This window comes from Phasianus colchicus, chromosome 4 (assembly GCF_987193195.1).
Source record: "Phasianus colchicus chromosome 4, bPhaCol1.hap1.1, whole genome shotgun sequence".
NCBI classification, from domain to species: Eukaryota; Metazoa; Chordata; class Aves; order Galliformes; family Phasianidae; genus Phasianus; species Phasianus colchicus.
The window spans coordinates 48461867-48586434 of record NC_143439.1 but is presented as its reverse complement, the minus strand read 5'-3'; the positions used below and the strand labels follow the sequence as shown (position 1 = coordinate 48586434).

At 36.1% G+C, this 124568-nt stretch overlaps 1 protein-coding gene across 1 annotated transcript; it reads right to left on the bottom strand.

Annotated features, from left to right (window-relative positions):
* Positions 1–29264: 29264 nt before the first annotated feature.
* GABRA2 (gamma-aminobutyric acid type A receptor subunit alpha2) lies at positions 29265–81294 on the bottom strand. Its single transcript, XM_090139483.1, has 10 exons — positions 81251–81294; positions 80680–80768; positions 78068–78183; positions 55508–55575; positions 48411–48631; positions 45387–45469; positions 42314–42457; positions 41362–41514; positions 33508–33710; positions 29265–29855 (listed from the first exon to the last, which is right to left on the bottom strand). The coding sequence occupies exons 2-10, from the start codon at positions 80748–80750 to the stop codon at positions 29547–29549; spliced, it is 1368 nt and encodes a 455-aa protein (XP_089995609.1). The 5' UTR covers positions 80751–80768; positions 81251–81294; the 3' UTR covers positions 29265–29546.
* Positions 81295–124568: the final 43274 nt, after the last annotated feature.

Here is a 124568-nt window from a genome sequence, read left to right as displayed (position 1 = left end):
TCTCACTTCTCATAGCTAAATACCATTTTAATTAAGATTTCATCTTCGATACATTGATTTAACTGCTCACTCACTTATGTTATTCATTAAAATGATTACTAACAGTATGACTTTAGCAGCATTTAAAAATTCAATGGGAGAAATAATCTCAAGTAGAGTACCATGAATGTGGGGAAAAAAAATGAGGAAAAAACGGGAGAGCAGGAGGGTTGGAAGGTATAGAACTACATCCTTTACAATTAGCATTTGTTTCCCTTCTCCTTTTATGCCACCATGAAGTGAAACATGTTGAAGTGTGGGCAGATACAGAGTAGCAAGGCTGAAGTGTTCAGGTGCAGAGAGATCTCTTCAAATTGCACAAATTTCCTTGGCCTTCCTAGTACATTTCAAGAGACCTTGAAGCATTTCAATGAGAGTCAGAAAACAGAAGGTAAATACTTCCTTGCCCCATTCTCTTTCTCAGGTTATAAATCAACACTCTTCCTCTTCTGCTGTTTGAAAGTACAAAATTTTTTTCTCAGCCTCCCCCCCCCACCTTTCAGGAAATATCACAGAAAATGAAGGCCACAGCCACTGCATTTCTCAGGACCATGGATTTCCCATCTTTCAAGACAGTGGGCTTTGCTATTGAATATGGTGACCAACAGGAAGAGGGCTGCATAGCTGTGACTGTGTGAGACAGAGAGGCCTTAGAGCATATGAGATATTTGCAGCATCTTTAGGGGGCAGCTAAAAGAATGTGAATTGCAGGAGTGCTGGAACCTCCTCTGTTCTGATGCTAATGGGTCTTCAGCCTGGGGGACAGGATTAGCATTACTCTAAAATAAAAACATTCAAAATTGTTGTTTGATCCTCAGCAGCCACAAATTATCTCAGAAGACTTTCTTCTGTAACACCATTGTGTTTGCCAATGTAGCCAAAGCCATATTTCATGATTAGAGGACAAGACCCCTGGCATGAATCATGGCAAATCAGCCTGCTAATGTAGGTGCTCCCATATTTTCAAATCATATAGCAAAGAGCACTTTTCTTTTTGTCGTTTCCCTTTTTCTCCAGGCAGGATGGAAATTCTGTGAGAATGATAAGAACAAGAGTTTTTTTTCATGGCTTACAGGATGCTCTCAGGAGGCTAACATTTGATTATCTGTCTGGTTTTATTTTGTTAAAGGCTAACAGGGCAGCTGTCCTATCTGACTACTGTGAGCACTTGCTGTTCCAGCCAGATCAGGAGGACAAAGACATGTGAAAATGAAAAATAATGGGGCAGGCAAAAGACTGTGGTCTGCACTTTTCCCAGTTTCAGAAGGATCTGGTTGATACTTGGTTCAGCCTCTGCTGAAAGTTAAAAGTGGCTTTTCAGTATACTCTATCCTGACTAATTCACCTTAGAGTCTAAGAAGTTTTTTTAATCAGCAAAGCATAAGACATAAAAAGGTGAATCCTATTCATAAGTCTGGTCTGTCACATAATTGAAAAACTCTCTCCAGAATGCCTATTTAAAATCTCAGTGACAGAACTCCATAGCAAATCTAAATGAAGGATAATATAATTGCTGTCCAGAACATTAGCTCTCTTTCTCTGCAGTATATTATGTCATTTGCTGAACTTCTTCTATAATTGTTATTAATTGAACTCTGGACCTTTCAATTGTAACAAAAGCCCAAGGTATTTAGGAGACTGCATTCTGGTATTAGATTGCATTTCCCTGCACACTGCTGAGGGCATACATTCTTTGAGGGTGCACTAATTTTTCCTTTTTTCTCTTGCATCTCCGTTTTTCTTCTTAGGGTTCTTTTTCCATCTTCCCATTGTGAGTTATAGTAAGAAACATCAAAAAATGTTCAATTCCCATTTTGAATCCATCACAATGATAAGTATCTCCCACATTTTCCAGGATAATAAGGAGAGCTCTGTCTGAACTTTAAATTATTTTGTTATTGAGTGTTCACTACGTTGCCAAACAGAAATGTTCTACAATGTAGCTTGCTGTAAACTTAACTGTCAGATAAATAGATTTATTTTCTGTGGTGGGAATAGGTCAAAATACATGATGTAAAACTAGTTGTGATTCCAAGCTTAATTACTGAAACCAAAAGAGTAAAAATAACCTTCCTAAGTAGTGTGTCATGGCAACTCATCACAAGATTGTGTAGTGATAATACTATTAATTACCAGTAACAATTTGCTGATGGTATCAAACAAGTCAGCATTAAGCAGTGTTGAGTCAAAATAACACTCAAAGAGTAAAGAATATGGCAACATATATATTCCCCTGTATCAAATTTGCCTGTGTTTTAGGAGATATATTTCATGGTATCTTTTCAAAACCACTTAATCACATAATCAATATAAAAGTGCTTTGATTTTATCTCTTAACATGTCCAAAGAGTATTTTTCTCTTTCAAAGGATACTGGAGGGGTAGAACTAGACTACCCTTAATTTCAGGATTTTTGTTCCTCTTGGTTGTAAGTCATCCTTTACACTAACTTACATATTCCAGTATCTGAATGAGATGAAAATTCATCTTTTTAGCATGACAAAAAGATACTGCTATGCCAAGAAGTTCTAATGAATGACGTAGAAATCAACTATTTTAAAATGTGAAATAATTATCTTACAGTTTATCATGTGCTCTCAGGAATGTCATTATCAGCTGTGATTATCAATACCAGTTCATTCTTTTGATTGGAGAGTGAGGGAACAGATGTTTCAGTTTGTATCATTGATGACTCTATTATTCTTGAGTAGGATCTTTCCCCAGGGTAATTCAACCATTCTCCTGAAATGATTCCACTGATAAGACTAGTGATATTCACATTATATTGTGCTTCAGCTGGTACTCTTGATGTTATAGTCTTTGATTTCCCTGATAGCAGTTAAGAGCATTGCATGTTTTGAGAAGGTTCACCTCTGTTACCAAACTGTATTAGCCATGTAAAAGAGTTTTGTTATTTAGTATGAAAAAGTATAAGTTCAACTTAATCTGATTTCATAAAATAAAATACAATTTAAAATCAATTTTCTAATTAATTTTGTTTCATTTATTTGCTTTAAAATATTTCCTCTAAACTGCTAATCCTTTTTCACCACTAAGTACTCATTAGCTCCTGGCAAAATATCATCCACCCAGAGGCTAGCCCTTTTCCTTAGGAAGTGTTGCAAATACCACAATCTGTTATTAGCTGCAGATCACAGGTCTGCAGCAATAGCTGTTGAGTAAAAGCTGGCATTCATGCAAAATTTGACAACGTATGCCATAGCCAAGGAATATCCATCATACACTCTATACAGCTCTTTATCACAATCCTCACTTCCCTCTAGATCAATACTAGGACTCAGATGTCCACTTACAAGTAGTATGACACTCCTCCTGGGTAACACTATTTCTTCTGAGAAAGTTTCTTTTAAGAGGGCTATGTCCCACTTCCATTTTTCAAACTTGTCTTTCTCTCCACATAATTTCTTCAAATTACCTACCACATTATCAGTGGTTTTGTAAAAATTTTTCAGTACTCCAGTTAACTGAAAACATATGCCTTGAGCATAAAATCCTTCTGGAAAGACAGAAGACAGAAAGATAAAAAGACAGTCGCTCTTCAGTTTTATCATAGAATGGTTTGGGTTGGATGGGACCTTAAAGTCCTCCTCATTCCAGTCCCCTGCCACGGACAGGGCTGCCACCCACCAGACCAGGCTGCCCAGTGCTCCATCCAATCTGACCTTGAAAGCCTCCGGGATAGGAAATCCACAGCATCTCTGGGCAGCCTGTGCCACTGACTCACCCCCCTTGTCTTTCTGCAGAGCCTTCTGTCCATCATGAACACTGCTTGTCTTTCTAATTCTACAGATTTGTTACTATAAAATATTACCATCTTCTGATAAAATCCCACATTCAGGTTTTGACATTTACAATTCTGGGTTGTCAACTGGACCTGAAGTCCATTTACAGTCTCTTGTTGAGTTGAGGCAAGAATGAGGGACTTCACTTCTAGCTAGTCTCAGACTTTGCTGTAGCTTAGCAGACTGTGTCCATAGCAGAATTAAATCTGCCCCTTGAAAAAAATGTATCACAATTGAAAAGCACACTTTCATGCTATCTCATCTGTGATTCACTGACACATAATGCCCAGCTATTCCTATTCCCTGCATAAGCCCCAGATAAGGTGAGTCAGAGCTGTACAAATACCAGGGACTGGAGGAACATACTGAAATTGCAAAATACTCTTGAATAGCAGTGGTGTAGTCCCCTGCCAAATAGATATCACAGAATATTTTTCTCCTGGTGACTAAACAGTAAAAACTGTCTTTAAAAAGTAAAGCCACTTGCCTTCTTGAGTTAATGGAGATTCTCACTTGCAGCAAGTATTCCTGCTGGAACCTTATGTGAACGTCCTAGCCAGAAGCACATATTTCTTGTTCAAGCTCAGAGTAAGCTGCTTTTTTCACAGGCACAGCATCTATAATGATTTGTGACAAACGGGTGACCCTACACACTCCTTCTGTCAAGGACAGATGACTTCATTAATCCTATTCAAGTTTCTGATGATTGATAACGTGTTGAAAATAAATCTATAGACTAAATTGCAGCAAAGAGTTTTTTGATAGCATAAAATGGTGGGACATCTTACTAGATGAACCTGGCGTAATCTTACATAATGTATGTAGCTGGGATTGCATTTTTTTTTTTTCTTATTTAGAGGCATTTCAAGACAGCAGGATATGATTTTGTTCTGCAAGCACACTCCTTGAAATACTGTCAAATTTTCTCAGGAGTAATTTAAGTAAAAATTCTCACTGTGCTGAAATAGTGGGTTTTCTTTTTTTTGTTTCATCTATCCATAGGAAAAGAAAAAAAAGACTTTAAAAAGTCATCTCTGTATTTTGCTTTTCTTGTCTTAAAGACACAACATAATCTCGTTAATATCAGGATCTACAAGTAGAAAGATGCTGACAGTAAGGAAAAATATGTCAGTAGCAAAGAGTTAAGATAAAACTAAAGTGATTTGTTGGCTTAAATTATTTAAGCTACAATATTTTATTAGCACATATACTTCAGGAGTATCGCACTGTGGTGCTTCTGTCCTCTCAACTGTAAGTATGGCAGGATGACTCTATTGCTTTAATAACTCTGGGATGAACAGGTCAGAAAGGGTGAAGAAACTCTTATGCCATTGAGAACCACTCCTATATTTTAAGTTTCAGTGGTCACTTTTATTAGTAATTTTCTTATCATGGTACGGGAAAAGTCAGGTTGCCAATCTTCCTGATATTTTATGAAGACTAACCAGTTGATGTAGTTACTTCTTTATTTACCTTTAGCAGAGGTTTTAAGGAAGGAAAAGACAAGAAGTAATTAGTTTGCTGCTGTAGACACAGTTTCAACATTTTAGGTTCTGGTTTGGACATACAAATCACAGTAGCACCTCACATGAAAACCTTCTGGATTTAATTCTCCTATATATGTGCGAAATAGATATAATACATATTATCCTACTGCACAATGTCTTCCTATCTGTGGGATGTAAGAGTGAAAGCCTAGCTTGTTCCTTTGGCCTAGAAATTTATGCTCTCTCTGAATCTGAACAATACATGAACTTGGACTATCAGTTTTCATACTGAAGAACTGACATTTCACAACAGCAGGAATTAATTCTTGCTCTTACTCTGGTGAAAACTAAATAGGTGATTGTTCTTAGAAATCGTGGTGTAATATAAGTATATCAAGATCTCTGACTTTCAATTCTGCATTGGCCCACTGAACATAATAGGGTCTTTATCTTCGTATTGCTCTACCACCCAGGATACAAGAATCAAATCTGTTGTAATAATGTTAGTCTTTCTTAGGGAAACAAAAGGTAAGATAATATTTCAGCTGAAATAGCTGGAGAAAGGAGACAAACTTTCACATACACAAGGTCTTTACCAAACCTGAAGAAAAAAAAAAAAAAAAAAAAAAAGTTGAAAGTTTCCAAGCAAAATAGAGGTTAGATACAGTTACTTTCAGTATAACATAGTTTTATCTGTCAAACAAAAAAGTTGAAAGCAAAAAGCACTTAGCACCTTCTAAGTGAGGTATAAACTCTAGAGGTATATTCTGCTGAGTCTTCAGGCACTATTTTTCAAACAGATGTCATAAATTTTAGTGCCTCCTTATGTTTTTAAGTTCTTCAGTAAATTTTCCTCAACTTGCAAAAATTACTCAAATATTCTTTTCATAAATCAGTTGGAACTTCTTTTCTCTGAAGAACTCCCACTAATTCAGCCACTAGGGTTTGATTCCCTGATCTCCTTCCTACCTGCAACAAAACTTACTTCTGCCCAGAACTTTTGCTAGTAGTTAGAATGTTTTATTTTCTAGTCCTGCCCTTTGTCATAAGAAAGTAAGTCCACTGTTTTCAATAAAGGATTCCAAATCATATTTGGAATATGTAATCGTTAAAATATTGGGTCTTTAATGGGAAAAGTCTTGCTAGAAGGCATTTTAGGCTGCCTGCTAAAGGTGATATCATTATTTGTGGGAAGCTAAATGGATTTTAAACACAGCTGTTATGTTTGCAAGAAGAATTAATTCAGGCTGGTAATAACAATGAGTTGGAATCAGTGATTTACGAATTGCATCCCAGTGCTATCTACCAACAAATTTTACATATTCATTGCATTCATACAGAATTATTTCAGTGTTATTCTTACACAGTTTTCAATAATACATGATGTTCACCAACTATTTGAGTTCAGTTCCACAAATCTTCTCCTAGTTCCTGTTGCCAAAACACTGCATCAAGTTATATACATATATTAGGGTGGTAACCAAAACTAACGTGCTATAAGCTTTCAAAAATAGCTACTGAAGTTTTTGCAACTTATATGCCTCATACTTAAAGGAATTTTGATTATAGTGATATTGCCATAACTAATATATACTATTTTCAATTAGTCACCAGAGCATATCTATATAGAAATAGATGTATCTGTGGAGCATACTTCCTGTGGAGTGAACTCTTTAATAAGTCTTGAATAAGGCTGTATGGCTGTATGTTTGCCTAGGCTGTGCTTTGTCAGGAATTAATACTTCCAAGGCTCTTGAAAAAAAAAAATACAGCATATATCAGAATTTCAATAGCACATGCCTTTGAAGTATCAGTGTAAAATGACATCAGAAACCTCAGGGCTTAACTCATAGCCAGTTACTGGTTACTAAAGAAACAAAATCTCGAGACTAAGATAGTACTGCGCCAAAGGATAACAAAGACAACAAAATGTTTAATACAGGGTATAGCAATTGGGCAGAACAAAATGATGGGAGGATCAGCACAATAGAAAGGTGCTATAAGGTAAGGGAATAAGATTGTTTACCTGTATCAGAAGATTCCAAGTTCGCAGAGAAAAACTCCCTGGGGAGGGATCTTCAGAAAGGGATCCTTGTCTAGCAGCAGTCAGCCCTTAAATGGGATCTCAGAGAAGTGGAGCCAGGCTCCACCCCTTCAAGTCAACAGGTGAATTGCCTTTACCTGTGCTTCCAGGTCTGATCCGGTCCTCTCCCAAGTGATCAATCAGTCTCTCAGGCTGTGACTCAACAGTTCCCATACACATGAAAAACATGGCATATATACTAAAACCCACTGGTAATACTGAATTTGTAAACCACTGCAAAAAGAATCACACAAGCTCACTAACAAACATATAAAAATAATCGCAAGCAAAATTAGAAATGAAGAGAAAGGAATCCTACTTTAAAACACAAGCCTTCACAGTACCAGCTGAATGCAGTCACTCAGCAGTGGTCCTTGAATTTCCCAAATTAGGAGTTATGTTGCACATGCCTAAGTTAATGGTGCCCTCAGTTCATCCATACAGACACCATTTGACCCCCTGTTCATCTCTGAACTGTCTGCATACTCTCATTGCTGCAGTTGACGATGGTCACATAGTCCCATCCCAATACAGACTTGCTGGAAGTTTTGTTTGCATAAGCCTTGTCCAGACACAGTTCATCTCCTGATGATCCCAAAGAGCACTTGTGTAGGTACAACTTCCCCTTGCACAGAAAGCCCTATTTCCACTCAGCCAAAGAAGCCTTCTGTCCAACATTATATAGTTTCTGAGACCTAAGTGAGAAAATCAGAGAGACAGTTCCTTTATCTCTGATGTTTTTTCACTAGTAAAGGCAATCTGGGGAAAACAAATGTTTATAAAATAGTGGTAAATACTTACGAGATGAACTTCTGGAATCCTTGATAAAAATCACAGCCCATCACATGAAATTAGTGAAGAATATTTCTTGCTATGCCACAGCACATTTTCACATATCCTGAAATCTTTCAGCCCCATAAATACATAAATCCCCAAAGGTCCTTTCTAGGCAATCAATGTCTTTTTACCTCCCTGACATGTCTGATTCTTTCAGTTCACATAATTTCTTAAATAATCTCTCATCCTAACATAATTCAATAATTTCTGAGCAGAATATCTTCAGGAAATTTCCCTCTAAGGGAGTAACACAGTAGCTTGTGATTAAATATAACAAATTATCAATGTGTTTCCTTGTTCCTTTTCCTATTATGAATTGCCTAAGTAAAATTATTTTATTTTTTGTCCTTTATCTACATTGTAGGCATTCTTTCCCATTCAAAATAACTGTTAGTCATAAAGCATAAAAGAGCTATAATAGCTGAATTTAAGTGGTGTCCTAAAATCCCTTAGGGGCCATCCAGTATTCAGCAGATTAAAGTAGCAGTTCTTCAAGACTGAAATGACATCTAAGTGTGGAAACATTTTAGGGGAAACAAACAAACAAAAAAACAAAAAACAAACAAAAAAAACTGTTGGATACGATAGTAGACAAACAAGCAATTAAAAGACAGTTCTTGCAGAGCCCAGTAGCTATCCAGGTATTAATATATGTCTCACATAATTTTTCATACACTCTGAATGGAAGTACTTGGGATAAGAGAAGGCTGTGTGTGTTCCCTCATCATTTACACAACAGAGAGTTGAACATGGCTATTGCATAATCATCTCTCCACTGTACCTGTTGCTATGTAGGAGATGTGCTACTGGAAAACAAACAAATCCCACTTAGAATTCACTGCAAATTCACAATATAGCTTTAAATATAGCATCCTGAAGACACCATGGTACCTGGATATCATGTAGCATCTCTAACATCTTGATGTACCTGTGTTTGTTACAGGAACCAGAATTATAAATTCTAGAGAAGAAAACGACAGGAACATTTCACTCCTTCTAGACAAGCAAAAGAAAAGTACAGTTGGGTGTCCTATGCATGCAAAGTGAGGGAGTAGAATTTTTTGTGAAGTAACTTAAAGGAGAAGCAAAATATAACTATTTTTCACGTAACTCAGCCTAACTCAACTGGGAATGGAAAAGCTGAAGGAAAGGAAACTGTAAAAGCCCAAGCTGCATTTTATCAAAAACTACAATGTGATCTGCTTTAAGAGAATTCTCTGGAGATTGGTCCAAAGCATTCAAGTGCAAGAATTAATATACTCTCACCCTTTCAGAAACAATTTGAGGCACCAGGCAAGCTGAAGGAGATAAAAAATACCTTAAGTAAACTTAAGTTAAATATCCCTTGTCAGAATATTGTGTTTTATGAGCCAAGAAGCTCCTTTAGGGCTGTTTAATACTTGTTACAATTGCTAATTGTCTCCACATTATTCCAACACCATCCCAGTTATTCATAAATGGGAAAAATAAAAATAAAAAGAAACCAAGCTGGTTTGCCAAAATACATCAAGTAAAATGATTTTTAAGATCTGATATACGGTAGAGGGAATTTTATTCTCAAAGGCACTTCAGGGACACCTAGTATCTTGCTACCAGAACAAATGTTCTCAATTAGTTTTATTTTAAAGAACTAGCATGGGACTTCCTGGGAATTAGTATTGGCTTGAATCATTTCTAGGCACAGTTTTTCATTCTGGGCAAACTCTGTGTCTATAGAAAAACATCTAATGATCTGAATCCTCTAGTTGCCTAAGTGTATGTTCTTTTTTCCATCTTGATAGGTTACCCCATGCTCTCCAGGATCCTCACTTCCCTCCTTCTGCAGAAGGATGGAACACATTAATGTGCAGCCCATCTTGCATGGCCTGATCTCGGTTTGCTCATTTATATGGGTGAAGAAGAAAGAGGATACAGCAAACAGCTTGACTACTCACAGACTCTAAGGAAAGGAGAAAAAAATGTTACCCATTTGCTTGGGACTACTTCACCCATATTCTCCCTTTTTTTGGCTTACATGGCTGTTGGTAGCTGCCTGCCAGTTCCATCAGGCACCATGCAGAAGTGGTGGCAGTCACTCCCTGTCCTGGGTGCCATACAGGAACTGGGTATCACCCTGCTTTGTGCACCTGTCTGCAGCTCTAGCTCTGTGTCATACCCACCCCACTGCAGGTCAACAGGCAGAATTTCTCAGGTGACTCGAGAAAGGCTTTCCATGCACTAAAATCCCTTACATCCTCGTATTTTCAAAGTAACTACAAAGGATGTTATGCAGCTGAGCTTTGTCTGATATTGACTTTTTTGCCATGCATGCAGAAATTTCTGAAAATAAAACTATTTCTTTGTTAGAATTCTGTGCCTGAGAAGAGGTGCATAGCATTTGATTTCCCCTGGGTTTTAGGAGAAACAGGGATCTCAAAAATGGCCTTGCAAGCTCCTGCCCTTTTAGAAAAGGAAATGTGATGTTAAGTACTAACGCTAAGGAAAAAAATTCCTATCACAACAGCTAATAAAGAATTCACCAGAATGCAACATGTTGGGAAAACAACCAAAATCCAAACTAAAATGAATCCCCAAACAAAAACAACAACAAAAAAAAGCAAATTAATTTTGGAAAAGCTGGAAGCTGGGATTGGAAAAGATTGGAAAAGATCTGGAAAAGACTGATGATAAGGAAGAATTTTTTTCACAAATCTAAGGGAAAATATCATAAGGATGAAATATGTTAAGAATAGAAAAAATATCCCTCATGCAAAGGGAATTTAAGCAAACCAATTTTGGAGAAAGCTATTCCCCTTCAATTGCTCTGGAAGTTTTCTTTGAGAAAGTCTAAGTTCAATATTACTCTTTTTTCTTCTGACCTTCTGCTGTGAGGAGAGGAGAGGAGAGGAGAGGAGAGGAGAGGAGAGGAGAGGAGAGGAGAGGAGAGGAGAGGAGAGGAGAGGAGAGGAGAGGAGAGGAGAGGAGAGGAGGAAATAGAAATACTTTTTTTCTTTTGATAGAACCCTCCTTGCCTTCTACATATATTACAAAGAGCTGAAACACAATAACAACTGCCTTTATCCTGCACAAGTCACCTTGAGAGGTGCAGTCTAACCCTGAATTTATTTATGGTGACTATCAAATATAACTATGAAAGGGAGATATAGTACTGAAGAATGAATATGAAATACATTTTACTTGAAGCAGTACAATATTACATAACCTCCCCTTTGTTATATAGTCTCTTAATAACCTGAAAGAACACTCTGTGCAGAGGAAGGTTCACTAGAAGTTGAGTGAAATGTGAGCTCCCTGTTAAGTACAATGTTCCATTCAGTCCAGCCCCTTCCTCTGAAACATCTATGTCATGGCTTCCAAATTAAAGACACATCTGAGTACTAATCTTTTTTGGAAGAAAAATATGTAGGAGAAGAAAGAATATTTCACAAAATCAGAAATTTTTGTATTATTATGTGAATTAAAAAATAAAAATTAGAAAAGAGTATTTCTCTTTTCTCACCTGTATTGCCTGTATTGCTAGGAAATTTGCCAGAGAAAGACTTGGCTGAGGTGTGGTTTAAGAGGTTAATCATTCTTATCAGCTGCCTCTATCCCAGTTGTCACTGTTCTCCCATCTCTAACAAAGCACCTTGTGAGCATCACAAGATATACGCTGCCATAAGAGAAGGTAAGGAAAGGTAGAAGCTCCACCTGAAACACAATCTGATCCTTTCCTCCATGGCATCTTAAGGTCTAGGCCATGCACTTCTAGATAGCAGGAAGAGCAGATCTGTTCAGGGTATTACCTAGGCCCAGCCTCCAGCTGTCCCTTTACTGAAAGTAAGCACCATTACTCTCCTGGGGGAGAGAAGGAATCAAAGATCCAAATACTCAGAGATTTTAACAGGACGCAAGTCCATCACAGCAGTTAGCAAGACAGTTTTCCAAACACTCAGATACTATTTTAAATTATTCAAAAATGATGTAGATACTGACATCCATATTCTACTGCACTGTGAGATGTCTATGAGACACTCCCTAATTATCAAACTAATGACAATTGCCTAGAATGTGTCTACGATTCAGAATGAGGGAAATATACCATGAAATGAAAAAACAATTTTCATTCCACATTAAATTTACTGAATCTCAGGAGCCTGCTAAATACTTTTATGCTTTAGAGAGTTTTATACAATTGCATGTGCAGGGAGGATGCAAAAGTTACAGTCTCTTATTTTTGTAAATACCAGTGACTATTACTTTTGAAATAATCCTTAAAGCATCAGTGATCTCTGTTACAGCAGACTTTTCTCACTTGCTTATGTTATAGATGCATCCCACAAATGACAAACATTACTTTCATGCTTACAGATCAGATGTGATTTGTGCAAAGCCCATTTTTAACCCTAATTTTGCGATGTACTGAAATAGTCATATTTCTGGATTAGGAAGTAAATATCAGTTATTCTTTTTACTGACTTGTGAAAACCACTGTATCAATATATCACATTGTGTCACCTAGTTAGATTTTGTGAAGTGCAAAAGAACATTAAAGACTTAGTTATTTGAAGATACATCAGTCTGGGAGGTAGGATGAGAAATAAGATGTTCTAAAAATTTTAGTTTAAAATCCATTCCAAATAAATATCCAAATAACATATTGCATTTCTAAGCAATTTGTAACTTGCTGTGAAAGTAGTGTGAGTCATATTCTGAAGTATTCTTCTTGGATAATCCTCCCTCTCAGTTTATTTTCCTATAGAAGTAATTATTTTCTTAGCTTCTTTGCATGTTTTTCCTTTTCTTTAATTCCCTACAGCACTGTACAGTACAACAAATGTGAATTTCATAGTTTTACTGTTTCACCTTTTTTTTTTTCTTTGAAGGCACTTAACTGAAATACCAAATGGGATTTGACATTATTTTATACCTTCAGTACTACATTTTATTTTAAAAGCTTTCATGTAAAATTACTAAATATGAACAATAATGGTTCCTGAAGACTAGATAAAGCTATCAGGTTCCACTGTTAGCATTGTTCCTTGATTAGGTAGATAGAACACAAATCTTGGTAAAATTCCTATGAAAAAAAATTACTGTCTTTCCTGCAACAAGACTGCACTATGGACCACTGCAGAGGGAGGAGAGTGGCTCCAAACTCGCTGCACATCATCTGCACAGTGAAGTGATTCTTAATGTTTTGATGGAACCACTTGTCTTCCACTTCTGATCCGTTGCCTCTTTTTCCTGTCCATGGATACCACTGCAAAGAGTCTGGCTCTATCCTCTTTGCACCTTCTCTTGAAGTATTTTTACACAGTGATGAGATTCCTCTGAGCTTCCTCTTCTCCAGGATGAGCAGGTGCAGCTCTCAGTCTCTCCTCACAGGAGAGATGCTCAAGTCACTTCTTGTCCATCTTTGGGTCCCTTTTTAGTTGCTCAACACTGATAAAAATTAATTCTGATGCAGGAGGCTTATGAATATTCTGAACAGCAGTGTTCATTGTTATATTGCAACACATACCATAGGATGTGAAAAAAAAATTATTGTTACTGGAAAGTGTAATTGAATGCAAGGTAATAATATGCAATTTGTACTCGAGCAGGTGTAAGGGATTCAAGTATAATTACTACCATGAGAATTCAAATGCCAACATCCATAAAAAATAAATGTCAGAAACAATTCTCATTTGTGGAAAGGGAACAGATTTACATGTCTTCCAAAAATAAATAAATAAATAAATCCAGTTAATAAAAACAGGTGGAAACTCTGAACAACAGAAAGATCAGGGTATGCAGTAGGAGTAAGGTGAAATCAATAGTTTTGAAACTTTCTGTCACAATCTAAACACACTGCTGAAATTAACAAAATATTACAGCTTATTTTCATTAGACTATGATTTTTTTCCCTAGCAATGATGATTACCATCTCATCAATACTTTAATAATTAAAATAACACTGATATGTACATTATACTCACTGGACTTGAAGGTTGACATGTTATCATTGGTATAACTTTGCAATGAAGCAACCATTTTTCAGGCATAAATACTTAGGCCTTAGCAACCACTGTAATGTGTGAGCAGTGAGAAAGGGAATCATTTCAAGTAGACATTTATGACATTGTGAAGAGCTCACAATAAATGGAAATAATTTGATCTGATCATTAATGCTCTGCAACACAAAAAATAATTTACAAACATTCATTGTGCACTTGGAGAACAAATAACGATCACGAATTCGGAGAACGAGATCATGACATGAAGTCAGCTGTAAGACTGTAACATAAAAGATCTATTCCAAGATACAAGTGGAGTAAGAGACCTAGCCACATAATGAGAAAGAAACTGCTGACAACCTGAAACATATCATGAAAAGCTTCCTCACATGCTGACTTTTCTGCGTTGAACAAAAGAATACCACCACAAAAACACAGTGGAGATGCAGTTTTAGTCAGTGTCCCACTGTGGGAAACGGTCCTTACTAGAGTGTTTGTATTGTTGGTAAGATCTACTGCTTTTGTAGTAACTTTTAAATAAGTTCTTCTTTTACCTTACAATCTGCACTTTTTAGTTGTTTGATTCATTATATTGTTGCAAGGCATAATTTCTTTTTTTTTTCTTCTTCTTTCATAGTTTCCTCTTTTCCATCTCCTAAGCACCATAGAGAGTGAAAAGTATGAATTTATAGCCTAGCAGAGGAAACAAAACTCTTCCTTACCCAAATTACTTAAATTATCCTAATTGGAGCACCAATTAAATGATTAACTGATTAGTCCACAGCACACTAAAATGATACTTCTCAGAAGTGATCCATTGAGTTAGACTGTCTGCAGATACAATGGCTGCTGTCATTTTCAAGATGTACTTACAGCTCAGAGACTATTATCTTTGGAACTATTAGAAATTCCAACTATTGTTTCAAGGAAAATTTGAACATCAGCACATTAGGTAAGAAAAAATGGGAAAGGCAGTGGGTCACCTACTGTGTTGACTGGCGTGTGAATGTAAGACATCCAGCTAATATTTCCTAAATTCCTTTAATGAAGGAGAAATTTTCTACAGAATTACTAAAAAAATCCTAGCAACCCCAATGATATTGTTCTGCTGCATGCCCCTAATGCTGGAAAAGTTGCAGTCCTTGATGCAGCTCTTGAATGAGTAACGTCCCACCCACATTGTCCCAGGCGCTGGGCAAATCTGGGAGAGAGAATTTCCTCATCTCTGGATGGTAGTATGCTCTCTATGGTAATAGCAGACTCTGCTTTTCTGGCTACCTACTGACCCAGACTCTGGAAGCGTACTGGTGAATACAAAGAAGCTGCTGACAGACAGAAGAGATGCCTCCTCTGAAAACCATTATATGAGTTTAAAATACTTGTCAAAAGGCTGAACTCAGACAAAAGAATACGTTGGTAATATGGTGGGGGTCAACTGCTGAAGATAAAGGGAATTTCACAACATACAGGAATCAAGCAAGGATTTGATTCAAGAATTTCAACTGCAATTGAGCAAGGAAAGCTGGAAGATATGGGTACTAAACCCTTACCTCAACTTTGGTTGCTCATTTCCCTTGCTTCATTTTGGCCAACGCTTGCCCTATTGCAGCTCAACTGGCCAAATCAAGGAGCTAATCCAGACTAAATAAACATATAAATAAATAAAATTGGCATTTATTTTCACAGATTGATTTTAGGCCAGATCAGTTCCCCACTCATCACCAGACTGTCACCAGGCATTATAATGCATAGCTTATAGGTGAGGTGAAGCAAATGCAAAGTTTCAGCTATTCTCTTGGTCTGGTATCATCCTGTACATAACATGAAAGCACATCCTGAGAGGGATGCACGTCAGCCTAGATCTGTAATTGTACTAATGTTTTAACATTATAATATATTATATATATATATATAAAATATGTAACACTATAACATTATAATATTATAATTAACCATATTAATATGTAATATGTATGTAATATTATATCAAACCAGATTAGGAAACTTCCTTACTGATATAACTGTTTGGTTCAATCGGCATTAGTTGTTCTACTCTCGGTTTTTGTAAATGTGAACCAAGCAACAGGTTTAGACATTCACAAATTATAATACAAATATACTTTCCATTAAGCCACGTCTTTGGCCTGTTGCTTATGCAGAATATTTCTCTAATAATGCATGGTGCATTAAAATCAAGTATAATTTTTTGGGTACACCAGGTTTTTTGTTGTTGCAGCTCATTTTGCCATGATATTATACTCATGACTTGCATAAAAGTGTAAACTTGAGTAACAAAATATAAGCTGTATCATATTTATAAAATATGAAAATTGCTTCTGATAAAACACACGTGGATCAGTACTGAATTACAGAGTGGTAAAGTATATTAAATTCTTGGTTTTGTGCCAATTGACATTATATAAATTTGTTTTCAGTGGGATGTGTGATCTGAAAACAGGCACTAACCAAAGGGATGTGGAAAGGCTTGTAATTTGATGAGGTTTAGCAAAACGGAAAGGTGCATGTTAGCTCAAGCTGTGCTGAATCCTTTCCCTTCATTCACACTCAGCACTCCCCTCATGTCAGGCTCCTCATGTCCTAAAGAAGAAAGTAAATCACTCTCTGGACTGTAACAATCTATGTTTATTCCTATACACAAATGTATTTCCTCTGACGTGTACAACAATTTTATTCAGTGCTTTAGAATTCAAAGATGGGAATATATGCATTTGTATATAGTCAATACACTTTCCTACTTTTAACTGTGTGGTGCTTTTCTTTTTTTAAATTTAGTTTCAATTTGGTTTGTTCATTTGTTTTGTTTATTTTAATCAGTGCTATTTTTAGCTTACCATTTATATGTGACAATATATAAATATCTTTATTCACTTATTTATTATGATAAAATTCCCAACAAGAAAATCCTGGTTGTTTCAGATTGGCTAGGTCACTTGGAGGGTGACAGAAAGCAAGATGAGTCATATGCTGCCTCAGGTTTAATTGTAAGGCTCGATATATCTTTGGGAACATAGTAAATTAAGCTCTTAGTGTGGCTTTTAAGCCTTCTGCAACAGATTTATATTCAAGTCAATCTACTTCCTGAGTTATCACTGTGACTTCCAGCTTATTCACTCTTTCATTATATAATTTCTGTTTGTAGTGGGATCTGAAGGAAACCTGCTTGCAATTCCTACAGATTTTGAAAGTGAAGAAGGGAAGAACACATAAATTTGCAGCCATGTGTTATGGGAAATGCCATTGTTGGTCTCAATATTCACCCCAGCAAACAGCCTTCAGTGGAAATGCATGATCTGAGAGGCTGAAGTTATTTCGTCTGGCCATGACAAAAGATCCACGGAGCTGGAAATCACTCATCTCATGGACTTGTACTGCTCAGATTTAACACAGAATTTAGAGTTGGCAAATTCCAAGACAGAAAGCTGGGAAAGTTAAAAATGCACTCAGAAGAGGAAATAGGATTGAACCTAGAGCTTGTTTAATTTTGTGCCATAAGAGACAAAGTGATTTACTTGGCTCTTTCAAAAGATAATTAGGGCTTACAAATTCAGCTTTCTTTCCAGCATTATCTTTGACAGCTGTTGCAAAGGCTGCAGGTGAACAGAACTTCTGGAATTGACCCGTTTTAACTCTCCTTCTCCGTACAGGGACAGCCAGCACAGGCTGCTCACAGTCATGTCCAATCAAGTTTCCATTGTTTCTGAGGAGATATTCATAACCTCTCAGGGCAACATGTGCCAGTCGGTGCTTAGTCACTCATACAATAAAAGAGCGATTTTCTATGTATAAGCAGAATATTCTGTATTTCAGTTTCTTCCATTAGCCCTTTCATTGAATATCACTGAGAACGATCTGGCTTGATCTACTTTACTTCCTCTTATCAAATGCCTATCGACCCTGATAAGGTGCCCCCTGCGCCTTTTCCATGCTTATCTGTTCTAGTTCTACTGACCTCTCAGATTTCAGAATTCCTAGATCTCCAACACATCGAGATTCCCCTTAAACGGCAACACAGCCCTCAGGTGTATTAGCCACTCCCTCTGGTTCTGTATTGCCTAATAATTAATTGAGGGCACACTCTATCCCTTCAAACAAGTCGTTTTTCAAGATTGTATGTAGTATTGGCCCCAGTATCAACCCCTAGTGATTTGCCTCCAACTGGACATAGAGCTACTGATCACAGCTCTCTGAGCCCAGCAGTTCAGTCAGCCTTCAATCCACCTGGCCCGTAATTCATTAGTTTGTCTATTATGATGCTTTGGGAGACAGTGTCAAAAGCCTTAATGAAGCCAAAATAAACAAGTCCAGCAGTACATCTTCCCTCTCTGGCCAATCCATCACCTCTTTGAGGAAGTTCTCATAAAGGTATTATAGAAACCTCCTGCATTGCTTTGTTTTTTTGTCACTGTTTTGTTTTAAGGTGTCTCTTGATGAGAATTGTGAAATATGCTCACCTTTGGTAAATGGCAGCATGACCAGATGTGTCTGGTCTTTGGTATTCCTAGTACCACCTGGCCACTGGCTCATTGCTAAGCACTTGTTTTAGTGTATTAATTCTGTCAGAACTTGTTTTTAAAAAACAGAAACATTGACTGCTGTGTACAGCTGACAATCAGTTAAAGCAGTTGAACTCTAACTGTAATGCAGTATGAAGCATGGTTTTACTTTAAACTCTTGTTTAAAATCACTGTCATTACTGCAAGCGATAGACTGGTGTGAGGTGGCTGTAATTGAAAGGAAGAGGACAAAGGGATCTTGAAGGATAGTGTGTTTCATTAAAAACATTGAACAGCAGCATGCAAGGACAAACTGAGGGGAATTTTCATTGCCAGTTCTGTCCTGAAATATTAACAATGAATATTGGAGAGCAGTACTTAAACAAGTTGTTAAGCACAAACCAGTTATCTTCAAACTCAGCCATATATTTTCATTTGCCACAGTGGTACTACCTTAAAAAAAAAAAAAAAAAAAAAAGAAAAAAAAATTATGCCAGTCACTGGAAAGTAGAAAAGACATCAAATTCTTTCCTCTTAGTAATTTATACAGTCTCAAAAGATCTGCAAGGAAATTTAAAGCAGAGTTGCTTTCAGTACTTAAAATGCTATGGATATTCATCTGTCACTTTCATTATTACTCCTATCCACTACAAATAAAAAGGACAACTCTTCAAAATATTTTAAACACTAAATCTAGTTAAACACTTCTCCCACATGATTTGCAAAGTCTGCAAACCTTAGTCAGCCCCTTGTTTACTTTTTATATGTACATAAGCCACACTGTTTAAAAAATCCTTACTCATCAGAATCTGATTTTTGGTATAAAAATTTTCTGAAAAAAATTAATAACCTGTGTAATAGAAAGCTTTCTACATGGCTATTTATCCCTCAGCATTTAATAAGAACATTAAAATACTCTTTTACTTCTATAAAATGTTCAGGGAATAAAAAATTCTAACTAAAGAAAAACACTTTCCAGTGGAACAACAGCTATTTTTGGCAGCTGCTAATAAGAAAGTATTACAAGTATATTTTGCCCTCCAAGCATATTTTGTCTGCATACATTTTTGCAACCACAAAGAAGAAAATGTACGAATAGACAAGCAGAACCAAACATATCTTCACCAATAACTTCATCCTTATTTTTATCTCGGCATTAGGATGTTGCCTTGCTTTATGTTATGGTATTGTCTCTGCAGGGGAAGAAATGAAGAGGAAGTCAAATTCATCCTGTGGCTCCAGGAGGTGTTATCTGTAATGTCCTAATAAATCAGTAAATCTCTTAAGAAAATGCCATGAATAGGTACATAAGAAATGCACTAGTCATTCAACTGAGATTGGTCCCTGTCTGTGCAGACACAAAGGGCTTTACAGATCTATGAAAAATCATGGAGCACTGCAGAAATGGCAGAGATACCCATCTACCAGTGTGTTTTACCAGCCTTTTTTTGGCTTCATCCTATATTGTGAATCTTCCTAGGCTCAGCAAAACTCTCAGTATGACTCCAGTTTTGGCGCAGTGGAAGAAATCCAGCCTAAGAAGTGATCAAGTATGAGCCTCACACATTGCCCTGTGTATTGCTTACAGACATTTCCTTGAAATTTTTTTTTTTTTTTTGCAGTGTTGTGCAAGGACTGAAACCCACTGAGAGCATAAAGGCAACTCTCAGGAAGTTTGGGAAACCAGGTTATCCAGACACCAGTACACATGGATGGAAGGAAGCAAGGAATAACAAACTCAGTTTATCAGCAAAATTGAATAAGTATAAGAATATAGTAAACTAATATAGAGTTTAGGAGTGAAAACATACTAGAGTCACTAGCTGACCCAGCAGAGAAATGTCTGCCCTACCACAAGCATTTGGTGATTTTTTTGGCCATGACCAATGATTGAGTGCTACTCTACTTGGAGAAGTAACCCCCTGTGAATGGCTGTTTTGTGGCTGAGAAATGATGGAGAATTACATATTCTCTTTCCACAATCTTGTACTTATACTTCAGTCTCTAAAAACAGGTTCTTTGCAACCTATGCGAAGTGCACTACCAAACCAACCAACATGTCGAAACTCCAGAAACAAACAAACAAAACCACTTTTGAGCAATCCCAAAGCAACCTAGCAGAGAGCTAGTCCATTAACAAAAGGGCAATGCCCTCACTCAGCATGCACATATCAACAGATGGAGCATACATCCCAGCGCAAAATACAGTTAAAGACATGCTGCAAATAATATTCTAATCTGAAAGACCAGTTACTTTCACCAACATTTGCTTATTCTTCACATTTTGTTTCTCCTTTCAAATCTAGCAGACTGAGAAGACAGAAGTAGACTATATTCTCTGACAGACACCTACAATTGCATGTGTTTCTTGGTGACTTTCCTACTCACCTGCTACCATGTAGTGGTATGTTTTCATCTTCCATGGGCTGTATTAGGAACTCAGCTCTCCATAGTCAAGTACCTACATGCATTTGAAATTAAAAAAATAATTATAACCTTTACCTCATGAATGGAAGTCAGCAAATAAAAGGGAGATTTTTCCTCACCTGATATAATGCGTATTTCTTAGCACCTTAGTACATGAGAAGTGACCGTCATAAAGCAAGTGCAGAATCACCTAGTGTGACTATCCAGGAATATGTGGTAGGAAGTCTCTTCCACTCAATCACTTTGATTGACCAGCCATCAGACACACACAGAGGTATTCTACTAAGTCACAATGCAATGTAATGGTTATAGGTTTGGACTATATACATATGGACACTTGTCTCAGAAGTCCAAAGTGATAGAGTGACTGGTAACTCATACAAATTGCAACCTGGGAAATTCTAATAAAAATAAAAAGAATAAATGTGGTTGTTTTTTTTTTTTTGTTTTGTTTTATTTTTATTTATATATATATATGAAGGTGGTAACAGAGGAGCATAGACGTTGTGGGTTCTCCATCCTTGGAGATGTTGTGGGATCTCCATCCTTGGAGATACTCAACACATGAATGAATGAAGTCTCATAAAACTTGATACAGAGCAGCTGCATTTCCAGCAGGAAATTTTACAGGATAACCTGGAGAGATTCTTTCCAGTATAAAGTACTAAAACTATTTTATTTATGTATTTTCACTGTAGATTGCTCACACACTGATCTGGCATTCCCAGGTATTCCATAACTCCAGCCCTGATACAAGAGAGCCCCCCAGCCCCGCTTATCAGCCAAGTCACTTCCCTGAAGACCATTTATGCACCTATCATCTGATACTGCAGCTGTTCAGGAAAAGTATTCAGGCTATCCTGAAATACTTACCCATTCTAATGAAAGGCTTGAAATGCAGAAGATTTAAAAACACAGCAGAACACCCTGCTGTACTCAAGGCTGTTCCAGAAGATCTTACAATATGCAACCGGGTAACTGCATGGAGCACATATTTATTGTATTTCTTAATTTTCTCTCTATATACTATTTATATTAATGAACATACACATATAGTCTATATTGAGCTATGTGTATACTGCTTTTTAAAAAAGAATAAAAAGGAAGGTATAGATTTTGAGTGAAACATATCTGGCAATCTCACATTAGAGCAGAGCAACAGGCTACTAGTAGTCTGTTGTAGCTGACAAACTGAGCTGTTTCCAGGTAAGCTTGGTTACCCCCTATCTAGTCCCATTGATGAACTAAGTTCTGTGTAAGGAGGTTTCTTATATTCCTCATCAGCTGGTATTCAGTGTGTACCCTATAGCATTAGGTTTTATAACATTTTGAAATCATGAAACATTGTTACGTGTAATGTGAATACATGAGGACATTCTCATTTTATAAACAGAAAAGCCTGTTAAATGCTAATGAAGCCAAGGAGCATTTTATTTCCAAACTACTGTTTTCTTCCCCTGGGAAATTTTATCTGTAATAAAAAAGCACCTTTGCGGAGGCTGTAATGGGTTGTTTAAAAACAAACAAAACAAGCAAACAAGAAAACCCCACACAAATCCTGAGAGAAAAGCCATGAGAAGATTTAAATGTTTGTGCCATCAAGGCATTAAAAACAAAAATACAAAGTGTGCTATATTTAAATTAACTTTAATAAGAAGTACAAAAAGATAATGTTAAGCAATATTTTGCATGTGATTAATAAATATTCTTCAATAGCAAGCAAAGTGACACATTCAAACATAAATCCAGTTATTTCTTTTACACTTTAGAAAAGTAACAAGTTTTTCCAGTTAAAACAAGGTCACAAATTACAGAATATTATCATCCTCTTTAATTATTTGTAACTATGAAACCTACTAAATAAGTGAACTTTCACCCAGAAGTTTTTATATGACATTGATGTTCAAGGTTAAGAATACTTACATTTATCATGCAGTTTCTTATTGTGTATATTTGGTGTTTAGTTTTCTTTAGAATTATTGGTTCCATTCTTCCTTTTTCCGTATTTCTTGTTAATACACTGGAAACATGTATTTTCATACTCCCATACATTTTCACATCTAAGTGACACACTAAAATAAATTTGTTATTCAATATATAAACGTTTTCTGACCGCAGTCCAGCTGAGAAACTGTTAACGTCTGAATCAGACTCCACAATATTTTTATTATTTTTCTTTAATCAAGATTTATTCTAATCACTTTCATCAAAATTAAAGTGCCTTTAAAGTTTTCCTAATAAAGTGACTATGCTGGAAGGTAGAGGGTGAAGGAATGCTTATGAACTCATTTTTTAACAGTTTATAGATACGGTGAATATTGTATGTGTGTATTCTAATAGATGTACAGTACTACATTGCATTCCATGCTAATGCTAAGCTATATTAGCCTATAAACTGATAAAACTGATAAATTCAGCAAAAATGAATATCTATCAAAGAATATCAAAAGCAGTTGATCAAAGCTCTCTCTTGTTCCATACTCTCCATCCCCAACAGCATAGATAGATGGATGAAATACTGGAAAAGAAATACACTTAAACTTGTTGAATTTTACCTCTTTGCGCATCAGATGAATGAAAGTACTCAGTGCAATCATTAAACATCTTGAATGCATAAACACGTGCTCCAGGCAACTTGATCAAGTGCAGAATTCTTATATAAGGATTTTAAATTTGAAAACAGAATATAACTTTTAAATCATACAACAATATAAATATATTCATATATATTTATGTAGACACCAACACTAGAGGAAGAGTGTACATAATCTCGCATGTTTTAAAACATCCTCCAAATTCATTTTTGAGAGTGTTAGCACCCACTCCTAACTCACAGCACTTTCAAAATACTACTCTTAAAAGGCATTAAAACGTGCCACGGTTAAAACTGACATCAATTCTCATATTTTAGTACGGCTGGTTCCTCTTTAAAATTTTTCTTGGGTTAAAGAACTCTCTACCCAAAGAAGGGCCCAAGTGTACTCCAAGGCATATTGCCCTTTTGGAAAAACAATTTAGTGACTGCAGTGATATAAATGAATATGCTTAGGATCCTAATCAGTTCCCTTTAAATTCAGCCCAAGTTTTGCCCTGATTTCATCCAAACAGATCAAGCCCTCAAAGCTTAGACTCCCCCAGTAAGAACTGATTACGTCTTACCGAGTACAAGAATTCACCTAGAGAAATCTAAATCTAGAAGAAGGAAAATTAAATGAAGTAGAGGAAATCAACCTTTTCTGTACTTAACATATGCCATTCACTGAAACAAACTTTTGAGACTTTAACTTGAATTTAACTACTGAAGTTCTAAAGTGAAGACGACATGGATTTTCAGAAGGCCGGAACTAATATTAGAATTTATAATAGCAGAATTAAAAGTTCTGGTTGGTAGAGAGTTTGGTTACCTACCAGAAATGGAGTAAGGAAGGATCCCCAGGACTAGAAAAAAAATATAACAGAAAGAAACATTAAAGAGATGCTTATGGTTATACTGCAAATTGACAGCATTCTCGCTAAAGATATATTGTCATTTTAAAGGGGTGGTAGGAAACCCAAAAATCTACTTTCTAAAAAACCACTCACTTTATTGGAGGCCGTAGTGTGACATGCCTTTTTTTTTTCTTCTTCTTATTTTAATGTTTCAAGGTAAATTTTACCACATTTGGAGATTCTATTTAGATTTGTTCAGACAATTGCATTTTTATCATACTCTGCTTTTGTTTTGTTTTGATTTTTGTTTTAATGAAGCCATGTAACTTTTGTGGTTCATTTTTTGAATGTTATCTTACTCTGTTTCAGAACTGTATTACCTATTTACTTTGGCATTCTGTATTTGCACGTAATGAGCTGACCTCTTCATGTCCATACTGAAGTTCTCTTTCATTCAAATCTACTAGGAATGGACAGAAGTATAAACTTTATTCGTTTTATAAAAAGCCAAAACAAGAACTTGTGCCCTACTGACTTTTCAGAATAGGAATGAGAAGTATGGAAAATAAATAGTGGATATCTGTGCATAAGTGAGAGTCACACCGCTTAAGCAAATAAAGCTGGTATTAACAAATTTCTACTTTACTCCAGCTTCTTTTCTCCTTCTGCCTTAGTTCTCAGAAACTGCAGGGAACACACAAGAGTTTACATGTTTTTTTAAGTAGCCAATAGAAGCCTCTCCATTTCAAAGGCACAAATCATTTCCCTCAAATTCAGCAGAATTATACACAAAGTATTTCAATTTTATACTCTAAAAGTTACTTTCCCTCAACTCACATATAGCAATGAAAGCTGAGAACTGAACCTGAATAAAAATATACATTACCTACTTCAATTATTTCTTCATCAATCGTCTTACAACCCACAGACACAGTAATACTGCCATTTTCTTCTCTTTACCCCTTTCCTCCTCAATATATCCATACCTTCCTCCAGCTGCTGCTGGTTGCTTTCACATAAATAAAAGTCAGCCCACTTTAAAGTCTCACCACCCCAAGTTATTTATAACCACAGGGAAGAGAAGGTGATTTGGTAAAGTTCCTGTCTGGTGACTATTGAAGCTCTTTTGTTCTCTCTCACATGACTATAAAGGCAGACCAGATCCTTAATGTAGTATAATATTCAGTGGTATGAGTAGTCTCCCAGGCTAAAGGTCCTATCTCACAGTACCTACTATAACTTTTTTTTTTTTTTTTTTTTAAGATGTTCAGTAATGCAGCAGTTATGAGTTGATTTGCCCAGATATAGAAAGTAAAGTTAATTTCATTGGCTACAACATGATCAAAAGTTCTGGAAGCTCCTGTTTTAAAAGCAATCTGTTAGGAAGCCTCCAGCAGACAACCCTGGCTGCTAAACCCCGCTGATCTCTATATTCTTCATGCTGATATATAAATTAATGTTAAATTACTGACTGCATGCATCCAGAATTACATGTTCCAGTACTACACTGGAAACTTATTCTATTAACCTTGTTCAGATTTAATATAATTCCAATCCATGTTTACTGCAATATTATATCATTGCATTTATCTATTTGTTTCTTAAGTTACATACAAAAAATGATACAACACCCTGATCCAAGAATAACAGGAAAAATAAATTAAGCTAGCATGTCAATCAGAATTTCACAGGTAGATTCCATGTGCAAGTCTTGGGTAGTGGTGAACTGCATTTATTCACTCATGTCCTCTAAGTATTTAATATCAGCAAGTCTTACTTGAAATAAAAGAAGATTTCATGTGCTTGGCACATGTATTTCTGAAACAAGTTTTAAACTCACATACACAGAAGTTATACCATTAAATGGAAAGCAGGCCTATTTCCACTGTTCCCTGCACGATGCCTGCGTTCACTTATCCGGCTGTTAGTTCTACAAGATTCCAATTTGTGTGTAATCAATTTACTTATTTTCAGTATTTCAGTAGTGAAATAAGAAAGCAGACTCTTCTCCCACATGACATTGCTTGAATGCAAACCAACCGAACTAAATATAAAAGTGAACCTTTTATGCAGTACACACACTCAAAAATCATGCTGAAGCCCACAGGAACTGCGTGTGGCTATTTAACATGGTTAAAAGAGTGAATTTATATAGTCAGCCTATTTTTCTACGCTAGTGTGTGATAAAAGTATTTTCAGCATATGATAAATGCATCTTCTTTTACTTGATTGTCTCTAGATATAAGATGAAGAGAAAACGGTCAGTGAATGAAAAAACAATTGCACCCAACAGAAGCAGGAACAGCAGAGCTGGCTAGTATGAGACAGCACCAGGCTTCTTGTGCAAACTGAAGAAATGCTTTTTGCATGCAGCTGAAAATTACACAGATGTTATCTACCAGAAAAAAAGGACTTGTACGGCTAAAAGCATTTGAGGATATCTGTTCCAATATAAGAATGCAAAATCCTTCCAAAATCCTTCCTTATTAGGTAATCCAACATGTGTCTGAGTACAGGCATGTTTGCAGTGGGGAGAGTTCTGACTACATGGGATTATCCATAGAGAAATGTACATTGTTTGAACACTGTGAAGAGTTTGGAGTACCTGGGATGTGGCCAAGGGTGAAACACAAACTTCTTCTCAAAGCCCAGTCAGTGAGGTTCAGAGAGTCCCTACATCTTGCTGGCATGAACTGAAGGTAAGAACTCTCGCTAGGTCACAAAAAGAAGACCACAGCTGCAGAAAACATAATCAAGCTACTCAAGTCCAAGAGCAGTTAAGCATGGGCCTCCTTTAAACTATACAGTCAGAGCCCTTTGCCAAAAACAGAGTTAAAAGTGAAGGGGATTTTCTACAGTTCTAATATTTACAATTATTTGTACATATATACATATTTATATATTTATTTGTATCTGGACAATGTGACAGTAAAGGGATAATTAATAATTACAAATAAAACATTTTTAAAATGTATAACTATACCATGAAAGAAACCTCTTTTATTGCTTGCCTTCCAGCCTTATGCTCATAATCACACTATTGCACACATCTCCATATTACATGGAAGATCTACATTTATATATAAATATATATGAAAATATGGATATTTTTATTTTAATTTTATGAGTAAAGTGCTTTTCTTTTTTTTTTTTTTTTTTTTTTTAACTACTCTTGATGAGAAAGGCTTAATCTGAAAGCTTAACCAGAGGGACTTAAAGGGATACACACCTTGTCCATACTTCTCCCTTTATTTTGCTGACTTCTTTATTTTGCTGATGTTAACTCTGTCTTACCTATTCATTCTCTTCATAAAATGCATTTGTGACCTTGGCATCTATACAGTCACACAAAGTACAAAACAGAATCACATTAAAAGCAAAGAAAATACAAGAAAATAAAACAACAAATAAAAGCATTGTTTCTTGTTGTTGTTTTTAGCACATTTCCATGACTTAAGATACTCTTTTATTTGATTTTAGAAATATTTTTACAACTTTATTAAACTCTGAACATACCTATTTTATGCACTATACTCAAGTACTGTACAAAACTGCAATAAATGACACTATACGACTACATATGTCTACTAGAAGACATCATCATAAAGGTGTATCTTTTTCTAACGGTCAACTAATAACTGCTAATGTATGTGTGAATCAAAATATTTTTGATTGGCTACGTATACTAAATTCTAAATGGAGTACACAATTACTACTTACATCATGATTTACCAGGCATTTAGGGGCATAAAGAATCTTTGCAAAGGCTCAGATGAAAAACAATTTACTGATCAGTATTAAATGTTCATATAAAATTGCAAATGGCAGATCCAATTCTGTTATATTCATATATATGAAATACAGTTGATACCTACTGATGATGCATGACCTTTTATTAGAAAAATAACATTCAAATCTTAGCAAAACCATTTCTAGTATACAAAGTTGTTGTAAATTTATGTCAGCGAAATGTAAATTTGCAATTTACAAAAGCAGCAGTAAATTTTATTCATATGGACAATTTCCTGAACTTAAATCATGAGTTCTTGTTACTGTGAAAACATTGCTTCCTGGGAAAAATGCAGGCAAATCCTTTAACGGCAGATTTTATAACAACACTGAACAAGGAAAAGAATGTATTATGTTACTGATATACTTAACCTTGAAAAATTTCGGAGTGCTTTTATGAACCTGACAATAATCTGATTAAGAATAAAATCAAGAAGCAGAAAAATCAAGAAACAAAAATCCAACTTTGTTGAGCCAGACAACCTGGTTTAGCAACATCAAATTAAGAAAACAGTGAAGAGTGAAAGTTGATTAATATTAGAAATCTGATCAACACTTTTCTCTGAAATTAACTGTAGTAGTTTATTAACAACTTCAAACAGGACAGAAGTAAGAAACCTGTGGCTTTTGCAATATAGTAGCCTTTACTACCTCCTCAGCCTAACTAGTATCCAGAATTATTGTGAACAGAACTGTACGACCTCCGTACTCTTATGTACATGGGTACTGCTACTGTATGAAACAATTACACTCTTAAAAAAATCATTTTTAAATGACAATTCCTTTCATTAAAGTAGAATTAGTTACTTTATAGAAAAATATTTTAACTTTAAATTAAAAAAATACTGTTCCTAAATAATTATGTAGGATCATCTTTATTTCTTTGTACGGAGAGAATATAATTCTGTATATTTGAATCCTAGTTTAACAGAGCTCCCCTGGGTATAACTTTTAAAGAGTTGGCTGTGTTTGCCATGGGTGCTATCTGTTTACAAACCCATGAATTAACACTGTGTCCCTCCTTTGGAGATACACAGATAAGACATCTATATACACTCTGTACATAATGGTTCACATATTAGCAGTTATTAGTCGTACTGTACATAGCAGACAACCTATCTGATTAGAATGATGTTTTAAGTCCTTAGTGCAATTCAGGTCTTAGGTTGATGGTGCAAAGCCAAGTAGGACAGGCTCCCTGTTTAAATATGTAGCCCAATACACTAAATTGAAAGTACCAAATAAGACTGGAAACACTATTCTAGACATTCTGTCAATTTTACTAACACTGTTGAATGTCTTCTTTGCTTCCTGTGGCTTCGCTTCCGGTTTTGCCTTGTTGGGTTCTGCAGTTGTAGCACTCTTGGAGATGGTTGGTAGAACTGAGTCCTTGGTAATATTTGGAGCGTAGTTGGCAACAGCCACTGCATAGGCATTGTTTTTCTTAATGACAGATGCTTTTTCTTTTTTCTATTAGAGACAGCATGAAGTTAAATAGTTAATGTGTATTTGCCATATCAGACAACATAATAAAAATTGCAAATGCAAAACAAACAATAAGTACATTAAAATAAGTGTCAGGAATAACAGCGGTAAATTCAAATTTAAAGAAAAACACATCCTACCCAAAAAGAAGGTATAATATATCACCCCCCAAAATTTCAGTAACAGCCTACATTTTTAAGTTATTATGTATTGTTCTTCATGCATTCAAAATACAGAGAAACCATCAGTAAATTAAACTTCACATCTACTACTATCATCTGGGAAGCAAAAAATTAGTATATCCTAATTTTAGGAGAACCACACAAGTAAGAGTACTCTTTGTCAAAAGAATTGCTTTTCCTTTAGTAGGATTAGGGATTGGGATCGGACAAAATTATTTAATCAATCAGAACAGTCTGCTTTAACATTTTTTTTTCTGTGACATTAAAGTGATAAACTATAAATTTTGACACAAATTTAGGAATATTACCAGTTAATTTTATTCAGCAAGTAAGAAGTTCTGTTTAAAATTTCTTCATGTTGTCACATCTACGTTTTACTACCAATACCAGAAAATTAAGGCATGTCTGTGCTTCCCTTCACTCTTCATAGTGAAGAAGTGCTCAAAATTTTGTAGAAGAGCTCTTTAAATTAAAAGTTAATGTTTATGTAACATTAGAGATAAATTTCAGAATTCCGAAAAACTTTCAATCTTCTAGATAAATTAGATGTTATTATTAGTTTTTATGTGTAGGTATATTCAGCTGTTTTTCTGACCCTTATTGACAAGGAAAATTAACATACATAATATCTTCCTCTAATATTCTTCTCTTTTTCAAATCAACTGGATTAAATAATAATAAAGTTGTCGACTAATATAATCTGGACTAAATTTTCTGAATGTCTGGAAAAAGAGTTTTATCTGAGGAGTCATTAAGTAAATTAGACAGTTCCCAATATATATAAAAAAAACAAAAAAAAAAACAAAAAAAAAAAACATGTATTAGATAATTAAATGTGGATTATTGACTCCAGACAAAATTAGCTATACTTAGTGCAGGTATGGGCTAAATCTTAAATTTGTTTTCAACAGGAGTTTCACTCACTAGTAAAGATTTTTCAGTTTTAATGTGATATAAAGTCACAGTTCAAAGACAAAAATAATCACATAGATACCTCTTAAATATAACATGAAAGAGTTTAACTGTCTCCCAAGAAAGTACTTTTATGGTTTAATGATTCTGAGTTTCAACTTTATGTTCTTGATATAGTATAAATACCTCCTTTTATTTTTGCAGATATACTTTGTTGATAACAGTAATAATAAAATGCTCTATCAAGTCAACTTCTTTGTGAAGCATAACAATAAAGTATGCATCTCAAAATCAGCTAGAGTCTCTGAACTGGTTTACACTGTTGAAGGTTAAAAGATCTGCAGCACATTTCAGCATAGCAGAGATACAGGAGCATAAGACTACTTTTTCAACAGTGAGTATGCAAAGCAGGTTGGCACACAAAGCATATCTTATTCCTTCTACGCATAGGTGGGCTAGCCATACTTTGATTTTGTGCATGCACCTTCAAAGCCAATTCTTGAAAGTTGTTCCAAGGTATAGAAGGAAAAATTGAGGCTTAAGTTTTCACAAAAAACAGACAAAAAAAAACAAAAACAAAAACAAAAAACAACCCAGAACAGCTATAATTTATCTTGTAGCTCAAATGTAGTTTGAGACCCCTGGCTTGCACATCCAGGTATAAAACTTTTCACTGGCTTGTCCAAACACTTTCTCTTACTACATAAAATAGGAATAGACTATTTCTTAATCATAAAATGTTGCTTCCTAGGAGTTCTTCTGGACTTTAATATACTACTAAAGCTCAATATTGCTAAAACTTGCATGTCCAGAAAATGTTGAACACGAATACCTCTAAAAGCAGAGATAACAGTCACAATTAATAGAGATCACAATAACACTCTTGCATTTTCTGTGGAATAAAATTATACTCCCATAACTTATTTCCTGAAAAAATATGGAATACAAAATAAATAGGTTGCTCTGAAAGTAATGTTCATATTTATTTCTATGGAAACTACAAAGAGCGATAGTACTGTTTGATAGAGCAAGTTCTCAGCTACAAAACACTGTTTTTCAACACAGTAACCACCATTACCTATGCATTTTGAGCTGCAATAAACAAAAACTTTTGTGCTGCACTCATAAAAATCTGGACCAGTGGAGATGACTCACTGTTGCTGTTGTCACTGCTGAAATGCACCACCCGCCACCTCACTGAGCTCACATTCTGTTTGATCTCCATAAACATTTAGCAAGTGTCCATGAATGTCAGTGGGTGCCATTTTTCCCCATATGGAGGAATTCAGTGACATACCTTTGCTTCATGCACACTTCCATGTCAGACACCATTTTGTCAGGCTGCCCCTCTGCTGCCATTTTCACATGGCAAGAAAATTTAACAGAATATTGATGGGAAGGTTGAACTTCTACTGCCATTCTGTCAACATGGTCCCTTGATGTCATGGTCCAAAATAATAAAATAGGAGGCACTACTTTCAGAGCAAGCCTTGTATGTTGAATTTAGATTCTTAGCAGTCAGTGCTTGGTACAGTGCAGGGAAGTTTGTCTCAAAGTGAAAACAACTGAACAAGCTTTAGCCCGGACGCTTCATAACACCATCAGATTTTACAAAATATCTATAAAATTAAATAAACATAAGCAAGGAATATAGAGTTCATAGGTTTTGTTTTGTTTTGTTTTTCTTTTTTTAGGATTTCCTTTACTGGGGTTTAAAGCGTGCATTTAAGATGTGCCCTGAAAGAAATTTGCAGACAACCCAGACAAGGGCCAGTCACTTAATGAAATTCATTCTATATTTTTATTGTGTACAGCTAGGTGGTTAGGACCTTGTGACACAGTGTGGTCACAAGCTACAGGATAATAATCCTGTCACCTCACCAGGCTTTCTTGTTAACTGCTGTGAACATCCTCCACTGTCCTCAGAAACGTTATTGAAAGGTTACTGTCACAAGAATAAGCTATGATAAGCTGATAATGGGGAAGAAAATAATACATTAAACACTGCTAAAAATTGAAGTAGCCTCATTTTGAGAAATAAAAATTCTTATATAGCTTTTCATCACTCTCAAATAATATGGATTAAAGAAATGGCCACTTGATAACTATGACATGAAAATGATGCAGATATATACAAGAGTGTGTATATATTGCATATATTCAGGAAGCCCACATAAAGCTTTTTTTGTGTCAGTGACACTACTCACCTCACACACAACAATTAATAATTGATCTGATTGTACAGAAGGGCTGGATATTTTTGGCTACTAACTTCTCAGAATTTATATATGATTTATGTTTCAAAGTGATTCAAAGTTAAAGATGCTAGTTAAGCTCTAATATGACGAAGAAAATTACTTCTAGAAGTTCTAAATAGTATTCTCAGTCCAACTTTATTCATCCTTTATTTTCCCTCACCAATCAGTGTCCTTTCTTATGATTTAAAGATCATGTGTTTTCCAGCAATAGTCAACTTAAAAAAAAAAGTATTATAGTTGTTTACTACTCTTGATTGGAAATAGGGCTATTTCCTTTGGACTTACCTTATCATTCACTACACTTTTTCCATCCCAGGCCCATCCTCGTTTTGTGAAATAATTTACAGTTGCAAATTCAATTAATGCAGAGAATACAAATGCATAACAAACAGCGATAAACCAATCCATGGCTGTTGCATATGCTACTTTGGGGAGTGAATTTCGAGCACTGATGCTCAGTGTTGTCATTGTCAACACAGTAGTAACTCCTGTAAGGGGATAAAAAAACAATTTTACTTGGATTTTGAATGTTAAAATACAAAACAAAAAACAAAGTGGAAATTTGCTTATCTAAGGTGGTGTCGTATTTAAGGCTGAGTCTGGAATTCTTCTGAAGAATTTAAATCCAAGATCATTATTTAAAAGTCAGTTTTAAAAAATATTTTAAAATTTTGTTTACAGATCTCTTTATTTACAGATACTCTTTTACACCCTTTTTTTCTTAGGTATTTTAATAAGAAAAGTTTTATACAGCTGCCTACCAAACACCTGTTTTTACTGCCGTGGCTACGAGTCTGGCATCCATCTTTCCAACAGTATCATACAATCTGACACTTTTTTTAGTATAGATAATTAAATATATATATATGTTTTCAATTAGCTTTCTTACCAGTCAACGAATGACACAGTTGAAGACCTGAACATGTTAACTTTTCATTCAGATTTTCAGAACAAGATTTTTTTTTCCTAGAAAACAGCATATTGATTTTAACAGGCCAGATTATAACAACTGTATATGATATGCGAGAAAATAAGACTTGATCTACGAGTACTGTTCTTCACAATGACAGTTGTTAAAAACACTTTACAATGCTTAATGAAAACCCAGTAGGAAGCCAGAAATTCTACCAAAAAAAAAAAAAAAAAATCAGAAAAAGGATACTTCAGAAGGAAAGATTAGACCATTATTCTGAATATTTTACCAAGAAGAAACTCACAGACCGAAATGACATCTCCATTCCTTAAAGCAAATCAGTTCTTACACCCAAGGCTGAATCACTTAAACTAAACTACTCCCTTTGTGGCACACCATTACATATGTTTCCAGAAGAAAAAGCAATACGAAGTGAAATACTTAGCATAGATCAACAAACCTGCACTCCACTGACAGGCTAAGTGAAATTAGTAACAGCTTCAACAAATGCAAACTCATAAAATTGTTGTCACAGGAATCCCTAGAGAAAAGTCACACTCCCTGAAAGTCAGATCCTCTGCTGTTAGCAATCTTTCACCTAGGTTCTGCAGCATCAACCTAGATCAGACTTCTGCTAGAAGAGAAACATTTTTAACCTCCATGGAAAAAGGAAGAGAAGCAGCAGCTACACCTACTCAGACCTTTTCAGGCTTTGCAATTTCTATCTCTTCTGTAAACAATTTTCACCTCTGTGGTTGTTACAGAGGATGGCAGAGCAAAGCCAACTGGACTCGTCTTGTGCTGCTCTCCCATGAACTGCGGGAGAACCCATGACCCATTCCAGAGGTCATGATTCCGAAAGGAAGACAAGGCACAGAAACATCTGCTGATTCACTCAGCATCCACAAATCTAAGCAGACATAATTCACTAATTGCTATTTTTTGGCCTCCACATATTAAAGAAGGGGATTTAATCTGGAGTCAGTTGTGGTGTGATCTAAAGCCTGTACAGTGACAAGGAAGCACATTTTGTTGTATGGAAATGGGTAGACAATGTATTTTGTGAATAATTTTTTCTCCTTTGACACACAACATATGGCTTAATTATTTTCTGCACCTCAGGGAAAATGCAGTCTATCTTACACTCAAAATTATCACATGCAAATTTTAACACAGGTCTCGAGCTAGAGAAAAATAATTTTAATTACACAGAAGTATCAGTGAAGTGATTGTTTCTCAGAGATACAGTGACCTTATCCATATGCAAATATATGCAGTTGATAAGGTAGTGTCCTGTTTAAGACCTACATTTTAGAATAAACTAAGCTTCTTGAAGATCCATTGTCTTCTTCGGAAATCTTATTTAAGATTAACTGTTGACCTTTTCTAGTCTCAATTAAAACAACATGAATTTACATCTTGCATCTTGCTACCAGTTGACAATTTCTCTGCAAAGTTCAACAAGCCATGCAAGTTTGTGACTCAAATGCTAATCACACAGTATATTGTCAGACAGTCGCCAGTGTATTTTAATTTATTCCTTCATTCTATAAATTCAAGCTATCACATTCATTTAACCTGAATTGAGTGGGGAGAAAAAAAATGGAAACTTTATGGAAACTTTAGTCTGTGATACTCTGATCACAGAATCACAGAATTGTAGGGGTTGGAAGGGACCTCCAGAGATCATCGAGTCCAACCCCCCTGCCAAAGCAGGATCCCTACACCAGGTCGCACAAGTAGGCATCCAGGCGGGTCTTGAATACCTCCAGAGAAGGAGATTCCACAACCTCCCTGGGCAGCCTGTTCCAGTGCTCCGTCACCCTCACCGTAAAGAAGTTCTTGCGCACATTGGTGCGGAACTTCCTATGCTCCAGTTTTCGGCCGTTTCCCCTTGTCCTGTCTCCACATACCGCTGAAAACAGTCTGGCCTCGCCACTCTGCCCCCACACCTTAGATATTTATAGACCTGGATTAGGTTCCCTCTCAGTCTTCTCTTCTCAAGGCTAAACAGACCCAGTTCACTCAGCCTTTCCTCATAGGAGAGATGCTCCAGGCCCTTCACCGTCTTTGTGGCCCTCCGCTGGACTCTTTCCAAGAGATCCCTGTCTTTTTTGTACTGGGGAGCCCAGAACTGGACACAGTACTCCAGATGAAGCCTTACCAGGGCAGAGTACAGGGGGAGGATTACCTCCCTCTACCTGCTGGCCACGCTCTTTTTAATGCACCCCAGAATGCCGCTGGCCCTCTTGGCCACAAGGGCACACTGCTGGCTCATGGCCAAACCTGTCGTCCCTTATAAGATGCAACAAATACTCATCGGTTTGTTTTTAAAAAAGGTCAAGAAATAAATCCTTTAATAGATCATTTTGATAACATTTCCCTTCTCTTAAGAAGATTCTGTACTTGATGGTAAATATACCTTCATATTACTATAATTCTTCTCAACAGTATATGCCTATGAATGCTAAAAATCTTTTAGCACTTCAGATTTATCCTTTCAAGCTGAGAATGGAGTTGATTGCCTAGGATTTATGGTGGAGCTTTTGAAACTGCATCTGCTCACTGAATACAAGATATACATCTACAGGACTGTAAAACTGAACATCTTTCACTGACATTAAATTTGCATCTGTGAAAAATATTGGCTTTGACACATTCTGGATGCCAGAATGCATGGATATTGTTCAAGACCTGTTTAAAAGTAGGCAGCTTCCTTTCAGCAAACAATATCTGTTGCTAAACAGTACAGGTAACAGCCAGACAATGACTGAAGAAGGAAACACAAAATACCTGAGAACAAACAGTGAAATTGAAGGACCTGGCACATACATATTGAAGTTAAATTCAGTGATGACGACTAGGCTCATGCTGATGTATGTTTGCAAATTCAGCCTATTCCTTAACAGGGACAAGTTCTTTCAGATCCTAATTCTACTTCTTGTGTAACAAATTCATTTTCTAATTTGAACAGACTTAGTTGTCTAAATGACATCCTATATGTATTATGTTGGAATGTAAACATCTCCTTCTAAAATGAATCCAACAAGCCACAAAAAGGACATTCTGTAACAAAATAAGTATCTCAGCTTTTCAAATAACCTGCACAAAATCCTTAAATTGTGTTTCAGATCTTAGAATATGCTACTCTTTTCACAACTTTATCTATTATCACAACACTTGGCAAAGTTGTACACAACATATCACGAAAAAAATTGATTTTTTTTTAAAGGTTAATTAGATCACTTAACCTGGTAAAGAATACTGAATAGGTTAATAAATACAGAAGAAAGTAATGTCTGATCTCTTTTATGAAAACACCTATTACTAATAAATTTTCTACTTCAGTTTAAAAGGTTGGAGCACTGAACAAATGCAGATAAGTTCCGGAAATAGTGTGATATTAGAGTAATGGTGTATGTCATTTGACTATACACCATACTGTTTATGCGCATATACATTACGTGAGAATACAATACAAAACAACCAACAACCTACAAGCTAATTCCTAAAGTTGAATGGCAAGTGCAATCTACTCCAGCTCCCACACAAGTCTCATATGATTATGCTTCATTGACACACAAATTACAGTCTAGGGACAGCACTGAGCTGGGAAGGCATTAGTTTATTGGCAGCCAGCTCTGTCTGTAACCAAGCACTACTGTTTATCATCTGTGCTTGCCCACTGAATATCACTTGAGTGTTATGTCTATGTTAACAGAACTCCCCTATTAAGAAGCTATAGAGTGAAAGTTCTGAATGGAAGGTTATCTCTAAGGGCATAGAAGATAAACTGTGGCCTCTGAAAGAAATAAAGACAGATGAGATTTCTTTTTTAACAAAACAGGACAAAGATACACGTATATACAGAATTGTTCAAAAGGCAGGGTCTATCTCATTCAATTCTCTTGAGAAAATAACCACAAAAATCTGAACTTGTCTAAGGATCCTATTTCTGTATTTGCAGAATTAAAAAGCCTGTCTTATTTAAGGTCTAAATAGCTTTTTGTTTCAAAATGTATATTAATATAGATTCAGAAAAGTTAAACCAAGAACAAACAAAGCACAGGGAAAGGGACATATCATAAGAATAAAATGAGAATAGAGTTCTGAGTTTAAAATTCTGTATATTGGAAACATACTAACAAAATAACACAACTGTTATTTCAGTTCTTGCCTTGCTCGCTTTGGGGATCACAGAATACATATCTTACTACATCTATCCTAATATCCTCATTCCTACCTTGAAGGAGTTAAAACACTAACTGTAGTACTAAGAAAGATGATTTCTGATTTATCTGTGGCTTGCCTTGAATCTTGCTATTCAAATACACGTGATGTATTTAAATGTTATGACCCATTAAAAATGAGGCGAAAATTCAATAACCGGCACAAGATTAGCTTTGCTAATGTTGTTGACGCTAAATGCAGAACAATAAAAACATTACTAAATGAAACAGATCATAATCTTGCACTAAATGAAAACATTATAAAACAGGCTTATTCCCTTTCATTGGAAACACAAATACTTTTCAAATTTGTCTGGTACAGAAAACAGATTCAATACTTATTTACTTAACAGTGATAAAATTTTCTTCTTCCAGTAATTTAAAACAAAGTTGAAACAATAGAGCATTAAGCCACAGTTCTTTTTGGATAGTTAAGTCAACAATATTAAATAGATGCCATAAAGAAAAGGGATTAAGGAGCTCAACTATAAAAGAATACTCATTATATCAAGTCCATAATGTTAAACCACAGCTTGAAAGTACATCACAAGAGAAAAGAGAAAGAATAGTATCTTCTCTCAAACATAAAATACCAAATGATATGTGGTGCTTTGAATAACTAGAGGTTATGTTTCTGTGAAAGAACAGTACTCAAATACTTAATCCTTCCCAGGACTTGGTAACTCTTAAGAAGACACTTGAAAAAAATCTCATCCATTCTTATAAATGCTTTATCAAAACTAATGCTTTCTTAATCATATTTTAATTATCTTCATAGTTACTATACAATCCAAAGGTGAATATCTTGCAAGGAACCACTTCATATAAAAATATAAATATGATCAGTACAAATGTACAGTAAGCTCTCTTGCAAGTGTTTACACTTTATGTTGGAAGCACCTGATTTTACTATCTTAGCAGGATTTCTGTATCACTGGGTAGTGTCTACCTGAAAGCAACACGCAAACAAACAACACCCTGAATGAATCTGTGCAGCTCTCTCAGGATTAATTCAATGAACCAGGAAGCTTTAAGAAGCAATAGAGGAACTTTGTTATACAAGTGTGGATAACTTCACATTTTTGTAACATATTTAGGCAGGAGACAAGAGGGTAATAGAAATCCCAGTGACAACTGCTGCCAGTAGGTATGGAGAAAGACTGGGAGATTCGCCATTCGCCTGGGGCTATGTGATTAGAGCAACCATTGGCAGCTTATGCTGACAATCTCATTTAAAATATTTAAAAAAAAAAAAATCAGAAAATAGCTCCTGCGGCAACATCCTGTGCAGAAGGCTAAGCGTGTGGTACGACTGCTGCTCCACCAGGCAGAGGCCAGAATTATCAGATGCTCAGTGCAAGTGTTCAGGGTTCAAGGTGTCCATCCAGGCATGTCTGGAGGGGATGAGGGCATAACTGGTGCTTAGGTGTATGCATGTTTGACAGAAATAAAATACTAGAATAGAAATTGTTATCCACTCCCTACACCCACTGTGCTTAGTCAATATATTTTGGATTTTATGTCTCCAGGTGGCATGGTTCTGCTCTTGTGGACACTCCACTCAGTTTCTTCATGACATCCTGAAGAAATGCAGTCACACTGATCACACAGTCAAAATGATCAGTCACACTGTTTATTAGTACATATTGTTCATTAACCAGAATACACTTAAGTCTCATCCAATTAAAGCTGCAGGCTGTTATGCAGATGTTATTTCTTTCCCCAAAATACAAATTAAAAAATAAAGAACATGAAAGATATATGCAGGAAGGGAAGTAACACTGCAGGAAAATTATCCTAGGAACTTGTTTGCTGGCAATACTATAACACTACGTTTTAGGGAAAGGAGATGGAAGTTGTTTATAGACAAACCAGCTACAGTGTCCTAAAGGTATAGAAAGTGGTACAGAAAAGGACAAGAATGGAGGTATAGTATTTGACACTGGACTTGCAAGGCTGGCAAGGAAGGTGTAGGAAAAAAATCATTAAAAATGTATTTTGATAAACAGAAATGTACAAATTGACGGAAGAATTTGAAGAAAAAAAAATTGTAACTGTCTGTTAAATGACTAGGAAAACATGGTAGAACTCTAGTGCCTCTAAACTGCCGACCCATTTCATCTGATTTCAATAAGGCTCATATTCAAACCTGCAATTTTCATGATATGTTGTGGCATTTCCTCTACCAGGAGAGACTGTGAGTGCTTCATTGTGCATGACTTAATATTTGAGTTTGGCATATTTTTTTGAGACTGTGTGGTGTTTACTAATGACTAACCATAAGATTTTATACAGCATGTTTGATAGCTGATTCCAAATAGGCATTATTTTTGTTGCACTTCTATATTATTCTTTAAAATCAAACAGATTAGAAGAATCCTGAGTTATATGTATTTAAAAAGACATTTGTTGCTTTGATTTACTCAAGAAGAGAACAAAATCTTAATTTAAGATAAACGCTATCATACTTCACTACTAACGCTGTTCACTATCCTAAAGTACATTTCAGTTTGAATAACTGAGAAAGATTTGCTAGGCCCCCAGAAAAAGATTTCTTTTAAAGAACTGCAGTTTGCAAGTTTTAACACATTCAAATAATTCAGGTTCTTAATTTGCTTAATTTACAAGCGTATTTAGAAATGTACATATCTACTGTGTGTCAAAATGATTGAGTAATATCAATGAAAGAAGAACATTTCAGAAAACAATGTAAATTTAATTTTAAATGGGAATTTTACAATTATCTTCTATTTAGTGGAAAATGTTTTCACAGAAAAGAGGCAAGAATATAGGAACAGTTCTCACTTGTGCTGATTTCTGAAAGTTTTAGTATTCCCTGGGGTTCTGTAAGATGCTGCTGAAAGTTATTTCAACTAAAAATAATGCCAAATTCTATAAAGTAAATTAAACAAAAAAAGGGCTTTACCAAACACACTTCAAAAAACTCTTCCTAACAGTTTCAACTATTGCAAATAACATGCCACTCAATGTACTCACCAAAAACTGTCCTAGCTGGTACAGATTCTCTGTTCAGCCAGAACGAGACTTGAGAGAGAATGACAGTCATGATACATGGGAGGTACGTCTGAATGACAAAATAACCAATTTTTCTCTTCAAGTGAAAATGAGCCGTCATTACTGTATATTCACCTAATGTGCCACAAAAAAAAAATATATATATATATCTTCAGAAAGTCAAATTCTATAGTAAAAGAAAGTTTGGTACATTTATGTGAACCAAATGTACTGCAATTAAATTGAACAAAATGTACTATGTAGTAGGAGGCATCCTACAGTAAACAAAAAAAATTTAAATTTGGGTAAAATTACATCTTATTCCTACTAAGATCCGTGAAAGATCAGTATTCAGAAACTTGCATGAACCGTTCTATATCTTGACAAGAATTTCGGTGCTGCAGGCTTCTTAATATAAGCAACCCTCTGCATTCACACAAAGCACCCTAAGGACTCTGTCTACAGTCATAGAATCACAGCACTCCATCACAGCCTGACATATGTAGGATCATAGTTTACAGCCAAGTAGAATAATCCAATTATTATTAAATATTATATTATTAAATATATATCTTATTAAATATTATTATAAATGTTTTTAATAAAAATATACTGACAGGTAAAAAGGTTGAAAACAGCGTACTTTACCATTTAGTAGACAAAAAGTGTCATTTACCATATGAAAGTAAACAACCATCCAAGCCTTGGATTACAATTGTTAGTATTCAAGACTGAGCATAAAAAAAATGTCAGCGGGTAGAAATTCACTTCTACTCTTATTTGCTACTTCTTGACTTGGAAGAACTGGTTGCTATGAGTTATATGTAACATAAACTATGGCTAATAACTTTTTATAGTAGCTTATCACTACTATAAGCCTATGCTCATTATAACAAACGGAATGCTTTTTCTTAAAACATTTTTTTTTACAAACCTGTACTTGATTTAACTGTCTCTTTTCCAATTGTTTGGCCCAAAAGATCATACTGATTCAATCTTGAACCATCTGGTGCCACCTGTACAGAATCTGAAGCGTTGTAAGTCCAAATATATGTCACTTCTGATGTTGTATATGCATCTGTGGAAATAAGATATGATATTTTATCAGTAATTTTAACCAAATAAGTTACATCCAAACTCATCTAATTAGAAGAGCTACTTAATTACCTTTCAAAAGGAAACCTCAGAAAACTAAAATGATTAGCAAAACCATTCGTATATTTTAAATAACTTTACTGTAAGGTAAATGCTTATGGCTGCATGGAATCAGGGCATGCATTTGTTTTTATTAATCACAATTTATTGGTATAAATTGCAAACAATTCTTCCATACTGTTAAAAGAATTTGTCACAGATCCACTATGTATGAATCCTAAAACTCACAAAAAGTCAGATGAAAAGAACAGTGATTTGTAACATTTAGGGTACACAAAATTTTTTAAAATTCATTTCTATATTGTTCTCACCTTTTATTTCCCTACTTTCCCTTTGGTAGTGTATCACAAACGTTTTGTTATTCATACCTGAGTATGGGGAAAGAGGTTCTGTAACAATGCTCTTAAAATACTTGCAGAAGCTCAGTGCCTTAGCCTCTTAAATCTCAGTCCTAAATATTAGATCTATCTTTGGGGCATACTGACATCAAGCAATCTGCTTTCTCATTGCTTTCATCTGAAAACATACATTTATCCTAGTCAGTCAAAATAAACTAAAAAGGAAGCAAATCAACACTGTATTTTAGATAGCATTAATGTCTCTCCAATGAGTAAAAAAGAAAAAAAATGAATATATCCCACAAGTTTTTCCAATCTAATACCCACATAAACAAATGGAGTATGAAAGGAAAAGGGTAAAACACTAATGGAAGAAATTATGTGCTCACTGTGATTGACTGAGACAAGTACATTTGAAGTCTTATCCATATCTGCAGTGAAGTGAAAATAAAAAAAAAAAGCAACATTTTTGCTGGACTGTAAACATTTTCACTTGAGAAATCTCTGCAGGCCTTGAAAGATGCTTATTCATTCAACTTGCCATAAACTGTAGGACTAACATAGCAGGCAGGCAGCATGCAGAGATGTTTAACATTTCCCTTCAAACTACCCATATTCCCACAAGAAGCCCTCTGCTTTAATGCAGATCAGTAACCTCGCCAATTTCTGATTTGCCTCTACACTCTCCACTGTTGGTTAGACTTTTTGATAAAGATGAAGAATGGCAATTTATTAAGCTACAGCTTCTTCAGTACATACAGCTTGGCTTTTCTCTTGAGCACAACAAAGAAACTGAGACAATCTTGCAGGCTGATGATCCTCTTAGCAATGTAAGATTAGCAGCATATATGAGAAGATATGACAAACATATACCATTGGCAGACTTGCTTCAGCTAAACCAAATCCTCGGGATTTTGGCTTATATTCACCACTATTTATCATTTAAATTCAGTCCCAGAATGAAAGATGAAAAATGAAAGCACAGAAATGAGTTCTAGTTAAAGAAATGAGTGGGAAGCCTTTCAAAATGAACAGAAATAAGCCTTCAGTGTGTGCCAACTGGCTGGAGCACAGGTGACTACAAGGAGAAAAGACAGACAGCTTTCCTAAAATCACTTTTCTCACAGTTACAGTTTTAATTCTGCTTTTTACTGGAAATGCAGAAACCACAGGAAGAGAACAAAGAACAAATTAGTAGTGAAAACAAATAGAAAAGAAAAACAGACAGCAAATCCAACTCTTCACAAATGGAAAAACAAACAGCAAATCTCACACAAAGTCCAATATACCTACTCAGAAGGGTTTTCATTTTAGCAATGCAGATCAAGTCATACTATGAAGTAACTGCATAGCCTGAGTATCAGTTTCATTATTATAGGTATTTTTGTTTTATATCAATTTTTTTGAGGCTGCATTGAGTCTTTTCTTACTGTATCTTACTGTGCACATGTATATAAATATTATTCATCAGCTTTTGCCAACATTTCTAGTGTTATTTAGTTAAGTTGTATTATGTACTATAAATGTAATAAAATATTTAGTGGAAAAAAGGCTCCATGGCAAAACTATTATTAACCATCTTTTATCTCAACAGTTAAGGGCTCCCTTTAGCATTATCAGAAACATAGACTTGATTAAGTTTGCTCTTCTTTTTCCCCACCAAACTCCAGGGAAATGGTACACACCAGTGTCATGGAAAGAATGTGCACAGTGCTCTGACAGCATTCATCTTGTGAACATCTTCTTAGCAGTGGCCTATCACCTGTTTAGCAACCTGTGGTGGCTACAGTAAAAATTAAAAGAGCCAGAATTTATTGGTATTATATAGTCTCCTTGAAAAAGGATGCCATTTCCTGGGCCTAAAACAAAATATAGACTGCAGAAAAAATAATAATAATTGCAATGAAAAAAAAACACAGGAAATATAACACAATCCTAATTCACAAAGAAGAAGGACTGCTATACAGGTGAATGAATTTATACTGCTGTTAAAATAACAATATTGAGATCAAAGTCCACCTATCTAACTAGACAGTATGATAATGAATGATTATTTTTCCTTTTTTATCACAAGAAGCCATATGTTTTTGCCTTAATTAAAGAATGAAAAAGAAAACATGATTAAAAATAAAGAGGAAGAAAAGGTTTCAATAAATGAAAACATTCTTTAAAGTCTTTACTTGCTCTTCATTAATACAATTCTACACAGTCCACGGGCATCCAGGTTTGTATTCATCAGTATGGTTAGGAATAAAAGCAGATCAGTGCAGTGCTGAATTAGGTGCACAGTATTTACTGTTAAATTGTGTCAAGAAAGCTTTAAAATACACAATAAAAGATACAATACAATAGATAAAATCAATTGCAATCTGCCAAGTTACAATTTTTTTTAAAAAAAAAAGCACAACCTTGTGTTTTAAACCTCCCTCATAACAACTTTTTTGAAATAAAAGGAAGGTTGAGCAATGTTAGGCTTTCACTAACCAAAGACCATAGTTCTGGTTATACACTTACAGCTGCCAAATTTCAGTGGGCATGAATGAGCATCCATAGGGAAATCTTCCAAGTGCATTGGACATTCGGCTTGGACTGTAAGCCTAAAAGGCAAAAGGACCACTATGCATTTAAGTCAGTTAACAGAACAAGAAAATCAATTCCACAAAAATGAACAGTTCATATGTATTTAGGAGATGAAACTGAAATGTTATATTAAACTAATTAAAATTTAGATCAACTCTTGCTTCCTCCCTTTTATGTGTTCCTTTGGAAAGCACTGACATACTACATCAAAAAATTAAAACAGCCAACCTCAAAACTATGAGGACTGGCCATTTAAATGAAAATATAAATTACGTAACTGTAGGTTTTTAAGAACTGTCATTTTCTTCTTATAATATTCTGAGGTACATATGTGATTATATGGCTCTGAAAATCTCATTACAAAAGCACATAAAATGCAGTTGACTGAGCAAAAGACTGCATTCCATGTTTTTTTATTCTTTTTAAGAGTCTGAATGTGAAATTGTAAGGGAATAAAGTGTATTGTCTTAAAACTGCTGCTATTCATCCTCTGTTACTTGTAATTAGCATTTGTGTTTGTTTATAGGCATGACAATATGTTAACAATGCTCATCTGGTGTTAAAAGATGTAACCTTTGCTCATCTGGTGAAAAATTCCCAGTAATATTGCAGTATTAAATATGTGGATTAATACAGTTAAACATAATTTCAAACAGTTTGAACAAGTTTTGACATTTTTATTTCCCACTATTTTTAACTCAGTGAATTAATTAATTAAAGCTCTGCTTCTCCTTCCTATCTTGTAGGTTCCCTTTGGGTTGAAATTTTTCCTGCGCTTTATGTTGCTCTTCATCCATCCTTGAATATCAACTACATTTTCCTGCACTCCCAGTGGTTCACCGTCATTGTATTCCCAATCAGATTTTCCAGTTTTTCATCCCAAAATATTCTATTTCCTCATTCCCCAGGAAAAAGCTTCTGAAGTCAGGAGGAAGAGACAGAAGAGAGTCAGCAAAAGGCACAGGAGAGTGCTTCATGAGTTCATTACTTTAAATCACACTGTCATTTTAAGCAGACACAAATGAAAATGGCTGCTTAAAATCTCTGCAACAGAAGGAGCTTACACATGTAACTCACTATCTCAGAAGAAACATAATTAGAAATCATGAACTTAAAACAAATAGAAAATGTTCAGTGATTCTATTTGGCTTGATCTACTTTCTTGTTATTAAAGAGAAGAACGGTTTCAAACACTGTTGTTTATTTTTATAGAATGTAGAATAGAGTATATTCTGAAGGAAGAGAATTTGAGATCAATTGTATAAATGGAGGTCTCACTTTATTTCCTGCACACTTTTCTGAATATCATATGATATGATTAGCAGCCTACCCTTCAACATTCAATACAACAAGGGCTTGTTGGTTATGCCGATACATACATGCCATTTATAACACAAATTATTTTTCTGACCATATTTAATGTATTTTACCAGCCAAGTGCTACTCATTTTCAGAAGCAAAAATGAAAAAATAAAATCCTGTCATTAGATATATTAAAAAAAATAGTTAAAGCATAAGATACATTTTCTGCATAGTTCTTGTTAGGAAGAATTTAAGGACATTCTGCTGAGTGATGTGAATTTGTCTCTTTTTTTTTTTTTTTAATGTCACTTTAGGAAGCGACTGGAAATCCTCAGATTTTTCCCACAGGAATTTGGTAGAGCTCATCCATGAAGATAATGAGGCCAATAATTCAGTCAGAATACCTCTGCACCAATGTACAAGCACAGGAAATAAGCAGAAAGAATTGGAAACCATGGAGCAGTTAGAAAACTATGACCTAACTGATACCATAGAAACCTGGCAGGAAAAAATTGCACAACTGGAATGCTATAATTATGGGCTTTAATTATGAGTTTTAAAATACACTAAAAGATACAATAGAATAGATAAAATCAGTTGCAATGTGTCAAGTTACAATTTAAAAAAATTTAAAAAAATGGGCTGCAATATTTCAGAAGACCTAGGCAGGGCAGCTGGGGTTGAGGAATTGTTTTCTGTGTTAAGGAATGGATAGATTCCAAGGATATGTCTCTGAGAAAGAGCCATGACTAGGTTGAGAGCTTGTGGGTTAAAATTCAGGACAAGACCAATTAAGGATGTCTGGTGGTCAGGATCTACTAAAGACTGCCTGGACTGTTTAGCCTGTTTTACAAAGCCTTCTTGCTTCAGCTTGACCTCATTGTGGTCTTCCAGTACCTGAAGAGGGTTTATTAGAAGGAAGAGTATCAACTTTTTCCGTGGTCTGACAGTGATAGGACAAGGAAGAACTTTACAAGAACAAGAGGGAGCTTTAAACTAAAAGTGGGGAGATTTAGGATGCAGGCTAGGAAGAAATTCTTTACTCGGAGTGTGATGAGGCACCTGAACAGGCTGCTCAGAGAGGTAAATGTCCCCTCCCGGAAAGTTTTCAAGGCCAGGTTGGATGGAGGTCTGGGGCAGCTTGATCTAGTGTTTGGTAACCCAGTCCATGGCAGGAGGGCTGGAACAAGGTGACCTTTGAGGTTCATTCCAATCTAAGACATTCTGTGATTCTATGATTAATTTTCTTGTTACCAGCGATCTCAGAAATAAACCTGCCTAATGATTCAAGTGGTCTATTGTTGTGTGCTGCGACAGACAGAAGTTATATGCAAGTTCAATTTTTCTGAGACAGAGTGTAAACTCTTGAGTATCTTTAGTAGTTCTAGAACAATTCCCATCTATAGGCTTTAAAGCATTTTATGCAGACTGTATCTTTTAATATGTTACATGTTCATGAGAACTGAGGAACACATAGAAAAACTGATCTATTTGAATAGATTTGCAACAGAATCAGAAAAGAAGTTTTCTTGGTGTTTTTTTCTGCTGGGTTCTGTTGAAAAAAATAAGAGTCTTCCTGGAACCTTACATAATTGATAACTGGAAAAATTGTGTCAAGAATTAGCATGAGCAGAGAAAAAAAATAAAAATACATACCTCATGGTGTACAAAAGAGTTCCATCATCTTGGATTCGTAGAAGCTTGTTAGGCATTGTCATGTTATGAGCAACTGACTTCTTCCCATTGTGAAAAAATGTATCTGGAGTCCAGATTTTGCTGGCCATTAAATTGTTCAATCGAAGGATATTCATTGGGCCTTTAAACTTTAACCGCTCATCCTTCCATCTCTGACGGAAGAAGACATCTATTGTGTATTCCTATATGGAATAAAGATATGCTTTTTTTTTTTACTATGAAAAAATAATTACATTTGAGGAACAAGTCAGAGAAACACTGGTTGTAAAATTCCTTTGGCAAAATTTTGTTAGGGCAGAATAACTATCACACAAAATTGTATGCCTGTATTAAACTTTTTCAGTACTTAGATTTCTGTACTTGAAACGTATAGCACACAGGACAAAGGTAATTTCAATTAAGTTAATTTAAAATAAGAAATAAAAAATAGGAGGATATGATGTTCATGCAGAAGATGCACCTACAGGAGGTGATTGAGCATTTTAAGAGCATGGAAAATATCTAAAACTGAAAGGAAGAAAAACAAGGTTATTAATATATGGCACAATATATGCTGGAAGATTGATATAAAGAAGAATGTTCCAAAAAGAGAAGCAAGGTCTGTAAGTGTATACATTTTATTAGCAAAAGTACACAGATAAGGAGCAAATTAATTACAGGTGCCCTACACTCTGTCTGCTGAACTGTAGTGCCTTATCTTGAGAAGGAAGGAAAAAAGGATGCAAGCAAAACAGACTGATGACCTGGATCAAATGATTTCACTTAGATATTCCATTTGCTGTTTTTTCTTGCTCTTCCAAACAAAAAAAAGAAAAACAAAAGACACCACACTGATGATAAAGGTTCACAAACTTTAAATCGGAACTGTAAGTTGCTTTATTTGTTTGTTAATATCAGCACAGCATATAAATTGGAATTCATAGATCATAAGTTTTGTTGAAATTAAACTGTATTTTGAGTTCTGGCAAATGTCACTTTGGAAAAATTTCAGTTTTATTGAACAAGTGCAAAATGGACACGTTTTCAAAACATGATTATATTCTAACAGCCTGTATCGCTGCAATGAGTCACAAGTTCTGATAAATTTCCATCAATATCAAATATTCAGGTTACTTCAATGCAGAAATGTTTAAGGAACTTATCAAATTCATACCACCTTTTTCTGTCTCCCTTGTGTGCTGATTAACAAAGCTTAAATTTTTTCTAAATCAATCATATTGTTTTGCAAACAAGTGCTAAGCAGAGAGCAAGAAGCAAAACCTTTCCTCGTCTTCTTTTCCTCTGTGAGTCCAGGAACTACAAGGACCTTTTCCAAGACAGAGACAGAAGCTAAGAAAAGCATGTGAAATAAAGGAAAGAAAATTCAGCTATCTGAAAGATCATAGCAAGGGAAGGAGAGAAAGTAGTTGTAGTTAAAAACTGTATTAGGCTCATGGAAAGATCCTTTTTAGAATTATATAATAGGATGCTTATGAAGTCACCTGACAAAACTCACAAACAATTTATATCTGTATCAAGAGGCCTTACATTACTGTAATACAATTTTGCATTTTTCTAATTCAAATTATTGTTACTCAGATATTAAACAAATCTAACACTACAATACACCAAAAATTAATTTATTTGGATTAACATAAATGGCAGTTGTTATCTACATATGTGTAAACAGCCACTACTTCGTGACAAATAATTTCCCTACTTCTCCACTGTATATACCACATTTAATTGTCCTGTACTATTTGCTAATTTGTTGTTTTATTTGCTAACTATCCTGTGACCTAAAATTCCATTTACAGATTCCAAGTAATCTAAAAGTTTAGTTATATATCAAGGAAAGTTACTAATCATCTGAAATCTTGGAGGATAGGGAGCAGCAGAAACTGTTTACTTGAAGCAACAGGCAGAATACATGGAATCTGGCTAGAAATATCAGTTAATTCAAGTAAAAAAAAAAAAATTGCCCTAAAATCTTCCTTATCATATCTGTCTGAGAGGCTTTACCAATAAATCATTGCTATGCATGAGAAGATTGATGTTGGAGGTATACAGCAGAGGAAAGAAGAGCCTGAGGGAGCAAAGCTTTGAAATTCCACTAAAATTCAAGAGAATTGAGTGATAAGTCCTACAAGATCCTTTGAAAAATAGCCCCTGCACATAAATGTTTAGAATATAAATCTTAAATTTTTATAATGTCCCCAATAAAGAATTTCAAAGGTTACACTTATTCACTGTCTTCCATCATATATAAAAAGAATTACTCAAGATATAAAAGAGAAAAAAGCAGAGATGAAATGCCACTAAATCAAAACAGCAACATTTCAAGAAAGCACATCTGATGTATAGCCACAGCTTAGAAAGCAGAACAAACAGGAGAAAACATGTTCTTGGGCCCAATTGGAAGGTCCAATTATAAATCCTAACTCATCTACAGGTAATTCTGTTCTCTCTACTTAGAATTTTCCTTCTTATCCATGCTGGAAAACATTATTTGACAGAACACATGCTGTTCCGAGAAGATGAAAAAGAGTTATCCAGTGTTTGCTGGAAATCATCACAAACATCTCCTTCCATTCATCACAACAGCAATAAAATCTCATTTTTCTTTCTATAGATCTCAATGCATTTTGTAAATAAAGTTGCAAACAGGAAGAGAAATCAAGGCAATGAAATGAAATTAACTTGTCCCTCTCCGTTTACCTATGATTACAAAACCCATACATTTTGCATCGCGGTGCTATATTGACTGATCCCTATTCTGTTCTACTTGCACTCATGAATACCCCTATGATGATTACCATACAAAAAAGAAAAAAGAAAAAAAAGAAAGAAACAACAAAACATTTGGAATATTTTGAGTCAATATAAATATCAACATTTACCAAAAGATACATACTTAAAGGTTTTGTAACCCTTTCCTGTTCTAGCTATGCATCTCTTTGTGGTAAATGCTGTGTTATGCAGCATTTGAAGCTGCATGCTTTTTTGGTAGTTTTTTTCTTTTTAGCCCATAACAGCCCTGCTAAAAACATAAGTGATGTCCTAACTGACACTGCATTTCAAAGATACTATATTCATTTTTAAATATATAAATAATGTCTGCCAGATATATACAACCTTTAATGCTATAAATAAAAAGTGTCATATTTCTAGGGAATTGTAGCATGGTCTTCCTCAATGTGAAGAACTCATTTCATGCCTTTTATTTCTGCTCCTTCTGCCAACTTCAGTCATTTTTGAGTAAGCATTTAAACAAAGTATTAAAAATTCTGTAAAAAAAATACTTTTAATCAGTTTAAATCATAACATTGAGGGAAGATAATGTCTTCCTATTCAAATCCATTTATGAAAATGTGCTTCTCCGAATGGCTTGCTCTCAGTTTCCACAGACCTGATACAGAACAAACTCTGAGTACAAAATAAGCACTGTGGAGGGATAAGAGATCAATGGGAAAGATACAAATTGAGATAACTTAAAATCTGCAACTTATTCACAGTACTGAAAATACAAAGATTTCATATTACTCTATTTTTGTTGTTCAAACATGGAGAAAAGGCAACCCTGAAACACAATGGATGCCTGGTGCCAGGGGCAGGAGTTACACTAGGAACTAATATCACTGGTTGGACACAGTCCCAGAGAAATAGATCTCCAATACTGGTCTACTTGACAGAATACTGCACAAGAAAACAGTCTTTTGCAACAGAAAAAGGATAGAAATTATGCAAGCCATAATGTGAGGTATCCTCCTCAAAATTACCCATGGCTTTAACTTGCAAAAGGCCACAGTTTTAGTCTATAATAAAAAGGAATAGAGCAATCCATTTACTGACTAATTAAAAGACAACTTAGAGGCTCTTAATAGCATAAAAAAACCAAAGGTATTTCCTGTTCTGGCTTTTCGTTTAATCTTTTTTTTCCCTCTGATACTGAACTAAAATAATACCTACAGTAAAAATGATTTCTGTATTTTTTTTTAACCTTTGGAAAAATATTTCACTTAGAAACAGCTAAAGCTTCAAGTTCTATAGAGAAAAAAGATCTGAAAAACAAAACAGAATAAGGAAATGTAAAAAGCAAAAATGTGGTCTGGGGCTCAACCACTTCTCTGAAGTACTGTCCTCAATAGCAGTGAGATGCTATAACAAATCTGGTCATTTCTGGCTTTGATCTTCAGCCTTCATTAAAATTTATGTGCTGACTATAATTGGAAAGCAGAAAACATTCATTGAAAGTTTAATTGCAAGCTGATAACACCACATTGTGTACTGAATAGAACCATCTCTTTGAGTGAAGTGAAAACTGAACAAAAATTCTAAACTGAAAAACTAAATGTCTATCAGCAGGACATTTAGGAAAAAAAATATTGTGTAGAAATACATTTAATGATCCTTGTGGGTCCCTTCCAACTTAGAATATTCTATGAAAATTGGAAAAATACAGACGTAACCGCAATAAACAACGCTTTCCTAATACAACAAAAAGCTGAGGTTAAAAATTGAAATGTAGTACTGTAAGAAAGCCTGGTATTTTTAATACTCAGACAAAATTGACTTAGGTCCTGTCATCTACTAACTGTATACCATATGGAAGTAGGAAAGACAGTTCCCAGTGACAATTAGAAAGGCTGCCATGAGACAGTACTTTACAAAAGCTTACACAGTGTTCTGCAGATCTCATGTAAAGGCTCTCAGTGGCTGTATGCTGTCTTACAGCAAGTATGGTTTGAGGAGCAAAAATATTTTTCATTTATTATTTATATTTAGTTCTCTCTAAGAGATCAGCACTTGTATAGCTATACTGGAAATTTTAGAAGCTAAAATTTGAGGCGAGTCTGCAAGGAAAGTAATTCTAAGAAAAAGCTGTAGAAGTAATATGATTGCAGTGCTAAAATCATAACTATAAAGCTATGCTAATCTACCAGATTGGATCTAAAATTATTTACTAATTTGGGGGAAAAAAACAGAAACTATTAGTTTTAATTGGTTAAATTAAATCATTAACATTTTGTCATCCTGAAAACCATATTCCAACCAAAATCATCCTTCAGTTCAGAATTTTCAAAAAAGAAAGATTTTAATTTAATTGCAGATGTTTTAATTAGCCACTTCAATCATGGTTTAACCTTATAACCCTTCTTAGAAAATTCAGAGAAGCTTCGTTTTTTATATGTTAATTTTTTTTGTTTGTATTTTTAAATAACACAACTTTTCTTCTCTCAGGCTAATGTCAAAGTAAATTTGTATCACTGATCTGGTTGGAAGCCTGTAAGACATAGCATCATAATACTGAAATATTTCAGAGAAATAATAGCTCAAAAAGACAGAACAGTGAAAATTAAACTTGCTTAATTATGCTTAATTTCTTTGCCTTCCTAAATTCCCTTTAGTCCTCAAAATGAAGTTGAAAATTCCTGATGTATATTGACATTTTCTTCAACATTACACACTATAATTAATATAGATAGCATTTTTCTAATATAGTTAGTATGGGTACGACCATATTTTAGTTGTAGCAGCTCACTTGAAGTACAGTTTGCAAAAGAGTCCTGGCCAAGACTCAACATACTTGGTAGCTGAGTAGCTTGGGGAGAACAGAATGTAGCATTTTTTTTTTTTCCCTTTAGACAATATGTTAATCCATGATGAGGATCTTTTTCCTTTTTTTTTTAAACCTCTAAACGCATTTGCAGAATAATCTCAGCTTCAGATTTTACCTCCTAAATTTATCAACCACAACATCAGCGAGTCTAAAAACAGAGGTCAGATTTGTCTAGATTTAACTACTTTATGAACTAAAAAAATACAGATAATTTGAATGAAATCCTACTTATTCTTCCATTGAACAATTTAGGAGGAACCCTTAAAAATTAAAATAGCATTCACAACATTTACAGAAAAAAATATCTAGAAACGTTCTCTATAGTAGTTATCATTATCAATTCAGTAAAGCAATATCTAAATGAAAGAGCAATCGTTATGCCAACATTACCTTCACATCTGACAGACTATGTAATAGTTTGGAAGTTATTTCAAAACTTGACTGCCCATACATTTCAAAATGGTTTAATAATTATCTACTTAACAAGTTAAACTAACCCTGAAGATTTTAGTAGTAGATATTAAACTGCTCTTACTTACCTAACCATAAGAAAGGCAAGAGCAGATAAGTGAACTTTCTGATTATACTGTCTCTCCCTTCTTTTCTATGAGAAGTGTTATAGCCATGAAAACCTTCCTCACTAGTGCAACACATTTCCTCTAATCTATGTATAATTTGCAGTGAGTTACAACAGACCCCTTGCCTCAGAACCTTTTCTCTATTGCTGTTTTCATGAGGAAATTTTGATCCAGTAAAATATTTTGACAGTTTATTCCTTTATAATGTCATAAACTTCATTTTGGCCCTGCTGACACTAGTAGACCTAAGTTACTATGAAAAGCCTAATTACTCAACAGAAATACACACTTGGTTTGAGGCTCTTGAGAATGCCAGGCCAGATAAACTTGCTTTCTTGAAACATCTTCTCATGTATTGTAATTACAAAAATTTCTGCTTAAATTCTGGATTCAAAAGGTGAAACACTGATAACTAAATTTATATGAATTTCACTGTTTGATTTTTTTTTTCTTATTGCTAGGTTACTAAATTGCAGTAATGTTGCAGATCAGATCTGTAAAACTGAAGTTGTGCCAACTTTCAGGCTATATTTTGAGAAAACTTATTACAGACTAACTTCAGTCAGATCATGCAGTAAGTGTGCAGTTTAGTTTCATCCAAGAGGGATTTATTTCAACTGCATCAAGATTGTTCCAGAACATGAACTAAAGTACAGCCAGCTGGAACATTCATTGATCCAAAACTAAATAGTTAATAACAGTGCATCATATAAGGTCTATAAACCAAGTTTCAACTTTGGAACTTCTGGAATCTGGCACTTCCAGGCTTCAGAAAAATTATTCCCAATTTGCTCACAATTAGTGAAAGTCAAATATAAGTTTGAAAGCAATTTTATATTATATTTACTTTTACCACGGACACAAAAGATTCAGAAACTCACCATGTCTGTGTCTGAAACAGGTCCAAAACTGGTGACATATATGTTGGTGAAGACTTCAGTAATACTATCTGATATAAAAAGAAAAAACAATTCAATCGCTTTTAATCTACAGTAATTCAAACTCTCTGTACAAAGTTTTCAGACATTTTGAGAAAGTTTCCGTCCTTATTTTCTTCTTTTAGACAGTATCTTGTGGCAAACACTGGGGGTCTCTACCCCATGAAATTATACTGCAGTTACAGAGAGGTTATCAGAAAAGAGTTTGTCCACCTGAGCAGTAAATTTCAATTAAATTACTATATAACTATCAGAAACCACACACACATCTCCCATTTTTCTAACAGCAAAAGTAACTACACTGTCTTGAACTTAACAAGGTAGTACAGTTCTAAACACAAAACGCCTTTGTTGCAGAGGTATTATCTCTCGTTGCATATCATTCATATTAAAGTCTTTCTGATTCAGTTGTTTTCTTCATCCCAAACCATCTTTTCAAAGCCAAAGTGTAAAACTCAGCAGTGTCCTACATTTTAATTGGGTACATGTTTAACTGATATGTTTTAACATAATAATTATTTCCCTTGATACATTATGCTCCTGAGACATTGTTATGATGCTCTAAATACTATAAATAAATAAATAAAAAGTGCTTCCCAATCATTGGAGCCAGACAGCCATGAAATCAGAATATTAAATATTGTACTGCAGGGAAAAAATAATTGCTGAGCTTTCTGTCTTCAGTTTTCAATTAGACTCAAAACTGAATGGTATTCACTAAGAGGAACAGCACACACTTGCAGGAAATTTCTCACAGCCATTGCCAGCTACTGTTTGTATTCAAGAAGGTCAATACAAGCAATTCTCTGCCTTAAAGCCAGTTTACTAGTTGGATAAGGAATATTTGAATTCATCTGCACTTTGACTCAAATGAGAATTTCCCATTCCTAAAAACAATGTAGCTGCCTGCTATCTGGGTGCTCTTGCTATAAAATTATTTCTTTATTTAAGCACCATTAAATACGGATAGTTAATAGTTTCTATATTGTAAAATACTACCTTTTGACAAATACGTGGCATAGAGAGATTTTATATGTAATTGCACTGAGGTCAATAATCAGTGCCCTCTATTGGAAGAAAGGAAGAAGTCACCCAAGATTGGAGAGGCTCTACCAGCCACCAAGGCAAAGGCAAAACTTCTGTATGCACAAACAGCAGTGTATAGTCAAAGGGATATAGTCACTGCCAGCACAGAGATGGGCATGATGCAGTGCTTTCAGCTAGCTTTTGGAGCATGAAGAAGAAACATTCCTACTTTCTCACTTTTAGAGAAACTTCATCAACCCAACACTAGAAACATGCTTATTAGAATACAGAACTTAATGAATACTTTCCTCCCCAAAATAACCTATCAGGATCCCTTCTGCTTTTTAAGCATATAAATAAAAGCTGACTCTTACTATGTGTAATTCATGCACTCTGAAAGTTCAAAATGTGCAACTCTCCTGTACACTTGCAAGCTGCTTATGTGTGTGACAGACCTCAGTAATCCCGTATGTGGCATCTATACACAAGCTGAGTTGATTTCTACTCCAAAAAGCCTAAAAACTAATTTTAAGTCAATGGACAACAGAAAGTGCTGAGTCTACACTATCTTTAATATTCAACAAGAATAAGGAAAACATCTGAAATATAATACTAAAACCACAGGTACAGTTCAGAAGACTAGTGATCATATGATGCCTGTGGGACGCTCTCCAGAAAAAGGATCATTCTTTCCAAATGGTTACTTGGCACAGGCTGACACAAAATGGAAAAGTGACAAGATAAACTACTCTTCAGGGGGTAAACCAGTACTGCAGACACTAGCTGTGAGATTTGGCCTGTACTGTAATGACAACACAATCCTAATTACAGTTCCACGAAAAACACTTATGTTACAAATATATCACCAACAATCAAGTATCCCAGCAGTAAATAACCAAGACTAATTTCAATTATACTGATAAAATAGTAAGGAACTTTACCAAAGGCTTTAAATGCACTTGGCAAATCTGAATCTGCCTCCCATCCTGAAAAAGTTTTATGGCTGGAAGCATGGTCCTCTTGTAATCCTGCTCTAATGCAAGATGCTGTTGCTTGCATCTGGCATATTATTTGTCTTCACAATTGGTATACAGTAAATTAAAGTACATAGAATCATCATGTTGGCCCTGCATTTTAAGTTTTAATTAAAAAAAACCAACAAAATACCAAGATTCCATATTCTCACACATTACTTCTAAACACTTCTGGATCAATCCTCCCATCAGAAATGAGCAAAGACAAAGTTAAGGACAAACAAATTGGCTGCAGTTGTTGAACTGCTATTACAACAGCCTATAGATTCCTCTTGTTGGTATGCACTAACCATTTTAAATCAGGGATCCTAATTATCCTTGGATTCGAGGATGTATGTGAGTGGAGGAGCAGAAGATAAATGGATGGGGGAAAGAGGAGACAGATTCTTAGCTATAAGAACTTAATTTTGGGTTATCATAATTAAGATAAGCACTTCAATGCATATAAAAAGAACTGGTGCAAATTCATCCATGATAGCCTCAGGAATTAGAATTAATGCAAATTAATCATAGCCATTATTTTCTGTTCCCATGAACTGCCTTAAGTCAGCATAGCTCCAGGTAGTGGTGACAGCAGTAAGTTCTAGTGCAACCAACTGTTCTCCCCTGGAGTGAATATTGACCCTAACTGCAAGTATTCCACCAGGCCACCTTTTGTTGGGAGCAAGAGAAGCTGAAAAATTAGAACAGGTGGGAAGATAGAAAACAAAGGATATAAGAAAACAGAACAAAGGAAGGCACAAGAAAAAAAAAAAAAAGGACTGAAGAACAGAAAAGAGGAACTGGCTTCCCTTTTTCTCTTCAGATTCTGCATATTTCATGTTTCTATTCATATCTTCCACATACAAGGAAACTGTTTCTTAAAGATGGAATAAGCAGACGTATAACAATTAATGAATAACTCCATTCAAAATCTGTTAATATTAGCAGTCTGAGCCTTGTTTCTTCAATGTTAGTTTCCTTAGTGTTACAATGAAGATTCATTTGAATTATAAACACAAACTCGTTGTTTCATAATCATTATCTATGAAGAAAAAGTGAATCCTTTTTCGCAACAGATATTCTAGTTTTCACTTTGAAAAAAATGAAGTCTGTACTAAAACATTCCATTTTGTCCCATCAGTAACTTACTGAAAATAATTCCCAGAAAGAACGCACAGTTTCAGAAGAACTTTTGGTTCAGAATTCATCCAGCAGACAACACAGCTACAGGCTTTTTATAACTCATATTCTGTTAAGAACAGTTAAAGTTATCACAGTCCCTAGATATCAAACAGTTCTGGATCAAGACTATTTCTGCAAAAGTCAAAAGAATGTACTAAGCTAACAATTGTTCAGTGCAACATGCTTTTGTGAACAAGTCTATTTTTGTGAAAAAAAATTAAGGACAAGTTCTATTCACAATATTTTTTTTATTTAATCAATATGTTAACACCTCAGTAAAAGCTTGATTTTCAAGAGCTTGTAAATCGATGGAACCTTAGTGCTTTTGAAAAACAGCCCAGTTTTTGAAGACAAACTTTTTTTTTTTTTTGGAAGAAGAAGGGATGGATAACTCATTTATACTTGTGATCTCTTAAGTTATTCTGAATTGTTTCCTTTGAAGGCTAAACAAAGAACAAGGAACAGAAATGGATAAGAACAGTTTTCACAACTGATTTTTCCATTAAGAAAAAAACACAGAATAAGACAAATACTTTCATCACATGGAGTGCTCTGAAATTCAGAAAATATAGCTTGGGTACAGTACTGATGTTTTTACCTTTTTTACCTTTAGCAGTTGTAACTGTTGAAAGAAAAATATAGCTTAGTTTAGACCAGTTTCTCAGAAGATAAAAGCCAAAAATAAGCAAGCTATTTCAGATGGTTCTCAAGAACTGGTTTTGGCTGATTCTCTTTACTTACTTGATCTGTAATGCTACCAATATTGAAAAAAAAAAAAAAAAAAAGAAAGAATAAGAAAAGTATTAAATACACCAAACTACAGATTTATAGATTCTTGTCTCCATTTAGCTAGTAGGTTTATTGTGTGTTTGAATGACATTTAGTATTTTATACATATTTAATTATCATAACCTCTCTCTGAAGATGGTAATTCTATTCTCTGCATTTTCTATATTCTTTGGAAATAGAAGCAGAAAGATTAAGCAATGCATAAATAATACGACATAGAGGATTTTGCCAAATCTGAAGTCAGTTGTTCCACATTAAATATCCACACTGGAAAACACTAGCATCATTGACTTGTCAAAAATAAGAGGAGTTCAGAGCTTAGCTGGAGTTGGTATCAGTACCTTTGTCCACTCCACTTTGCCAGCTCTCCATCTGTTGGGATACCCTTTTCTCACTGAATGATTTGTTACTCAGCAGATGAGCCAGATCAACTGAAGTAGACCACCAACCACCAAATTTGCCATGGTTGAAGTGTAACTCAATCACAGGTTGAGTAACGGAGATGGTCAGAAAAGTCATATGAAAAGATTCCTCATCAGCATTTACTGATTTCTAAAAATTAGAAATTTCCACAGAGGCAAATCCTCTGGAGCACCACTTATTAGGCAATTTTTAAAACTTTTCTGCTTTCTTACCAATGTTCCCTCTCAGCTTGCTTTCATCACAGAAGAGGTAAACTGTGTGATGTGCAGTAGTTAGATATTTAGGATTAGATAGACCTCAGAGCTCTCCCATTCCTGAAGAACTCTAAAGATAGAATTATTTTTCTTGAAACAAATTTTCTAAATATTTCTCACATTTGAGAATAATCTGTCCTTTTCTCATTCATCTTCTCTTAGACACCAAAATAATCTTCACAGAGAGTAGGATCAAAATATGTTTGGCTGGCTCTAGGTATGTTTAAAATAAATTAAAATTAGAGTGTGTTCATCTTGAAGCCTTCAGACTGAATCATCAGAAAGGTCCCAGTATTCCTTTGCAAGAAATTACATTATCTATTAATATGTAGAGGTTATCTTCACAGGAAAGCAGGATAGTAGATTAAGCTGGAATTTTTTATGTATTCAAACTTTTAGACAGTAGAACTAAAACCTTAAGTCCAAGGTTTGGACAGCTAAAATAACAACCAAACTGCTCGTGACAATCAAAAATCATCAAAAGTACTTCTTGGTGGGACTCATCTTTTATAATACACATATGCAGTTCTAATGCGCAGCATGAAACTATTTCTCTTTCTCTTTAAAACATTAATTTAAATTTAGAATATGTAGTACCCAGGAGAATACTGCAAGACTGTAATTGAAGGGCTGCTACAGCATGTGAAAAAAAACAGTTCTTTAATTACGTCAACAAAAAAAAAGAGGTCAAGCTGGAGTGCTGTGGGAACCTTAACTGAGGATTTCTGAGTTTTTGTGGAAATGCTGTCAAAGGGTTGATATTACTTTAATTATTTTGCTATTAAAAATATTTAACTAGAATTGACATTGTTCTGACATTGTAATATGGTCTTCAAGGACACAGTTGGCAGTGTTGCCCAAAGGCTTTGAAATTGTCATTCATAATACAAATCAGGAATTGTACAGGTGAAACAGCTAGAGTCTTAATTCATCAAATTCTGCTTGAACTCAATGAACTGCCGTTATCTGACAAGCTCTTTAGCATGTCTGTTGACAGCTGAAGTCACTCTCTGGCTGGCAGAGAATACAGTGGTCAGAGAAGGTCATGCAACATGGAGCCATGAGAGCAGCAGCAAATTCCTCTGGAATGTAGATATTTTAAAACACTGTTCTGCCAGTTTCTTTGTGGGTGGTTTTTGGGGGGCCTTTTTTTTTTGGGGGGGGGAGGGGAGAGGGGATACTTTCTATGGCAGTTTTCTCTATCCTACTACTCAGCATCTCCATTCATTATCCAATGTTAAATTACAGTTTCAAAGCTGCACAGACATACATAAATACAGCTGCAATTTGAAAACTGAAGTAGATTTTGTAAAAGGAGCAACTTAACTTCTCTCCTTGATATGACTACTTCACTTCCAAGAGCCTCACTCTATCCTTGCTTTACTGGAAAGACAATTTCTTAATCTGAAATAAGCTTCTCTTTCAAATCTCATTGTTAACAGTGCTTACCAGCAAGACTGAATAATACCTCTAAGAGCTACTGTTATAACAGTTACATATAAGTTACACTCAAAATGTGCACGAAATGAAAAGAAGGCATACCTGCAATTCATATAATGAGCTACTAACCTTCACAGTCAGGTAACTTTTCAGATTTGTCCCAGTAAGATACCAGTGTAAATTACAAAAGCACTGTTTCTACCTAACAAATAAAAACTTATACGAATAAAAAAAAACTTAGATCTAAAACAATATTTGAGGCAAAGTTTTAACTTCCTCTACAGTATTAACTTTTAACATTTTAGGCTTCCTACTCAAGTTTTAAAAAGTCACTTGTGGAAAGGGCTGAAGACATAACTTAGGTGCCTACTTTTGAAAGTTATTTAAGCTACAATTTTCCACTGAAATCAATAAAAGTTAATCTGAATGTTCCTGTGGTCCAAATCATGATGACTAAATTCTGCACTTAAATTTGTTTGAATCTCCCTTAGTCCCAAGGTCCATTCTAGCACTGTCAGTACCTAAAATTCCCTGGCTGCTTATATTTCCACCTTAAGGCAAAAATATCCTGATACTGCCAAGCAGCTTAAAGAACTGGCTTTCAACCAAGTCCCAGTGAATTCCTTAAACTATATAAAATTACAGATTTACTAGGCCAAAAAGACACAGAGATAAAGCTAGAAAACAAACAAGAAACTGATTCCACAGCCTAGCAGTACTCATGGGATGTGGCAGACATAAATCGAAGTCTCTGCTCAATATCTAATTATTTATACAAAGCAGAACAATTCCTCCCAAAGGCTGAGGGAACATGTCCTATCTTAGTTCACCTTTATGGTCATGCCAGGCCCAGATACACAGTAACCTGAATTCATGCATCTAATTTAAATCATGCACTTGACAAGAAGTGCTATCTCTCACAAGTTTTCATCATCTCAGACTATCAGCTCATGTTTCACGAGAGCAGGAATAGCAAGAGGAGGGGAAAAACCACTGTGAAAAGAAAACGTGGAGACTTGTAATATTTTCCAACCCAGACCTGGATGTTTTGCCTATGTGAGCAAGAAATAGCTTCTGCTGCATGCCTCTGTTCAGCGATATTAAATTCTTAGCTGGATAGAACCCACTTACTTTACTAGCTTTATTAGTTCTTTCCATAGACAGTTAAAGGTATGTCCAAACAATTTCCAAGGTTTATCAACACACCTATCTTCCCCCACATTCCACAAAGGAGACATGACATCCATAAAAACTAGACACTGCCAAACAGAAGTCTGTATGGGATGAATCGGCAAAGAGTGTGAATGGCTCTACAATCCAGTAGTACAAAATACAGGTCTCAGTCCACATTCTAATATGTACATAGATGCTTAGTACAAACTAAAACATCCCAGTGGAAAGGACAACTCTCCCAGAATGACTAGAAGTCCTGTGTCTAGTTGGAAAGCAGGAGACAGATTCAGATAAATTTTCCAAATTAAGTAGAGAATAAATAATGTTTAAGCAAGAACGCAATGCATTCCTGACAAGAAGGCCACTGTGGCTGATGCAGCTCATATCACATCAGGACAATTAATGTCTAGCTTGAATTCTGCTGGTACTTAAACATAAGAGACAGTTCAAAGCAATTCAGAATGCAAAAACAAATGCCATTATTGCTGAATTTCACAGACTTTTGGCACCTCAAGCAATATTTTTTCAGTCTTAGAGGTATGAATTGCCAAGTGATTAAGATAGCAATTAATTGCCTAGACGTATTTCTGGATTTTTTCCCCCCATCTTTTAAATGGAGTATTCCTATAATTTACAGGTTCATTGTAAAGACATTATTATAACTTGAATGATTTATATGTATAAAAATCTGAGACAATTATAAACTGTAATTATAAACTGTAGTCTTGACTATATTACAAAGGGAGAAACAGTATGCTAAAAATAGGGATGAGAAGAGAAGGAAGGGCAATCTAAACATATGGGTAATAGGAAATCTGTTCTTATAAATCCAGACTTCCTCAAAATCCATTAAATTTCCATTTGTTCCATTTTAATTACATCATCATCTGAAAGAAAAAAAAAAAAAGAAATGTGCTCTAAGAGAAAACAAATGAGGCATTTTTAGTTTGAATAATAAAGATCAATAGAAACATGAAAGTGAAAATATAGTGAAGTTTGGCTGGAGTAAATGTGGTCTTACTGAGATAGGTTACTTGAAAGGCTGAAGTACAAAAGTAAAAAGAACTTCGCTAACAGACAAGACATTTGGCAGGAAATCAAAAGTACACAGCATTTATATGAAAGATGAAATATCAGCATTAATCTGTATCCCTTTAAACAGTACGGCTTCCACCAGGCTGCAAAGAGATTGCATATAATAACCAAGTTGAGTAATAAATGGGACAACTGCATTTTCTAGACCAACTGGATGAACGTAACAAAGAAAATGAAACCTCAACACTGTGTGAAGAATGAGATAGAGAAAGAAAGACAAAAAGATCAAGTACAGAAGTGGAAGGGAACACACTTTGACAAACTGAAGCAGTAATTATTCAAACCAGGTTGAACCTATGTTGTCTCAGAAGCAGGGATTGCAAAGTTAGTATTTCTAAAAAAATATATCTTTATAGAAGTTTGTCTTATTAGAAAGGATACTGTAACACATAGGCAAGGCAGAACAAATTTATTAATTATTTCAGATTTTAGACATTTATATACAGATTTATTTCTCTTCTTAAAATGTTTGAATTTGATGACCTTGATAGTTAAAGTTGTGGACATCCTGTCAAATACTTTCAGGATGATTTCAGGTTTAATCTCTGATATATTCCAAGTCACAGCATTTCCAAATCACCACATTTGACATACTCACACTGCCAGCCCATTCTGTACTTCAAATCACATCTACTCATAAAATTAGTATTATTTTAAAACAGAAATTTGAGAGATGCTGCTTTCTCATGAAGTGGCTGAGTTTGGACTTTTTAAGATACACCTTTACTGTACAGCAACTACTGACCTGACTCGCTTGATTTCAGCTGCTAGTTAATTGCAAATCAAAGCTACACAGAATTCAAATGAGACATAAAACGTCAACATTACACCATATTGTATACAGGCCAATTGTTTTTCTAAATGAGGTCACTCAGTATAGGTTTTCTGCAGGTTAGATTTCAGGAATCACTTTGGTTTATGCTGTTAACTTGTCAACTTCACAGTAAAAGCATGAATTAAAAGAGGCAGCTCTCTCTTATCTTTCAGGGAAAGTAAATTTTCATAATTCCCTGAAAGAGGTCAAATCCCATCTGTAGCAGAAGTTGCAAGATGGCTGCAGAACTCATAGCAACACACTTGAGAAAGTCACCAAAAAACTGTGGTAACACACACTACATACAAGATTGCACCCTTTGGACCACATCATTTTTTTTTTTTAAGCTGAAACATACACCAATTCAAGTGTTTATCATGCTTTTAGTTATGTAATTAACATGTGAGTAGAATGTCACAGCTCACCGAAATCAGTTAAAAAAATATCTTCCTATGATGATTGCATGCTTCAGGTGAAGCCTCTGGAGAGTAACTACCTCTGTAGCCAGCCACAACAAAAAGAGCTGGAACCATGGAGATAAAAGAAATTGGGATAAAGATCTGAGAAGAAAAGTCATCTGTTCTGGTGGCAAGCACTCATTGTCAGCAGTAATCAGCATCTTCCCCAAGGCTTGCTGCTATCAGAACAAGGTACAAAATTCACATGCTCCTATGGGGATCAACAGACTTAAGAAAGCATTGAAAATGAAGATCCTTTCAGATCCATGTATAGTAGTACACGGTTACTAAATTGTACAGTCATTAAAAATAGATCTACAGTTCTTTTTTCATTTGCTAGATTTGTGCTTTGCATTCAAGCATGACAAGAACCAATGGTAGAAAATGGTACTGCCTTTATTTAATGCAGCTGTATATTGGTAGGTACTCTTAGTGCATTTCTTTGCAGCAGAAGCTTTGAACATATTTTTAATAGATAATATTGCTCTTTCTTTCTTTTCCATTCTTAGCTGTCTTGAAATAGCATTCTTCAGACCACTTCTGTCAGGAGACTGGAAGCCATTACTGCCTTCTCTTTCCATTCTCTCTAGTGTATGAAACTTTCTGCACAACATCAGAGAGCAAGAGAAGAAAGGATTTTATGTTATAATACCTTTTCAGAAGACTATGGCATGCAGTCAAAAATAATAGACAACACTCTAACCCACCTATCATCTAGTCAGCAGATCCTATTTTAGGGGATCTTATTTCCTATTTTAAGATATTTGAAATAACAATAAAATATAGGAGATGAGTATTTACCTAGTCTACTTTAACATTCTCAAAAAAAATTAGTGTGGACTTTCTCAAGTCAGCTGAATCTAATTTGTACGTTAACACCTCAAAGCACACAGGTTTCATGAGAACAGAGAAACATTCTTTACACTTTCTTGATCCCAGTGATTGCTGATATATAGGGAATGGAAGAAGAGAGATATGGTCTTTGAGAGACAGCACTAATCAGACTGGCTGCTGATGCAAGATTTTTTTTTTTTAATACTCTTAATATATTTGGTTTAGCAAGAAAATTAATGGGATGATCATAGATATTAAGCTTTTTTCTAAACAGGAGAAGCAACAAGTTCATACTTTGATCCAACAGAGATTCATATTGCAGTTAAATTAAACAAATAATCCACAAGTGAACTAAAAATAACAACACAGTTATGAGGGCAATCTTTTTCAAATCCCACTTCAACCTGTTACAGAATTGTCAGTTTCTCTTTTGCTACCTAGTTAATAATAAAATTGTTCTTACTAGAAGATTGTGTAATGCACGCCTCAAAACTACCATAGCTGACTCACTTGAATGTCTCCAAGCTGCTTTACAGATATCAGCATTTCCCAGAATCTCCTCTAAAACATACTCCCACAATACTCCCAGAGTTTGTATTAAGCAGCCTCAAATTTGTCTTTTATGGTTGCTGTGACAAAAGAATCCCCCTCTGGCTGTTCATGAAACTTTCAGAACCTGTTCCGGCTTACACATGTGGACATGTTTTTTATTTTTTTATCTTAAAACAGTAGGTTAATTTAAGTTTAGTTATGTTATGCAGTAACAAAAGAGATTATCTATTCATTTTTCTTCTGATCAACTGAAGACAAACTACCTGGTAAAAAGGGCACAGAATTCTGATAGCTTGTAACACCCCACAGTCTGAAAGGTATTATTCAGGATGAATTCATTGCCTTATCTCAAACAACAGGCATTTATATTTCTCCCTCTCATCTTTATTTATTTATTTCTCCTGGAGGAAAACTGCTGTTCAGAAATTGAAGGCAGCAATGTATAAACAAGTTCATGTTTAAAGATCTAGTAGTTCATTGTTTTTTACTCAGTTAACATTGTGGACACTGATAAGGACCTTCAGTGAAAAGCCACAGCATGCCTTCAGGATGACAGAAGGGTTTTTACAAACACAGTGCTGAATTTAAGGCTGAAACTTCTGTTTTTTCTTAATTATATATTCCAGACTATGTTTGTTCTCCAGCCTCTTCTCATCCAAAGGAATTTTATTCCTCATTCAAATAGTAAGAATAAAAAGGCATCTACAGTAAATGCTATACTGTCAGTCAGAAAGAAATAGCTCGACAATTAAGCTGATGTATTCAGGGCAGAAATTTTCTATTCAGTCTACCTTTAAATTCTCAAACACAAACACAGACTCTCTCTTTTTGCTCTCTGATGTGCTGGATGACTCAGACTAAAGGGTTAACAAAAATGGATCCTAATCTCCTGACAGAAGAGGTCTGCAGAATCTGTTATCTCAGAACAATTGAAAAAGGATTCAAAAAAGAAAAACTGGGGAATGTGCTGGTAGATAATTATCCCCTTAGATGAGAGAATTAGGACCAAGCAATGGAGACCAACAAGGAGATGAAGTACTCCTAATTACAGTGTAATCTTTCAGTCACAACACATATTGTTCTTCTGCCAGTCAGGTATTTAAGGGATCAAGAAGATATAATTTTCAAAATTAAAAAGAAAGACATGATAAATACAAATGGGTAAATCAAGGAAACTACATTCACAGGAAAGATACCAAACGCAAGCAACTCTGTACACATAAAGGAAAAATTGTCTGACTGTATAGTCAATGAATATACAGATGTTATAATCAAGAAACATACAGGAAAGTTAGACTAAACAGGTTATCACACTAAAGAAGAATGGATGGAAACCTTATCCCTGTCCTGGGCTTGCTAAGAGTCCAAGAAGAGCAGTCACTAAAAGAGAACCTTTCCCACTGGTAGTCAGCTCTTAAATGGGGTCCAGGAAAGGTGGAGCCAGGCTCCCCCCCTTCCAGAAGCACAGGTGAATTGCCTTCACCTGTGCTCCCAGGGCTGACTCATTGCTCACCTCAGGTGGTCAGAGGTTCAGAACGTGATTCAGCAGTTCCCATACACTGACAAAAAGCAGTGCCCATAGAAGTCAACTTTCCTGTTGGAACACATTTTCTATATAAACCTCTCCATCTAAAGTGACCAAGTTGATCCTAGATTTGATCAATTAATGGGTCAATGATTCTTTCAAGTCAAATCAGTGTTAGAAATTATGGGACCCATCGAAGTACCCAGCATGGTACATGGGCTTAGAGACATGTATTTTTTCCATCACTAAGTGGTAGATCATACTTCCCAGTTACTTTGTCCTATAAAGGTTACACATTCTGCAAAATAATCCGAGTTTTCCAATGCATTTGCAGTGTCATTGCTGTGAGAAAAACCGCTATAGATATATAAAGAACATGTACATTTTATACCATACATCAGTTTTTGACTGATTCTCACTGAACAATATATTTGAATAAATTATGATAGCACTGAATTTGGATTGTAATCAATTCTATTATCATAACATTATTATATTATATATATATTATATATATAACAATTATCATAACATTATAAGATCGTGAGACAAAGTTTCTACAAAAAAACAGAGTAAGCAGACAGCATATTCATGTTTTTCCTGAGTGAACTGCAGATTAGGACTTTTGATGCAGGATCCCTAGTAATTCAATAAGAAATGCATGCACAGGACAACACATGTACATACAGACAGACAAATTAATGCCAGATGAAAATAAATTCTACCTCTGACTGTAGTTCCTCAACTTTACTAAAATGTTTCATGTCCTTTGATGTGTACAATAATCTCAGGTAAGAGGGAAATTGATTTATGCTACTTGCACAGAGTTAAGTGCTCTAATTATTAAATAGCTCTCAACATATGGCAAGGAATTATGGAATTTAAATCAAGAGTTATATGCTACAAAGTAATCATACAAATGGTTCTCAAATAGCAAAACCACTTTCAGAAGATTAGCAGAATCATACTTTCCTAATGTACAGACAATTTCAGAAAACTAGTGCTAACATATCCTGCACTATAAAGCAAATTATTACTAGGATGATAGTGATAAACAAAACTAGCTTCAGCCTGTAATTAATTTAATTCATGCATTAACCTGAAAGAACAGACATAAAAATGTGTTTAAAGATTAATCTTGACATATTAAAGTGCTTTGATTCTTATCGTTAAAATATATTAGACTTTTGATAATATTAATTCAAAATCTTCTGTTGATGCTTTAATTTAGTAGGCTGTTGAATTGTATTTCAGATATAGTTTTGGGCTGCTGTACCTTGTACAGTTGTTTTTGAGACAGATGACTCATAACTGAAAAATATTTATGTCAGAAATTTAAATACATGAGTACACTTTAATGGTGAAACTGATTATTGTATTCCACTTCCAATTTTCCAATGGGTATTTGAAAAAAATATTGTTCAGCTATCTTCAACTGCCAGTTGTTTAGAAGTGGCCAATATTTTATGTCACTGCTTTCTCTCTCTCCTCCACTCTCCATCTCCTTTAGCCTGATATCCTGCCCTTTTCCCTGTTCCTTGCTCACAGTGTTTTTTCATCTTGTGTACTAAACTAATACTAGCTTGTTAAAAAGTAGTGTTATGTTCTGTTTCATATCTGTTTGTTCCTAGAGACTTTGAAGTTACTATTAAAACCTAACAGTAGCCACTAACATGAGCTACCACGAGATACCAACAATTAATGCAAAGATACTGCAAAAAACAAAGTAGCTGCAGTCTTAATGTATAGGCAGTGAGTATTCTACTGCATGATCCTCTCTCTCTACATGCTACTAGTTCTAGAAATTGGATGAACTAGCTTGTGCATTGGCAAGATTATTGTTATAAGTTGTCATGAAATGGTGGCTCTCCAGGAAAACAGAAGTAGTAATATGTAATCAGGAATACTACCAGAAGCAATAGACCTATAACAGACCTTTAGACAAGGTCAACAAAATTGTACTGGTACAAAAAGGCGGCCATACAATTTGCGGGTAGAGAAGGACCTTTCTTTTTTTTATTTAGCCAGAAGGTTACCTTTGCACCATTATCAACCTTTCCAGTCAGGTTTTATTAGATATGAAATGATCCAATGAAATGCATAGCCTCTCCTTTGAGATATGCTTTCCCATAGTGAAACCTCCTCAGCATTCCAGATTATGGTGATGGTGGGAAAACAGATGGACAGTCATTTTAAGACCGTTAGCCAAGTCCCAGTTTCTGCTGAATTTGGGGAAATCAAAACATATATGTACTCTGCATTTTTCCTGAGCCTTCCTGTTTGCTCCAAAACTGCTCATCACAGTAGACAGTTTATGAATTATAAACTGTTGTACAACAGTGTGTGTTCATCTGTCCACAGGCATTTTCAGTCTCTCATCAACGCATATACTTTTATTCAGCTATGTCTTCCAGAACTCATGTTCTAAAATTTGTTTTTTCACACTTGCCAATTAAGATGGAAAGCTCCAGCAGTTCTTTCAATGTCTTGATGGCTAAGTCACAGAACTTAGCACAACTCAGTTCAAAAAGGACATATGAAGATCACAGAATCACATAATTGTAGGGGTTGGAAGGGACCTCCAGAGATCATCGAGTCCAACCCCCCTGCCAAAGCAGGATCCCTACACCAGGTCGCACAAGTAGGCATCCAGGCGGGTCTTGAATACCTCCAGAGAAGGAGACTCCACAACCCCCCTGGGCAGCCTGTTCCAGTGCTCCGTCACCCTCACCGTAAAGAAGTTCTTGCGCACATTTGTGCGGAACTTCCTATGCTCCAGTTTTCAGCCATTTCCCCTTGTCCTGTCTCCACATACCACTGATAACAGTCTGGCCTCGCCACTCTGCCTCCCACACCTTTGATATTTATAGACCTGGATCAGGTCTCCTCTCAGCCTTCTTTTCTCAAGGCTAAACAGACCCAGCTCACTCAGCCTTTCCTCATAGGGGAGAAGCTCCAGGCCCTTCACCATCTTTGTGGCCCTCCACTGGACTCTTTCCAAGAGGTCCCTGTCTTTTTTGTACTGGGGAGCCCAGAACTGGACACAGTACTCCAGATGAGGCCTTACCAGGGCAGAGCCAACTCTGGGGATAGGTCAGGTTGACCAGATCGTATTTTATCTATTTATTTTTTTCTGTGTTTCTAAAGATGGGAGATTTTAAGACTTCTATGATCAACCATCATTTCTGGGACTGTGATGAAAATCACTATCTTTGGCCTAGTAGTTGTGACCTTACTTATTAAAGCTAAGGTGAAAAGCAGTCAGATTTCTTCTCTTTTTTATAACATTTGATATTATGACTCATAAGTATAGTATTTTTACATTATTTTAAATCACAATCAGGCTTAGTATGGAGTAGAAGATTGTTATATTATTCAGACTATAAACACATAGTAAGAGGTACGTCTCATAGCTCCTTTTACTCCTGAGGTGCTAAAATCCAGCAAATAGAATTAAATAGATATTTGCCATTAGAGGCTGTAAGAACTAGGTTTAAAAACAACAACAACAACAAAAAACACCTAAATTCATTCTATGCAAGGAAGCTGAAGGTCTTCTGATATTTATTTAATCCCATGTGCTTTGTTTTGATTGAAAATAAAATGTCAATAGTTTTGACAAAAACTTGTCTTGAAAGAAATATTTATGGCCAACTGCTTGCTTAAAATTGGTCACTGTTGCATGAGCATAAATTAACACAACTAAAATAATGATGTTGACTGATATAAAGTAAAATTTAATTATCATTTTTCCTGAAATTTAACATAGTTATAAGGTCCATCTTACCAACTTCCTGAAGGACAGGAAGGACATTTTCTTCTTCAGTTAGCACTCTATTTTGGTGTAAAATATAAGATTTGAAATAGAACCTTCTGTATGTGTCCTATATGAAGAATAAACAAAACAGAATACTCCAAGACTGCTCATCTCAACAATAAGCATTAAAGAATTTCCTGATATTGTTTATAAGTACATTTTTTAGTGCAAACCATAGTACTAATTTTTTTATTATGAAATTTACTATTTGTTGCTATAGAGCAACTTTTTTTCCACTGTAAGCAACATACTTATACATTTTAAATTCACTTTACATTTAGATCAAATCCACTACTAAAAAATACAGAAAATCCATTAATATCCACCAAACATCTCCTGAATGAATTTCTAATATACTTAAATATTCCTGAAAATGTGCCAGAGTTCAATTACTGAGACAATACTGATGATTCTAATTCAGGTGCCTTTCCAAACATGGTATCATTTCAGAAGCGTTATAAAAATTTTGGAACTCTAGTACTGCAGTCATTTGCTCCTTGTCTACCAACACTAGTCAACCTGAGTGAAAAATAAATCCTTATTATGGATAGCAAACTGTCTGTAAGATTTCTACAATTTGGTAAGTCTTAGTGGCAAGCAGTAAACACCTTGGAGATCTGCAAGGCCACTGACTGCACAAGTTTCTTAGTAACCTAAAATGAATATATCATTGAAGGAAAGTATTGTTTGCCTTAGCCTATAAAATCTGGCCGAACAACTAAACAATCCTGTCAGTCTGATTTATAATGAGTTACAATGATCTCCACAGGAGTTTGCAAATACCATAGCACATTCTTTCATGTCTTCTTAATACCATTTATACAGTCTTGGTGTCATCAGCATAATTCCTAGTATTAGAAGCAAATGCTGATACTCTGCCAGGAAAGAAATTACAGAATACACATGGTTAGTGAACTGGGAGATCCTCTAAACAAGATCCCTTACAGGCATATACAGTTCACAGTAAAGTATGTAGATTTTTGTTAAGCGTTGTGAAGCATAGCATTTTGCCATGTTGCACTCTGCAGCATTTTCTATAGTCACAATATTTTGCACAGTCGTAATAAATTTATTTTTCACATCTTCACTGCTGATTTATCCACCGACTTTCACCTTAAAGAAAAGTTCTTCAGCCAGTACTCTATTCTATAATATTTTCGCTGATTTGTTTTTTAGTAAGGCTGAGGGTTGTTTTTTTTTTTTTCAGTCATTCCACTTCCATAATGATTCATTCCCTAGAATGCTTACATCTACTGAGTTAGTTCTGTTCCTGGATTTTAGCACTGCTTGCATGTCCTAGATTACCAGTTAAATGCAATTTTCTTATCTTCCTCCTTATTGCTTTTCCATCTGTTTACGAAGGAATCTTTTTTTGTTGATATACATTACCTGCAACTCTAACATAAATAAATCTGAGTCTATCTTGGACTCCTCTGAAAGCATTATGGTCAGATTCCATATGATCCTTAAAGAAAAGCATACATACAATGTCTAAGGTAGCAGCCAGACTGTGCAAGTGAACAGTACTCTTTTTCCTTTACGAACAGTAGCAAAAGCTTTCCTTTAAAACAAGCAGTGAAAGCTTCCCTGTAGAGTTCTGCAGTAAAAATAGTCCAAGAGTCCAAGAGCTTCTTTTAAGCTGCTCTGAATGTGTATCAAGCACAATGAGATTGTCAAACACCTCTAAAATTTTAATCTCTGGCTGGAGCACTGCTAAAGCAGCTACGAAAGTTTCTGAAACGGATTCAAAACACTCTGAATCACAGCAACATATAAATATACTGCCCTAAACTTAGCATGTTCCACATTATCAGCTTATGATGATGGCCTTGTTTCCTGGCAACTGAAGACATACAACTCTTTTATACACACATGTATATACAGTTTTCTTGCTTTGGGGAAAAAAAAGAAAGGTCCCCTTTTAGTTCATTTAGGCAGCACACTACACAACTTTTAATCAGTGAGTTTCATTCCTTACACTACTACAAAATTTCAGTGCAATAATAGATTTCTAGTATTGCAAAAAACACGTACCCTTCTGTATTCACTTTGTTCTTCTCAGTTCTCTTTGGTTTTCCTGTTCAATTTATTTATAAAATGTTGTGGAAAAAGATTTCAGTATGTTTATAAGTGAAATGTAATGGAGATTCTTGATAAAGCAATCCAAACATCTGAAAGTCATCTTATAGCTAAGATGGTTCCTCCAAAATGGAATCACAGTGACATTTAGTTTTCATCTACCTAGTGTCTGATTTTCTTCAATTGTTTTTATAACCAACATTGATCTTCTTAGTTACAACGAGAATGTTGTTCCTAAAGTTGATGGAACTGATTTGTTCATGGAAAGATTCTCCAGTGGTACAAATTTGTGCAGCTCCTTTCTATGTCAATATTATCATAGTATGTATTGGGTTGAAAGGGACCTTAAACCTCACTTAGTTACATCTCCCTTGTCGTGGGCAGGTTTGGCATGCATGAGATTGGATAGCTGCTGAAAATCATGTATCCAAGCTACAAAGCTCAATTCTCTGTTCTTTCATCATCCAAATGCTACTTTATGAGTTTAAAACATTTTATTTTTTAATTAATTCATGTATTCAATCATATTTTATAATTTGGGAGAGGGGAATCAACACAAATTCTATGGTTGTTGCAATAGAGCAACTTCATATGTCAGGAAAGCAGTCTGACTAGATATGGTGAGATTACTGAAGTATCCAACACAGTATCAAAATCCCATCAGGATTTCCATCCTCTCTCCTTTACTTCCTCTTTTCATACTTACAAGAAGATATAGTTTAAACAAAAGAAGTGTGTTATTGCTACTATGCTTAATACACATATCAAAATATTCAAAGAGGGGAATGTCTTATTCTATGGCCTTGTTTACTTTAATCATGGCTGTTCAAGTAACAAAGGAAAGAAGAGAGAACATATGGATGAATTGAATGTAGCTCTATCTCAGAAATTACAGAATATTCAGGTAAAATAGATCATATCAAAAATATCAGGGTTGTCAAGGCTGCTCCAGATGCAATCCAGTGCTTACCATAATATGAGTACAGAGAAAATCTTATCTCCCCTTGAATACCCCCACATATAAACATCCATGCAGTACATCTGGGTATTACTTCAGTAATATGAGACGTCTCTGACTTCAGGGGATAGTGTAGTGTCTACTTTTCCCAGCCCACACCCATTCTGCAGGTTACTGCATCGCTACAGTGATCATACATCACTCAAGAATCCCAGCTGCTAGGAAGTTTCCAATAGACATAACTTGCTTTTACAACGCTCTTTTACAAGAGAGCTGCAACAACAGTGAAAGTTAAAGCTGCCCTAATAGTGCATACCGAATAATTCAGTTCTGAGGTGTATCTGTGTATCAGTAAAGCATGAAGATACCTACTGTAAACACCCACTCAAAGTCTCTCAGTAAAAACATTTATAAACCTATCTCTAGAAACATCTGTAAAACTAATCAAGAACAAATTCTCAAACAACTACTGAGTTGAGTTTATATACAGCCTTTCAAAGAGCCTGTACATTTCTATTTTAATGTCAACTAAAATAATTAGCTAGCACTTATTATTAAAAATATTTGCGAGCTGAATAATTCTTTATAATGAGCCAAATTTTGCTGTAAGATGGGTCTGAAAATGTCCTTCACAACAAGTGAAAGTGGGCTGGTGAACAACATTTGCTTTCACAAAAAGACTTTAAAAGAATACATCTCAGTCCCTGGACAGTTTTGTTTTACTACACTGTGATCTCAGTGTTAGCAGTGAAGCTGCTATGGCAATGCAAATGTCTACGGTTTCAACTAAATTATTCCAGACTCATATGAATGCAACTGGAACAGAACTGAACCTAAGTTGTATTAAATTAATGACATATGGCATGATCAAAATATTGTTGTCTATGCAAAAGCACTGTCAGAAACTATTAGGACTCACTAAGCATATAGTGTCTTTAAAAACAAAAGAAGGAATAATAATATTCATTTTTCTTTTTGGAGTACAAATTAATAAAGAAAAGGGAATAAAATGCTACAAAATTCCTGAAATAGGTAACTCCATAATTACTAAGCATTACCAACAACATTGTTTGGCATATTTAGTATCATGGATTATCAGAGCTGAATTTTACAAGTGTTCTTTTAAACTATCAGAATCCACCAATCTACAACTGAAGTATTCCTGTAGATTAACATTAATGCATCATGAATCATCACAGTTTAATATGCATTACACAGTTTCATTTCACACATGTTCTGCATGGGTTGATTGCTGTGTATGCCAATACCAAACAGATGTTAATTCTTTAATTTTTATGCTCCCAAAGCATATTTTAATTAACTAGGAGGCCTGACAAAGAAAAAGAGGGAGGTATTTTGAAGTTGAGGTAATGGCAAATATAAAATAAAAATGTGAGAAAAGTAGTTTTTAGATTTCATGCTATCAACAATCTAATTTTTAATATTCAAAAGAATACATGAATGCAAAGGAATTGTCAACTGCTCTCATAAAATGGCATATCATTTTCTGTAAACAGTAAAAGAATTTTTCAATATTTCCTTAATAAAATTATAATTTTAAAAGCCCTACAAATTAAACTCAAACTTTGTTGTATTAAATGTTTCTGTAAATTACCTGCAAGGCATTGTATGTTCATACTACGTCTCATTCTTAAAAATCAAGTATTGTGCAAAGAAATTGAATCTCCATATAAACATCATTATACAGACTCTCATACCTTTAGTGTTGTATGTCTCATTTTATAGATTATGTAAATTAAAAAGTCCTGAATGTAGACTATTTCACAAGCTTCACCTGTACCAGAGGCCAGAAATGAAAATGAGAAGATACTTCAGCTATAGATGTATAACGAGGAAGCTGTTGCCAGCCAGTGCTATCTGCCACTTCATGCAGTGCCAGATGCAAGCCAAGGTTCTCCAGAACAGCAGCAGAGCCACGAGTCAGTCTGGAAGTGTGTTAAAAACTGTGAGCTTTAACTAACCCCTAATTTGGCCAAGTTGAGTTGTTTGTGTAATTTCCATGAAAGTCAGAGCAGATCTCTAGTTTTGATCCTGATCTTACTGAAATCAATGGGAGCAGAAATGGCTCCCAGGAATTTTGTACCAGAATTAGTTTTAGCAAGCTGAAACAGCCTCCAGGATGAAAATTTCCATTATGAAAGCTGTTATGAATAATAACAGTAGTGTTGTTATTGATACATAAATATTTCTGTTACTGGGTACAAATAACATATAAATAATAGTAGACAACACAGTATCAAAATCAGAACATTATGCCCCTCCCCATACCATGTAGATCATTCTGCACAGCAGCACTTCCCAGACCAAACAAATTATTTAAATTCCTTGTTTGCATACTTACGCAAGCTGGTATACAGCTTAACTGACATTTTGGAAAAGGAAAAAAAAAAAAAAAAAAAAAAACCAACCCAAACTGACAGCCATGGCACAATACAGCAAACTTTGTCCTCCAGCATTCCTTCCCCCCACACACACAAACACATTCCCTTTTTTTCTTCAAATGACCAAATGCATGCAAGGTATCTGGGAAAAAAAAAAAACAAATTATCCATCATACCCTAATTTCGAGGAAGTGAAAAACACATAATTCCCATTGGATTTACTGGGACAAGGAGTTAATCTAAAATGTGAATTTTACACACCATTTAAAAAAAAAACCAACAACAAACACTTATCCAGATTTCTAAAAACATACACTCATCGCACTGCAGGAATCATGCTTGCATTTCTTCCTCAACCAAAATTCCCTGACTGGAATAACAGATTTAGATGTTATTTCTGTTCTCATTCCATTTCACTATGTTAAATCTCCAGATTTTTCCCCTCTTTACTTAACACATATGTGTGAAAGTGCCTCCTTTCCATTCATAGATGCTATCTTCCTCAAACTTCAAATGATTCATGGGTGAATATAGAGTTATAAATAATTAATCTAAATACATAGCAGTGGCTAGGGGAAAAAGAAATCCTGAAGGAAGAAAACCACTACATAAAATCTGAACGTTAAAACCGACTTTTCAAAATCAATCTTTAATTGTTTTTATTACCTCCTAATCCAGGTCTAAGACGATTATCATAACCATCCAGAAGTCTGTCTAGAATTCTTGTAAAGATGGTGATGTTATTCTTAGCTTCATCTTCCAGGGAGTCAGCCAGCACTGATCTAAATGGACATTTTACAATTTAGAAGATGCTAGGTAAGTTTTAATGTACACTCAACATGCAGTTTTTACAGGCTGGCCTTAAATATTTACCTTTCTGAAGGGTGTGATTAAAAATCTATAAATGCATGATTTAGGTATAACACATTCAGAAACATAATAGTCTATGGCATACCACTTAAAATTTCCAGCTAGTCATTTTTCAGTAGTCTCTAATTTCAGCCAGTGCTGCAAAGCAAGTAGGACCACTACAAGCTCCACTGACACATTTGGCTGGCCAGGTACAAAGGTCTGAGATTCCCAGGTCCCCCCAGCATGTCACTTCCACACTACGAACTGATAACCCCAGTTCTCACACATAAAACTGTCTCCTTCCAGCTCAGTCCTATCTGTCTTCACCTAAGCATACCCTATCTTCGGATAAATCCTGTGGATATGCCTCCACCCAATGGTCATGTTAAGTACACGACCAGAGGAGCTAACGAGGGAAAACTCCAGCAATCATGCTCAGGGAGTCCTCTGATGTCAGTATTTGGTGGGTGGGAACAACGATGCTGACTAGCAAGCAGCAGGATAGCTGCAGATAGCCTTCCTGTTTTTAAAATGCTGTCTTGATACAGAAAGCTCTACCTGACATTCCACTGGGTGCAGGCAAATCTTATAAAACTTTAATAGAAAAAAATAAATAAATAAAAATCAGAAATGAAGCATTAAGAAGAATCACCAATTGGACCAAACTTTCCCAGCAAATAGATATTCTAGCCTTTATGGACCATGTATTTATGGAAAACGCTAGGCGTTCTAGCAGGAACCTGCTGCTCAGCCCAATGTGGTTCCAAGCAGTCAGTCCTCCCAGACCTGGACACCCAAACAAGCAGGTTTAAGTACTAGGGAAACCCTCCATGCAGAAACCCTTAGACATGCAAATTTTAAGTACCGTGGATGTGAAATGCGTGAGCTGAGCTCATCTGTCTCACCTACTTAAAACCAGAGTATTAATATCAAGGAAGCAGGGCATCATATGCTACCTGCATAATACCACATTTGTACTCTTTGCAGCTATCTACTTGTTTATGGTGAAATTTTGAGTATTTGTTATCTCTAAATAAGCTACTGAATAGGGTGAATATGGATGAATGATTATGTCATAAAGACAAGCATATTTTCCTACTCTAAACAAGGAGTGGATATACATGATGCTTTCTTTCAAATAAAGCATAAAATGATTAAAAACATGGCATTATGCTGGTCCCTGATTTAACAGCATGGAGGAAGTATTTAAATGTAAATCATTGCAGTCTGTTTTTCTATTACACAGACCACATAGGCAATCAGATAACTTAAAAAACAAACACCAAAATATCAGTAAAACAACTGTTCTGTGAGCTTATTCCTAAGTACTGCATAGTTTAGTTTCTATACTGTATTTCTGTGTTCTACGTATCTGCCATTTTTAAGCTTGTTTTTGAGATGTAACTGTTTTTCGAAGTCAGAATGCCATGATAAAACCGGTTCATTCAATTATATCCAATTAGGGTCGGATCCTGCAAACTTTACTCTGGCATAAACTCCTTCATTACGCATGCAGCCTCTCTGACGTCAGTGCGATTACTCACTTGAGTAGGGTTTGCAGGATCTGGCCCACTGTGACTCAACTAATATTGCACCATAGTTAGGCACAAAGTGAATAGGAAATACAGTTTCAGGAATTAATTTTGTTCTCTAGAAAGTAGGAAAAAAACGAATGCAGGCATTTTGAAACAGGGAAACTGCATTATTTATGACACGTACCATTCTAGGGCAAGACCTGCTGCAGTGAGAACCAGAGCAAGTAAACCAAAGTTACAAACTACAACCAGCTGTATGTTTAGGGACTGTGGGAAACACAAAACCAATTATTTGATTAAAATTATTTTCTGCTGTGTTGTCACTTTAGAAATGGGAACTTAAAACAAAATTTAAAAGTTGATTATTAAATGAAGGCATTGTTTTATTGTAAGCGATTGTGAAGTTGTATGCTACCTCCACCTAGAGGTGTAAAGCTTAAGTGTCATCTGAAATTCTGTTATTTTGACCAAAAAAAGACACCAAAAAATAGACTAAAAATAATAATAATAAAAACAAGGGGAAAAATGGGCATTATTTTAAAGACTACGAGTTGCTATTTGATTTCAGAATCATTTGTTCTCCATCTTAACTGCTCTGCATAGCACAGTATCGTGATAGGGTAACTCCAATAAAGCTTTAAGCTCTTAATTTACAACGAGGCACTTAAAACTCGGTTCTTCCTTGGCACAATGAAATCCAACACCTTCAGGACAAGACATCAGAGCCCACCTTCTCCCACAGCATTAGCTCTGGAAACTATGTAACATCGCATGCAAACAGCTAAGAGAGGGCTTCTATTACGTTACTCCGCACTCTACTTTTATGCAAGCCTACCCTTAGGAGTCCACAGCGTACGTATCTGCACAGAAAGACACGCCAAGCATCCTCACCTTGTGGGCAGCCACGCCAGCAGGGCGAGGAGCACCAGGCGCGTCCCGCGGGGTGCCGGCTGGCTCTTCATCGCCGCGCTCCGCACCACCTACAGCCGCGGAGAGAAACACAGAGCCGCGCTCAGCCGCCGCCGCGCTCCAACTTCAGCCGGGAGAGATGGCACTTCGCGGGGAGCGGAGCGGCGGGTCCTGCAGCACTTCGCGCTACGGGCAACTTAGTGCGTCTCCATCTTCCCCGGCGATCGTGCTCTGTGCAAAGAGGCAACGGATGATCAGAAGTGGCATGTGAGCAGACGCATCAGATGCTTTCCTCTTCCGTAAGCTGAAAGCCCCAAGACGAGGGGGGAAACAAAAGAAAAAAAAAAAAGACACCCCCCCCCCCCCAAAAAAAAAAAAAAAAAGAGAGAGAGAAAGAGATGCGTGTCTCAGACCGCGGGGTTTAACCATCTCTAGCCTCAGCGGGGGGCACGCCGGAGGGACCGCAGGCCGCTGGGGGCCACGGCGCGTCCACTAGGGAGCCACCGGGCCCCGCGCTCCCCGCGGCGGGCGGCGACCCCCCCGGGGACCCTACCTGGGAACAGGCGGGAGGGGAGGGGGCAGGCGGAAGGAGGGCGGCGGCGACCGCCGGGCGGCCGGGACGGAGCGGCGGCTGCGGGAGCGACGGGAACGCGCGCGTGCGGGGGGCGGCGGGCAGTGCGCGTGCCGCTGCGCGGGGCGGGAGGGGCGGCGGGCGGGGCGCGTGCCCGTGCGCGCGCGCGGTGGCCGCGCGGGTGCGGAGGGGGCGAGCGGAGGCGCGGAGCTGTGGGCGCTGCCCCCGGGGCCGGGGAAGATGCAAGTCACCGTGCTGGGGGCTTCGCGCAGCACCCCTCCCCAAAACCGACGGGCAGTGCTCTGACGGGGAGGTGTGGGGGGGCTTGCGGGCGGAAAGCACCCCCGGAGGAGGAGACGGGGCCGCGCTCCTCTTGGTGTGCGGTAGGTACGGAGCCGCTCCCAGGCCGTACCATTAATATTCCTTTCCCCGCTTGCCCATTGGCACAGTCATTGAAATGCAGGGAGAAGAAAAGTCTGTCGGTTCCAGCGAGCCGGGGGTGCGGGCAGGCAAGGAAACAATCCCGGCTGCTTTCTAGCTCAGATCGCAGCACTTCTGTTGGATTCTCGTCCACATGACGCCGACCTCGTCTGAGCCCGATGGGCGCGCTGCGAGCATCCGTCCCCATTACTGCGGGTTTTCCAGTGCAAATGGATCAGGGCAGTGCTGACACAGAGAAGGTTTTTATGTAGGCTATCCTTATTTTGCATTGTTAACTTGAAGGCGAGCAGCACCAGCAGTAGTAACATTGTACCTTTTTTGTTTCTTTGTTTTAAACCGATCTCTATCTCCCTTCAAACTGTTAATCGCGGAACACGCAGCCCTCAGCTCTTCCCTCAGCATCCCAGCCTACCTGTCTGTTGCACTTTGAGAGTATTTTGATTCAGAATCTGACCTATCAGCTACAACGATCGGGAGAGTCCTTTTCTTGCTCTCTGCTATTCTCCCTGGATTTCTTGCTTCCTAATTGTTGCAGATTGCAGCTGGAGGTCCCCCTGCTTTCCTTCTCCTCTGGTGGCTTAAGGACTCCACAGCAAAGCATGAGGCAGAAGAAGGAAGGAGAATGCTTGGGCCATCAGACTGATCTGCTTCTTCCAGTTCTCTTCATAACCTCACTGGGACAAGAGAGGGAACAAGTCGGGTTACTTGTTACTAAATAATGAGTAAAGTGACAGCCTAGACTGTGGAGAATGACAATGATAAGGACACAAATGCAGAAGTTGCAGTCTGAAGAATGCTCGTTCAGCAGCCATCTCACCCTGGGTGTGCCTGAGATACCACGGCCTCAACTTTCCTGATAGAGGAATGCTTCCCTGCTCACAAATGTTCATCAGCTGGTCAGCTGAACATCAAGTCAACCCCAAGATTTCCTTGGGTCTGCCTGCAAATCCTCACGTATTGAGAAAAAGAACAGCAAAACCTGACTGCAATCCTTCTGCAGAATTAGAAGCTGATGCTAAAGGCAGTGTCAGCCTTTGCTATAACAAGAAATATCGTTAATTACTTTCCCTCAGATAGAGTGACTTCACAAATGTCAACACGCATAAAAAAAACATTATTAGAAGTGAAGGGACTTTCTGATCTATTCAAATTTGGAATACATAATAACAGCAGATTTATTTTTCCCCGGGTATCCATGGCATTCCTTCTCAGAAGTCACTTTAATTAACAATAATACAGAAATTGGATTTTAGTTTTTGTATGTGGTATGCATAATAATAAAAAAAAAAACACCTTTATTGAGGACAGCAGTGTCTTCTTGTTGCTGCAATAGCATATTATCATTCTTCAAAAGCCACATGGGATAAGATATGTATTCATAATGGGGCTGTGCTCAAAACCTTTTTCAGAATCATGTGCTATTGTTTAGACTCTAACCACAGTTATTTACCAGTGATACTACTTGAGATTTAAACATAGCTTCATGCATTGAAGTTGCATGTGTGTGACATTTCATAAGCACTTCTTCCAGCTCAGAGCTGGTAGAAGGTGAAGCCCAGGCTAGTCATTTTCTGGATTGCAAAATGCTAACTTGAATATTTCCTCACATGTTTTGCTTGAAAGAATCATTTAGATGACACAATGACTCTATCCTTTGGGCAGAATTAATTTCACAAAAATAGTACCTCACATTTGTAGCCGTTAGGAAGGTGGCAGTAAACATCTTCTAGTGCGGACAAAATCAAGTAATACCAAGCAGACCTTAACATAGGATGCTGTTAGGGAGTATACCAGCTCCAGATAACATTTATGGGAGATTGAGGTAATCATCACATAAGTGTTTTTGTGTTGGTTGAACAAGGATAATCTTCACCCTTAGATCTAGGCCAGCAACAGTCTTACCTGTAAGGATAAAACAATAATCCTTGAGATACAATAAAAGTAAGACATATCTGAAACCTGAAGCGACACATCAAAATTTTTTGTGCGATACAGCAGCTGATTTTTTAGTATGAAGTATGCTTTTTGTGACTGTTTTAATCCCCAAGAAGGAATAATACACATCCATCAATTAGATATCCGTAACTGGAAAGATTGTTTTCTATAGCCTTCTTAAATATGTATTTGTATAAATTAAAGTAGCAAAGCAATCCTGTGTAAGTTTAAGTGCTTGACATAAGTAACCAATATACGTCTTAGCAATTTAGACATATGTTATTAAATTTTATTTATGTGAATAATGACAAAATATAAAATCAAAATGGGGAATTAGTTTTTGAACAACTGAGTCCCTACATTTGTCCATCACACATCTACATGGATGCCAACCAGAGCAAAAAAAAAAAAAAAAAAAAAAGCTTCCCTTCTCTCCCTTCCTTCCAGGATCAGCTCCACATTATGCCTCATTGAATTGATGTTGGAAATAAGATTTCTGCAGGAAAAGATTATCCAGATATCCGAAACTTCTTCAGTCGCTGCCTTTCTGCAAGAAAGAGCCACAAACCCTCAGAAAAGATGAAATCATTCAGAAATACATGTTGATATAACAAGCAAGGAAGAAAGCAAGATCTTACAGTTCTGTATGGTACGCCCTTCCATACCTGAACAACTTTTAATGTTTGAGGTATTCTGCTTGCATGTGCCAGTACAAGACTGGGAAAAGCTGTTGAGATCATTCTAAAGTCTTAACTATCATACAGACTTCAGCTAGTGTACTGATGGAAGAGCCAAAGGAAATGGTCAGTGTCAGCTTTAGTTCAACTGCCTTAAATTACTTGCAAAAGTGTACTGAGGAGTTTTTAAGACCGGGAAATTTTGCTGAGCTTTCCCAAATTCTCATCTTACATATCAATGCGTGCTTTGTTTTTTCCTTTCCAGGACTATATATCCTCTAAATATGTACCTTAAAATCCATATTTTCAGTCTTCAAATACACAGAAATGAGCAGAGAGTCTTTGTGACCTATCATAAGTAAGACCTGAATCATCTATTTAGAGTAGATCTTCCTTGACAGGACAAGCATAAAGCAAGCAGCAGAGGGCAAGGCAACACATGCACCCATTGGGACTGAAATGTTCTGATGTATAAATTGGCTCATAACTCTTGGTCTGAGTGAGTGGATGGGGAGGTCTGCCTCTATAAGGCATTATAGTTTTCTTCAACTACAAATTCCTGCTTTGTTCACATCCTTGGGGATGTCACATATCACAGCAGACCGAAAGTGACTTTACAGCAAAACACAAGCTTAACTCTGGGTAGCCAAGACAGAATGTAGAAAACGCAAATACATTTTAAATTATTTCCTAAATGTCTTTACATTTGCATTACTTGCACTATTCTATTTTACTTGTACTGTTTTATTTTCCACTTCTTCACTCAAATGTTCATTGGACTCTGAAGGTGTTTTTCATGTAAAATAAAGCAAATTCATGATGTTTCACGTTCCTAATTCCCATCTTGGGGAATTAAACTTGTTTATTAATGACACAAATATTCCACGTTTTTAAAAACCAGCATGACAATACAGGACTACTTAGCACTTCATCTTTCTTAAAAATATTTTGAAGTTCAGTGGCAAATACTCTTCTGTTGCTACAATTAGATTGATCTACAGAGAAATTTACAGACACAGGAACAGCAGTGATTGACATTTTTTCCAGACATAGAAAGAAAGGGGAGACAAGATCTCTACCACATTTTGTTGCCCACAGGATCTCCATGTGGTGACTTCTCAGTCTGGAAATATCAGGAATCATTCTTCAATGGCTGTTTGTGTTTTGCAAAGGTATCATCATAACCCCTCCTCACTGACTAAAACTGAGCATCCTAAATGCTGCTCAATACATACGAGCATGAGTTTATCAGTGACCAATGGATTTGACTAAATCTCAACTTCTCTGACAAACTCTAAGAGGATGTGCATCTGCATGACTTTCTCCCCCCACCACAGTACAAGATCTTGAGCAGGAAAAGTGAAAGCAATAAATAAACAAAACCCCACTCATATTCTTCTTGTAACTACTAAGATAGAATTGAAGTTTTCAATGAGAAAAAAGATGCTTTTTTGGAATCCCAATAAAGAATACAGCCCTTGCCCTAATTTCTCTGGCATGTAAAAGAATGGCCAAAATTCATTTAGCAGCCCAATAATTGGTCCTATTTTCATTTGTCACTGATCCGAGGTTATCTTGATTTGGGTGGTTAAAAAAAAAAAATAAATTGTATTTTAAAAATGATTCTGCCTCCAAGAACTTCAAAGAATTTCCTCCTGTCTGTGACTAACGTTAGCTAAAACACTGATGAAGGTATTTTTCTATCACTAACAACAAATAATTCAAAGACAACTCTAACATGAAGTGTATTGTCCAGATTCAACAATAGAAAATATTGCTCCATACTACACAAAAGTTGTTTCTCAGTCTATGGAGTTTAGATGGTAAGATTTAGGTAGGATTCAGGAAGAAGAAAGAATGCTGTGCCCCATGTTTAAGGAAAAAAAGCTATAAACCACAATTTCTTATGGATGTAGCTCTAGCTTGTGACAGCTTGCTCAAAATCTGCAAAAACACTGAGCTATTTATAAACATATCTGGGTTAACTAATTGCCATTATAGTATTTTTATGCATATAAAATTAAAATCTAGCTTTTCTGTATGCTGCAGATAATGATACTTAGGATGAAAATTAAATGTTAGTAAAGGCAGCTGCATAAACAAACTGCTTGATTTCAATACCTGTTCATGTACTGTAGTTTCCTAGAGTGCCACTCACTGCACCAACAGATGAAGAGATGAGGAAGCTCCCTAGGTGACTGAGACTCACCCCAACATTTGAGGGTGTGATTGGTTGGGTTCTCAGTCATCCCTGTGAGAGGAGGTGCAAATACCCAATGATGCACAAATCCAAAGTGCTCTTAGCATGCACCCAAGCCAGCAGAATGGATTCCCCCTCCCCCCTTCTATACTTCAGTGGAAGAGAGCTTTGTGTGAATAAGAGTTCTCCATTTCATCTCAGTTCCATACTGCACAGGTACAACTCCAGAAAAAAACAGCTTTAGCATCCCTCAGCCCAGCCACATTCCTGCAGCTGCATGCTTTGAAATTGCCCTGGGCTAAAATAAACAAACAGAAAGATAAATGGATGGCACTTGGTGTCAGCAGGCCAAATTTTTGTTCCTCTCTTTTCAAGAAATGAATCACCAGTGAAATAGAGATGACTCACTAAGGGAATCCAAAGCATGCTTTCTTTAATACATGCAAGTCCATGCCCTAAAGGGAGAGAAACAGGGGCTACATTTTAATATTAATTTCCTCAACATTGAGTCAAAAATGCCAGTAAGTGCAAAGGGAAGCTGCCCTCAAATCTTTCTAACACAGCAAGAATGTATAAATAGTTGCACATGGCAGATAATTAGGTTGTGTTAACACAGCATTGTACTTGTGAGCATCTGGGTAGCAGATAGGAGAGAACAGCTGAGCAGCTGCTAGCAAGTCCTGGGCTGCTCCTACAGAGCAAGTGCTGTTACCCAAAAGCTCTGGGCACAGTTATTCAAACCCACCATGTAAAATGTGTGACATGGCCAAGATCGTATGAAATATCAAGATTATTTGAAAAGAGGGAGCTTATGTTCTTCTTAGTTGAGATTGAGCTTGGGTGCTCTGCAGTCACAGCTAGTGGATCTTGCTGCTGAAGACCTTGCCTCAGTTTACCCCCTAGTGTCAGGAGGACAGAGGTAATAGGTTTCTGAGGTAATAGGTTTTTGGTGTTGTCTTTTTTTAATTTAAGTCACATAGCTCTAATTTGTAACTCACTACAGAATTCCCCTCCTTTCTTTCATTTGCTTCCCCATTTCTCACAACGAGTGGCTTAACAGGAAATCCTTGACTATTTGTTTGTTGTTGTTGTTTTTTTTTAAATGAGGTATTTGTCCATCAGAAATTCTTCTGATGTGAGGAAGGATGGTATGATTCTCAATCACAATTTACCTTCAAGAAAAAAAAAAATAGAGCTCACTGAAGTTTTATTTAATTTTTGAAATTTTAAAGGACTAGCAAGGGGTTCTGTTTGTACCAAGACTAAAGATGGCATTATAATAAGTATTGGACCAAAAGTTCCAACTGCTAGAAATACTAACAAATATAAGCAAAAACAACAAAAAAAACAACAAAAAACAAAGAATATAAATAGTACTCCTTATGCACTGTTTGCACAACTCCGTTAGAGGCTTACATGCAGCCCAGTTTGTCACACCTGTAGCACTGTCACCCCTTCACTGGAATAGTTTCCATTGCAGAGAACAGCTTGTCCTCCTGGGTTTGTGTTGCTTAATACAGGTTCACATCATCACATTCAGGAAATACAGGATATTAATTATTTTATTTTGCCTTGCTGCAGGTCTGCCCTTAATTCAGGTGAAAACAAAGGGTTTCCTCAAATCCTCTCTTAACAAAAATAAAAATCAAATTGGATAAGTTGCACAAAGGGACCATAAAGAATTATTTCTTTAAATATTTTACACAATTGCCTTCATTCTTCAAACCAATTTTATTCTCAGCTTCCTGATCTTTCTATCAGTCTGTTTCATCTTAAGAAAAAAATAATGGCATGGGTCTCAAGATGCTTCTCCATTACATCAGAAATACTACAGAAAAATGAATATTTTAAAATTAAATGTTACTCTATGCTTTTCATGACATCCTGTGTACATTATTTTAAATGGAAAATGAATCTCAGTGTTCTATCACTGAAAAGAAACTGAAAAAATATTCTTGCAGGGAAGAATTTTGCACTTCACTAATACATCAACAGTGTCGAAAACATACATCTCAAAAGAAGTGAGTGATGTGTGCAAAGTTGTTTAACTCTCCTCAAATGATACATCATTTTATTTTGCTGAAGAAGAATAGATGTAAATTGATCCTGATGCTATTTAAATAATCTGCTTGCCTGCATTTTTTCATGAATGTTTTTCACTTGAACTTTCATAAAAACACACAACACTTTTGTCTCTATTTTAAGTGTTAACCTTAATTGCGCATAGTTAATATGTCCTTCTCAAGTTGTTTGTATCACCAAATTCCAGTCATCTAGAAAACCAAGATGTAGTGTTAAAAACTCAATAACTACATTAAAAATTAATGTTCTTGACTCCCACAAGGCTCATTACTCTTTCCAAGACTGTTATCTTTCCAGAGACTGATTTCAAGGCAAATCTTCTGGATTTGTTACATATGGACATTATTCTATACAGATACCTGTACCATATTTGAATACATTACACCTGAGTGAAAGCATCTCTACCCTGCATTTATTTGGGAGGTACAGAGAAGTGTCAAGAAGCTTTCAAGTAGCTCAGGATCTGCTAAAAAAAAATGCATTCTTTGTCAACATGAGCTATAAAAATTTGTCAGAGAAGTTGGCTGTTTTTAGATGGTTGGGTGAAAGCATGGCAGCAGATAACATCAGTTAGCCCTAGCTTTAGTGCTATTAATTCATGTTTGTCTACAGATTATACCATACTGGCTGTATTGATGAGTACCCCTACAAACTGCTTAGTGTTCATATTGTTTTAAAGAAACATACTGCAAATCCAAAGCTTGGCCTTGGCTTTGGAATCTTTTGCCTGTATTTGTGATATGATGGCCTATGTAGAGGAAAAATCACTACACAGTCCATTGGAAAAAGCAAGAATTTCTTCATATGTTGGTTTTGGAATTGTCCTGAAGTCTTATAAGATCATGGAAGATTATTAACATAATATATTTGTACAAAGACAATGTATATTTAATCAGTACTTAATGGTGATAATAATAATAGGTTTCCCTGTGGAGAATGACAATATGATTTCTAACTTCCTGAATTAATAAACTTGCAGAATATTGTATTGCAGGCCATTATTTCACTTCCCTTGCATACAGCAAGAAGAAATCTTTTTCTGTACAAGTAAGGATATCTCTAAAACAAATCAAACATGTGGGCCGACAGTGGAGAGAACTAATTAACTCAAGGCGAGTAACCCAGAAAAATTAATGTTGAGTCGGAGGTAGTTCAAAGACTTGATGGGTAACAGTCTAAAATGCAGTGCTTATGGCCTTGAGTAGTCAAGACTGTGAATGACTACATCCTTTTTAGAATGCATGAAACATGAAAAACAAGGGGAGTAGAACAAATTCATATGTACAAAGTGATAGGAAAGAAAAAGGAAGATCTTCCCTTGCCCTTCACAGAAGGGCAAGATCTTTTGATGCCAGTCTTCTCCAGTAATAACAACTTCTATTGCACAAGTACTTAAATACCATGTGTCCACTTTTTGAGCACAGCTGTCATGGCAGACTATTTGTATATCAGTGTATTGATTTCAACTCACATATAAACCTTACAGCCTCAGTCTGCCAGCTGGTTATGGTTAAGAAATATTTAAGTGTCTTAGGTAAGAATTTCTACTGCGCTGAACATTTACCTTGTCTACTCTACAACTTTTAGATGTGAAATAGCTTTTTATTTTCAGAATTTGTTAGTTGGTTGAGAATTCTTCTTCCATAGGACACAGGGAACAGAGTACAGCTCAGTCCTTTATTTAACAACTTTAGGATTTTTCCCTTAGCGTTCAGTATGGATTCAGTGACACTGCAGTTTATATCTTCTAGATATATATGTATGTGTTCTGAGTGCCTCAGAAAGGATAAATTAAGTGCTTACATGAATCAAATGCAACTGAGATTCTCAAGTTTCATGGGTCAAGATCAAGATTTTCTCCCAAGCAGAATGCATTGTTAGTGCCTGAGAATTTTTAAGGCAATATTTTAAAAGTATAACATCTTATTACAGTTTTACTGTGGAGTATGAATTTCAGTTCCTACATTGCTACAATCTGTTTAAAACACTACTCCCTAAGATTATTTTCCTCCATCACAGAGAGCAAAACATGCTTTTTTGTGTGTATATATAGAAACTACAAAGCCATGATTGATTAGGCCTGATTTTGATTAAGCAGATATGCATTGTTCACCTCCATCTGGAAAAGGATCAAAAAGTAAAAGAAAAAAGTTAATAAAGTGATTGAAGTATTAATGTTAATGGAATCCATACCCTTCTGTACTCAGCCCTCTCAAGAGTAAGCGGGAAAAAAAAAATATTTCAGCCACTGGCAAGCAAAGAATAGATAATACATCTCAGAAACGAGAAAGGTTAACAGAAGACCATAATATGATTAGAAAATTCTCCCAGAAATTCAATTAGGAATATTGATATCTGAAGCTAAGAGTAGAAAATAGAGGTTCAGAGATACCTGGATATAGAGCTCTATGTCACTGAAACAAGGAAGTGTAGAACAAATGTTTTCTAGTACAGAGAAAACAGTTGTACATATATGGAAGAACAGAAGTATTTAATTCATTTAAGAAGGTTGTCTACTAGCTTGGTAGGATACTGTTTTACTGCATTTAATATTTAAATATTTCCTAAATTGTTATAATCTGACAAAGCTATTCTCAATGTTCAGGAATTCCCCCCTCTCTTCCTTTCTTAAAAAAGGAATATTAAATCAAGAGCCTTCTCAATCCCGATTCACTAAAGCACCTAGCAATAAGACAAAATGCAGAAAACAGAACAACTTGCAAAGAATATCAGGACAAGACAAAGGGAATGTCTCCTCAGCCCCTGAAACAGTTATTCATACACTCACCAGAAGAGGGACTTCAGGATGCTGAGTGAGCCCTGCTCTGCCTGATGGGAACTGCCTTAACTCTACTTTAGTTCAGGCACCTCCAAGGCAGTGCTGCTGCCAGGTTAACAGGTTTCATTCATCACTATACCACAGCAATGAAGCTGTGCAGTTGGTGGTTCAAGAAAGTGTGCAAGATATTAAAAAATAAAAATAAAAACACATTCCCAAAATACCACATTGTAACCTAACGGTTCATTTAGATTAAAAATAACAAAGGCACTTCACCAAGGTTTGAATTAATTAATTATGATATAACTACCATGTACCAGGTTGAACCTCAGCATTATTCCTCAGTTGGGCCTACAATGGCCAGCAACCAGCCCTTCTCTCCCTTCCTTATCCTCTAGGCAGCCTAGTGTTCTCTCTGAAAATTTCATTTTATTGAAAAAAAAAAATAAAAATGGAGGCTGGGCCATAAGATCTTCAGATATCCATGAAAACACAACTATCCTCTTTCCAAACTGCATACTTTCCGGTCTCCAATAAAGGGACAAGTTTTACAACTAATGCTTTGAAATACATCCTTTTATCATCCTTCTTCCCCTCCTTTTATATTCTAAACTAGTGCAGTTTAGTTCCAACCATTTTTTAATTTACAGACCTCTATAAATCTCCCAGTGGAGATACAAGGTGAATTTATACCTACTAAAAAAGAAATATATATGATTCCATTTCTCAGATCCTTGGGCAAGTGATCCACAGACTTTACAGTCTGAAAACCGCCATAGGATCCAAGCTTTATCTTGATTATAACCCGCCAGTGAAAGTATCCTGTAACACTAATTGCACTGCTTAATTTCACAGGTATGCCCAGAGGCAGAAGGACATAATTCTCACTTAAAGCCTAAAATTGGTGAACCTGGGTTACATGCACTGCACAGAAGTGTTTATTTCATCATCAGAGCTTTGTCAAGGGTAATTCATTTTAGAGGGTTATGCCTAGACAGAAATTCTTCCTTTGGTTATCTACAGTCCTAGGTTATATTCCATGAGAAAAGAGAATACTTATGAACAAACCTAAGAGATCAGATTCCCCTCTCTGCATTTATTGTTGTCACCTTGACATTTGGATCCTACCCACAGGGCACATATTTATCTGCCAAATATATCCTGATCCACCTCTTTCATGATGTCACATCAGTTGCTATGCTTTTATTATCTGATGCCAGAGAAAGTTGTCAGTCACCATATAACAAGAGGGCAAAGCTCATACAAGCTATAGAATCCCATCCTGTTACGTAGAAATAGAAGGAATGTCCACATAGGGATGAAGAGCACAAGAAACTTCCTGACTACTGCTATGAAGACAAGTTTGGAAGTCAGCTTGGAGAAAAGTTGTACAGGTTATCTCCAAAATATGTAATCTGGAGAAAAAAAGAAAAAAAAAGTCTTTTACTCTCCTCAACTCTCACTCACATTCCTGAAAAAATTGTTTAAAAAAAAAGCTTAACTGAACTTAATCTCTTAACTTCCGCTTACCGATGACAGAAGTCATTCCCCTTTGCTGGGAATCTTTTTGATCAATGCATTATTTCAAGTTAATATACACTATAAAATAAGGCATTTATGTCTGGATTTCTCATGCTACAGGGAGAGATCGTTCTCTCTCTATCACCAAAAAAAGCGTAGTAACCAAAGCACACAAAATATTTTTGGAAAAATACTACAAAATCTAATGTCTTATGCAACATGACATGGGAGATTGTTGCATGGAAAAGCAAATTATGCTATGCAGAGGCGATGCAAAGCAAGCACTAGTTTTTGGAACTAGTTCACTACAGTACTTAAAAGAGCCATTAACCGAACTTCTCATTTTGAATTAGGACTTTCACAAACATCCATTTTAGAACATAAACCAAATGTCTCCCCAGCCAACTCAAGCAAATCTAATCCCCTGTTAATTTAATAGATTAAATTAAGCTGCCGTGCCTATGACTTTATGTAAAGTTTGAATACGCCTAATAATGTTGAATGGGTGTGTTAAATGTTATAGTTAGTGTTACAGCTGGAAAGACTGGCATGGTGAAAACAGGAAAACGAACAAGGAAGGAATGCTTACCTGTATCTGAAGATCTAGGTTCACAGGAAAGACTACACAGAGAAAGGATCTCCAGAGAGTTCCTTCCTCAGTGGCAGTCAGCGCTTAAATGGGGTCTAGGAGCCTGGCTCCACCCCTTCCAGACACAAAGCTGAATCACCTGCATTTGTGTTCCCATGGCTGACTTAGTCCTTTCCTCAGGTGATCAATCAGTGTTTCAGGCTGTGTCACATCAGTTCCCACACAATTAAATAACCAGTTAAATAATCAGTCTTTAAAATTATAATGGGAAGAGATGAGAGAAGCTATTGCTGTGTTCCTATTGCTCTGACCTTATATATATGACTTCCTGATCAACCTTTAATTTTTTTGATGGTGCATTTGTGATATAGAATTTTTAAGGAAGAAGAAAAAGAAATAAGAATTTCATAATTCACAAGTTTTACATTTGAGTTTCCAACCAGATAAAGTCCTAAACAAACTTAGAATTAAGACAAGTCTTAAATTGCATCAAGACAAGGATATTGGGTTCTATTTCAGAGGAGGTATGTTGGTAAATTTTGTTAGTTTCATCAAAATTTAAAGGTCATTCATTTAAGTAGATTGAGAAGTCCTTTAGCTACTGTGGCCCAGCTGGAAGCTTTTATAACTTTGATTTCAAGAGAGATGACAGTTATTCCATCTAATGTGTAAATTTGCCAGTGAGCTCTTATGTTACGGACTGCACATTTCAGTCCTGGGATGTAACTTATTTCCATCCCATAGGTATCACCAAATAAGTGTATCTCTGTTTTTGGTGAAAAGATCACACTAATTACACAAGTTAGAGAAAGTTGAGTTACAGGTAAAATAGTTTTAACACTGTGTCATGTTATTAAGGAGTAGTTTGGTTTATTTTGCCCAATATTCTAGAGATCTAAAAGCAAATTTCCTATAAATTAATGTTAATATCTTTGAGTGACGTGACATTATAATTACATGTGAGTCATTACATATTGGGGTGCTGAAACAAAGGCAGGGAGAAGAGAGAATTCATTTGAATTAACAGGAGATTTTTTTTTTTCTGCAATAACTGTTGTTCTATGAAATTCCTCAATAGCTCATTCGCTGTCCTTGGCCTACTCAGAAGCCACTTCCTTTTCTCTAAAATATGAACACCAGAAAACAGATAGGAACATAGGAATTATTGGCATTAGCTACCATTTCTTGCCTTGAAAGAAACTGCTTTATCTCAGTAAGAAAGAAACCTCTGATAAAAATTTTGATTTTAGTGTATCCCAGTGCTTAGAGGTCCTTCAAGGGACTTGAGGTTTTCAAAATGATTAAAAAAAAAAAAAAAAAAAGACACTCATTACATTGTTTATTCTAAAATATTTTAGATTTTAGACAACTCTAACATAGGAAATGCTATGCAAGAATATAGGCCTATGGCTTTAGTTTTCTAGCCTGAAAGTTTTGCCAGAATACTCTAAAGGACAGCAAAGTTTTTCTTTTTCTCACATGAGAATTTTGATAGGTTGTTGGTCTATTTTAGTTTGATTTGTGTTTTGGTTTGGTTTGGTTTTTTTTTTTTACTACTAGAATTTGAAAAATAAAATTACTTCAAACTTCTGAAATTTTAATTCCAGATCTTAAAAGAAACAGAAAAGCCATCAAAACATTACAAGCCTTAGTTGTACTTAGTATTAAAGCCTGTACCAACCTGTAACATGCCATCATTATTTAATGCTCAGCTCTGGTAACCATTCTGTGCTTTTTCTCACCAAGGCTAAGTGTTTGGCTTCTAAAGAAAAAGGATAAGCAAATGACTTTTGAAAATATACTGTCTTTCTTGCATCTATCAATCAGACACAATTATTATCCCTTTTAGATGAACAACCTTTTAACATGGAAAATTAATTAACATTTCTGACCACTGGATTCATCTCCAGTTTCTTGTTCCCCTTTCACTATTGCACAGGAATTAGTTTGGCTACCATTATAGTCTTCCTGATGACATGTAGTGGTTGAACATCACTGCACTGTGCATGTAGGGAAATATTGCTTCCTATAAATAATGTCTTAGGTAAGACCAAAGGAGTGTAGGATAATTTCGCCAGCTATCCACTGGAAAGAACCATTTTTAAGAGAAGAGGTAAAGAGCACATAAGAAAATTGCTGGTCTCCCAGATTCATGCTACCAAAATAGTACTTATGAGACTGATTTGTGATAATCTGGTGATTCACTGCAAAGAACTGAAGGAACAATCTCCCCCCTGCTAACAATGATAAGCAAGAATTAAATTTTGTATTACTGCTGATGCACCTGCTGAAATTAGTGCTAAAGTTCTTTCTGCTATTGCTGTTTTTCCTTTTGCTGTAATTAAAGTAACATCAGAGGAATACTGCCTTCTGCCATGTATCAGTTAAACCAAAGTCAGCTTTTTCATGCAACACTATCCAAGTGGTTTACAGAAGAAACAAAAAACAATAGACAAACTTTAATGTTTCAACACTTTTAGCACTTCCACTGCTTAGAGATGCCTTTATCTTAAAGATCTGTCTCTCCAAAGACCAATGAGAACTCTGATGTTTTAATTTTCTTGGGGTCATGTCCTCCTTACTGATCTAAGTGTGACAGGATTGCTGGTTAAACACAGAGATACCTAGTATGTAAGGATGCATACTGTGACTCCCAAGGCTTCAGCACAGGCTTGGTAAAATTCCAGTTTTTTCAGTAGCTGATTTGATTGAAGAAAGCAAATCTTTGAAAGAAATTCCATGATCTGATCTCAAACTTCAGCTAGATTCACTGGTTTGATTGCAAATGTCATTTGAATGCCAAGAGTATTAACTAATTGCTGAGCAACAACCTCTTTCTCTACATACATAAATTGGGACTGGCTGTGCTTGGATCCTCACCAAGAACCCATCCTCCTCATAGAAGGAGAATTGAGATCTCATGCCCTCAGGGCAGGACAAGACTTATTCACATCAGTGCCCAGATTTTGGGAAGGGAGTCTGTATGCCAGCGTGTGTCATGCTGAGCTGTGTGGCTGGCTCACCAGGAAAAACATGAGAGGTGATTAAATTGATGCCTTGGGATATGTCAAGTATTTTTTCCCAGATTTTCTCTAAGTCACACAAGCTATGTTTATAATGCTAAATAAATGCTGGATTGGCATGTGCCAGCACAACTCAGGACACTTTAACATAGCATTAGTAATGGGATGAAGTGTTCCAAATTAGACCAGTTAGCAAAATAGCTGCTAGGAAATACGACTAGTTGATGTTTGAGTTCTGTACCTCACCCTCTTTTTTAGAGATATAGAGGCATGCTAGGGCTTCCCTGGTACTATCACCTGCACAGCATTGTTCTTAAAAGATACAGCCTTCAAATGCCTGCCTATCTTCAACAACTTCGCTTCCTGGCGTTGGCACAAAACTATCTCTTTGTTGCCACACTTGTCCTAGAACTCCGCATTAATGGTTCAGCCACACCACCAGGAAGTATGCCAGACACAGGGGAGAAGAGGAAGAAAAAAACAAAATGGAAATGACACAGGATGATTGTAAAGTCAGAGAAGTTATAACCATCTAATGTCCAGTTCTACCAATACTGCTGTTTGCTTAAAAGTTGTTAGTAGTTTTGTATCAATGTATATGCATACATGTGTATAAAATAATTAAGATGCAGTTTCATAGCTCAGCTAAGAAAATCTAGCCCTAATGTGCAGACAACTACTCCCACCACTGTCCTCATGATAGCACTACTGTTCATCTGACATGCAGTGAATGAGTGTTGAGTACTAAACAACTGCACACTAATTTCTGTTGGATCAGCTCTATGAACAAATTATAAGGAAACTATGATTAATAAACAAACTCGGGCACATGAACCAGTTCAAAAGTGGAGTCATTTCTACTTTCCAGCATCTGATGTATAACCAAACTTACCCTGAACATCATATCAAAATAAGATCCCAGCATATATCTTTTCCCCACTTCCAGGGAAGCAGCCAAAAAACCACAGTCCGAAAGGTTTGCTTATTCTGTTGGAACATTGCTTTCTGAGAGTAAATCCCTTAGATGGGCTGAATAGTTCACAGGTCACTGTGTTATTAATAGTTGATTCAATTTATCATGTTAGAAGAAGTTTTAAAGTAAAATTATATTCCAACCACCTTTCTTGGATTTACATTATTTTTATCTTCAGCACTAATTGTTTTCTGCACAGTTTGCTACACAGCTATAACTCCCATATCTCCATAATATTAAAAAAAAAAAAATAGCTGCTGGGCAATGCTAATCCTCACTACTGTCATGGAGAAGATGTTATTGTCATCCATGTTCAGATCTTTCTCTAAACAGACTTTTAACTTTGTCTGGTAATTGGGTTGTTGAATCTTCCTTCTCAAGTCCTCCCGCTTCTACTGCCTCCCACCACAATTGCTACTGATGATCATTTTCTGTCAAGCATTAGCCCATACTGCAGGCTAATCTCAGCGCCAGAAACTGCAAGGCACATCGTCCTTCTGATCTGAGAAAGCTGTCAGCATGAGGACTGCCCTCTATCACCATGGTTTTTAACAAAAAAAAAACATGTTCTAAGGAACGCATTTGCTAAGAACACAACACAGCACCAAGTCTCTTTCAGAAGGCAATTACAATGACAAACTTACTTCTCCATACCTTTTCCTATAAGTTCTCTCAAGATGCACTATTCACATTCCTTCTGTACATACAGTAACACTTGGCAATAACGACCTGATGATACTGTGCTGTGTTCACTTATGAAACAGAATTAGTTTTGTGTCACAAGAGGATCTATACTTTCTATTCTGAGGCACTTTTTAGCTGAATAACTTCATTAGTCATAACTTTACATACACAAATTTTCAAATGCTTTCACAAAGGATTAAACTTAAAGTTTACAGATGTCTTAATAAGTAAAGAACAGTAACAATTTTACCTTTATTTTTTTTTCCATTAGAAAATTGCTGAGAATGGTAAATATGTGGATCAGTGAATATGGGGAATCCAAAACCAGATTCTCAGAGATAGAGCTGGCGCATACATATTTTCTTCGGGGAACATGAGAAGGCAATGTGAATTGAAAAAATAACAACACTAAAGCAGCCTGAGCTCTCACAATATATAAGACTTCGGGTCTGAAGTCTGTTAAACTTCTGTGCTAAATGAAAAAGGACGAAGCCTTCAGATACACAGTGGAAAAAAAAAAAATTAAAAAGCATAAAAAGCAGTTCATACCTATGAAATCATCAAGTACTAAGGATCGCCTTGCATATTTTATGATCAATTTCCCAAGATAATTAACAATGCTGGAAACCTTTGATGCTTTCAGTTTTATTAAATTCCAGCAAGTTACTTTCCCACCAATCAATTAAACAGGCAACACTGCAATTTGATTATATATCCTTGAGTTGGTCTACCATAAATCAAGACCATAGTTGAATAAATCTATAATTACATGTTCACAAACTTTTGTCTAAAAAGGAACGTACCTACCCAGTATATTCCAAGTGCATACTAATCACATTTTTTTTCTTTTTTTATATGGAGTGTGTTTCTTCTTAACCAACTGTTGGCCACAATGATCTTTCTCTTGCAAATGATAAAAAAAAAAAAAAAAAAAAAAAAAAAAAAAACAACTTAGGATCAGGACAGTCTTAGCTAGGAAGATCCTACATTTCCACTGATTCTGGCAACATTTACTTCTGGCAGCTTGAAGAATGGGCTCCATATCTTGCAGGAATAGCATTCATTCATAATCTGAATGAGTGCATTGCTGGCTTTGTTTATCTTATGTTGAATTTATGGGATCAGAGAATGCATTTGTGAATACCGTCCAAGATTGAGGAAAGCTGTACATCAAGATACAGGCAGCATGCCCATTCTCACTCACCTAAAAGGAAAAAAAACAAAAAATAAAACAGTGTTTCTTTTATCTATTGCCAAAAGAGAAGCCACAGGAAAGAATGTCTTCCAGCATTACCAAAAACAAAAACCCAAAGGGATTTTGTGCACCAAAGGTACCGTGGCATCCACTTTAAAAAAAAAAAAAAACTTTGTAAATAATTGACTTAGCTCTAGCTGTTCACAAAAGAATCACATCTACATTCAAACAAGATGACCTGAAAACAGTAAAACTTCATGGACAAAGCTACTTCAAAATTTTCATCAAATAACTAGGAGGGAATTTCAGAGATTAAATACAGGGTCTTCAATCAGCCTTGTGTCCCCATTAGGCTGGGGAGAACAAGGGTTAGGTCAAAGCAAAACACAAGATTTCCAACTGTCATCAAGGGTTTTCTTCATCTTGTTCAACTGTAATTAGTGCTTTCTTTATTTTTCAGAGTTGTCTTAGCATATAGTAAATGAGACACCATGCCTATTCTCAACCAGGTCAGTGCTTGTTGGTGATGATAACTTGCTGGCTTCCATCTGCTTTGTGTTCTTTACTGCTGAGAACAGATAATGACTGCCCTTGCCTCAGAATGGGACATGGAGAAAAGGGAGTGAATGCAGGCATTATGTGTAATGGTGCTATGGGTCAGATGAAGGGTGGGAAAAACTCTTGAAAATATCTGATAATTTTGTAAGATATTTTGAGTGAGGAGGCTCTGCTTTTGCTTTAGAATACTGAACCTCAGGCACTAGCTGTGTAGCCTTTGACATGATCCCTCACCACATCCTTCTCAAAGCCACTGACATCGTCCCTCACCACATCTTTCTCTCTAAATTGGAGAGGTGTGGATTTGAAGGACGGGCTATTTGATGGATTAGGAATTGGCTGGCTGGATGCAAACCAGGTTGTGATTAATGTTTCTGTGTCAGAGTAGAGGCTGGTCAGAATCAGTGTCAGTCCAGGATTGGTCTTGGGACCAGTATTCTTCAGTGTCTTCATCAATGACATAGACAATGGCATCCAGTGCGTTTGCAGATGACACCAAGCTGAGTGGTGCAGTCAATATACTGGAAGGAAGGGAAGCCATCCAGAGGGACCTGGACAGGCTGGAGAAGTGGGCCCATGAAAACCCAATGAGGTTCAATAAGGTCAAGTGCAGAGGTGCCAGCAGGGAGAGGGAGGCGATTGTCCCCCTCTACTTGGCTCTCGTGAGGCCCCAACTGGAATACTGCTTCCAGACCTGGGGACCCCAGTACATGAAGGACGTGGAGCTCTTGGAGTGGGTCCAGAGGAGGGCCACTAGGATGCTCAGAGGGCTGGAGCACCTCTCCTATGAGAAAAGGTTGAGGAAACTTGGATTGTTTAGCTTGGAGAAGAAAAGGCTCTGGGGAGACCTCATTGCGACCTTCCAGTACTTGAAGGGAGCATATAAACTGGAAGGGGAATGGCTGTTTATGAGGGTGGATAGTGATATGAGAAGGGAGAATGGTTTTAAACTGAGACAGGGGAGGCTTAGGTTAGATATTAGGGGGAAGTTTTTCACACAGAGGGCGCTGTAACACTGAAACAGGTTGCCCAAGGAGGTTGTGGATGCCCCATCCCTGGAGGCATTCAAGGCCAGGCTGGATGTGGCTCTGGGCAGCCTGGTCTAGTGGTTGACGATCCTGCACATAGCAGGGGGGTTGAAACTAGATGAACTAGATGATCATTATGGTCCTTTTCAACCCAGGATATTCTATGATTCTATGATATGATTCTGGACAAAACAGCTTATCAGAAAAAAATGTAAGTTGTGATCTCCAGTGTAACAAACACCCATAGTGTATTAGTTCCCAAGCAGCTTCATGTGCTTAATGTATTGTAAGGTCTGGCACACAAACAGATTGATGGATGAGTATAGGACAGTTTAAATGTCCATACAAGATTCTCCTAAAAATCTAAGAATCCTAAGAATCTCCAACAGAAAAGAGTGCTTCTTAAAACAATCCAAGATTTGAACTTCGCTTGTCATTATCATTGTTATATCTGAGACCAGATAAGAGCATTCAAAAATTTATTACAGCTCCAGGGCTATGAACTAAGACAAGACAAAAGTAGATTTTAAATTTGAAAGTATTCAGATCTTAATATTACTTTGGTACATGGCAAGTGTAATATGTTGGGGCTTTTTTCAGAAGAGGGAGAGGACTACATATTTTTTCTTAAATCAGAATATTCTAATATTCTTTCATTTAGAGCAGAAACTTTTTTTTTTTTCCCCCACTTTTAGTATCTTTGTAATAAGTTCCAATTTAGCAAAGTAATCTCGTTCAAGCACACTACATTGAATCAGTAGAACTGCCTATGCTCCCCAAATACGAAACATGTTTGGGCATGATGAAAGTTCATGATGCCACTTATTTAAGTATCTACTTTCAGTGGGGAGGGAGATACAACTCGTTATTTTAGAGGGTCCCAGACACCATTAATGCTATAACATTACAGGTAAGGAAAAACAAAGCCAAGAAATGCATGAAAGAGCCAAGAAAAATAAATGCACTGTGACAGCTTCCAGATCAGTGTAATCGTTGGGTTGAGAGTAATGGGAGGCAGAGAAGGAGTTAAGTGATCTAATATCCTTGAAGATGACACAAAAAAGAAGGGGCTGTGAGGAGATTACCAGCAAGGAAAAAAATATGAACCTTAGAGGCCATATTTACTAGTTTTACAGAAGTTTCATGTTACAGAAATAATTCTGGCAGAAGTGAATATTCAAATACATTCAAAGTGTATATGATTTACAAGATATTTACCTGATCCTCAAGGTTGCATAGAAGGAAGGCAAAATGGATAGGCACAAAGATCAGGCAAGAAAAAGTGTAGCCACAATTTAATGCTTGAATGTTTTAATTAGGCACCTGTGATGCAGACATAGCATGCTTTCTGTTAGGCAAAAATTCTGGGTTTTGTGCCTACACATCATTGATAACGTCATTGATCCAGCAAGTATCCACACTTTAATCTGTAAAGAAAAGATTTAAGTACAAACATTCCCTTATTCCACATACTAGCATCTCAGATGAGCTCTCCAGAGAAGGTGCTGCATGTACAATAAGTTCTGTGCTTTGGCCACAATAACCCATGCAGCACTATAGGCTTGGAGCTGAGTGGCTGGATAACTGTGAAGGGGAAAGGGTTGATGCTTGGCTGAACATGAGCCAACAGTGTGCCCAGGTGGCCAAGAGGGCCAACAGCATCCTGGCCTGCATTAGAAATAGTGTGGCCAGCAGGAGCAGGGAGGTAATCATCCTCCTGTACTCAGCACTGGTGAGGCCGCACCTCAAGTATTGTGTTCAGTTTTGGGCCCCTCACTACAAGAAAGACATTGAGGCCTGGAACACGTCTAGAGAAGGCCAACAAAACTGGTGAGGGGTCTGGAGCACAGGTCTTATGAGGAGCGGCTGAGGGAGCTGGGATTGTTTAGTCTGGAGAAGAGGAGGCTCAGGGGAGACCTCATTGCACTTTACAACTTCCTGAAGGGAGGTTGTGATGAGGAGGGGTTTGGCCTCTTCACCCAGGCAATGAACAGGACCTGAGGAAATGGCCACAAGTTGTGCCAGAGGAGATTTAGATTAGACATAAGGAAAAACTTTTTCTCTCAGAGAATTGTCTGGCACTGGAATGGCCTGCCCAGGGAGGTGGTGGAGTCGCCGTCCCTGGCGGTGTTCAAGAGGCATCTGGATGAGGAGCTATGAGATATGGTTTAGTGGCTTGTGGTAGCAATGATAGTAATGGACGGATGGTTGGACTAGATGATCTTATAGGTCCTTTCCAACCTTGTGATTCTATGATATGCATTGTACACTAGAGATACAGACAGTAGAAGTTCTGCTTAGACAGTTTCTCTAAGGGTGAAAGCACACTGAAGATTGTCTGCATTAAAGACCGCTTCTCCCTTGCACATATCTCATGCAAATAAGATTACCTAGAAAGCATTTGTTATTCATGTCCATAAGTTAAATCTAAGGTAGCACTGTGGGAAAAGCTTACCAGTTGGTGAAGAAATCATTTAGGTCATCACATTAGTTCTCCCTACGTATTTGTTCTTGTAGATTAAACTGAATGAGTAGCTTAAATTCTGTTTACTTGATGGAAGGAGTTATTACATTTGTACATTGGAAAAGTGGTAGAGAGGAGAGGATGAGATGACTTCCTTTTGTCAACTCTATTTTTATTAATTATGTTTAGAAAGCTTTGTATATCCATCAGAGATGATATTAAGAAATGAAGAAAATAAAAGAAATTGAGTCCTCTTCTAAAGGGCTCCAGAACAGACAAATTCTATGTCTGTAGTATGATGTATACATTAAATACAGAAGAAGACAGATGTCTGGTGAATTTGCTTTCTTATAGCCAAACCATTCAGCTTGTGTTTAAGAAGAGTGGCAAATAGTAAAAGTAACTAATAGAAACAGATGTCGCTAGGGTTACTTAAGTAAAGAAAACTAGTGTGAATAAGCAGTTGAGGGGATTATAACACTTAATAATGGATACTTACAGGGAACTTTATGTGTTCCAGGAACTGTGTTTACAGTAATTAATCCAGGGAGACAACTTGATAAGAAATAGTTTTCTGGCCAGTTTACAGAAAGCATAATAGGAATGCAAACAGGCTACAGTTGTAATGTGCCCGAACCAAATGCAAAACTGCATTTGGAATCAGCAGTAGGGCAAGGACTCCTGAAGTTCTGGATTTATGACCTGCAACAAAATTGGCACAGCCAGAGTTATGTGAGAGATAAGCACAGAACAGTTGTTCTGTGCAGGAGTTCTATAGCCTAGTAAGGTGGATCTACTAGTTTCATAAAACTATATCTAAAAAGGTATATATTTTTAACTGTTCTGCTGAAAGTGCATAGTTTTCCTGCACAATTTTCAGTGCTATTATTGAAATGTAGCTTGATTTAACAAAGTAAAAAGAGTAACAAATTCTTTTGTTTTCAGAAATAGTGAGGAGAAAAGAGTATTTCCTTATGTTTTCAGTGTGAGACGAGTTGACATGAGATGAAACTGCCCCATTCTCCTTAAAATTTTTTATTAAAGTATCAGTGGTTCGTTTGTGCAACAGAGAATGGAAAACAAGATGGAGGGAATGTAAAAAAGGACAGAGCAAAATATAATCAAAAATAGAACAAAAATAAATTGCTTTGTAATTTAACATTCCTGTATCATATATACCCTACATCCTTCGCTTTTCATCCCAGCAGACTCACATAAGACTCATTCATCTACCTTATCAAGGTTATTATCTTCACACAATAATTTTATGTGCTCCAATTTGAAAGCATTTTATTATACACCCCAATTATAGTCTATTATTTTTATTACTAGCATTGCGTAGGAGTAATAGACCAAAATGCCATTATACAGACAACAGCAAAAATCAGTGCTCCTGGAAACAATGTACATGTTCTTTTTAATGGGATATGTAAAATTTTATAATGAGAACCACTCTGAACAGCAGTCATTTTTGCAGTTGAAAGTACTGTATACGTCACCATTAAAAAACAATTTTTTTGTTATAATCCTAAAACAGCAGGAAGAACAACAGGATCTTTAAAGCAAGATTAATAAAGAATTAATACAGATATAGTTCATTTTAATTCAGTTATAACAAGTAACCTTTTTTGTAAATCTGATAGGTTGTTTTAATTCTAATTAATTTTTAGTAAATTTTTAGAGGAAGAAAAAAGGGGGGGAAAATAACCCAATGTAAGAATGGATGAAACGTCATCCTGGTTTCTACAAGTATCCAAGCATCCTCAAAAGAGTGGAAATAACTTCACAGCCATGCTTAAGAAAGCAATGAAGCAAAGTCTACTGAGAGCAAAGAGAGAAACAGGAACACCCACTTTAACCAAGAGGAAAAGGTCTAATAGAAGAAGCTGCTAGAAAGAATAAAATAGCATTATGAGAAAAAATAGTCACCTCCCAGCACCCATGCCATCTGAGATGCTGGAAGAGTAGTAAAGGGAGCTTTAGCAGGATTCATCTTTAATAAAAGAATAAAGACGACACATAGAAGAGGAAGTTGTATACATGACAGCTGAGCTGTCTGTCGTGTCCCCAGACTGTTTTATTTGGAGCAACTAAGGATAATCCTTGCAGTGGCAGGACTGAGGCAGAAATTCTTTTTTTTTTTTTGCCCTCCCCCCCCACCTGCCTGCTTTCTTTGCTTTTAACTTTCTAATTCAAGGAATTTATATCCTTTTCAGGCTGAACTGAGTCTGGTGATGAGTGCTCTCAGGTGTTCAGATGTTACACAGAAGATGCCCAGAAATTGTCATGAGGAAATTACCCAAGGCACATTCTTTTCTATCTCTACAGTGAATATTGGGGGGCAAAACATGGTTGACAGGATTTCTGTAATGTGTCTTCTTAAGTTCACACAAAAAATATCTTAAAGAAGCATGCAAGGTGTAAGAGCTGCCTTCTTCAAACAAGAAATAATGGAAAACTTTATTTATTTATTTATTTATTTTCCTTTAGTAAGGCTTCTCCCACTCCCAGTTGTAATGCCTCTGGAGAACAGGACAAATTTTCCTTATGTTGGTTGTAACGTTGTTCACAAATATGCTTTGCAGAGTGGAGGTTGATGGCCATACAGACAGCTTTACATTTCTTTCATCTCCAAGACAGGAAGGCAGTTGGACTAGAGGATCTTGCAGGTCGTTTCCAACCTTGTGATTCTATGACAAATGAAATCCCTACATAATTTGCTTAGGGCTGATGGTAGCTGGAGAAACTCCGATTCTCCACTCATTTAAGACATAAGTAAAAATAATCCCAGCAAGAGTGGGCCTGGGGGAGGGCTTTTTGTCCAACAGCACAACATTCAGGTCCAGCATTCATTGCCACGTGTTTCTGCAGCACTTCAGTGACATACAATTCTTACTGTACAGATGACAGGTATCCTTAGTCATATTCCTGCACAGTGGGCAATAAATCTCCACTCAGAGTATAAGGCTGGGTCATGCTGTATGACAACTTATTTTCATCACTGTAAGGCAGCCTGGCAATTATACAGAAAGTGTGTTGCCATGACAACAAAGGGAAACTGCAGCATCTAAAAAAAATTAAGATCGCAGAATTACTTAACATTTTATTCCCCAATGATTTTGATATTCCAAGTTTAAACCTGAACACAAAAAAAATCATAACAACTGGTATCTAGTTCATAAACAGTGCTTCCTACATCTTTTAAAAGTAATTGCTTCTTTACAAAGCATTTTATATTTTCATCTTTGTGGCATTACTGAGTACAGAGCTTAATAAAAAAATAAAAATAAAAAAATCCTCTATCCTCTGTCCAGATTTTTTTTTTTTTTTTTGCAACAAATACTACCTGATTATTAGTCAAATCAAATGCAGTAATTATCTTAGCACAGTGAATATATACATCCCCTCACACACCTCCCACATGAATGACTGCAGACACTCTGACAGCTCCTGCATTCTGGTAAATCTCTGAAATAGTACAAAAGGATATCTGAAAATTTATTTTTTATAGGACTGGAAGAGCTAAGCTGTCTGGAATGTGAGAAGGGATGGAAAGGTACGAGAGGGACACAGCCATCCAGTTCCCACTCACTCCAGTTAGAAAACACTGCTACTAGCTAAGCTGCAACACTCTTCCTGGCTTTGCAGATAATTCAAAATTGAGGCTCAGCTGTTCAAAGATGACTGTCGTCCGCGTCTGACCAGCTGCACTGGTTATGAATATTTCATGTCACATGATTTATGCCTTTAATCCTTTTAGTGACATACATGGTGATCTGGAAGGCAATGGAGAATGAGCTGTCTTCCACGTCAATTTGCTACCACTGATCACATCACAGATCTGGGTTTTGTAATTTTTTAATATAAACCATTGCTGGCATATCATTGCTATAAATAATGGCAATATAAGGAAAATATCAATATTTGTGAATTTCTTTTGTTTGTTTTAATTTTTACTTACACTATGTCCCAGAATATTTATGAACAGAAGCACAAGGTAAAATATTTAGTATCTCACAAGCATGATCAAAACATAAAGGTAAAAGCTGTTTAATGGCTTAAGAACATTCATTAAATCCCCCTTTAAGTAGAAATATTTATAAGCAAAGATAAAGCAGGCACAATTTAATGACATCTTTCTCATGAACAGAGTAGGCAGTCAGTAGGCAGTAGCTCAGTTTCAGCTCTTTTCAACAAAAATGAAACCACATGACACAGACACAAAATGTTTAAGTACATTAATGTATAAGCAATCCTCTACACAAACATCAATACTCTGGGCTTAATATTGTTTCTTACTGTTCAACAGTTAGTGTTATTATTAACAAGCTTCTTTAAAGTCTGCTTGTGTAAAATATCCCATCCATCCATCTACATAGTTAAAAAAAATCCACTGAAGATCAGAGTTTGAAAAACAAGTCTTGCTGTTCAGTTTGCCTGATCCACATTCCACACTAATTAACCTATATCTTTCAATTAAAAGGAGATCTTGGTTCCATAACAAGAAGCATAATTATGTTACCTATATTAATTTCTGGAGTAGGTGATAAAACCTCATCAAATTTAAATCTTTGTCAATGCCACAAACCTGTATGTTTAACAGATAGTTAGAAACAGGAACTATAAAAATGTACAAAGTGTACAAATGCACAGTGATCTTTCAGAAGAGAAGGTAACTACCATAGCCTGTTCAGAATTATCTGATGCCTCAGTAGGTACAATAAATATGCAATATAAGAATTCTAAATAGAATTTGAGACCAATGATACAATGAGAAACACAACATCAGTTAACATTCAGAAATAAAACCAAGGGAATGCTGATTCTTTATCACAAATAGTAGCGTTGTTGAACAAGAAGCAGAATACCAAGCACAGCAAAAAGCAAAAGTGGAAGAGAAAAGAGGTAAAAAATTGAGAGGCTTTATGTTATCAGGGACTCTACTGATATATTACCTAAAACAAGCTGAGAGCTGTGTAAACAACTGGCAGCCAACGAGTGAAAAAGATACCTAGCTATTAGGAAGCCAATTGCACTGAATAAAATTACCAAAAAGAAAAGATGACCACTTGATACCACTGGGGAAAAAAAACAGCCAGTTGCTCATGCCAATTAAGCTACCAGAATTATGGTGTGGAGATATGAGTGGAAAAAGAAGCAAGAGAGAAATTCTGAAGGAAAGATCCAGAAATAAATATTTCCTTTCATAGGTCAGGGTCCCATTCACACACTTGGCATCATTTTCCATTACATCCAGATAAAACTGCATCTCTCTAGTGCGAGAAGCCAAGCAAGTTCAGTTCCCTGCATTGCCACATGCTTCTGGAGTAACCTTTTTTTGTAAGACACTAAGCAAATCTACTCCTCCCAGGAACATGATATTTTGGATTTCCATTGGGCTCTGTTGACAACGCACAAGCCTGCGCAATGCATGTGCATTCATACACTCACAATAAAAGCATTCCTATCTATGAAATGAAGATTATGATCTTCTCTATCATATAAAGCTGAAAACAGAAGAAAGATATAATACCAGAGAACTAGTAAAATATTAGTAATATATCCTTATTTCCACAGTGCAAGCTCTCTGGTTAAATGCCATGGATATAGGCTGAAAAGAATGTACAGCCATTCCAACGAAAACATATGGCTAAATTCAAACTTGGTGTAAACAAAAATACTCCAAGTATCACAAAATTTCTTTTCCTCCTTTGTATTTCACACTTTTTCAATAGCTGCAAGCTATCAAAGCCTGTCACATCCTAAGTTATTTCTTAAGCCAAGCTATGCATTTTTAATGCCATTTTATCTTTTTCCATATGTCATTTCTTCTATTTCTGTTGCTTTTCTTCACCTGCAAGCTGATTACGTATCTCCTAGTTCACTCTCCAGTAAAGCCTGATTCATCTGTAACCATGTAAGGACAGATTCCATGATGAAAATGTAGGCGAGATAGTTCAGAGGAGGAGAAATTCATTTTCCTCTACAGACATTTTGCCAAAATGTTCAATTTCTAGGAAAAAGCCCTCTAAATCCTGTGGAATTAGCATAATAAATAACACATTCCTTAAGGCCAAAATTGCACAGAGAGAAACCCACTGTTGGGCATATTTTCTTCTGTACAATATTCCCTTGTGCACTTATTTCCTTCCAGAAATAATCTTGAGAGGGGTAAATTATACTTCATCATGTCTAAAGCAACTACAGAATTATTTCACCCATTTTAATCTTTCCTCGTGGGATTTTTTTTCCTACTCTTCTGACTCTAAATCAAAATTTTATCTATCAGTTGCATTATCTTCTTGAAATTCATGGATATGCTTATCTTTTCCATTGACAAATCATGAGACATTCTCCTACCTCATTTGACATATTGTTATTTTAAAACATGTGATACTCTTGTCAGACTCCTTCCCTGCTCCCCCCCTTTTCTTTTTTCTTTTTTTTTTTTTTTAAAGTTGATACTACTTTGGTTGAATACATGTGAATTAATTTGAGCACCTGAAACTATAGGATGAGATAAACCTCTGAAGTGAAATCCTAAGACATGTCATTTGCAGCAGTTTTTACAGCCACTGATTTTCTATTGCACATGAAATATAAAAGAATAGGAAAATCCCTGTTGAAAAATAACTTCTCTAGAAATCACAAAACTTCTCGCTTGGAGCCTCTTTTATCCTTAGGCATTTTCCCTTACTATTCTCTTGTATTGAACTACTCCTATATAAGTAAATTCCTATGACTTTTTTTCTCCATCATTCGTTTTCATCACCAGCATGCATAACAGTTGAGCTAAATGTGTTTTCCTCCATTTTTGGCCAAGTGACAGAACCTGCAGCATCTTATCTGGGCTGCAGAGCTACTTCCTTCACCATACTCTGATACTCATATGCCACAGAGAGGCTGTGGGTTTGGGGCATACCATCCCACAGCAGACTAAGGTGTGAAGGAAGGAGAGAAAGGAGAGTTCAACAGGAGGCTCTCCATAAGTAGCCCACAATGCATGTATTTGATTATTTGTTTCACCTCAAGCTGCATAACAGGAAATTTTGGCAGCATTTGTCCTGCGCTCTGCTGCTACGAGTTTTTTCCTCACATACTCCCCACTTTCCTTCCACCCTCAAAATTATTTCTGTATGACCTTTCCTTTCTCTGACTTGCATGTGCACATACCATAGCAATATTTTGCAGGGAATCTCAATCTTTTTCAATTTTAAATTCATAATTAATTCACTTATTTTCATTTATTAATCAACTAATTTCTTGCTAAGTTTAAAGTGACTAGAAAAGGAAAAAAACTCAGTGCATGATAGCTTCCCACATAATAGGAAATAAGACTGCAGGTCACCAAGACTCTCTAGAAGCATCCACGAATAACAACAAAGAACAGCAACAGCAATGCATTTAGGATTTAGAAAAGTTTGGAATCAGCTTTCATTTGGGATTTTCTCTTTGCATTTTTCTAAATTTTCTAAGTCTCCCTCCCTCAAAAGGAGTTGGGGGGAAGAATGGAAAACATCAAATATAATGCTATAATCATCCACAGAAGAAATCTTTTCACAGCTTCTAATGATGTGCCTCCCACTTTTGCATCTAGCATTATCTTCCAAGGACCAGGAAAGCAATTGCATTTGATTACTAAATACCATTCATGATCATTGTTATACTGAAATAAGAAGCTCAGTGTTTCAAGGATCTGATCTTGGAATTATAAAAAGTCAGAGCATACCACCTGATGCAGTGCAAGTTTCCCCACATTGGAACAGCACAGTTGTGCAGGTTTGGATCACCTTTCCACCTAGAGACCATCCTTTCAAGACCCTTGCTTAGAGGCAGAAGGTTCTTTGTATGCCTGCAGTTTTCACTGTGCACAAGTGCGAGAACTTTATCTTCATGCTCCTGCAACACTTCACATATCCAAATTCTCCACAATTCAGTCTCACCATTATGTTGCGGGGTATATTGCTTCCTGCTAGCAATACATAGCAAGGTAAGGGGAGACATGGGAAAGTGAAGATAATCTATTCTACTTGTAGAGATGTTTCTGAATATGGCGTATCTCCAGGCACAGCAGTCAGATTACACATACCTCTCCTGTGTTTGTCTTCTGTGACTGAATGCTACAAACTGATTTCAGATAATGCTCACTCTTAACATTATGTTCTCATTTCTACATTCACTTAAAAAATAGGTCCCTAGCTTACTCAATTCTGTGGCATACACATTTCTCAAACTAAAAATAAGGTCAATCAAGGTCATAATTCCTAATGGAGACTATTCTAAAATTATGTAGCCCAGTTGTTTTTTCCTTTTTTTTTTTTTTTTTTTTAATCAAATGTAGGACAAGAGTAAAGAGTACTTGAATTGACACATTAATATAGAGAGACTAGGTGACGTTGAAATCAGAGTTAGAATCAGATGCATAAAAGCATACTGCTGCAGCTATATGCAGTGTGGAGTACAACTTAAGCCATCTAAGTATGTTCTTATATCTTCATTGGGTTGTTACCGAAGATACACATTGCATTTCCACACATAGACACAACACAAGCCGTAAGGGAGGGATCACAGCCAGTACTGATAAGGAAACGACTTTGGATCCTGAAATCCAAAATGACAATTATATTAAGATCTGAGGCAGTTCATACTTACAGATGCCAATAAGTCTTTAATTTTACATGCCTAGAGCAGAGAAATTATTAATTGTGTTGATATATTTGAAAGAAAAATAGTTACTGCATCAGTGTTGAACTCTATATATGTAAGAAACAAGTTGCTTTGGAACTTTCCACAGAACATTCCGCAGAAAATCAAGGACATAAGTTGCAATACTTTGTTTCCCAGAACTTTTGGTAGTATCTGAAGAATTTAGACACCAAATCCCTGCACTTTTGTTGGTTTTCATAACAACAGATAAATTGCAGAAAATTTTAATAAGAAAGAATTCTGAAACAAATCTACATTAAGATTATGAACTGTATATATGATCATTTCAAATGCAAGCATACATTTAATCAAGCTGTAACACTGACACTCATTAGCATAAGCATTATTCAAGACTGCCAATCCTAAAAATGCCAATCCTAAAAATGTTACAAAACAATATCATTTGCCACCTGTATTACAGTCTTTTAATAAGTTCAACTGATTCTGAGTCACTGATGTTTTCCAAATTTCTCTGTGCATCAGATGTGCAACTAAAACTTCCCCGTATCTCTGGATACATTAAATACTATCAGATTTTTATCATCAAGTATTAGTTGTGCAGTGCCAAGCTTTCTAACAAACAACAATATGAAGCATATTCTTCTGCCATGGGATAAAAGATTACCTTGAGAATATTAATTCCCACTCCAGCATATCATTTTAACATGTGTAGTAGTTCAAGTAACTAACAGAAGAAATACATTTGGCAGAAAAGAATCAGTCCTGTTGTCAGTATTACACTCTCTCTAGTTCCCACAATCTTTTCTTTAGCCAGAGATCAAAATATTTGATGTCAAAAGCTAAGAAGTATTTCTTTCTTTTGGAGTTCTCACTCAAATATCAAAATCCATTGTCTAAATCCATTCTTACTAAATTAAAATTAATATGGTTTCATTAAAATTTTTAGATTGCATTTGAAATACCTCACAAGAGACTACCTTCTCAAATTTCAAATCTCAAATGAAAGTAAACAACTGAAACTACCCTTTCTCCTATTCTTGTTCATGTGATACTCACACACAACCTTCCTAGTAACCTTTTGTTGAAGGTCGCTCAAATTTTCTGAAGCCATTGCAAATAATACAGTGTCTTCTTCATTTTAGGGCAAGTCATATAGAGGGCATGGAAATAACCACTGGCCTGAGGCTGCGTAGACCTAGCAGCAAAGGCATCAGATGTGAGAACAATTTACTACTTATTGCCTCAGAAAGCAGTAAGAAGGGACAGCATTTGTATACCACACATTTCTAGGATAATGGTGGCATTTTCCTGCCAACAACAGTTTGTTATCAGAATAAAGTCCAATTGCTTGTTCAACAAACAAATTTTATTGTTCCTAGATAGAAAGATTCAAACATTAACCCAACAGTAGTGTTTTATTAGTTCTCTGAAGAAACATTTTTATTTTTCTCCCATATAGCAGTTTAGGAAATTTGACAGGGATTTCTGAAAGATGTTATGAGTTTATCTGAAAATATGAAATGTGTAAATATGAAGTCTTTGGCAGTCCAAATAACTTGTTCAAGTCAGCATTTTGTGTTTTCATTGTGGAAGTCAATTCCTCATGTGTATCTAATCAAGACACTATAGCAGAAGAAACACGGAACTCATTTCCCCTCCTGTTCTCATGGCAGAGTGGTACACAGAGACTGAAACTGCACAATCACTGTTTGAACCACTTCTGGGAGCTGCATGCATGCTGTATAACAAGAGTAAAGCTTCATGTCATATTTTGAAAATGTCACTGATGGTCTTTTTATGACTTCAGAGTTCTAAGGCCATTTACAGAGATCATTACTTCCATTTATTCTGCCAATTCTTTCAATAGCTGGACATAGTCAACTAATTAGGTTTCTGAAAGTATTAAAGCACAAATTGCCTTAGCTTAAGAGAAATGCTCAACTTCTATTACACTTAATTTCAAACTTTCCTTTCAGTTGTTTTTATATCATAAAACTCATTGTATTCCCCAAAACACAAGCATATACAATTAGCTAAGACAATTAAGCATTTGTTTGTAAAGAGACTTCCATTTTCCTAGAGAATTTATTAAGTTCCTTAAGACAAGTGGTACTTATGTCTTCAGGCAAAAAAAAACTACATACAATTTCAAGTTCAAATATCATTTGATTTTTTTTTTTTTTTTTTGAAGAGAATTTTTAAGAAATAATACATTAGAAAAAGGTACTTAGAAACAAGATATTAAATCCTGCTACATACAGGAAGCTAGCTCTACATTTCCTGGACATTTATTCAGCCAGTAGTATGTCAAGCACTTATTTTGTTAAGAGCTTTATTTCATTTGAGTAGCAAGAAAATTCTCCCTCCTTTAACTTCTTTAAGCTTGCACATAACTGTGCTAAGTAAAAGAATCAATTTACTAGAGAGTTTTCCATCCATAGAGACAAAGTGTTGCGCTACAAGTATGAACCACATCTACACTAACGTTACATTATCCTGCCTCTCTCCTAGTAAATCTAATTCAGGCTTTAATGCTCTAATAATTAATTCTTGCTACTAATGTCTTTTTATGCAACTAGATCTAATACTATTGAATTATCAGTACTAATAAACCCAAATAGCTAATACTGAAATTATTCCCCATCAGGTAGCATTCAGTGTCTTAATTTCCATTAGTCTACAAAAGACTTATTTGCCACAGATGAGCAAGCAAATTATGGATAACGTTCACATCACATATACAAGCTTTTTAGTGAGGACTTACAATTAAGACACAGAAAACATTAATATTATTACAGTCCCTGGCTAACATTTTTGTAAAGTCAGGCAGAGAGGAGAAAAATCTTAACTATGTTGAGTCCTGTTCCTTGCCAGTCTTCTCAAAGCTGTCTCCTTATTGCGGTATTATTTGTCCCAGCCATCCTCCTGATATACAAAGCACAGAACACTACCCATTCAAAGTGTAACTACTTACCTCCTTCTGAAATATCTTTAACATCTATTTGGCTGCATCCATCCCAAGATCCCAGCACTCTATAAACACTGCTGAACTAAGTACAGTGCTTTGTTAGGACAAGGAAGTAGAGACAAATTGATCAAATCTGTCCTACAGAACTATTCTCTGTATGAAAGCCCAAGAAGGGTTTTCTTTGTTCTAGCCAGAAGATTATTGATGCCAGTTACAGGTAATTGTAATAATTACATTAGCTAATTTAAAAAATAAAAAAAAAAATAAAAAAAAAAATTAAAAAAAAGGAGTCTGACATCTTGCTTGTTTTTTCTTTTTGAGCAGGTTTGGAAAGCAAGATCCACAACCCTGTGCTCAGTACCCAACAGAGCAGGAGCATTTCCCAGCTGCACTCAGAAGCCACAAGAAGAATAACAGGTGCCTGGACAGAGGAAAAAGAGCTCTTTCTGAGCCTCCAGTTTGCAACAGGTCTGGGGGGATCATATGTTACTGATGAGAAATCAAACTGCAGAAATCCTAACTGCTTTATTTCAAGTGCAGACACAGGCTGGACAGAGAATGGCCCCAGAGCAGCCCTGAGGAGAAGAATTGGAGGGTATCTGTTGATGAAAGACTCAAATGAACCAGCAATGTGCACTTGCAGCCCAGAAAACCAACTGTACCCTGGATCACATCAAGAGAAGTGTGACGAGCAGATCAAGGAAAGTGATTCTTCCCCTCTACTTTCTTGAGAGCCCACCTAGAGTACTGAATCCAGTTCTGGTGCACTCAACACAAGAAGGACTTGTAATTGTTGGAGAAGGTCCAGAGGAGGCCATGAAGCTGATCAGAGGGCTGAAGTACCTCCCCTAAGAAGACAGACTAAGAGAGCTGGGGCTCTTCAGCTTGGAGAAGAGAAGGCTCTGGGGAGACCTTATAGCAGCCTTCCAGTACCTCAAGGTGGCCTACAGGAAGGCTGGGTAGGGACTTTTTAGAAGAGCACATACCAACAGGATGAGGGAAAATGGCTTTAAAGTAGAAGAGGACGGATATATGAAAGAAATTCTTTACTGTGAGGGTGGTGAGACACTGCTTTGCCCAGAGAGGCTGCTGGTGCCCTCACTGTGGAAGTGTTCAAGACCAGGCTGGACAGGGCTTTGAGCAAACTGGTCCAGTGGGAAGTGTCCCTGCCTATAGCAGAGGGGTCGGAACTAGATGATCTCACATGTCTCTTCTAGCTCAAACAACTCTATGATTCTATGATATCCAAACCTCAAAGCAAATTGCTAAGATGTGTTCCAGTCCTGGATGTATTCTTTGATTGCACCCTAATTTGAATTCCTTCCTCTTTCTTCACCCTCTTGAAGTTTCTCCTTTGCTCACTAGCACTGCACCCACTGCAACCTTTGTGGTAACTTGTTGCTCTATTTGTGAAAGACACTTTACTCCTAGCTGTACCAATGTAAAATTAATGATGCCCCAACATGGGAGCTACAGATTTAGTGAGCACAGTCTTCTGGAGCTACTTGGCACCTCAGAATTTGTATGCAGTGTTTTCCTCTTAGAGCCTTCTGACATGGAGGTAGTTACAACTGGGAATTTTTTTTATTTTTTTATTTTTTTTTTTTAATAAATGTTAAGCCAAAGCTCTGTATCATCTCCCAAGTATAAGCAAAAACATTGGTAACTACTCTAATTGGATTGGCCTTAAGTAGTTTAAGGGAGTTAACCTATCTCTCTGGGCTAATATCCACAGAAGCTTATCTACAGGCAATATAAACATAATATATGTGAGTATATATATATGTATATATATATATGTGTGTGTAATAAAAGCTTTTAAGCTTCAGGAATACTTCATCTGTAGAATTTGTTTTGAGCTTATCTTTCTCCATATTAAAAAAGTATTTCTTTTATTACCTGTTTAGACCCTCCAAGGCATTTTTCTTCTTTCTAGCCAGATCTCACTGGCAAGCCATCCTCAGCATGGTGGGTGTATCATCCTCATAGCAGACTTCCTTGTATTTTTATTCTTTTGAGGTCATCTGCAGCAGTTTTTAGCATCCAAATGAGATACAAAAATGCAAAAAAAAACAAAGTGACCTTGTTTAGGATTAAGATCTTCAAGTTGTTTCTGAAATTAGTGGGAGCTTCTCTCTGTTTCAAAATCTGGATATATTTCCACACATTCCCTGACAGAATCATGAGTTAGTTACTAAGTTGATGTAATAGATCTAAGAGATTAAAACTAACATACCAATTTATTCAGATAAAATCCTAGGGAAACATTAAATTATCAAAACTATTACATGCTTTGGAAAATACAAAGTTATTTAAGGCAAACTCTATATTTTTCTATTACAAAACTCTATTAAGAAACAGATGGATTCTTTTTTCTTTACAATAAGCCTCAGGCTAAAAATCCTTGCTTTCCACCATTCAATTTGTCTCCACTGTTTACTTGCAACAGCACCAATCCTCCTCTCAGCAATGCATGCTAGTCTCAGCGCAAATTGCCTCACCAAGCAGCAGCACATAGGTAGAATTTGGTACCCAGTGCAGAGTTTTCAGCTATTCTATGGACAAAGCAATACAAGACACCTCTAAATTTGCTCTTTCCAGTAGTATAACACATCAACATTCAGAATTGATTACAAAAATTAATCACAGAAAAACTTCATAGGTCTTTCATGAATTCTAGTACTGCATTACTAGTACACTGGCAGAAGTCTCCATCTTCCTGAAAACATACTCCTCATTCAATCACAAACCAAACTAACCTTAAAAGTCTATATTTTTTGCATGACTTCACCACAGCTGTGCCCCAGCTACATTACTGCACTGTGTATAGCCAGACAGCTGTACAATTGCTCAGTCAGCAACAAGAAGTCTTTTAATCCCAACATGCTATAACGGCTGTTGTAAGATGTAGCAAACTATTCAGTGGTGATTAAAATACTGAGTGTGGCTGTTTACTGGTTAATGATGGCCAAGAGTTATAATTTCCTGCCCTTGAAAGAGATGAATTTTCTAGGACTTGCATTGTCACACTACTTTATCCCAGTTTACAGCACACAGCATGGCAAGATACAAAAAATAATGTAACTGGGCTGAATTCCTGGAGTCCAAACTACACAGATCACATTAATGGCAGCACACCTAGTGTGTCAGCCACTTCTCCCAGCTTTGGATCATCAGCAAACCTTCTGAGGGTGGACTCTTTCCCTTCATCCAGGTCATCACTGAAGAAGTTAAACAAGACCGCATCTAGCACCAACCCCAGAGGTACACCAATACAGGCCTCCAACTAGACTGCATCGCTGATAATAGCTCCTTGAGTTCTGCTGATCAGCCAGTTGTAATGACTATTGCATTGGGACTGCAACAGATTCCTGGCTTAAAATTACCAAAACAGTTCTGGTACCAAAACCTTATGGCAGCATTCTTCCATCAGCCTTGCAGGCAGTACAGATTCAGCAGAGGTCAGGGCAGCCATCACAACATATTTACGACTCTCGGACTCAAATTAATTAGGAGTTTGTTTTTGACTATTAACTACTCTTGATCAGCAATCCAAGAATATATATATGTATCAGTCAATTAGAGTTTATGTAGTCAAGCCGTTACTCTTGGCATACCTAAATTGAAATGTACCTGGATCAAGCATGTGAGATAAAGTAGCTTGTATACTTGGCAGACTTTTACAAAACAATCACATCATTTAAAGATCAGTATCATAGTTTAGTACGTCAAATACCATCTTCAACAGAAAGAAAATCATAACTTTAGCAGGCTTCAGTGAATAGTGAAAGTAAGGAGAAAGAATGTATTTTTATATATTTTAAGAAGGCAAGCTCATTTTTTGTATGCAGTACTTGATGTGACATTATTCTGATAACTTTCTATCCTCTTGAATACTCTTGGAGCGTTTTCACACATTCTTCAAGCTGCAGCAATTTTTACAAAACTAACAAGTCCATATAGTTTCTGTTTATTAAATTTAAAAAGGAAGAAAATAAAGAAAAAAGAAAAGCATGATTCATGTTCTGTACTCTTGCATCAGATGACAGATTTTGCTGCATTTTCTCATCTCTCAGGCAATAAATATTTCCTCAGTGCCTTCCCACACACATTCATCAGCTACGTAAAACCTGAACTCTTAGGATCAAAGAAGAAATAATACTGAACCGTCTACAATATGTCAAGAAACCAAATAAATTTGTTTCAAGAAATCTTAGTGAGCTTTTTGGCTCCCTAAGAATATAGCAAGTGTATTGGAATGAATGCCCCCCAAACAGCAAATTTTCTTACCAATAGCAACGTCAGTCTGGCTGTCTATGTAGGTATGGAAAGTAACAAAGAAGTAACAAAATAAGGGTAAAGAACAACCAACTAATTAAATGAATAAACAAAAGAGAGAAAATTCCCAATTTCATACCAAGTTCACAAAACTTGAGCAAAGATAAAGCTACCACATTACCTATACTGAGCGGTGTTCAGGTTACTGTTAATGTACAGCATGCTGAACAATGAAATGTACAAAATCATCATGACTTTCATGTGAAGTACAAGTAAACCTAGAGCTTCAGGGATGAGTGTGTTTTCAAAAATTGGATACGTACTGTCATGGACTACTGTAATTTCCTGCAGACACACATATACAGAGCCCTAACACTTAATTTTTCTTTTCTCAGTTTAACAGTGAGATTTTGGGGCAACAAATAATAATAAAAAAAAAGACTAATTCCTAAACCAAAAAACAATGAGGCATCCAAAAGTTACCTACAGATGACCCACTCCCTTTAGATTCAACAAAAAAGCCCTTGCCAGCCAAATCTAAGTAAATCATCCCTTGAGGTTTGGGTAGATAATCATTGTGACCCTGAGCATACGAGGAAGTACACCATGCAAAGGACTGTTTTCTATTACCTGGCTAAATTTAACGTTCAGACAAAAAAAACCAAACAAATACATGAATTTCTACAGATCTTTCTAGTCAATAAGCTGAAGTTGAAGAGTGAACCAAGAGATTCAGTTCTGCTTACTGCTCTACTCAGAACTCTAATCGCGAAATACATGCTGAATGCACTACGTTTTTAAGCTGTTTATCCTCAGAAAAAGAGGAAAATATAATTCATAAAAATGCAGATTTCAAACTAAAATACCACTAACTGTAAACTCTACACTTACTTCATAGAAGCTATAGCAAAAGAAAGGTTTTTATAAAATACTTTGCCTCCTTTTCAAGGTTTGAAAAACTCAAGCAGTATTCTACATTCAGTACTACTCCTGAAACACTGAATTACACTCATGTAAAGGAATCAGCGTCTTTGACACTGAAGATTTCTAACTGGATTTTGATGAGGGTGGGAGCAGAAAAGAAGGGAATATTTTCTGTCTTGAAGGCCCATTGGAGATTGGAATAACATTCTCAGCAACTATTTTTCTTTATGCTCAGGTCACAGGCATTACTGAACATTGCAGGTTTTTGTGTTGTTGATTTGTTTCTTTGATTTTAAATATTAGCTACTTAATTTTCTTTAAAACCATGTGTGTTTGTAGCTGAAAAAATGTAGTTTAGAATAAGAAATATACTGTTGAGTTCTTTTAAAAGATCTATGTATATGCTGTCAAAACCAATCAGTTTAAAAATGCCTAGTGATAATAATTAATGCCTCACAGTTTTCTTTACTGCAATTGGTAATCTACCTATCACAGCAAGTATGATGGCCTACATCAGAATAGCATAAGTTGCTGAATATTTTTCCTCTGTACTATTATTTATAATCAATGATTAATAATGGTTATAAATCTGTTGCAGGCTCTTTTATTCCTCAGATGAATTAGAGAACTGTTGGGTGGCCTTTAATTACGTTATTTTATTAGTTGATTATTCCTCTGAACAAATTCATTAGCCATCTACACATTTAGCATTTACTATATGGACCATTGCATTAATCATTTGCTTCCATCCTTTATGTATTTAAATATATAATAGAAAATACTTATAATACAGCACAACTCATTTAATGGATTTAATGAAACGGATTGTTACCCAGTATCACTTTCCTTCCCCCATTTCATTTTTATGTATCCTTTAATCAGTCCTTTAAAAATTCACATATTTTCTAAGGGCCAAGTCAATAACCTAGAAAAGTCTGAAAAACTAGCCTGAGCCCAGGAGTGTCACCACAAACACAGTCAACTCTTGGACTACTACAGACCAGACCGTATATGAAAGGCATATAGAGTTCTCTAACTTGGATTTTCCCTCTTTTTGTGAGATTCAGATTAAAAAAAACAACAACAAAAAGCAACAGTGTGTCCTGGATCAAAATAAGAGTGGCCTAAATCAGCATCAGGCAATCAGAGATCATTTCACCTCAGTATTTCACGACTAGGAAGGATACCAATAGCACAGAATGTGCACATTTCACCTAAAACTCACCAGCAATGCCTCTGATATTGATGTTTTGCTAATCTATGCAACACACCATCTTACTGTAAGTATGACTGTAAGAAATGAATAAAAGTATGCATAAAGTTAATCTTTATATTCAGAAAGGATATAAAAAGCAATTCTCATAGTTTTCTCTCAGACTTTCAGACTACTTAATGAGTCCTGCGTGACAGGCATATCAACTTTGAATATATTGAGACATATCTGACATTCACTTATAAAGAAATGATATTCTATCAAGGAAACTACCAGCATAAGTAGCTGTAAAAAAGCTGAAAAAAACTTCGTATTATCCTCAGTAGTGGATTATTTGGCTGCCTAAAATTGCTGTACTCAGTTTTTGTACTTCACCTTATTTCTATTTTCTGAAGTAAAGTAGAAACAAAAGAATGTATCATTATGCAGAAAAACTTTTAGGGCCTGTAATGAAGAAATTTGTGACAAAAGTTTATTGCAAAACCATAGCATGCAATAAGGAGGCAAGTTGCCTAGCTGCTCAAATCGCATCAGGTACAAATGCCACACCTGCCTGGGGTTTAATGCCTGTAACTCCTATCTGAGACACTAGTATTTGTATCTTTCTGTCGGTGCTGTTCTACAGCAAGAATTTATTTCTAATGTGATACTTACATGGCATATAAGGCTACCAAACCTACCACTGGCATTCAGAAAAAGCAAAACAACAAAACTCTAAGCTGAACAGAAAGCAGCTCATGAAAGATATATACAAAAAATAGAAACAACAAATTTATACAAAAAATAGAAACAACAAATTTGTAGGTAAACGCTTCATTTTTTCCTACAAGAGGGTATTTAATTGTATAAATCAATTAACTTTTTCTTATGTGAACTTTGGTTCACATAAGAAATACTTAATTTAAAAAAAAGTGTTTGTTAGTGGCCAAACAACTTCATTCATTCAGGAAATAGCCTTTACCTCAATTTTAAACTGGCCACAAGCAATGAAATGAGAAAACTAGAAGTATCCACTTTATGACAGAAATGTTTTAGTACCATCTACATGAATTCACACCAATGATTGTGGACTGTGAATAGCTTATTACTAGCTTAAAATAATCCAGACATACTCTCTAGGACATTTCTATCACACACCTCATTCTACATATTTGATTTGGAGCAAGAGCCATGCCTGTGTGCACGTACAATTAAGCAATGAACTCTCCTGCTTAAATAACAATGTAGCACAATATGCTTTGCTGAGTTGAACTCTTATCTTTTGGTTGTCATGTTTGACAACATTCATTCTTTTGTATTCTGTATACACAGTAAACAGTAACCAGGCAGTCAGTCTTAAATACTGAATGTATTATTTCCTAGAAGCATATAATCAGTAGGCATCAACATCGTACCAAAAGTGATTATTTTGTTCATAAAATTCCTGTTTTTATCTTGGTATTTTCTTTACATTCTGCTGTGAATAACTTTCCAATTAATTTAATGGGTGTAACTCCTGAAGGGCAGTTGTTCATGTGTTTAGATTTTGATAATTTTATTTCACTGAGAAAGCCAACTAATCAAGTAAATTAATATGTAATCTGCTTTCTTCTAATGGAACCAAAAGAGAGTCCACACTTAGCTGTAAATACAGGTACAGTCTTTCTAAAAGAACTCAAATGATTTTGGAAGGAACTTCTGTAGATTTTGCATTGCTTGACATCCTGGTTATTAAAAAATAAACTTTTTTGAAAACAGATGTACAAAGTGTGGTACTATGATTCACAGATTCAAGAGTTTGACGTTACTTCTAAGAGGTAGAACAAGCATTTATTTTGTTCAGAGCAAAATGTAATTTTATTTGCCTGCTCCCCATTCCATCTTATGGGCACTGTGAAAGGGAGAGAAGAAGAAAAGCGTCTTCATTCTGATTAGTAGAAGAGTTTCCTAAGAAAAAGATGGATTAAGAACACCTCAAGGCGAAAGTAGTTACACCTTCACTGCATTAACAGCATCAAATGTGCATTTTTATGGCCTGCCCTCTACTTTCTGCACTGACTTCAGATAAAAGTCATAAGATATCAAGTTGTCTCATCTGGAATAGTCTGTCACACACTGCTGATCATCCCCTTCATGTGTTACAGGTTATGCAAGACAAAGTCATTAGTATGTGCTAGCTATTTAAACTGTAAAGATAAATGAAGATCAAAATGAACAAAAAGAGTAGTGTCAAATACTACTCCTATGATATAAAACACCTCTGGTTAGTTTATTTGTAACATCCTTTGTACCACAGAACTCAGATTCCAGTAATGCAATTCTTCTAGGGTAGAGCCATATAGTGCTTAACATAATATATAGATTAAATGCAAGAGAAAGCCACAGGAAGTTTCTGCAAATTCAGCAGAAAAACAGTAGGGCTGTACAACTTTACTTGATCCTGTGCACTAGAAATACTGTTTTCTATCACATAACTTAAAGCAAGCATCCATCTGCAAAAGATTTGTTTAACCATTTAGAATTGACATAATAATACTAACTGATAACTGGTAATATTAATAGTTAAAAAAAGAAAGAGATGAAAAAAAACCTAACTTGTTTAGAAAAGTGTCAGTGACATCACAGACCCTTCAGAGCTGAGGGACATAGTCTACTGTCTGACAATCTGTTGTAATAGATAGCTTGGTATGTTGTAATATATATACTTTTTATACAAGGATATTCACTTATTTCAAAGTCAGAATTTCCACTTTCATGAGTCAGATACTGAACATCTCTTATCCAGTTTTGTTCTCACTGTTACAAATAGACAGTTCGACCCTTAAATCTCACTCTGATAATTTAAATAGCCTGACCTGCTTCAATAACACACTGAAGGCCTATTTTTTTGCTCTTTCTGCACTGAATCATTTCCAATATTATTTATTTTGTAAATTAAAGACTTTAGAACTGAACACCACGTTCCTTCAGTGATCTCATCAATACCAAATGAGGAGGGAATGTAGACATTAGCAAAAATATATAGTGCTGGCATCACACATGGTCATCTTGACATTGCTCTTCAAACTGAAACATAGATTGCCAGTGCAAAATGTAGATTACCACGCAGAGAAAAAGAAGAA

What these genes read in the sequence shown, in the direction of transcription:
- GABRA2 (XM_090139483.1), bottom strand. Translation starts at nt 80,750, where the DNA reads ATGAAGAGCCAGCCGGCACCCCGCGGGACGCGCCTGGTGCTCCTCGCC. An exon ending in CTGGCGTGGCTGCCCACAAG is followed by an intron (nt 78,184 to 80,679) that starts GTGAGGATGCTT and finishes ATGTCCATTTAG; the next exon opens with ATCAGTGCTGGCTGACTCCC. An exon ending in TCTTAGACCTGGATTAGGAG is followed by an intron (nt 55,576 to 78,067) that starts GTAATAAAAACA and finishes TTTTTATATCAG; the next exon opens with ATAGTATTACTGAAGTCTTC.